The sequence below is a fragment of the Calypte anna genome, chromosome 2 (genome assembly GCF_003957555.1).
Source record: "Calypte anna isolate BGI_N300 chromosome 2, bCalAnn1_v1.p, whole genome shotgun sequence".
NCBI lineage: Eukaryota > Metazoa > Chordata > Aves > Apodiformes > Trochilidae > Calypte > Calypte anna.
The window spans coordinates 38,649,199-38,789,919 of record NC_044245.1 but is presented as its reverse complement, the minus strand read 5'-3'; the positions used below and the strand labels follow the sequence as shown (position 1 = coordinate 38,789,919).

Here is a 140,721-nt window from a genome sequence, read left to right as displayed (position 1 = left end):
GAGCTACCCTGATGGTTTGACGGTGTCACTGTCGTTGCCTGACGCAGGGCGGGAGGCATCTGATGTCATGGGTGGGGGATCTCAGCTGAGTTTCTGGAGGATAACCAGCTGCCTGCATCAACACAAGCTTGATATCAATCACCCGTGCCTGGTGGCCCTTCTGCCCCAGCCATTCCCTACAGGATCAATGACATAACCAAAAATGAGCTGGCAAAACCATACACGATGGGTCTGATCGTTTGGCCTGACAAAGCCATACAAGTTGCTCCTGCTCTTGAAACCAGCAACAATCTTTAAATAATTTTCTACCAATTTCTCTGAAAAACATCCAATAGGAATATTACAATTTCACTTATTTGAAGACTTTGATCACGGAAGCAACTAAAGCACCTAATTAACACTGCTTGGTTCAGGTCCAGCTTCTCACTTAGATGGGTAAAACAACTTTCTGAGTTCAAAGTACTTCACTTAGACCTCTAGAAGCATGTGATGGACAGCAGCAGGTATCGTCTCATTTGAACTCTGATGAGAAGTGTCTGAAATGCTCCCATAATCACAAGTCCTTCAATTTAATGGAACTCCATCCACCTGAGTTAGTACAGTGAGATCAAACCTGAGATGAGGTCAACCCACCAACAACTCCAGTCACTCTAACAATTCTTTTGACAGATGAATACACCTACCTGCAATAAACCAACCTGGACACAATGTAATATCATCTTCATAGAGAAAAACATTAATCTTCTTACAGTAGTGAGTCACTTGAGTTAGAACAATTTTATGACTCTTTGGGAAGATTAGTTATAAAAGTACCAAATAATACAGAGGAGGTATCTTGCAGATTAGTTAATAGAGTAACAAAGAAATACATATGTTTTAAGACATGAGTAATCTAGAAATGGGCACAGTTTGTTCAGAATCACTAATATCAGAAGCAAGAAAAAAAATATGTGATTTTTTTTTTCTTGATAAGTGTATTTTGGGGGGAAAAAAGGACTGAGTAAATAGGACTGCCTCCGGACAGCCAAGAGGAAAGAAATCAAGCACAGTTCATTTAATACAAGTCAGTGTATTTGTGTCAAGCAAATGGATGACTAATGGCTAAAAGACCTTATCAGCATTGCTAGAAACCTCTAATTGCTAGTTGCCCAAGTGCAAAATGTGTTACACATAAGTGACGTAAAGTTTATAAGGAAATGTATTATTTTGGTTAGACCAGCTGCTGTTTGGCTGGAAGAACCAGAAAGCTTAGTCTGATTGGATTGTTAATCAACCAGATAATTTTTGAGACATTTGTTTGCAAGGAGACACAGAAAAATATTGGTGCCTATTGTATGAAGGGATATGCCTAACTATTAGGGTAAAAAAGAGTTGAAGTTTTGTGGGGTGATAGGATGAAGACAGATGAACAATACCATAAAAACAGGACTGTGTTGAGCATGTGTTCCTCAGAGTCTAGTGAAGTCCTTTTCTACCCCAAACCTGTAGAGCCTTGGGGGCTTTTTGAGGTTTGTTTGGAAGGAAGTTGGTAGATATTTGTAGGAAGTAAGAAGAATGAGCAGGGGGACAAAAAAGAGGAGGGGGACATGGAGAGAATACTAAAATGCTGGCTTGGCATTCTGTGACATTCTGAACTAAAACACAGGCTCTAAGTATCTAATTTGTTCATCATTTTTCTTCTTGAAGCCTAAGAGATCATGACTCTTTATGGCATAATTTCATATCTCAAAAAGATAACTTTAACTGGATAATGAAACATGTTCCCACAGCAACTTATTTGCTAAAAGGAAAGTGAATGCCCTTTTTTTTAGCCCAAATCAAGAAAAAATTACATAAATAAAATAAACAGATTTACAGCAATGTAAAAGCTAGGCAGACAAAGCCAGTGGTTTTGAGCTGAAGACACAAAAACTAGAATCTTCCAAGGATTGAGTACATATAAATGGATACATTGTGTGACTCTGGTTTCTATTCTCAATCCATAGAAGGCTTTTCCAGCTTGAAAGGTGTCCCTGCCCAGGGAAAGGGATTGATTGGACTAAATGATCTTTAAAGATACCTTCCAAACTAAATCATTCCGTGATCCTACATTCTGGTTAAGTATCTTTCTTAACCTTTATATTTACATTTTAAAAATCTTATCAGTACACTTAGTATTCTGATTGGAAAAGAGAAGGGACACAATGTACTAGAAAATGTTTGGTGTACTAAAAATATTGTTATTCATTAAATTCTACCTTTTTTTCCTTGAAGGCCTTCCACAATGTGCTGCTGGAGACTGTGAAGTACTTGGAAGTGAAATGGAGGTTGATAGTAACAGAAATGAGCATCCTCATTTGATTTCAGAGTTCTGCCAGCAGTCTGACAATACCATTTCCTTAGTGAAAATGGCTCCAGACAAACATAAACAAATCTAAGTAGAAATCAGGCATTGTTTTTAAAACATAATTACTGCTTTTGAAGTAATTGTAAAGTAATTTTCACTTATTATCATAAAAGAGTACATTATTGTCAGTAAAGGATAAACCTTTTGAATAGAAATGCTTAGCAATACAGAAGAACTTGAAGATGGGCTTTCTAGTGTCTGCAGTCTCTTTTCATCAATAGAGACAACTACTGTTCAGTGGTGCAATTACTATTTATGTAATCAACAGCTGTTAGAAAGTAAGAGGTTTAAAAAACCTTATTACAAAAACAGATGTGGCCTGCAGCTAAAATTCCCAAAGAGTGGTAGTTTAGGAGAATTTTCAATCAGTAGTCGATTTGCAAGTTGCTTTCTGGAGGATGTCTTAAATAAAGATTATTTAGGGTGCTGCATACTGTGTCGTACAGGTCTTTCAAAAAAATTTCTATAATTTTAATTGTTTAGAGGTTCCAAATACAAATGCAAGACCAAATTTGATGTTGCTGTTGTCATCTATAAAGACATACATCAGATTTCCATCTGGACAAAGCAGTTGTCAGAGGTGGAAGATCCTTTTTTCAAGGGAAGAAGGAAGGCCCTTTTACATTATGTTACCAAGAAGTATGTCCACTGGGTGGTAGTACTCAAAGACAAGAACTCAGGATGTACTTTGTACATGTGACACGGACCACTCAAATAAACTTGATTCAACAAGAGACTTTTTGCAGTATTTTTCCAAGATATATCCAGGATTAAGCAGATAGGAAGCACAGATTAAGAGATATTAGGATCATCCATGTAAATATTTGTTTAATCTTACTTGAAAGATGCTTCTATGAGATACAGCTAGGACTTACTGGCTGGCATCTTCACAGACATTGTCTTTTAAGATCCACATTGGCTTTATCATCACAGCACTGTGGATGTACAGAACTGCCCCAGAAAGTGAAGCCCCAGCAGCTCTAACAGGCATCTGACCTTACCATGTTGCAGGAAGCAAGTATTGAAAGGAAGCATCTTAGAGAAATCAAGCTGAAAAATAAGTGTATTGAATGAACTACCTTTAAATGAAGGCTTGGAGGAAGAGATATTTAAATATGAAAACTACATTCTTCATTTACAGAAGAATCAGGTATTAGGAATACAAAAGAGTCTGTTTCTGCTTCAACTGTTCTGTATTTGATATATTTCACTGCCAAACCAGGTGTTTAGAGTCTACTGTTGTCAAAGGTTCATTCAGATGTTCTCTCTGTTCTTCTTCTTCTCAGATGCCTTTGCAGTTTTGACTTCTTCTCCAATTCTACCATTCCCCTCAGGCAGAAAAGCAAAACCCAGCACCTGGATCAAAAATGGCTTCTTGGCCTGTCCCACATGGAAACCTCTTTAAGGCTCTTGCTTCACACTGATTTCCACAGGCATTTACTGGCTGACTGCCCAGCTCCTGATCCTGGTCCCCTTCCACGTGAGGAGCAGGGAGACTTCAGATGGATACTGACCTCCCTCTGCCAGGCATTGGTGGGAGCCTTTCCCACGCCAGCTTTGGTGTCCCTGTGGAGCACTGTGCCAACCCCTCAAGGGTTTCTTCCCACTCTTGCCCGTGGGAACAAGGCCTGCCTTCAAAGGCAGAAGCTCCATCTGAGGAGCCTGAGGAAGGCATGAAATCCATGCCCTGCCTGAAATTAAATCCCTTCAAGCCTGTCAGTTCAGGCACCTGAGTGAGGAGGTCTTGCCAAAGCCTCTGCTGGGGTTGCTCTGACTTAGCAGTGATGTGGGCTGCTCAGGCCCTCCAGGACCATTTTTGGATCAATGAAAGAGCTTCTTTACTGAATGTGAAGTAATAATGTTCTTCCCACAGACCCCAGTGAATTGTCTGTGGCATTTTTAGGCTTTGTTTGTAGTGGTGAGGTCTGTGTTTTCCAAAAAGTAGTGGGGGGAGTTTTGCAGGGGCTTCCAGGAAGTATCAGGGCAGGGCTGCAAGACCTGTGTTCGTCAGGAAGGACTTGAGATGGACAGCAAGAAGGGCAGTGAAAGGACTCAGCCAGCACTTGAGTTGTGCATATCAAGCAGAGTTAAACAGTCCTGTCCCAACCCCTCATCTGCTGACCATGAGCAAAAGAGCTGCTCTGGGCCAAGCTACAGGAGCTGCTTTGAAGCAAGGCAGCAGCTGATGGTCTGCTGCACGCTCCTGCTACCACTATCAAGTGTCATTTTCCTTTTTCCACGATGCCCAAGGTGTCCTTCAAATGGAGAAGCTGGTGCTGGAAGTGCAAGTCACTTGCTCTGTGCTGGCACCTGAGGGAAGTGGGAAGAGGCCCGTGCTCCCCAGGCACCAGGTGCTTTGTGAGCCATCTCTTCATGGTCCTGTCCAGAGGCATGAGGGGCTGACAGCATCACTTCATGGGAAGGAGTGAAGCCCTTCACTTCACTCTGAATGACCCTTTCATCCCTGAGACCCAAATCCCTCTCACCAAACACTCTTTGGCTATGAGATCATGCAGGGCAAAGGCAACGCTGAGCTCCTTGAGGAACCAAATCTGAGGACCAGTTTTTTTAACTGGTACACAAGCAAATGCTGTGAGGCTTGGGTCATTTTGAAGCCTGGGTTGGCCAATGGCATTGTGCTTGTATCAGATGCCCTTGACTGTGCACACTGTTAACTCCCTGAGTTCTCATCATTGAAAGCATTAACTGAGTTACTGGCTCATTCACAGCTCTTCTGTGAGTCTAAGAAAAGCTAGGACATACCCTCCTGTGGAAGGAAGTGCCAGGCTCATGCTGCTTGGCCAAATGGAGAGCAGAGGGACACTGGGCAGCTTATGACTGCTGTGTGGCAGGTTGCCAGGTAGCTGTTGTACTTAACATCCCTCAGATTTTTCTGCTTGCCCTCTGTATTAAAGCTCTTCTGGGGATGACTGTTCATTTTCAGAGCCAAGGACAGCTTCAAGTCTCAGGATGCTCTGCACCGAGGGGGAGGGAACACATCAGGCTGGGAATATCCATGGTGAAATCACCACGTGCATTGAGCAGCCCATGGGCATGCAACCCAATTAGCCTGGAGCCCTTCAAGGTGCATCCCAGCTCCAGCACCAGGGCTTGGCTGATGGTCTGAACTCTGAGAGAAAATGACATACAGACACCACTCCTGGCATTCTTCTTCATTTAATTTTTTTTAAAAGTTCTATTACAAAAAGAAATCAATAGTGAAATTAAGTAATCATCCAATGTTAATTATACCTTATCCCACTTCTAGCTGTGCTGATCCAATTTGCCTCTAGACTTGGCTTCAGACTGTTGAATGCACCTACCCATTTCATTATTCCCACGCATGTGTTTTTTTCCTGCACTGGGCATGATGACAGTGTTTTCAGCTTCAGAACAAAGGTAACAACCTACCCTATTCTAATTTTTTGGTGGAGAGGGATGTGGTAATAAGAATTTTAACCAGGAGATGTGAAGACAAGATAGATGTCTGAGAGAGGACAAGAAGACTAAAATGCCATTTTTCAGAGTTCCTTTCACAAGGCAGCAACTTCAGTGCTGCACTTCTACTCAGCTAGTGCAGCAAGCCAAGTCCAGAGCTACTTTCAGGGGTACTTCTGTGATGTCCCTGATTTTACTAAGGAAGAGAAAAAGATTTTTCTTTTTCTAGGCTTCAGAAGGAACTTAGAGAATTTTTTACTTCCACCAGTGAGCCTCTCTCAGTTCTTGATGTTTGTAACAGTGAGCATTGAGAAGGGAGGAATCCCTTTTTGTGATGTCTGCTGCAGATGAAGCACTCTCATTCTGCTTAATGTGAATATTGCACTGAGATTTACCTGTAGGGGAGGTGCTCTGTGCTGACCATTTAGCCTTCATTTCTACAGCTCACACGTATGCATGGAATACCCTGAATCCTGGACATTTGCTTTCTTGGCCAGGGGTAGTAGCTCCTGAATTTGCACAGGAGGTCAGGTGCCAAGGTTTTGTAAGGAAGGGGGCTACTCTTTGTGTATACCAGTGCTCTCCACAGAATGGAAAACACCATCACTTTAAAAGTACTGCATGTAGAAAAACAGTCAGACAAATCATAGAATCATAGAATTGGCTGGGTTGGAAGAGACCTCAGAGATCATCAAGTCCAACCCTTGATCCACTACCGCTGCAGTTACCAGACCATGGCACTGAGTGCCACATCCAGTCTCTTTTTAAATATCTCCAGGGACGGAGAATCCACTACTTCCCTGGGCAGCCCATTCCAATGCCTGATCACCCTCTCAGTAAAGAAATTCTTTCTAATGTCCAACCTAAACCTCCCCTGGCACAACTTGAGACTGTGCCCTCTTGTCTTGCTGAGAGTTGCCTGGGAAAAGAGATCAACCCCTCCCCTGCCTACACCCTCCTTTCAGGGAGTTGTAGAGAGTGATGAGGTCTCCCCTGAGCCTCCTCTTCTCCAGGCTGAACACCCCCAGCTCCCTCAGCCTCTCCTCATAGGATCTGTGCTTGAGTCCCTTCACCAGCCTGGTTGCCCTCCTTTGGACCTGCTCCAGGACCTTGATATCCTTCCTAAACTGGGGGGCCCAGAACTGGACACAGGACTCAAGGTGTGGCCTCACCAGCACTGCCTGTTGCTTTTGCAAAAAGTGGCAGGAAGTGGCAGTGTGGATGGCAGTGAAGCCTGACTTGGCCCTTGACACAGAGCTGTGATTTGTGACTAGGAAGCTGGTGCTTGATCAGACCATGGCAACTGTGAGGCAAAGCATTTGTACCTGTTGTTCAAGAAAGTTCTTCTCAAATTAATTGTCTGGTTACTATGCTGTGAACGTTGTGCACCTACATGTTGAATGAACAGCAGCTTTTGTCACAGACATACCTATACAGGGATGCAGGAAAGCATTTATCATCTAAAGTCTCCCTGCTGAGGAATACAGCCTGGATGCAAGTTTCTGGGTTCCTGTCAGATTTTCTGTAAGGTCCAGGATGATTTTAATCTGATTCTGCCCAGACTTCATCATACCATTTCATGGTTCTTGCAGCACACAGATGGCAGGGACATCATGGGCCTCCTGAAAAACAAGTAGTATTTTTTTAAGGCTGCAGGCAGATGTCTATGTCTTGACCTGCCTTCAAGCTACCAAACAGGACATAAGAAACCACCAGGCATGACATGAACAATTGCCAGACATGACAGCTACCAGTGTGAGAAGACAACAAACGTTAAATATAGCAACATGAAGAATGGATGGATGTCACAGATGGTTAAAAGTGAATTGTGTGAGGAATAAGACTTCACAGTTAACTGTAAGGGAGACTTGGGGACCTTCTGGGAGATGGAATCTGCCAAGGCCTCCTATGCCCATGCAAGAGTAGCAGTTATGTCATATAAGTTCAAGAAAATCTATGTATCATTAGAAGAAGTACAGAATGGGGATGTAGCCAAATTTGGATTTGGGGGGAAAAAGTAATTAGGGGTAGTTTGTTTATTTGGGAGGAGACTAGGGTGGAGAAAGGAGGATCGAAACAAGGGAAAAGAGCTAATAGATGTAAATGACATAATCACAGCTGCCTATGGGTACCTGCCCTTTATCATCACAGCCTGGAGCAGGACAAAGAGCCAAACCTGTTATTCTGATCATACCATGCATGTCTAACTTGTTTCTAGAGTCAGGAGGTCCATGTGCCAGCAAGAGAACACCCAGGATAGATAGAGAACACCCAGATCGATCATCCCAGCATCACCATGTTGGTGTCTGTTCCAGGCCTGATGGTATCAACACCTCCCTATAAGCCTAACATCAGTATTTACAATACAAATGTTGATTACATAGTTCGTAACAGGTTGATTGCCCTGCTTCAAAAATGTTGCCTGTGCTTTAATGAGTCATCTTGGAAAGTTTCTTGTTACTGAGCCAAAATCTAATGTCACAGGGGTATCTGTGACAGCCTCCAGAAAGAGGCTGTAGGATGCAGCCTGCAGTTGTCCCTTTGAGAACTCAAGACACAGAAATGCACTGAGAAGCTCAGATAGTTTTTATATTGTTTCCTTTGGATCTTCATTTGTGCCTCCAGCTAATCCAAACTACAGCAAACCCCAGGACAAGAAGCATGCCAGACTATATGATAGGATTCAGAAATTACCCATTCATGTTTACCCTTCTGCTTCATCTCATCAGTCTTTGGATTTCACAAGTTTTGCTAGTATAAATAGAGAAATTTTGCCTCAGCCAGTAGAAAAAAAGGATTAGGGAGCTATAAAAATTTCAAAGGCCTAAATATTCTGAACCATAAATATTCTGAACTTCAGCTGAAGTTGGCCACACAGCATCTTGTGTATGGTATGCGTTCAGTACTGCACCCTGTATCGTGAATTCTCCTTATAGCCTTCCATGTCTGGAGATCCAATCCTGTTTGTTGCCTTACTTACCTGCTTGTCACAAAATGAGTATTGAAAGAGGGGGGATGAGGCTGTCCTGTCTCAAATATATTGTCTATAAACAGGAATCTAGGGATGGAGTTTAGTGAGAGATTCCTTGAGCAGAGGTTTCTTCCTAAATTTCTCGTTCATCTGCTGGGCCACAACCAGCTCCTGGGAATTCAGCTCCCCGATCTCAAGCTTCTCTGCCTGCAGTTCTTAAGACACACCAGGAGGTGAAGTCTGCACCACCACTTGTCCCTTGTCCTCTTGGAAATCCTGGCTTGGGTTTTGCAGTGCACACCTGTGTCCATGCGGGTATGGCATTAATTGAGACTCAGATAGGAAAGGGGTTGATGATGAAAGAGATGGGAATTCAAGAGGTCTCCAGTACATTCCCACCTTAGCCAGGGGTATTCTCTGTGATCCTGTGCCTGGATCTTAAGCTGAAGTGCTGGCAGAATGGAAATAACATATTCCTGCCTTCCTGTAGCACTGATGACAGCAATGATAGAAATAGCACAATAATGAGGGTCATATTTACACTTTCAAGAGCAGCGTAGGTCAGCCTGGTCTATTCCATATCTGTGACATTGAATGTCACCCTTTGGATACAGCATTGTTAGCAAAACCTCCCTATAATCTGAGTCAGCTTTGTTTGAATGAATGAATTCTGATGGGTAGCGGATTAAATACAGCTCATTTTGTCAGGCTTCCCTAGGCTTTCTGACAAGGTAATTAATAGCAGCACATACAAAGCATTAGTAGGTTTTGCATGGCTCTTATTGTGGAACAGTTGTATTGATGAAACATTTTCCTCTGAAGAGCTGAGGACTGAGTCTATTGGGTGTTAATAAAATTAATTAAACAGAGTGAATAGAATTTCACGGAGGGCAAGACCTTTTCTTCTGGCAAGTACAGGTATTCTGGAGTGAGGTGTGCTGTTCTGACAAGGGAGCAGGAGCAATGAAATAAAAAAAGCTCTGGTTTCCAGGCAGAGAGTGGTTTGGTCCTTGTTCTCCACCCACTTTGTCATGTCTGTAGCAGATGGAACCTTTACTTAAACCTCTCCAGCTCTCCCATCTCAATGTGCTCCAATCTTGCTGGCATGTCTTACTGCCAGGAAAAAGCCATGTGGAACAGAAAGTTTGCTCCTGCCTCTGCTACACGTGGTACTTTCCTTTCACAGGTTGGGTAACATAAATTCCACCATGATTTTCCCTGTGATTCCTTGGGCTGCTCCATTAATGAGCATATACTAATGCTGAGGAAGAAATGCTTACAGTATGAGTTTTAGGTTCAGGATGTACTTGTCATTACAGTAATTGATGACTAACAGTGCTGGCAGTGTAGGGTCCATAGTTCAGTACCAGAATGATTTCATCATTCTGCCATTCAGGAGCTTGGGTAAATTGCTGCCACTTGTTTTAGCTCAGGAAAAGATGAGCCTTCTCAAGAAAGAAGTCTTTGTGCTTGGTGTGAGTTCTAACACATGGAGTTGGAGGAAGGCAAAAATGCTACAGGTTGAGTGTTAATGGGGCTTGAATGTGTGGCAGCATGGAGCAGTTGTCTTTTCTTACTGGTGTCCTGCGTAGGACAGCAAAATTAATTCTGCCCTCCAAGTACCAGGAAGATGGGGAAGGACAGCACAGGCGTTATGAATAACTGAAGAAGGGAAATGAGACACACCAAAATGATACATTATTGCCTTTTTAAAAATTCTAGATTTCCTTTTTTAAAATTCAGGATTCTAGAGTCCTGATGTCACAAGTTCTCACTTTCCCTCTCTGTTTTTGTCTAACTCTGTTGATTCTACGCTTCCCTCACATCAATAGCTTTTGATTCCTGGTGTTTTCTGGAGGAATTGAAACCTTCAGAGTGCCTGTCAAGAGGCCTCAAGGCAAAGGATTGCTTATTCAAAAGCAAAGCTTCTGCGTGGGAGTGAGAGAAAGAAGGGGAGAGTGGATGAATGCCCAGACTGCAGAAGTGCTGCAGTTAGATTAAATAAAGTCACAGCTAATTATTATCAACATGCTCAAGACTTTTTGCAGCCCATGTTATATTCTTAATAGCAAGCATGGAATATATTCTTTTTCAGCAGTTAGTAAAGTCAAATAAAATGTACATAATTTAGTTCTAAGGCTGTTGGACTGACAAGATGGAGGTATAAGTTTCTGCAGGGGGAAGAAAATTAGAAGAGGAAAAGGAAGTTCATGAGATATTCTAAGAATTTAGGCGTCGTTTTGAATTTGTTATTTACGTTCTTTCTTGATAAGTATGATGTGAGCTGTTTACAGTACTTGGCATGACACACCCTGGTGTTACAAGGAATGCCAGGAAGATTTAGAAGAAGAGGGATTCATGGTTGAACTACACCTCCAAGGTTCAAACTAATAGCTGTAGGGTATGCTCAGAGGTATGTGATCTATGGGTCCATGCAGCTGTGTAGGGGGTTTGAGGGGTGTGTGGCATCCAAGTGGTAGACCTTGGAGTCTGAAGAGGGATTTGGATACTTTTGAACTGTATCTGAAAACTTTTCCTGCACAGTTCTGTGGTTCCAGAGAGTTCTGAGAAACAATTTATCTTTGAAGAGCTTTAGAATTGAACTGTCAGGTGCATTTTTTTCATAATTTACTCCAGACCTCAAAGTGGTCTAGATATTCTGCAGATAGGTAAGGAGGCCAGGGCAGTGATTCAGCAGCCTTTATTCAGATAAGCAGCCTCAAGTAAGGCCACTATTCTCTGAGGGATATATGATTTCTGTAGAGAAAGGCCAGCAACAGACAGGAATAAAATAAAGGGATGGTGTGGGAAAGCTCAGCTGTGCCTCCCTCAGCCAGCATCTTCTGATTTGATCTCACTTTGCTGTTAATTTTTATATTTGTATTGGGCATATTTCTGAAGTGTTTCTTATCACAATGAAAGCACTAATTATGCTAATTAGCCAGAGAAGCAGCCAAAAAGAAAAAAAACCAAAATAAAAATTAAAAAAAAAAGAAGAAAAAAAGGCTTAGCACTTCTTTGCCATAGTCATGAGCTCTTGAAAAACTTGTCCTTGATGTTGTTTTGGCTGAACAAAAATTAGATGCATAATCACTATTAGGCTTGATTGACTTGATCTTGCTTTTCATTACACTGATGAAAAGTACATGGCAGAAATATTTAGCCCTGCACAATTATATTACTACATTCATATATTACTAAATAGCTGAGCATCGTCTCTTTGACTTGGCCATCTGTCATTGAGGGTATTGAAATGTCTGCGGTCCACAACAGCTTCAGCATGATGGAGGAAAAAAAAAAAAAAAAAGAGCCAAACAACTTCCTGTTGTTGTAAAGTCTCTCTCAGGCATAGATTCAGAGTACATTGCCATGAATCAGCACAGCTGGAGAACCCACACGTTCAAAACCTTTGGTGATTTCTCATACTCATCTGCAACCATCCAATGAGCATTACTTTAAATAACCCTCCTTCTAGCCTCAGATAAAAACTCATGCTGCTCACTTTGGGATGCTATCCCCCTGGCCACACACCAGCAGCTAGGTTTCAAGAGACCCTGAGCCTTCTTCAGTCAGAAGCAGACACCAGTGCAGCACGCAGCTGCCATCTGTCCTGGTTTGGGCCAGGATAAAGGTGATTTTCTGTCCTGTACTTTTGCTTTCAGCTAAGTCTCTTGTAAGTAGCTGCACTTGCTGAAATTAACAACAAGTTTCTCAGTCAGTGTGTGCTTCTGGGACTGATAACACTCGATGTTTATAGTTACTGCTAGAGACTGGTGTGCAGAGCCAAGGACACTGCTCAGCTCTGAGGAAAATTTTGCCCTCCAGAAGGAGTAAAGAGGTCCCGCCTGCAGCCCTCCTTTGGGGAGGAACGGACAAGATAGATGCCAGAATTGACCAAACAGAGTATTCCATCCCATACATATCATACTCAGTATAAATTTGAGGGATAAAAAGGTTCAAACCCCTTCCTGCCCTTCCTGCTTCCCCTTCTTCACCTGTTCCCTTTTTCTTTGGCATCGTGGGAGGATTCCATCCATTCCTCTGCCTGTGGTACTGATCCATGCCTGTGTGTTCCTCTCTCCAGCTCCCGACTGCTTCCAACTCCAGGAGTCCAGCCTGGACTTTACCAGGGCTGCCCTGCAGCCTCAGTGGTGATGTGAGAGTTATTGGAGGAAAGGCGGGAGGAATGTGATATTAATTTATTTTTATGTTTGTATATATTTAGTAATTTTTCCTATTTATCATTACTGTTTCATTAAAGTTGTGTAGTTTAGTTTCCAACCCATAAGTCCTTCTCTCTCTGTTATTCTCTCTCCTTCCTTTATCAGGAAGGGGGATCAATGGAGAGCATCTGATGTTCAGCTTAATTGCTGGGCCAGTGTTAAACCGTGACACCACCTCAGCAGAGAAGGAAGCAACCAGCAAAGCTCTCTGTGAAGATGCCTTGTGTTTCAATTCATAACCTGTCACTCATTTTAGTGGTTACTTCCCATCTCTCCCATAGCAGCCAAACATTTTCTTGTGGGCTCAGTGAAAGAGAAATAGGAAGTGTACCACCAAAGTTCATTCAGTTCCTCCTCCATCTTCAGCTGAGAAATGTATCTGAGATTGTATCTGGCTCACTCACTACTAGCAGAAAAGCAATGCAACCAGCTTAGCAGGGACGCATAATGGTTTTCCTAAGAATAAGAATAAGATTAAGATAATTCTTATAGCTCCCTAATAAAACACCTCTTGCATGGGTGTGAGGTGATTATGGCAAGTTAGACCAAAATAGGAAAGTATTAATTCTTCAGATCTTTGCAAATCTTCCTGGAGATATTGAATCATCTTTATATGGAGCCAGAAATTTCCATCTGAATGTCTACTGGTTGGGGAGTTAAGGATCAATCTTTTTGATCTTGTGATACACACACCAAAAATCTTAGAATCATAGAATCAATAGAATATGCCAAGTTGGAAGGGACCCATTAGGATCACCAAGTCCAACTGCTGTCCCTGTGTAGGGCACCCCAAGGGTCACACCATGTGCCTGAGAAAGTCATCCAAATCCTTCTTGAACTCAGGCAGGTTTGGTGCTGCAACCACTCCCTTGGGGAGTTTGTTCCACTGCTCAACTGCCCTGTGGGTGAAAAACCTTCCCTTGATATCTAACCTACAATTCCCCTGGTTCAGTTTCCTACAATTTCCCCTAGTCCTGTCTTTGGTTACAGGAGTGAAGAAATCAGTGCCAGTCCCATCTCTTCCACACATGAGGAAGCCATAGACTGCAACAAGGTCACCCCTCAGCCTCCTTTTCTCCAAACTGAACAATCCACATGACCTCAGGTCACCAAGTGTTGATTTATGTCATTCCTTCCAGACCCTTCGCAACCCTCGTGGTGGCCAGAAGCCAAAGGAGATGGAGCACAGGCCACAGAGAGCCAGAAGTAGGTGAAGGTTAGCAGAAAATATGGGAGGACCTCAGAGAAGTCCAATTTGAAAGCTTTACTTGCCTTACTTTCTTTCAGATGAATTAAAAGCTGTGGTTATTCAGCAGCACTAGCACAGCCCTGTGACAGATGTGTGGCATTTTCCCATGGAAACCATTTTTGAGCTGACCAGGGGGCAATATTGGAGTCACAGGTTGTCTGAAGGACAGACTTTCCTATCCACTACTACTATTCATCAGCTGAACCAGGTTTCTGTGTACATAAGGAATAAAGTAAAAGATCAGTGTATCTTGAAGATCTTAAATGCAAGACTGGTCCTGAAGAACCACTCACAAACTTTCTTTCAAGTTTGCCATCACTTGGATCTGCTGTCTTGGCATGAGTTACATGGAGAAAAACTGGGTTCTTGCCTTCCCACCTGAAAGGATGAGCTCATAAATCTCTAGTAGAGTAAGTCTGTTGTTGAGTCAACAGAGAAACCAAGATGCTTCAAATGGTTAACATCTTAAATAGCTTAACAGCTGTACCTGAAATAGGTGAGTCTGTGGTATTGCAGAGCTGTCAGGCATATATTCTGTTCAGTCCTTAGTATACCATTTTTATTGACCTTGTCATAAGCCAACCCTTGATTCTTTTCCCCTCCTTCATGACTTTATCTTTAACAAAACACTATCAGTTGTTTACTGGGATTCCCAGGCACAAGTTGGACTCAGTGTAAACACAAAGAGCTGCCTTTGTTGCCAGCATGGAGGGCCTGGTGGCATGGGAGAGGCTGGAGAGGAATGCCTTCATTTAGGAGGGGGAAATGGAGCTGATCAGGCAGGCAAGTGGGAATAGGAGGGAGAAAGCTCCAACAGACCCGAGTCAGGCAACATGAACAGAAGAAGGTGGGCAGACAGGCAGGATGCAATGGGAGGGGGGTGAAGCTGGTTGCACACCTGCCAGCTGGCTTCTAGATGGTTTTTGGCAGCTGGGTGAGGAGGGGAGGTAGGGAGCTGCTTGGGGAAGGAGTGGGTAGATGACCAGAGATACTGGAAGATCAGAGCAGAAGTCTGTGCTCTTTCACCAGCAGGTGGGTAAAGCAGGGCCAAGATACACTGTAGAAGGCACAATCCAAATGCAGTGACATCATTTGGCAAAGATGACTCTGTGTGGGACTGCATAGCAAGGACTTGAGGACAGGTACAGGACAGCTGAATTTCTCATTTCTCTCAACTAAGTCCCAACCACAGAAGAGTCCAGCAACACCCTCTGAAGCTGTGACCTGGCATAAGCCAGTTAAGAGCTGCTCTTCATTGGAGCAGTGAAAACAATCCAGGAGACTGGCTCTGCAGCTCCAATCAGTTGCACACAAAGCTCTGTTTATATCTTTCTACACAACCAAATGAGCTGTGATTAACAAACACAGCACCACAGAGTAGACTTGCTGCTAATTAAAAATGGGGATGGAGGGGAAAAGAAAATGTTATCCAGTTCCCCCAAGTGCCTCCTCTCTGTCTGTGCTTTATTATCTCTCCCTTGCTGACAGACTTAATGCCCTGTCTCCCAGCAGTGATAGAAAGGTTAGATGGTTCTGTTAGGACTGGTTTGTCTGACAGGAAAAACATCATCCCTTGGGAAATTTAGGATTTGCTAATGCTACAAGTTCACACCTGCATGCCTGCTGTTGATGGTCTCCATCAAGTTCCAGGTTCTGGAACCATGTTAGAGCAGTGCATGTGTGTGAGCATCCACATGTGTGTGCACATGCAGGTGTGTGTGAGGCATCCTGGTTTGGGAAGGAAAAAAAAAATCAGAAAAAGGTGGATCCTAATACACAGATTAGAAAAAATGAATGACAAAATACAAGGTATTTGGTATTATTATCAGTTGCCAGACTGAGAGGAAGCATAAAGGCTGCTGTTGAATCACATTCTGTAAAGGGCTGCTTGCTTTTAAGTCTCATGCCCTCATCTTTCTCTGAAATAAACTGTGGCTGTGAAGGGAGATGAGGGGCAGGAACAGAGGGCAAATGCTGAGACCACGCAGAGGAATCCCTTCCATACACTGACTCCAAAGCTGCAGCATTCCCACCACCACGTGCCCATCCCCAGGAGGGGTTCAGTAGACTGTGCTGTAGCCCTGATTACACTCAGCACTGATTTAGGGCACTTTTAATTCCCTCCCTTGCCCTCTCCCAGGGCCTGAGCTGTAAGCATGGTGGTGTTTGCAGGGCTGATGCTCTCCCTGGCTCTAAGAGAGGCTGCAGTCAGCAGTGGCCCTGCATGGCTGAGCAGCTGGAAGCAGTTATTAAACGAATTTGGCATCCTGGCTGAACTTTGTGTGCATCTGGGTGGCTTGAATTGTTCTTAATTATATTTTTGTTTTATTGTTTTCATTTCGAGCTCTGCTCTACCGCTACTTTCTCTATGTCTCTGTGCTGTACATTTCCTTTGCTTCCAGCCTGGGGTAATTGCTCCTTGTCGTGCTGCGCTTGCCATTTTAATTTTTTATCATCTCTGTTACTTTATTCTCTTTCCCCCTTCTGATTATTTGGTTATGTCATTCCCATTTGCCCTGGCATTTCAATACATTCACTGCTACATTATCTTTGTCCCTAGAGCTGCAGTTTATCCTTTTCTTCTAATGTCTCTGTCTCAAAGCTGGATATAAGCTGTTTATTTTTTTCCTAACAGCTTCCCTTTCGGCCTGAGGAGCAAACAGCAGCAGAGGACAGCCCCAGCAGCCTGCTGGGCTGGCAATCCTGGAACCAGAGTGCCCCCTTCCAGAAATTCTGGAGAATAACACAGCTTCTTTTCCGTAGCGGGAGGGAATTAAAACCAGGAAGGACTTCACAGCTCAACTGTCTGGCCATGGAATCATAGAATAGAAGCACAGAAACGTCTTGGTTAGAAACAAAAACCTTTAAGATCATCATTTCAAACTGCTAACCCAGCACAGCCAAGTTCAACACTAAACCATGTTCCTAAGTACCACATCTACACATCTTGTAAATGCCACCAGGGATGGTGTCACTTCCCTGGACAGTCAGTGACAGCCTGCCTGACCAGGGCTCCTTTCAGTAATTTTTCCTGATATGCAACCTAAACCTTGCTCTGGAACAACTTGAGGCCATTTCCTCTAGTTCCATGCCTTGTTACTTAGGAGAAGAGACCAACAACCATCTCTCTATGACCTCCTTTCAGGTAGTTGTAGAGAGCCATAAGGTCTCCCCTCAGCCTCCCTTTCTCCAGACTAAGGAGATTATAGGTAAAGACTATGCATTACACTACAGGTATTTAGTTGAGACTAGCTGAAAGGATGCTATTGTAAATGGTGTGTTAAACAAAAATGTGGGTTGGGGGGGGCTCTACATCAGGTTGAGAGAATGCCTATTTTTCTGTTGGGTTTTACACATCTCTCTCCCTGAGATCCTTGCATTTTCCTCTGTTACACTTGCTTCCTGACCATGCCAGCTGAAATCTCACAGGGAAGGGCTGCCCTGGGTAGTGAGCCTGGCAGTGAGTTGGGGAAGTGGGCTCTTCCACTGTGCACTCACACTGTATGGGAAGGTGGTTCTGCAGGAAAGCACTTTTTTCCCTTTGCAATAGCTTATTCCACCCCAAGTAGCTCATTTCTGTTTAGTTGAGACTTTGTTTTGGCAGATGCTGAGCAATCTTGCTCTGCAAGTTCAGACTGTTTGAGCTGGCCACGTCCACCTGCCCAGGGAGGGAATGGGCACTCTTAGGGCATCAGCACAGGGATGCATGAGTAGAACATCTTGTGGGCCTCAGGTTTTAAATGGGTCAGTGGAGATGGGTTTCAGCTGAGTTCTTGCCTTTGTGCAGAAGTAGGGAGGCACGGCCAGGCACTGGAGCAGTCTCACTGCTGCATCTGGAGGAGGTGCAGAGTGGATAGATAGAAGGTAGAGGGGTGAAGGGGACAGAGGAGCATGAGGCTCTCTTAGCCTGCTTTCTGGGGTGGCTAAGTACTATTTACCTTGTCAGCTCTCTCTGAAGCAAGGTCCTCACATGACTGGTTTGGTTTCTGCACCAACAAAATGACTAAAAATTCGAGCTGTGGTTTGATGTGTGAATTCAGTCCAGCAGCCCTGTGTATACAGCCCTTTCTAAAGCTCCTGTGCTGGAGGCATTGCCCAAGCAAGGCCATAACACAGACACTGAGCCAGACCTTCATGGTAAAAGTATTCTCAGCAGAGGGAAAGCTGTAGTTGTACCTGTACTGAGAGGAAGTGTGAGGGAAACTCTGTCTATGATTTATTTCAGGGAGGTATGAACACATACAGTTCATTCATAACTGCAACACTAAGTTTATGGTGAAGTTAACAGCTGTCCTGGTTTGACTCAGGACAGAATAAATTTTCTTTTTAGTAATTTTACTTTTCAGTTAAGTCTCTTCTAAGTAACTGCACTTTCTGAAATTAAAAACATGTTTTTCAGTCAGTGTCTGCATCCAGCACTGATAGTGCTCAATGTTTATATTATTGCTGGAGAACGGATTGTGCAGTCCTTTTAAAATATTCTTCTTACTATTGTCAGACTTCATTCATGTATGAGAAACACCATTTTCCTTCAATGCACTCCTTTTAGACTTTATTAAAGCCTCAGTGTATGAACAAGTTGAGCCACTGGAGTCTTGTTCCTTTATGTGTTTTAACACCCTCCAGAGGAGAAAAACCCCATCCTGGTAGACACTTTTTTTCGAAGTTCCAGTGCAGGAAGATCCCTTACTGAGACAAAGCAGCTCTTCAGCAACAAAAAAATCTCCAGTCAAGGATCTCTCAGCAGTCAGCAAACATTACTGAATGAAACCCCATGGTAAGCACTGCACTATGCAGCAAGGGAAGCTCAGGCTGAGCAAGGGTATGTAACGTGCCCAGGAGCACACAGCAAGTGTGGGGTAGACCAGAGACTACAACCCAGCTGTTCCTCTGTGTTTACTGGCCCAGCTTATCATTTTAAGCCATAGCTGCCACAACAGTGAGAATGTGATGCATGATTGCCCTCATTCAGGTCTTTCCACCACCATCCCGGACAGTGATGCATGCTCCTGGAGGCACCTTCCCATCCACACAGCTGCCCAGCCTCAGCCTGCAGGAAGGCAGAGCTCAGTAGCGTGGCTGAGCTGGGGGAGCACCAGCAGGGAAATCCAGCTTCACCCCAGCAGGACAAGGGGAAAGCTGATCTCTCAGCTGTGGAAACCTCCCTCAGCAGCTGGGGGACATCAGGTGGTTTGTAAAGGGTGCATAGGTCACTGGGCTGAACTCGGAACCAAGCCCGAATAACACCGGTGCCTAAGCCAAGAGGCAGTCATTGCTGTCACCCAGACGTGGCAGTCAGGGTGCACGGGGACATCTGCAGGCATATGTGAATGGGTGGCCAAACCTTTATTTATTGTATTCCCAACCCAATGCTAGGGATATAAAAGGAAACCATGGTGGCACTAAGGCAAAATGAGGTCTGTCCTGACTCGCACAGCAATGTTTCTGTCCCTTTTGGGGGGATGCAGGGTAAAGCAAACGCTCGCTGCAGTAGCTCTCTGGGGTTGGTGCCAAACATAAGCTGGTGGCCAAGCCCCGACTGCAGAGCTGCACCACAGACAAGTACAGCAAGGACACCAGAGCACGTGAGCACTTTGCTCTTCAGCTTCTTCCAGAACTATTTTTAAAGATCCTAACCCAGCTGAGGACACGCAGAGACCTGGCGGGTGGGAAGGAGCAAACACAGGGACCTTCTCCATGATTTGAAAATAATTACTAGCTGTGGATGTAGTCGCCTGGCCTTATTAACCCCACCCATCCCCTGTTTGTCTTCTCTCCAACCCACTGAACGTGACACTCTCTTGCCTTGGCTCCAGCACACTGGGAGGCTTTTTGAGGCCAGGTGTACATGGGGAGTGGGGACCAGGAGCTGTGGTGCCTGGGGAAGCTGGAGGAGGCTGACAGCCTCCAGAGCAGGAGCAAAGGCTGAGCCCACATGGCTCCCTGCAGCCTGCTCCTTTATGCCAAGGAATTTTTGGCTGCAGATGCCAGGTAATTCCTGGTATCGCTGGCAGGCGATCCTCCTGGCTATTGGCAGAAGTGTTTGAATGCAGCCCACCCACGTTCACAAGAGGCTTCTGTGTGAGAACAAACCCGTGAAGGGCTTACGTGATGAAGTGAGCTACCCAGGAAGTTTTGTTTCAAATGGAGTTAGAAAGTGAGACCCCACTGCAGAAAGCGATAGAAGAACCTCTTCTGTAGTGAAAGACCTATAAGAAGGACAGGATTTTTATGCCCAGGTTTATCACAGAATTTACTGTGAGCAGGTAAGTGAAACAACAGCAGCCAATAAGCAACAGACCTGGGTTCCAAATACATCATTATTTTAGCACAGCTCCTCTGCTAAGCACACAGCAAGTGACTGTAAATATTTATGACTTGATCCCCTTGTGAAATATAAGAACCAACATTTGCTTTCTGCCGTGTTAACCCAGTGGCTTTGCTTATACTCTTAGAAAGGGACTAACAGGACAGATGCTCCCCTGCAGATGTTAGGGGGGTCTCTTGGGCCTTACACCAACCTACCTACTTGCCCACACACTTGCTTGTGTGTGAGCAAGCAGAGGGCACAGTAGAAAAGAGGGCTGGCCAAGCCAAACACACCATTAAGCAGCATAAAAGGAGGCCAGAGAAGTTGCTCTGATGGCAATGATGAAAAAGGTAAAAAGAAAAAAATCCTCCATGCACTGTGGACTGATCTCTGCACCACAAGCCATCCTAAGAGGTACTGGTTTAGAGACTCTGGAAATGCAGCATTGTGAAATAATTTGTGTTTGCCACTGGGGACCCAGGCACAAATGTTAGGTGGACATCTATCCATTTGTTTTCCCTGACCTGGAGTGCTGTGCAGAAAAGAAGTCAGCTATCAGGATGTCACATCTGTGCACAAATCTGGGTTGCTTCCTGGGGCTTCTGTACCTGCATTTGGGCCAAAGGAGAAAAGAGAAGGGAACCAAGGAGTACCTGAAGTTCTCCTCAAGATCCTCCCATCTTCTGGGACTGTGGAGGAACCAAATCAGCCTAGGTCAGAGGCAATCTTCAGCTCTGTGTAGGTAATTGAACCTACCAAAGTGGCATAAAAGGGGGCATTAGTGTCAACTTCATTTGATAAACCATCATCACTGGGTGTGCATCACATAGCTTTGAGTATCTGCATTAATTACATGAAAACCAAGGTGACAGCTACCTGGACTTGCAGCTACTCCTGGGCTGCCTGCCCGAGGTCTACAGGACATCACACAGCAGTAACCTGGCAGCCCTCTCCTGCTTCATTCCCAGATGTACCTTCTGGGCCAGATGCACTTTAAACACATCACGATTGCCTCTGCCTAGCTACCACATTCTAAGTTGCACCCAGCTCTGTTTCATACAATAATTTGAGCCACAGTCTTCCCAAACTGAGGTACAGGGGCCGAACAGAGAGAAAGGTCCTTTGAGAAGGCACTCCCTCCAATGTGAAAGATCTAACACTAGCAGTAACCCCATGAGGGTCCTCATCCAGCCAGAGGAGGACCCCCAGGCTGTTCCAGAAAGCACTGCAGGGAACCATTATGGAAAACCCCGCAGTCTGCCATTTAGGCCAGGCAGGATCAGTCTGTTTCTATGGCTAAAGGAGATGGCAAGGTTCAGCCTTCCATCACTGCAAGCTCTGCCTTCAGACAGAAGTGCTGGAGCGTAGCTTTGCAGCAAGTACAAACTGCTCTGTGAAGGACCTTGGCACAAGAGAGCAGTGTGTGCACAGAGGGAAGCTTTGATGGTGTGGATGGACCCGTTTCTTCCTGATAGCCAGAAATCTCCAGCCTTGCAGCCTCCATGCACACCTGCCTCACTCCTCTCCCTTCGCTCATGACACAGCTATGTCCTTGACCAACTTTCCTGCCCAGCAAGCAGCCTCCTCACTGTTTTTCTGCTTTTCTCCAAGCTGCCTGGTGCAGCCCAGTTGCCTGTCAGGAGCTGGTGTCTCAGTGCCCTCCCCATTCCTGAATGTCCTCTCTCCCTACTCCAAATTTCTACCTTAAAGTAAGATTTAAAAAAAAGAAAAAAAAAAAAAGATGAAGATATTTGCTGATTAAGGCTCCCACAGCTGCTCACAGCACTCATAAAAGAAAAGGAAGTGACAATTATTTCCTTGTACAAACTCTTTCTGGAATCAAAGGCCTCTGTGGCTCAGTTGGGAATGTGGGAATGCCTATTTCCTCCCATCCCACACACCACAAGCTGGCTGCCCATATCCTCAGCAGCTTATACCTTCACACAGTGACACCCATACCTTTGTTTCCTTGCAACGTTTGCCACTTCCTTGTGGAGCAAAGACAAAACCCTGGGCTGGCTGCTGCAGGCATGATCACACCTGGGAGTCATCAGTGCTGTCAACCCCAAGACCAGTGAGTTTCCCACAAGTGCCTTCTGTCCCCATCCCCAGAGCATCTTGCCACACTGGGAGGGTGGGAGAGGGAGAAAGGAATTGTGTTTTAGTGGGAAGCATCCCTCCCTTCCCCACCCCCTGCCATTTGCTGTGGGAAGGCTCTTGCAGTCAAGCAGGGAAAAAATTAACTCGTGGCCCACCTGGAGCACTCAGGCAAAAGCTTGGAAAGAGCTCTTCTAAGAACCTCCCAAGACCTAGGACCTGTGTGGCTCACAGTGCCACTCACAGGGGCTCAGACTTGGCAGCAACAAGGTGAGCTGTATGCAAACATGCCACACAGAAAATGTGCCAAGAAAAAATAAAGGAGTTTTGTGCTGTTTTTTCCAGTGTTGGCAGTCATAATTTTGTTTGCTTTAATTTTGGCTTTCGTGTTGTTTTATTTTGTGGGGTTTTTTTAAAAACACCAACGGAGACAACACTTCCCAGAGAAAGTTATCTCCTAGCACAGTAAACACTTAAAAGTTGGAAACAGTTGGAAAAATCAATCTTTGCCCCTTGTATGCCATTTTTCATATGCCTTTCTTATAACCTAGCTCCAGGATGGTTTTTACAAAAAAACTAAACCATATACCTTTTTTTTCAGTTATATGGTCATCTTCTTATGAGGAGAGGCTGAGAGAGCTGGGGCTGTTCAGCCTGGAGGAGGCTCAGGGGAGACCTCATCGCTGTCTACAACTACCAGAAAGGAGGTTGTAACCGGGTGGACGTTGGTCTCTTTTGCCAGACGACTTTCAACAAGACAAGAGGGCATGGTCTTAAGTTGTGCCAGGGGAAATTTAGGTTAGATATTAGAAAGAATTTCTTTACGGTGAGAGTGATCTGGCATTGGAATGGGCTGCCCAGGGAAGTAGTGGATTCTCCGTCCCTGGAGATATTTAAAAAGAGACTGGATGTGGCACTCAGTGCCATGGACTAGCAACTGCAACGGTGGTTCAAGGGTTGGACTCGATGATCTCTGAGGTCCCTTCCAACCCAGCCAATTCTATGATTCTTGAAATGCAATTAAGGTGTTTAAAATTACTCTTTTAACGAAGCTACCTAAAAAGCTCGTTCATTGTAGTCAGTCAAGTGCATCAGAAAACTCCATCCAACCACCTGGCAAGACAGGTCAGTACCACAAGAAGACAGAGATATGGCTCCACCACCGTGCCCCAGTGCAGCTCCAGCTGCCCTTACAGCAGCTGATGCTCTCCTCCATTACTGCTGTGCTTTGCTCACCTCAGAGTGCTGTCGTCCCAGATTCCGTACAGAAATACACCAAGAACACAGAAACACAGTTCAGCTTGCTGACATAATGCCCGTATTTACTTTTTTGAAACGAGAACAAAATCAAGAACAAAATCAATAATAAAAATTTCATTTAAGTCATACAGTACATTAATCTTTCAGCAATGACCCAATCTACAGTACTCAAATGCCTGGCATGAAGTCTATTATCTCAGCGTTTAACAAGTGTATAACCAGTGACACAGTAAAGAAGAGCTCACAATACACAGCTAACACGATGAGTTTAGATTTTCTTCTAACAGTCCAGCTAGGGTTTGTAATATGTGGGTCACTTTTGAACTGTACTTTTATCAAGTATTTTTTTTTCAGTCAATCTGTTTGGGGCTTTTTTTTTTTTTTTTTTTTTTGCTACATGATTTTTTTCCATTACGTACAGGAAGATTATTTCAAATGAAATTGCACGAGTTAGAATATCTATCTATAGGCATACATGGTCAATCTAACTAAAAATTTAATAAGCAGTAATTACTCAGTCCTGGTTATACATTCCTAAAGGCTTAATAACACAGTTTGAAGAAAAAAAACAAAAAACAAAAAACAAAAAAACCCAAACAAAAGCAAACAAACAAAAAACCACAACAAAACACGGGTGTAGGGTGGCAATCTGTAAGAAGCCTCCTTCCCTCCTGAAATAACAAAGGGTTAACTGTATTTTCCACATTTGAAATAGGGTCTACAAATAAGTAATTTCAGCTCCCAAATAATACAAACCATGTGACTGTGTCGTCCCTGACGTCTGAATGGTTCAATGAGCAATCTGGTGAAGCTCTCAAACAAATAATACTGGTAGGATGCAGACTTTTAGCAGAAATTAGGACAATATGCCCCGACAGCACATTTGGATAGCAAAACTGCTTGTATTAAGGGGCCATCACCCAGTAGTTTCAGTAGCCTGAAGCAGGACGGCTCTCCCTGCAGCAGCTGGGGAGGAGGGCAATCAGAGGGCTCTTCTGCTTCTCAGGCAAGCATAAAGCCAAATCTTTTTCAGGTCTTACGCAAGCACCCACCCCCCTCCAGCTCTTGGTCCCCTGGCCAACATCCCTTACCACTTTCCCAGAGGAAACCCCCAGCCCAAAAGAGGCCCGAGTCATGGCAGGGTGCAAGAATCCCCTCCTCTTCCCAGCTCCTGATGCTCCAGCTCCACAGGAAGCACCGGGGCTCCCACCGAATCGCTGCGGCACAAGAGCGGCTTCTGCAGGGCAAGGAGGAGCTCGGAGGGGTTTCGGAGGAGCTCTGTGGTCTGGCAGCTTTCTGGCTCCTGCCCTCAACTACCACGTCTGTCAAAACGCAGTAAGAAACGGAGAAATCTCTCCTGCTGCAAAGTAGTGATACCAAATGCCAGAGACCCAGAGGGCCACCTCATAGGTAAGTTCACTAAACACAAGGGGTAAGGGAGCATCTTCTTCCCACATTAGCAAAACATAAACATAACTAATTAACAAAACTGCTTTGACTTTTTTTTTTTAAATCTTTTTTTTTTTTTTTTTCTGTTGCCAGATCATGCTACAAATGGAGGAAATCCATAGAGAGCTGCCTTTCCTTGATGGAAAAGCAGAAAAGTCTTCAAGGCTTGAGGAGCTGCTTTGTAATTTACACTGGCATAAACAACAACAAAAGTCCCATTTGTTTAGTCGGTTTTTGAGGTGTTTTTTTAACAAAAAAATCCAGACCATCCCATGCACCTTCTTTGCATACACACACACACCCACTCACACCAATGGAGAGCTCCAGAAGAACAGGCATGGGAACCACAAAGCCTGAATTGTGGAAAGACCTGGGGAATCTCACATTTCCGTGTTCAGTTCTCATTTAGCACTGAAGCACCACAATGATTGCAAGAAATAAATGGTCACAGAGCACACATACACCCAAACGCAAACATGGATACATTTTTACCTTAATTTTTTTTTATCTGATAGATGCTGTTACTCATCTGATAGTTTCTTTCTGGCTGTGCTGAAGTTTTTGAAGAGCATCTGTTGCTTCTTTAACCTTTAGCAGAACACTAAGAACCCTCAGTGGCAATGGCAAATCAAACTCACTAGTGCCACAACCAACCATCTCCACTTGAGATTCTCTACAAACCCCTTCTGGAAGTTGAATCTGACTCTGCCCCTTTGGTGCCACTCTGTTGTTGTTGGTTTTTATTTTTTTAAAATTAACAAACACAGCATATTAATGCAAATTTGATGTTTTCTAAAAATTAGAAATGCTCAGATAATTAGTTCAGCAATATGCAAAGTGCATCTGTTTGGTTCGTTCCATAGATCACCCTCTGTTTTAAGTTCAAATTCCTTCACAGTTTAAAATATTGTGAAGAAATTATATGTATACTTTATGTATAGAACTATTTATATACATACACATATATACACACAACTCTGTACTTTATATAGCCATAGACACTCATTACTTAGATATTTATATTATATACACATGGCATGAACACATGCTCAGTGAAGAGTTGGTGCAGGCTGAAATAATTCCATCGGGTTTAATGGAATAACAACAGTGAAACCATGAGTGAGTTATCAAGAGACACAGACATACATCTATTAGATAAGTGAAAGACCAATTAAATCAGCTCTTCAATTTCCCTAATAGCACAGGATTGTTCCCACCCCGTTCCATGCTCTGTATGCACATACACAGCTATTTTGCATTCAGTTTACATGAGAGGGCAGTGGTGGTTCTGTTTTAGTAAGTGAAAGAACAGTCCATATTTACTCCAGCTCATCGCAAACCTCTTCTGCAGAAGAGGGTCACAGATGGGGATGGATGGCTTGGAGGCCTCTGCTGTGCCACCTGCAGCTGAAAGCACCTGCTGAAGCATTATTGCATGGTTATGGGACAGCTATCAACTGCTCACAGTCTGTGAACTCTCCCTCTTCAACAAGTGGTACAACTGTATAAATACATTATTTTAGCACAAAAGAGTTTCACACGAGGCGAGTCCAAGTCCAAACGAAACCTAAAGGCCTATGGGTGAACTTTAAAGGCCAAGAGTTCTTCAGAGTGCATGTTGTTCAAGGAACGCAAGTCAGGTAATTTCAAAAGAAGTTTCGTGAAAATAGAAGCTTCATTTGGGTGATTTTTCATTATTAAGGTCCTTAGTGCACGGATTAGTGTTTCCTGAAGTGCCTCCACAGAATTGACATTTTCTATTCCAGAGCGATCTGAAGAGAAAGGAGGGGAGGGGGGATGGGGAGAGAAGAGGAAAAAAAAAAAAAAAAAAAACAAAACAGGAGAGGGAGAAAATTTAAAATAAAGACGAGACTGAACAGAAGTAGTTTACAACATAAAGCCATTGCAAGAATTACTCACTTAAATTAACAAGCACAAGAAAAATTAAATACTTATGACAGAAGTTTCAAATCCACAAGTCTTTCAAATACTATTTAGCACCAGCTTTGTGAAGCATTATGTTCGTGCCAAACTGGCAGCATACACTCAACTTTTCTGTGATCACTTACCCATGTCTCAAGAAAAGGCCATGGTTAAATTTGCTGAATCACAACTTTCAATGCAAAAAAAAGAGATAGGGCACAAAGGAGTAAAAAATTCAAACCTTTCTCAGGGCTTGACACACAACCCTGAACTTAAATTGGAGGTTCACATTTGAGGAGGAAATTCCCCAGGACAAGCCACACTTTTATTTGCAGAATAGGACCCCCAGGGGCAAAGGGATCACAGGCTTTGACATGACTGGGCACTGTATTTCTGAGTGTGTTCTGAAGCACTTACAAAACAAAAAAAGATGCACCAAAAAACATCCCAGTTGAGAAAGAAAGGAAGAATTTCAACATCAAGAGAAGTATTATGGTTTCACATGCTGCACTCACCCCACGCCTGAAGCATCTTTTTGAGACAGCTGTATTTAAGAAACATGCCTGCTGTCCTTAGGTGGAACCTAAGTAAGCAGCTTAAAAGGATGAAGTTTTAAGGAAAACATCTCAGCTAATAACTATGCACAGTAGCTATTTTTTCCAGGATGTACCCTCTCTTCTTAAATGCTATGCAGATTCATCAGGGCACACACATCCAGAAGTGATGGACATGAATAGAAATGTGCTTTGATGTGTACGTGTACTTAAGCACTTTGCAGAAGTAGGACACAGAATGACAAGAGCTTTCTGGAGCAGCACTGAGTCAGAGCAGGAATCCCTTCCTTATGCTGTCAGTGTGAATCCAAAAGGACTTCTCAGGTCAAGAGAGTCTAGGAAGTCCTCCTGGGGTATTTGCTGCAGTTCCCTACTGCTATGGGGCAAAATGTTATATAATCCACTTAAGGATCCATCTTGAAGCACGTAATATTTTGTCTTCCTTCAGAAAGATTGTTCCAGAACCTTCTGCTCCAGCAGTTCTGAACTCTGATTAACATCAAACCATGTTTATTAGGTCTTTCTCTTCTACTCTTCTGTGAAGACTGTTCATTGGGTTTAACAGCTGCTCTCCAAGCCTCTCTGCCTCTATTGGTTAAGCTAACAATACCACTTGCCCCCCACTTGGCAAAACCTTTAGGTTTGCTCTGCCCTGAGCAAGGATGATGACACTTACACACACTATGCCACATAAGGTTTCCCAAGAGCTCTGTACAGCACCAGTACATCTCTAAAGGCAGAAGAAGGCAGTCCAGTCTTTCCTGATCACCTCAGGTGAGTTACTATGGCCTTTGCTCTCCAGTTAGTCCAAGTCTTTCTTCTCCCTCTCAACTCATTTCCAGTTGTTCCCAGTGATCAGCAGAAGTTTCTGTCAGTACTATCCCAATAGGAGTAATAAAAGGTGTCTATCTTTTATGTTACCACAAGGCATCACCCTCAATTAAAAGAATATTTTCCAGATGTGCACAAACCACATTTTTTTAGCTTTGCTTCCACCTTGCTCTCTCCTTCTTCAGCATCCATGATCCTTCTTGCTCCTTCCCCTTCATCTTCAACAGATTCAGCTAACTGAAGTCAGAGGTGAATAGTTTTTCTACTTTTGGAAAGGTACCAAGGTAATTCCTCAGACACACTTCCGTATCTCCACTTTATGGCCCTGCTTTTCCTTTGACATATGACATCAAAATGAGATCATGAACACAGTTAAACATATTCCTTGCTACTACCCCTCTTCTTCTTTTTGCATGTGTAATATATAGTATTTATACTTATAAACTTATATTTATACTTATATACTTGTAACTACTTATAATAGTAGTTATTCACCCAGCATGGAGATGCTTCTGACAAATGTTTTCCCCACTAGCACTATTTAGGGAGTTGTACTTCTTCTTTTTGCTGGCACTGGCATTTTTGTTTTAAAAAAATAAACAAATTAAAGTCTTTTAGAAAGATTTTTAAACAGTGCAACATGGTATTTTATAACCTGGATCACTTAATTGGGACTCAACAGTCCCAATTCTCCTATCTCCCCATAACTCCTCTTTCTGGAACAAACGTGAATCTTTACTACATCATCTTCCATTCAATCTTCCGAGTAACTTCCAGTCAGAAATGAAGGGGGCCTAACAGCCTTCTTCTTCCACCTTCAGTTCTTCTTCAAGCTACAGCATCTTTTACCTCTGCGTGCATCTCCATGTCATTCTTGCTGATGTCATTCCCTCAGCTTTTCCTTCTTTAATTGAGTTCTGTCTCCACTGGGGAATGACTCCCTGGGTCACCCTTTTCCTACAGGGATAGACTGCAGCAGAGGATCTGCCTTTCAAGATCTGTATAATTAACAAATGCCTCCAATCTTTCAGTTCTACAGACACCTCCTCCTCCTGGAAAGCCCTTGAACTTTGAGCACGTTCCCCAGAAGCTCTGTTGGGGACACTTCTGTTCTTCTTAGGTACCTTCTGGAGCATGAAGCTTGCTCACTTGCTTGTGCAAGTGGTGACTACAGCATTCCGATTCAGTTGCAAGCTGCAGAGTTTATCAGAAAACTGCCAAGAGTCACAAGAACCATCAAGGTTACAATCATGTCTCAAATATGGTACAAATGCTGTTTTGGGCCCAAATGTTAGAAGACCAATGAAGTAATGATTTTCAAGTCTCTAGAAGCTTTTTGTGAAGACATCCAGGAAGGCTGTGATCAGACTGGAAGGAAGACAAGATAGGTAGCAATAATCTCCGAAGAAAAATGTGTACAAAGATCTGAAAAATCCTCAACCACTGCAAGCAGCCAGAATACTAAACACTTCCTCTTTTTGTTCTGTTGCACAGCTCCAACATTTTGTACTGTGTATGCTGCATACCATCCCTAAGGTAAACCCTACTGGGAACTAGCAACAGGCATAGAGCAGTGCTTAGAAGGCCAGGGCAGGGTGGGAGGGCAACTTTGTGCTGGAAGCACACTGAACAGAACCAATACAGCCACTACATTCAAAACAGGTGGCACACAGATTTTGATATGCTAGGGCTCAGCAGCTGGGCAGGCAAGAGTGACTGCAGCCTAGTTGTGACATTGCAAAAGGAGGGAACAGGCCTGGTTCTCAGTCCTTATTTTAAAGGCTGTCTCCAGTTCCCAACAGTTTAGTTTTTGAAAGATAAAATATGTAAAGCACAGCCTGGAAAAGCAACTTAAGCCCAGGTTTCTTTCTGCTATCTGAACATTTCCACTAACAGACTACAGTGCCATGCATCTTTCATTCTGCCATTCATTCTGGCTTTTGAAGACTGCCAGCTCTGTACCACTCTCAGCTCCTTACCCACCACTTACAAAGTGAAGAGGCTACAGCTGCCTGCCATCCTGTGCTATCCCATCTCAGCACAAAGCTGTCATATTGTTTACAGAGGCTTCATGTGCCTACAGCACCACACCTGGGGTGTCCCTCCCTGATAAGAACAATGTGGGTATAACCACTTGTGTGCAAGAGGTGCACTTGTTCAAGAAGTGGTGCTCAAACCCTGGCTTAAAGTGGACACTTCTAGCATTCCTCAAGAGAGCTCCGTACCCAGCAAGCAGGGATTCTGAATCTCGCATTCCAGGCTTTATATGCAGAGCTAATGTGCCTAATTTGAGGCTAAAGATAATACTACAGAAGTAAGTGCTTAATCCTTCCTTGAATCTGGGCCAGGTGTTCTGTCTATCCAGGGACTGAAACAAGATCTGAGGCTGGTGAAGATGTCAGTGGCTTGGCAGACCTTGAGTGGTAAGAAGTCACAATGCAGATGAATAGAGCTTTCTTGCTGACATTGGCAGAGATCAAACTCTTGGATTTAGACTTAAGCAAAACATGCGATAGACTACAGTGACAATACCTGGAAGTAAAAATACCACCTTATCTCAAGACTTAGGCTGTGCAAGTCAGGTGTAATTTCATTGATGCTGTCCTGTGAAACTCAGATTCTGAGTCAGACAAATAGCTTCTAAAGAGCCACCAGGCAGCTATGAGATGTATTTTTGCATCCTGTAGAAAGCAGTAGGAAAATCTAAGCCTACTGCCCCATTTTTGAAAAAAAGGATCATTACAGCAGGTATGTAAAAAAATCAATTACAGGCTGCTAGTAGCTTAAAACCTACTAAATTGCACTTAAGAAGTAAAATAACAGGGTACATATATTACAGACATCTTTTAATAGAGAGCCATAAATAAAGTCTGGCAAAGATGTAAGTTAACTTTCTCTCCTTACCAGCAGATACCAGGACAACCGCTGTAAACAAACTCATTTCCTCATCACTAAGTTGCAGGGCATTTAGTTTCTCACTGAATTCAAACATCGAGTTGAGCAGATCACCAGCTCCCATTGAATGCAAGTCATCCACACTGTACTTCTTTCCACTCAGGAAGGTGACAGTACGTTCCTTTGCATCAAACAAAGATGCAAACCGTACCATTAAAACCTGTTGAAAGAAAAAAAAAAACAAACAAAAAAACCCAGATAAATATACGTGAATTTCCAGAAAAGCCGAAGAAAAACATTAAACCTTTTAACATCATTCAAACTGCCTTATGAACTGCTGTACAAGCATTCTATAGAGAAACTGTCAGCATGCTATGAGCTGTAAAAACCAGGGCAAGCTCTGGACCAGTAGTCTGAGAGAAACAAACAAGAGAAAAAAATTAGCGAGTAGATGCAGGGGAGGGTCTATGGCACATGAAAGGAAAGAAAATTAAAATTTAAGCTTCAGACAGCCTGAGCCACAAAGACAATGCCATTCATAAATATGTCAGTAGGACAACTGGCTTATGCCACCCAACAGCCAAAGGCACACAGAGCATTAAAAGAAATGTTTTCTTGGCCACACTTATGAGGAGCAAAACAAAGGTACTGAACCAGATTCTCGCTTGGTGTAAACTGGAGCAGCTCTGTGCAAACAGTGCTGATTTACACCACCTGATGATCTGGCTCAGTAGGCATTCTTTGGGAAAGTACCATGCCACACTGCTGCTCCCACAGGAATGCTAATGAGCTCTCACAGAAAGGAGACATATACAGCCTTCAAAAGGCTAAGGAAGCAGGGCCTGAAAGGGCACCTGGTCTGTAGCTGCAGCTGGGAATACCCTTTATGGTAAAAGCACCTGGGCTGGAGCAGTTGACATGTGCTGAACTTACCCCTCTGGGCTGAAATTTCTCTTGTGGTTTCTCAGTCGTATTGTGAAATGTTTCCCTCTGGAATGGCTTGTAAAGTTTCATTTGCTCATGTTCAACAACCTTATTTACATTTTCAAGGTTTAAGTTGCACACAACAGCCTTCTTATTTAGAGAAAATTAACCAACTGGCACTAAATAAAACTTCAGACTTGCTGTAATCTCTTGGTATGACAGTCATCTCTCTTCTCATTTACCCTACACAACTGCATTGATTTGAATGCTTACTACAGATGAGAACCAGGTTTTCAGCAAAGACTAGTGCCTTTGACAAGCTTGCAAAAGGAGGGTTCAGAAAAATGAAAATAATTCCAACACCGTTCATGCACATTACATGACCTGCTCCTAAAGTTTCACAGCCAAATGACATGCAGCAATCGTAATGGACGTGTGAGCACTATGTATTATTCACCTTTGTTGGCTAAGTTATATGTCGTTTGATGACATTAACTACAGAGTGCAGAAACCTAGCCACAGAAGCCCTCAGAATACAAAAGGAGACAAAGGGCAGACAGACAAAGCTGAACTTGTGTGTTAGCAGGGAGCCACCAGGTACTCAACAACCTTTCAGTTCAAAGTTGCATTCTCCTTAAAGAACTGGGTTTGGAAACATGAACTGCAAATACTGAACTATTAGTATTAATAGTTCAAAACTGAACTATTTAAAACTATTTAAATAGTTTTAAAACTGAAGACCATGAAGTTGTGTTGACTTAGTACTAAGGCAACAACCTTGCCTGTAATTACAATGTCACCATTCTACCCCAAGGAAGAGCCATTTAGACTTTGGTATAGCACATGATTAATTCGGCCCATTTCACTTCAATTCACTTCCCCACCATCTTGTAGCCAAATTGCCAAGTTTGTGAGTCTGTGCAGTCACCAGACTCAATCACCTAGACACAGAGTGGGGGTTTGTGGAGGTGGAGAAAGATCCTGCCCAAGTACAGCTGAGCTCCTTATTTTACACTCATTGTTGTTTCTCAGCTGGCTCTCAGACAAAGCCATGCAAATGCCCCCATGATATACTGAGCTGCCCAGTACTCACGTTTCTAAGAGGGCTTTTTATCTTACATGTGTGAGTGTATATAGCTATGCTGCTTTAACACACCAACATTGTCTCCATGCATTCTTACCCCAAAATGAGCCAGCACTCCTTGAGCACAGCTAAGCACAGTGCCAAAATGGCCATCCACTGGTGCCCAAGGGAGCCAAAACAGGCTCAGACGCAGTGCTTATATTACCTGCTTATACCTGCTTATATCCTCAGGTTCTTCTATTAACATGCACATGTTGGAATATCCTAGTCTAGTTACCCAGAAGACAGAAATGACCTTGTATGCACCAGGCTTTCAAGACACTTCTGCCTCGACTGCAATGGCTTAATTAATCTTTTTGGGTTTTTCCACTGCTCAGCAGCTTTTTTTTTTTTTTTTTTTGTCTATAGCTAAGCTGACACATAGGCCTTTAACTTCAAGGACCCAAACGCTTAATGTTTCTTATACATAAGTAAGGATAAGCATGCAGCCAAACATTATTATTCATTCCCCTGGATATAAAAACTTTCTTATCAGCAGTCCTTGCAACTGGCAAAAAGGCATACAAATGAAGCTTGAGAAAAGCTTGAGGTGAAGAAAAGCCAAGACAAAACATCCTGCTTGCAAGACATGAAGGTTTGGCTTTACATTATAGAAAAAGTCTGATTTTCCACCCTCCTTGAGGGCACTGAACAGTGTACCACTTTGCAGAGGAGGGAAACAACATTTTTATTTTATGTGAACAGCAATGAAAGAGGCTGTATCTGAAGAAGTGAATGTAGCCCTTATAGCTACATGAGTTGTAGATGGGTATTAAAAGGCCAAGTATAACGGCAAAAAATACATGAGAGTGAAATGGAAAAAACAAAGAAACCGACACACTCTAGGCACCAAGTTCCAGTATAACTTGTACCTTCCAACCCCAAAATTATCCACTTTAGAACTGGGCTGTATAAATGCAAATAAAAGACCCAATATCAGAAATGTCTTCAGCTATGTAAATACAAAACCCAGTGTCCTTCTTTAAAAGGATAAAGCAAGTAAACAAGAGGAAAAGGAGCACCAACCCTGCCCTCTCCAGAAAATGACAGTAACACTGAATATTTGGGACTGCAGCACCTCTGGCCCTCTATGTTTAAACCTTTCATCTGAATATTTATCAAATGTGCACGGCCTCCAGCAGACACAAGAGTCTGGAAGAGCTTCTAAAACCTTAAGTCAAGGTCCCCTGGTGAAGGTCACCAATTATAAAAGAACACTGAGCTTTCTGGTATCATTCCAAGTTTAACACCACTGATTTATGTATGTGTCATGCTTACCAGTGGGTGAAATCAATCATGAGGACCTGGTGGGATTAGTCCCGAGTAAGCCAGGATGCAGCTGGTACATGGCATCCCCAGCCCTGCAGCAGTACAGCTACAGTTATCAGTGTTACTGCTTTAGAGATAGAGGCTTCCACAGCCTCCAGATGCCACCAAAGGCTAGTGATAACTGGTCAGGATGGATGCCATGGCAGGGAACACAGTGGTAGAAGGAACCTCTACCTTTTGTTTCCTCTACAAAACTGTGAAGTCAAAAGATAGCTTTCTAAGCTGCCCACCTGTCCAGACACAGCCTGCTTCTCTCCAGACTAAAGAAAGGCAGCTATCAAAGTAACCATTGCTATGTGAAACTCCTCACTGGTTATTTATTAATGCCCAGGGAAAGGGTGAAAGGGACGAACACTTCTGAGCTACTTGGACAGCTCACCAAGATTTGACTGAACAGAAACAATGGACACCATCAGTTTAAGGAAAGCTCAGAGCTAACACCCATAAGCATTCTGGTTTTGTCCGATATAAATCAGTTCATTTTTATTCTTAAAGAGGTCAAACTAATACACAGCTTATCAGCCCTGCAATCTACACACAGTGGTCTCACCTCAAAAGTCCCAGCCTTCAGAAGATTAACCTGGTCATGCTGGGAGAGATCTCGGAAACCTGGGATACGCTTGGCAAACTCCACCACTTCCTTCACCGCAGGGGTAAAACTCAGAGAAAACTCTTCCCAGACTTCATGGCCAGACTTGTTTGGGTCCACATGGGGAGTCTTACTCATTGGGCAGACCTGATGTTTACAAAACATATGCAGAAAATAACTCTTAAAGATATCATTCAAAATACTGACAAATACTTGAAAGAAGCAGGTTTGTTCTTCAAGAAAGCTTTGCAGTAATGACACAGAAAAAAAAATTATCAGTACTCTTCAGTCAGCTCCCAAAGAAACTGGATTTCTCCCCCTCCCTTTAAAACAAACAACTAATGCAAAACCCACAGTGGCCCATTAGCAATCTGACCTTGGAAACTCCAACACTGTTTACAGCGAAAGACTTGAGAGAATCCAGGTTATGCTCTTCCCAGATCTCAATGTGTGCCTGACATCTGGATCTCTCTTACTTGTATTATCCCTGTAATCTCACAATTAAACATGATTTCACAACCAGTTGATTGTAATCGCAGTGTCACTACTACGTTCATTCTCATGTATTTTGTTGTGCAGACAATTAAAGTGATTCAGCCAAGGTGACAAAGGTGTCAAAACCTGAGCAATGAACCAAGCCTTGGTTTCCCAAGGCACAGGTTTGCTCTCTCATTACCAGGACAACCTGGCTATCCTAGTGTTTGCTTTTATTTGTATCACTAAAGAAGGACCACCAAGGAACTGGTATTTCAGTTCTGCTTTCTCACAGGATGATAAAATGCCCTTTCTTTTATACAAACACACAGTGGTGTTTGGGTTTGGTTTTTTTTTGTAGGAAAGTCTGAATTCATTACAATGAGATCAGGCATAGAACTCAAGGGAGCTCGCCAATAAATCCCCTCTGTAAAACCCAACCAGATGCTCTGAGATGCTTTCAGTTCTGCTTTCTAAAATTTACATCTTTTAAGGAAGTTTAAACTTTTAAATATTCATTTAACCTGTCATCATCAAGGACAAGAATTCCTGTAAGTACTTCTTACAAGTCTACTAATACAGTGTCCTTTTCCATACATATACTGAAAATTATTATATATTTTGGCAAAAGGAAAGGCACACAACCAGAAACATGACAGGCACTAATCACTTCTCTGTCCATGATATCGCAATGGTTCACACAGGCACTGTTAAAAATACAGTACTCTAAAAATAAGGAATTTTTGGTTCAGCGTCACACTCTGAATTGGACACAAAAAGGACCTCAACTTCTCATACTACGACAGTTCACCCTAAACCCCATGCATTTGGTCCCAAAGGTGAACTGCTACTTCCCCCTTATCCCCCTCTGTATTGTATCTAAGCTCTCTTGAGATACCTCTGCCCAAGAGTCACAGAGTATCTCAAACTGGAAGAGATCTGTAAGGATCATCAAGTCAGCTCCTTGCAAAACACCATAAAACTGAACTACCTAAGAGTCTCATCCAGATGCTCCTTGAACCCTGACAGGCTTCCTATGGAAGCAGCTGTCTGCTCATACAATCACTAGCAGCTCTCTTTAGAGGAACCTCTTTAGGAATGACCTGTTCTGCTTTTCTGGGTGGAAGGGTATTGAGCAAAAACAACCAAACCCCTGAACATCTGTCTCCATACTGCTTCAGAGCCTAATTACACTCCCTTACTACTACTGACTCATTTTGATTGGATCCTGATGTAATTTGAGTTCTCTGGCAAAAGCCACACTCATGTTAGGGATGGGGGTGGGGTTGTTGTGCTCTGATGGATTCAGGTTTGTTTCCTCATCTTCAGCTGTGTTAAACTTTCCTGCAGCTGCTATGCATGGGTCAAACTGACTGGTTCAGCTGCTGCAGGCAGAGCCACTCCCTGCCTACCTGTACTGACAGGTTTAACCTCTGCTTCTCAGGAGTGCCAAGAATTCTGCTGTAGTGACTCTACATACTTTCTCTGCAAGGAAGAAAGGTTGGGAATTATAACTTGCTATGGTGTAATGCCTGGATTCTACAATTAAGGTCAGAGCCTGTTAGGGATGGCACAGTCCACATATGCAGTAGCTTAGGAAGGCAAATAAAAAACCACACCCAACAAAAAAAGGGAAATCCAGCATAAAATAAACCACCTTCACTGCATAGAGACTTTCAGAGGCCTTCAAGAACATGTGAAGAATCTTTACAATGTAGGAAGAAGAAAAACACTGGCAGCTCAAGTACTTCAGAAAGGTCAGAGGCTTGCACTCCTCTACAGGAGCGCAGGAAGAGAACCAGGATGTTATGTTCCCTCATCCCAGGCAGTTCCAGTGATAAAGAGAAGGACAATCTATTTTAAGGGGCTTACAGAACTGGTTGCCTGAATGGCAGAGAAATGGCAGGTGCAAGGCAAACAGTAGAGACCTGCTAAGGAAAGGAAAAAAAACCAAACAAACAACCCATATGCAAGGTAACATGGAACATCCTTGTTAAGAATTCAGCGAGAAAACACTGTAACAAAGTCATCTAAGGTACTCAGAAGTGTGTTCTAAGCCTCACTTGTGAAATTACTCCAGAAAAGACCCTGAACAACTCATGCAGTTTAGCTCTGCATTTTCCTCCTGCCTCTGTTCAAATGAGATGTTCAAGGGCAGAAGGATGCCTAGCCTGCGAGTCCCACCAAGCTTATATCTTACATTGCTTGTACCAGAATCAACCTCAAGATCAACCTATCTCCCTTAAAACAGAACAAGCCCTTCCCCTCAAAACAGCCTACCCGGCAGGAGAGATTTTGGAACACACTAGCAAAGCATGCAGACTGCCTTCAAATCCTAGTACCAAGGTTTCAGCCCAGAAACATGCTTTGAATACCTCTAAGGGAAGTAGAGCATATCTGACTGTGTAGGTTATTTTAAAGTGAGGCATTCAAGAGGACTGAATGAAGAAGGGAATTCATAAAACCCCTTATATGCATTTTCATTTTTAGAGTCAAGTCAGCTAACAACCCTGTATGTTTTCTTCAACCAGTGCTCTTTGATGTTATCTACCATCAGTTTGCTAAAAACTGAGCCAAAAAACCTATCACTTGTATGATTTCAAGTCCTCTGCACAACTTGAGCCATTATTCTCCCCGTGCTATCAAGCTTGTGTCACTATTTTTAAGTTTCAGCAGTTGTGCCAACTGTGTGCAACTTCATGGACTAAAGAGACACAGCTGGATCACACCCATCACTAAGCCTTCCACTAAGTCAAATCAAACAGTTGATATCAATATACCAGATGCATTCTTCCTCCCGTGCTGCAAGAGTAAGTGGCATTCTTGCTTGGAGAAAAACCATCTTCTGGGATCCTATCACACAGTCGTGGAGTATAACCACTGGTGAAGTTCATGCAGTGGCCATTTGTGAAACACATGGGGTGCCCACTTTGATAATGCATTGTGCTTCTCCCTTTGTACTGTCCACCAAGGTGCTGTTCACTTTCAGGGTACTGAGGGCCACCAAGCCCACTAACACAGTGCTCACTGCTCAACATGTACTGCTCAGTGTTCTTCGACACTCTCTCCCCACTCTGGGACTGCATCATCTCTGCTGGGTTTTGGGACTGTTCTTGGTTGTACATGAAAGTGTCTTTGTGGGCCCTAGTGACCATACCAATCACTTCTTCCTTAGCCATGTCAGCACTAGGAGGAGGAGAAGGGCTTTTGATGGTTTCCTGCTCTTGTTTGGGCTTGGAGGACAGGTCTTCTTGGGGTGCTTGATCTTGATGTTCTGTTAGTGCTTCATTGGGCAAGTGACCATTGAACTGACTGTTCATCATGGTTTTCATGGCACTCTGCATTTCAATCAGCATCCTCTGTTTTTCACGTTTGGGAATACGGCCAAATCGAACGGCTACCAAGGTGGAAAGTGGAGAGAAGACAAAAAAAGTCAATCCTGAAAATGTTAGCACTCACACACACTCACACAGAATTTACATCCCAACCAAAACCTTGCCTTTTAAAGGAAGGCTTTAATTGCCCTCACAATGCTACTGCAGGGGTACTTCCACTGAAGTCAAGGAGCTCCCTGGGCTCCCTGAACGGGTGCAAGATAAAAAAATGTATGCTGCTGCTTACATGCAAAGAGATGGCAGCTTTAAAGTACATAATCTCCAAAGCCTTTTCTCCTTGTGCTACAAACCTGGCTATGGACTGTACACCCAGTTTTGTTAGTTAATTGTCAGGCTTAAAGACTGGATCAATTAAATCAGTACAACTTTGTGAGCTGACAATTAGCTCAATTTAAACACAGTTTATATCATATTTGCATAGAACTCCTACAAGACAACCCCTCCTGGACCAATTATACAACTTGCCAAAACAGTTAAGAGAATCAATACTGAATGAAGCTTACCTTGGCAAATTATCCTGATAACTTTGACTTGGCAAGGACATTTCTGCTGGCAAGGGGATGGGCATCATTGTGGCTGCAGCACTTTTGACCCTTTCCTAGAGAATCTACAACTAACTTTATCATCCTGTCCAACTACAGCCTTAAAAGGGCTTAGAACCAGTTTCGACTGATGTAACTGGGTTCATGCAGTAGTCCTCATTAATGTAACTTAATCTCTTTCATTAAAGCAGGTGCAACCTTACGCATAAACAAGTGCCTAGGGGATGGAATAACTCCTATGCATGACAAGAACTCAGAACAATTATTTAAAATAAGTTTTAATGCTACACCCACTAAATTATGACCAGCCCAGCATTCCAAGTTCTTGTGAAATAAACACACAGAGAAAATTAAAAAGTGAAATAGAAGGAAGAGTTCTGGTTTGTGACAGTAAGTTATTATAGACTAGTGAACTACACTTTCAGCATTACATTTTTAAAGAAAGTCACAAAAGTGGGTAGCCAGTAACTTGGTCAGAGACACAGCTCAACATGACCCTTTTCTCCTTGCCTTCCCCCTCCCTCCAAGACAAAAGAAACCCAAAGAGCAGATAGATGCTCATTCCACGCACCCAAACTTAAGCCTTTATGCTCTATAATTATTAGTCTATCAGCTCAGGCACAGTTCCCCATCACTAAAAAAGTAACAGTAACAAAACAGAAGGGAAAATTTTTGTTTATATTCAGGGAGTATACCATTAAAATATTAACTCATTAAGAGTCCTTTTATAAACATGCCCCTAACAGACCACTGCAGCATATCACTCAGCATTAACCTCCAGAGGCAGGAGGATGGTTCATGCAGCCAGTGTTACATTACCAGTTCAGGAAAATCACAGAACAAGAAAGCAAATGGATCTAAACACTCTTGAACAGGGGATCTGTCCCTGAAAATAGGGCTGCCTGTATTTTGTGCTGTTAAGACCTTCAGCAATCAGTTTTGAGGTGGGCAACACAGTTGCTCTCAGAAGATCACTGCTCAGTACAGCAACGTACCATCTCTTGACATCCCAACAGACAGGCATTTTTTGAAACGACACTGCTGGCATCTGTTCCTATTCATTCTCATTATAGAGCAGTTGTTGTTCTTCAAGCATTTCTTATACTGGATGTTTTGCTGAATGCTTCTTCTGAAAAAACCCTGTAAACAAAAAAACAAACAAGAAAACCCCAGACCTATTAATACATCATATGCCAAATCTTCCTGCTAAGAATCACCTCTCTGCAAGCACAGAAAACATCCCTGTGTCTCATGAGCTGTTTCAGAGCCACCAGCCCCAAGTGATCTTAAAGAACTTGCTCCTACTCTTGATTTACTTTCCCTTCATGTGTGATTTGATCACAATCTAGTTATTTCTAACTACAGAATATGCCAAGTTGTTCCCTGCAGTCAGCACAGAAGAGCAAAATATCTCCAGTATCACCTCTAGCAGTACTAACCGTTTATAAGATATGTACCTGAGCTTCTATGACATCTAGTGCAATGATGGAAGTGAAAATCTGATCTGACTTCAATCTGCCTAGTTTGGCAACAAAACCATCCTACCAACTACATGACCTTCAAAGGTGGTACTGTCACATAACTCTTAATAAACTCCTTCAAAGAACATAAAATTTGCAGTATTACAGTATCAGAAAACACAGATCTACTGATACAAGCACCCAGTTGTGTCTTTCCCCGTGGTAAAGAATTGCTTTTCCAAAGCTGTTTTGTTCTGCATCCAGCCCAGGTGATAACTCACACCCACTATCTCTTAATGCAATTAATATTCACGTGTCTAGTGTGGCATGGTCCTTACCACCTGTCTCCAGTTCTTGTTCTCTGCCATGCACTCCAGGTTAGGCAGGACAGGACAAGGCATGAGCACATAAAATACCGCAGAATCTGGAAGATGCTATGTATTGCTAGGTGGTTTGCCTTGCCTACAACCTATTTGCTGTCTGCAATTTCTCAGAACTAACAGAGAAGCATACAGATATTTTTTCAGCAGTATCACTCCTTTTCCCTTGTGGAGAAAACTAGAACATTTCAACAGCAGGAAGATAAGCAGAAATAGAGCTCACCTTGCAGCCCTCACAGGCATGAACACCATAATGAAATCCAGAAGCAACATCTCCACAGACTTTGCAGAGAAGAACCATGCCATTAAATTCTAGAATCAGAACGGAGAAGTCAAGGATATAGAAAACCAACAGCAATTGCAGGAACATGTTTAAAACCTGGACTAAAAGCAAAATCTGTCATCAGTTCAACATACAAAAAAACACAGCAGAGAAACAGACAGGAATGTACAAAAGCCCTGAATAACTCAGAAGGTACCAGTGCAAGGGAGGGGGAAAAGAGACCAACATGAAGCACTCTACGGAACAGGGGGAAAGGATGTATTCATTGGACTTCCAATCGCAGTTGCATTATAGTCAACTGTAGGGAAAAAATTAAGTTTGCTAACCTTTATGCACTTCTAAAAGGACTATTAGTTAACTAGACCAAAGTTTGTGCACAACCTGTTTTTTCCATGAGGACAAGCCCATAGAAAGGCAACAGCTTTCCCAATGGTGAATAAACATTTCTTAGAAATCAGAGTATTAAAGGACACTGTATTATATATTGCAAACAAACCATACATGCCACCTATGTGATAACAACTTAGGACTGGTAAACTCAGTCACATCTACCTGTGTAAAGCCCACGTGTTTGAGTGAATATCCAGAACGCCATGCTTGCACACTACAACTTGAAAATACTTTGCCAGCCCAATGCTTATGGTTTGGGTTTTTTTCAAGTTTTTACCCACATATTTTGTTTGTCAATAAAGATTTTCTGCAAGTCCTAAGTGCTGGTCTAACACTGGTTTCACTGACACCAGTGGGAATTTTACCAGTGACTTCAGAAACCACCGTGTTACCATAACAGTGAGCAACAGAGACAGCTGGAAATACTCCCAGCAGAACCATACTCTACTAGAAAAGCAGTTTGTTTGACATTTGGGTTTCATTTGTAAAGAGGAACTAATTTTATTATTTTTATGCAAGGTTCTGAAACAGAACCAAACCACCAAATGAACTAAAAATGTTACCTATCTATGTATGCATCTAAACAGTTTATGACAGTTTCATCTTCCAGAACTCTATGCTGATACCAGAAACCTACTTGCTGGCAAACTTTTAAGAGGAAGTAAGGGTTCCTACTAAGAATTCAGGGTAGGAATGCTTTAAAAAAAAAAAGACAGACTTTTAAGGTAGAACTGTTAAAATGTTAAGATACTTACTCTAGCTTTGTAACAATTGAAAATGATAAAAGAATTCTGCCAATGAAAGAATTCAGCGGTCAAAAGACTAGTCTAACACTTTAGCTGAGTGTTTGCTGAAAACACATTCCACTACTCAGTCTGATTCCTGCCCTTACAAAACTGTTCAAATATAGTTCTTTAGTGTTGATATTCTGAATACCAAAACAAAAAAAGTATGAAGCAAAGAGCTGGTGCTAGATTGTTAATTGCATTTTTAAAAGTACCCTTTCATTCTATCTTATTAGTATTTTGGTTCTCCACATCCACAAACTGAGACTTAGAATCAAAAAGATGAAGGCCCAGGGGTACAGTTACATAAATATAACATTCTAGGTTAGTAACTTATTTATTTATTCCTCAAAGAAATCTGGGGAGAGAGGAGGTAAGGGCCTGAGAGAGTATTAAAAAACAGAGAAACTACGTTTGCAAGACAGTTCCAGAAATACTCCTGAAGGCAGTTCTAATATTGCCTTTCCTTTCACCACATCATTTTAATCAACTTTTATTAGGATCAGCTTTCAGTAGTGAAAATCTGAAGTAAATCTGGGACCTCCATTCATTAGCATTTCTGTGGCAATACCATATGTATCACCACATGTAATACATAAGGGCAAAAACTATGATTTCAGGAACTGGCAACAAACATACTTGTGACTCCATTATGGCCTTTTGTCAAGCCAGCAACACTCGACTGGGCTGTTTTAATAGTCTCTTCCAGCCGATCACTCTTGGGTGCCCCGTCAGAGCCCTCGCCGCTCCGGCCATTGCAGCCACCTTCTGAGGAGGAGCTGTTCGGAGAAGATGGGACAGGCGAAGAGGACGACTGGAAACCGCTGTCTGAGCTCTCACTGTGACATGAGGCTGGGCTAGATGCCGAGCTTGAAGAGCTGATGTAAGCTATCACACCCCCTAAGGCGAGAAAAAAAGGCGGCATGTAGTGACATAACAAGCAGACATGCACCACTGCCATGTGAGCCATGCCATGACCCAGCACCGCCAGACTCAGCTGTCACGTGTTCCTGGGCGCACTTCTTTCCCTCCCTCCCTCCCTGCAGCTTGCTTCTCTCCATTCGTTTTTGACACCTGACCTCCCAACCAGTCTGCCCCCATCCTATTCTCCTGTCTTATCAGCCTCCTCTCATCTAGGCCAGGATGAAGGGCTAGAAACGAAACACGGAGCCACAAGCCATTGGTAGTGGCAAAACAGGGCAGCAGGGAAGAGGGCACGGGGTGGCCCAAGGAGGGTTTCCCCAGCTGCCCTCTGAGCAGGGCTCATCCAGCTCCAGAGCAAAGACAGGATCTTGCAGTGCTGCGGAGCCAGAATGCAAACAAGGTAGGTTAGGGAAAGAAATAGGGCAGAGAGAAAGACTTTAGGCAGGCCACGCGCCAAAGACACAGAAAGGAAGGGCTGGAAGGTGCTCACGACGCAGAAGGGAAGGGGGCAAGGGAAAAAAAAACCCAAAACTGTGTTGCAGCCTGGTTAGGCTACTGAGCACCATTTGTCTGACTGCAAGCCTTTGTAGCATTCCTAGCAGCAGCTAAACTCTGGCTGCCAGGCTGCTATTTGCAAACAGTCTCTGTCCTGTTTTGCAATCTGACACACTCAAGAATCCCTCAGATGAAACAGCTTTTTGTCCTCGGGCAGACCTGGGAGCAGTTCTGGCTTTTCACAGGCTCCCTTTTCTAGCTTGTAAGCAAGAGAAATTGTTTCCATTTCATTTGACTTCGTCTCCAAGACTCAGCGTTTCAAAAGTCAATACAAAAGCATTTAATATTTCACACAAGAATTTCAACATCAAAAGCCAGGCAACTCTTTAAATAAATTACACTCAGCATCCTCTCTGGTTTATGCCTGTATTGCTCTGTAAAGTCTCTTCACAGATGACTCCGGACATTGTAGCAAGAACTCCACACAACAGTAAGAATTAAAAACTTTAGAAAGTCACACACTGGCTTCCTTTGGAGGGAAAATGCATTTGTGTCTGCTGAGTCCATCATCAACTGAGTTGCCATGGCAAGTTGGGGCTGCAGCCCCTTTTATCAGCCATCCCCTCTTCCCAGATGAAGGGGACTGGTTAGTGTTAGTGCCTAAGGCTGTTAGGCAGTGGTGTCACACAACCCTGGAAATACCATTATCTGCAGGTAGAAACTCTTGACTTAGAAATTTTCGTTAGTTTCTAATGGTCCTCCTAGCATTTCTGCGGTGGGTTTCCTGGCCCATTTTCTTTTTAGCATTTAATTTTTTTTTACTAAGGAAACCACCACTGACACCCTAAAGAGAGTGCATCCGAGAATCCCCTGGCAGAGCATCCCCTAAGCAGAAGTCAGACCAAGCAGCCATGTGACACATGTGGCTACACACAGGCTGCTTCTCACATTCCTGGACACCAGTGTCCTTACGCCCCACCACAGCGGTCACTTCTGCACAGATGTTGTTGTTTTTTTTTATTAAATCCTCCACGCAGCAAATCACACATCCAGGATCACGTTGTTGATGCAAGGAGAATTACGAGGGGAAAAAGAGTCCCTCAAAAAACAAACAAAAAAACCAAAAAACAACCCAACACCCCACAAAGAAACAAACAAACAAAAAAAAACCAAAATGAAAAACGAAGACACTCTCAAACCCCCGTGCTAGTGCCAGACACCACCTACATGACAAAGGTCCTGCTGTCACCAGGAGCTGCACGTGCAGCTGCCAGGTGCCAGGTCAAAGCTCGAAAGTTCACCTGGTCCAAGGGAGGCACCCGGCTCCTCAGCAGGCACCATCCTTATCTGCAAAGGGCAGGCCAGGACACAACACAACACACAGCCCCTGTAAGGAGCTCCACGTTTTCCTTCGTGCTTTCACCTTGTCCCCCTCTCTTTAAACTTTGCCTCACCCAAAACAAAACAAAAAAGGAGATGCTCTTTTCCATCAAGGGTAACAACACCTTTGTCATAGAGGGACATGGTAAAAAGGATGTCGGGGGGGGGCTCACCCGTTGTCTTCTGAAAGCCTGAGGAGCCCCAGATTGCTGGCCCCTAGAGAACTCAGCAATCTTGACTGTGTCACAGCTGAGATTCCTCACAGCTCGTTATCTTGGAACTTATGTTTCCCCATGAACCCTATTTCCTATTTTCTGCTGTATCAATCAGCGGTTAAAATTTGAACCTCATGCCCAGCACAGGGTGACAACTGGGAACAAAGACCAGAGGCACGGTCACCTCCGTGCACACTCCCGCACACCGGCACCCTGCCGAGGAGGGACCAGGGTGCTCGGTGCAGGAGGCTGCCCTGGATGACCTATGGAATGCTGGGGTTTGCCGAGGGAATCCGGTGGAGGGTGGTCAAACACGTCACCCTGGCTATGCTGCAACACGCTCCTGCGGAGGTGAGACAGAGGCAGAGACCGGAGGACCTCTCGGGAGTCACCTCTGCGGGGGCCGCGGCGGGCAAGTAACTTCGTTTCGACAGCGACGTGTGAAGCTGTGACGCCGCAGAGGCTGTAAAAGGGAGGCGACCCCGCTACGGGAGCCCTGGCTCCACACGGCCCCCAGGAGGCTGCTGCAGCTGGGGCTCCCCCGGGGCCGTCACCCCGACACCGTGCACGGCCATCGCTAACAAAGAAGGACGCAACGCGGGGAGCGGGGTCACCCTCCCCGCCTCCCGCCGCCGCCGCACCCGCCGCACCGGTGGCTGCGGCTCTCACTGTCCTCACGCGGAGCCGGCTCGGAAAGGCCCGGCCCGGTCCTGTCCTGTCCGCGGCCGCCCCCTCCCCGTTACACAACGCCGCCTCCGCGCACCGGGACGGTCCACGTGCGGGGCGCGCGTGCGGCCCCGGTCTTCCCCCCCCCGCCGCAGCCCGCGCCCCCCGCCCCGCGCCCACCGTCTCCCCCCGGGGGCGGAGCCGGTGGCCGCGGGGAGGGGAAAAAGGGAGGGCAGAGGCGGAGCCTCCGGAGCCGCAGCGGCGCGGCCCCACGTGTCCTCGGCGCGCCCCTCCGCCGCCGCCCCGAATGTAGGTCACCAAAACAGCGGCCGCCCGCCGGCCTCACGTGTCCGCGCCGCCAGCCGCCCCGCGCCGCCGCCCCGGCACTATTATGCAATCCGCGCGTCACCGCCCCGCACGGCCAATGAGCGGGCACGCCGCGCGGAACGTAAACACAGGGCGCACATGGCTCGCCCGGCGGGTCCATGTGAGGCACCGCACGGCCGTCCCGGACACCCGAGCTGGGTCGGGACCGGGGAGCGCCGCCGCCCGCCGCGCTCCCCCGACCCGCGACGACCCGGCCGACCCCGGCCTGCACCCTCACCCGCATCCGCCCGGCTCGCCGGGAGCGTTCTGCAGATCCCATACCCCCCCCCCCCCCCCGGCCCCGCCGCTTACCCGCGCTGACTTCCATGGCGGCCTCCTCCCGCTGGGGCAGGAGCGGCGCCGCGCTGTGCTCCGCCGGGCTCGGCCCGGCTGTGCTCGGCTGCGTTCGGCACGGCTCCGCTCGGTCAGCGTCTCCCCAACAGAGTCCCCGCCGCAGCCCTACGTGCAGCGGGCGGGAGGGTGGGAAGGAAGGCGGGAAGGAAGGAAAGAGGGAGGCAGGCAGGCTGAGAGGAGAGAGGCGGCCGCGCTGTCTCCTGTCAGAGCGGCAGCTGCCCGTCCCCGCTGCGGCGCCCTCCCCTTTACAACAAAAGCGATCCGGAGCCGCGCAGAGTTGCGGCACCGCCGGCGGCCCGCCCCGCTCCGCCCCAGCCCCGCCCCGGCGATCCGCCCCTCCCCGCCCCCGGCCGCCCCCCTCACCCAGTGACACACTTTCCGCGCCGCCCGGACCCGGGGCGGGAGCGCTCACGTGCGGTGGGCGCGTGCGGGCGGCGGGGGCACTGCGGCGGCGGCGGCGGCGGGGATTGCCGCGGTGGCGGGGCCGGCGGGGATTGCCGCGGTGGCGGGGCCGGCGGGACCTCCTTGCAACGGGAGGGAAAGAGCGAGGGAGGGGGGGTGCGCGGAGGACCCCGCCGCGGTGTCGTTGCCCACCGCCTCGGTGTCGTCGCCCACCGCCTCGGCAGGCGCTGCGGTGCGGGGTGGGTCCTGCGGAAGTCACCTCCCCGCATTCCGGACTGGGTCGCGCCGCTGCTGCAGTCGGTGCGGCGGGTCGCCCACCGTGGCTGCGGCGTGAGGACGCGCCCTGCGTCGCCTCCCGGCAGGGTGACGGGCGGTGGTGTCAGCATCCGCCGGCGGGCCCCTCCACCACCGAGCACCGGCAGGAAATGCCACTGCTCTGATTGCCGCAGCTAATTAGCTCTCTCCTGTCCCGACCGCGACATCTGACAGGTCCCAGAGCTGGCGCTCTGTCCCCGTGTCAGCCGCTTGTTGTCTCATTGCAGGGGGAAAGAAATCCCGGAGACCCCCTTCGGGAGCGCACACGCACCGCGTCAGCCTAAAAATCCGCGATTACGTCCCTGACCCCCACCACCACCGTCCCCCCTGTTGAGGTTGCGCCCCCAGAGGACCTACTGCACGGGTGGGGGTGAGGGGGGGAGGGAAGAAGGGATGTCCCCGCACTCTCCCCCATTTCCAGAAGGAAAACCCACAAAGAAAACCCACCGCGGCAGCAATAAGGCAAGGGGGGGCAGGGGGTTTCCCGTTTGTACGCACAGCCCCAAAATAAAGCTCAGTCGTCCCTCAGCCCCGGTGGGCAGGGGGAGGGAGATGCATCTTTTTGTGGTGTAGTTTGCCCTCCAGGCTGAGAGGGAAGCAGCAGGGTTAAATGAGGTTAACAGGGTGAGGTTAAACGCAGCTAAATGTAGTTTACCGCCTGCTAATTTGGGTGAGTTTCCTCTCTTCTCAAATGAGGTAAACAGGTCAGTTTGGGCAAGCTGCTTGAATAAGGTAAGCGGGTGAGTTTTCCCGTTTTCCTGCCTGTGGACCAGCAGCCAGGAGGCAATCAGCATCGCTCTGAGTCCCCATGCAGCAACCCCCCCTAGGCCCTCCATCCCCCTGCCCGAATTTCCTAGGGGAGAAGGTTCTTGTCCTTCTCACATTCTCAGTTCTTCTCCTACCGACTCCAAGCTACATTTCCTAAGCCCTGCTGTGTGTCCCCCCAGCTCTCTCACACAGCCCCTGCCTGCCCCAAGCACACTGGGTAAGGGACGTGATGTCCCACCCTCCAGGTCACCAGGCTGGGTCTTTGTCTTGCTCTCTTCTGTCTGGCTGCTGGTCTTCATGGACCAAGCACAAATATGATGTATTGGATGTCAACCCATCCTTCCATGTGTACCTCTAAACAGCTGAAACTGGCTGGCAAACTCAAAGAAGAAGAAAAGTGTATAAATCATTCTCTTAGGAAACCAACCTGAACATCAGGAATAACAGCAGAGCAAGCCTTCTCTGCCCATGCATTCTGTGCCTCTGGGTTTTGTTTGTTTGTTTGTTTTTTAATTATTTCTGGATTTTAGCAAAGAAGATACATCTAATATTTACTAATAAGTGGGTTACCAGCCCTAGATATTCACTGCTAAAGTTACTACAGAACTCAGGCTCTTTCTGTTGGATAAGGCAGGAGACTTCAATTTGCAGGTGGTGGTGGAAGCACTCGGAGATGTGTATGCAGGCACTGGCACTCAGACCAAAGGTCCACCTGGCCTGCAGGCCATCTGGTATGCTCAAGGGAGGCTCCAGGATTTTTGTGTCCATGGACTTCATTCCTGAGAGTGGCCAAAGTGTCCTTTGTGGGCAAGGACAAATGCTGCTGCTCCTGCCTGGTGGGATAAATGGGAAAAGCAACTTACGCACCTTCGTTGGATGTCATAAGGAGAGGCCATCACGCTATTGCTCCCAATCTCAGTCTCTCCTACTTACTGCCAGGACAGGACTTTGTCCCTCCCAGAGGGATTCCAGCCTCTAATATCTTCTACCATCTGCTTTGGACACTCTCGGGGATCATTATAGCCATTTCAGCCTGCTCTTACACCTCACACTGTGCTTTGCAGCACTGGACCCACCCAACACCTGTCTTTAAGAATGCCTTTGGTTTGTTTCTCTCATATCTCAAATCAACCCCTTCCTTGATGACCTTGAGCTACTCCCTGTGCTCCCATACTACATCCTCTCTGGTTCCTTTTCTGAAGTGGTTCCCCACATGAACATGGGCTGCAATAACCAAACACTTCTCTTAGGAACAGATTCTGGCAAAAGCAAGTAATGGACTCACCACCAATCCTTCCCCTCAGGATCCTTGTCCACAACACCAAAAGGTATGTTCCCTGAGATCTAGCAGGTAGAGCTTGCTGTTGGCAGCCACAGGATGGTGCAACCAGTGTAACTCCCATCCTGGAATTCCTAATGGACAAGGCCTTAGAAATAGCCCTGTCCACTCGTGCCATAGGCCTGCTAGTCAGCACAAAAGTAGGGACTGCCACAGTAGTTCATGAGAGATGCCTCAGTGTTTCAAGGACAAACCTGTCTCAGAGAGCATCAGGGGTTTTACATCTGCCTGGAGGAAGACAATGCTCTGCTAATGGGTTGCAGTATGCAAGCCAATTTTTTCTTGGAGGTTCTTTTTACCTAACTTTTAGGAAGACCTGAGTAGGCTGAAGAGTGGGCTAACAAGAACTTCATAAAGTTCAACAGGGACAGGTGTAAGGTGTTGCACCTGGAAAAAATCAATCCAGGAGTGCAGCACAGGGATCCTAGTGGTTGGAGGGCAGCTCTGAGGAAAGAGACCAGCCTGTTCCTGGTGAAAAGCAGGCTCACAGGACAGTGTGCTGGAGGAGCAAAGAAAGACAACAGGATGCTGGGTTGCATCAACAGCAAAGATAAAGAAGCTATCCTACCACTCTATTCTTCACTTGTCACTCCACACCTGGAATACTGTGTTCAGTTCTGGTCCCCATCCAACCTGGTATTTTGTGATTCTCTTCCCAACCCCACAAAAGCAAAGACCTGACATCATAACCTGTGGCTCTGGGTGCTGACCAAGTCATGGTGCCTGGGCTTCTTACTGAGCAACTTCTCTCTAAGACCCTAAAGCTCTAGAGTTACTTGATGAGCTGCTATTTCCTCTCCAGATGTGAGGCTCAGTGGATATTCCCTGAGCTCCATGAAGAGCTGTTATTCCCTCTGTGTTGTTTGCACCTCCCTACAGGGCAAAACAAATCCTGGCATTGTGGCGAGGCTGTGTACTGCTGGCACTGATGGTGGTGTGGCACCTCTCCAGCCTGGAGGTCAGGCAGGCACTAGGACAACCACCTGAAGAGTGTTTGAGAGTCCTTGTGTTTAGGCAGTCCTCTGAAACCTTCAGCCTCCGTTTGTTGAGCGTGATGCCCTCCACAGAGGTCTTGCGGGTCTGGGAGGAGGCTGAAGTGAGACATTGACACGTGAAGGGGCAGACGAGGGAAAAAAGCACAGAAGGAGGGACAGAAAGCAACCCCCTTGCCACCCTGGGATGTTAAAAAAATGTTTCCTCCCTTGTCCTCCACTCCACACATGCAGAGCAGTTAAGGCTGTGTGTTTAAATTCCAAAGGTTTCAGTGACTCCCACCTGTGCTACAGACTCTGGATGGGACGTGGCACAACAGTGTTGCAGCAACTAATGCTGACTTAACTGTTAAGTGCAGTTGATAGGTGGATGGTGGGACAGGATGCGCTTTGCTCACCTCACCAGAGGTATGTGGAGGCTGATGACTCTTTTTCCTCAGGCCTGAAATGCTGGTGGTTGCTCAGGTCAGGACAGAATGTCTGAAGCTTTCTGTCCCTATGGAGAGGGCCTCCTAAATCCCAGGAAAAAATTCACACAACAACCAGGAATGTAGGAGTTTCCATCTGCAGCCAATTTTTTGGTTTTGGATGAGCTGGCACATTTACAATAATATTAATTTGATCCCCAAACATATACCTTGCAAAGAGAAAAAAATGTGTTAACATGAAGAGTGCCAAGGAGCAGCATCTTGAGTGCATCAAGGAGCAGCTCCTGATGTTTTCTGGTCCTTCGTTCCTTATTACTTCAGGAAAAGATTCCTAACCTCTTATTTGTCTTTTTGACTGATGCTCGGAACAACGCTGACATTTGCACAGATCTACAGCTAAGTCCAAGTTCTCTTCCCTGGTCATTTACAGCTTATGATGATTTACATCTGATGTTTCCCCCATGTAAAGTACTTTGCCACTGTTTTTCCATCCTGCCAGTTGGTTTGATGAGATCCTTCTGAAACCTTCAGTCATCTGTCTGCCCAATAATTTGTGCTCCAAAATTGCATATACAACTAGTTCATACGAGTCCACTTCTCTTAGGTGAGGCAACTGATACCAAACCTATCCTTGAATTTCCAGTTTCTTTGAAGCAAAGATTTATTTGCTATCTTCAGTTACTAGCCTAAAAACTGCCCTCTAAAAGTCATTATAATGATAGCTATAACCGTGACTTCTTTCCTACATTAAACGATATAAATAGCAATAACTCATCTCAGCCTCTGGAAGCCAGTGGAAATTTTTCTATTGATTGAGTCGGCTTGGGTCAAGCCCTACACAGTGTTTTCTGACCCCTTGCCCTACTTATTCTCCATTTCTATTCCGCATATGTATCTAGCTCTTCACAATGCTGCACTTTTTTTTTTTTCCCATCCATGTTGAAGAGAAATCCTGATAAAGAGGTCCCAGAGGTCTTCAACTTGTCATCACATCCCTTCATAGGCTGAATGTGTGCAGAAGGCTTGAAGAAGGAGCAAAAGCTAAATATAGAATCATTTTAAAGCCTACCCATTAAGGGCATGCCTACATGACATGAATGCAACTCGCTTAGGTACCGGGAGTGGTGTAGTCACGGAGCTAAGTATAAACTGAAACACAGGAACTGGCTCACAAACTGCTCCCCCACACTCACATCCTGCCTCTCAGTGCCAAGTATCAGAGCCTGGGAGGAAGATATAAAAGCTCATAATGGACAGTTATATACTAACATGCCCATAGGGTAACTTTCTTCCTGATTCAGCTCTTCAGCAGTTGGTTTCTGGCCTGAAGCAGGTAACACTTCTGCTTTTCTCTCTTACCCAGTGTTATTGCAGGTGTGCTTTTTGTTCACATAGCTTGGTAATACACGTGGCCTCCTAGGCTGGTCAAATCAAGGAGAAATAACCTCATGCAATAACCTCTGCTGCTCCTGCAGATTTTAATGGAAAGTGAGCACTCAGACCTTTAGTGCAGAAAGACAAAGCATTCATTTTGCATTAATTAAGCCTATACTATAACAGCACTGCCTGTCTTTTCCTTTTTACGCTTCTTGTTTCTTAATCTGCTGGTACACTCTCTGTTTATCCAGAAATAAAATCATCAGCAAATGAAACAAAGTTGAGAGTATTTATTGCTTGATTGGGCCAGTCATGATTTTTGGGAGGGAAGCTGAAATGATTGTGCAAAGAATGCACAAAGAGCTACCCTTTCACTGAACCATCAAGACTTACATGATTTAATTGCAGGTGATTTCTAGTGCCACATTTTACTGACTTGTAGAGAACACCAGCAGTGTTGTATTGAAGACACAGTCAGCAGACAACTGCTGCCTTTTGCTCTGACAGCTGTCAGTCCCTTCTCCCCACCACCCAGTCCTCTCCTGGGGCAACTGCATTTCTCCTTCTGATGTCTCTTGTAATAAACATTCCTCTAGGACTGGATGTTCCTCTGACTTTTTCAACCTCTCTCTCTGATATCACAGTGTCCTGCAGAGCATCTTATTTCAAAGCACAGATACTCACTAGGAAATTAGCTAAGCTGCAGGCTGCCAGCGATCACATTGGCATCGTGTGACCGTAGCATGGTGCTGGCCAGGACATCCCAAGTGTGGTGGCATTGCTGTCACCAGATCAAAACCATTGCTTCAGAGGTCGTGTAGTTTGGCTCCACCGTTTCCCTTCTGAACCCTCCAGGCCACCAAAATTATAAATCCAGGGTTTGTTTTTTTTTTCCTTGTAAACTACATTAATCCTTCGAGGGATATAGTATAACACAAACACAAAGCTCAGTCCTAGGAAGAGCAGAGATGCAAATGATGCCCTCTCCTCATCTTGGGAAAACTCTGCAGGTCATAAAGAGGGGACACAAAGTCAGAAATGTCTGCCACAGCTCCTGCAAGGTTTTCTGTATCACCCTTGCTTCTCTCTTCTGAAGCAGCACAAGCTTATTGTGATTACTGGCGTATTTTAAAAGGAAAATCCCAGAGAAAATTCGGGTCAGTCATGAACAGAGGTAAATGCCACCATCTGGGCCCTGAGTAGCCAAAGACAGCAGAAAATTAACATATTTTCATTACTGGTGCCATTGGTCCCTGTGCATTTGCTTCAAGGGAGAGGACTGCCTTTTTACCTCCAGGCAAAACGAAGGCAACTGTTTTCAAATCAGTAAAATTTCTCTGGGGAATAAACAAAAACATATTTTGGCCCCAAGAATTACTACCTGTAATTACCCAATGGATAGCTGCCATTTAAAGGGCCAGGACTGCTTCAGACTTTCAGCAACTCTATGCAGTGCAATGTTTTTTTTCAGTCATCATCTCAGCCTGGCTAACTCAGAGGTCAAGAGACTATTTAAGGCCTAATGCTTCAAGGTTCTGAGTAGCATCAGATGATGCATGGAACACTGTATTAAACCTCTGTCATAGAATCATAAAACAGTCTGGGTTGCAAGGGACCTTATGGGTCGTCTACTTCAAACTCCCCAGCCCACTAGACTAGATTGCTCAAAGCCCCATCCAACCTGGCCTTGAACACATCCAGGAATAAGGCTTCTATAGCTTCTCTGAGCAACCTTTTCCAGTGCCTCACCAGTAAAGAATTTCTTCCTAATGTCTAGTCTAAATCTACCCTCTTCCAGTTTGAAACTGTTTCTCCTTGTCCTCTCACTGTCTGCCCTTGTAAAAAGTCCCTCTGTCTCTGTCTTATGTATCAACCTCCTTCAGGTGCTGTCCTTCTGTATTAAGCCCAACTGGTCAGAATCTTGTTCTGAAAAGCTGGCTCCTCTATTCTGCTAAGAGTCTGAAGAGTTAAAATTATTAACTGGCTCCGGAATAAAATGCATTAGGAATAAATATGCTTTAGGATAAACCTATTAAATGGATAAAAATGCCATTACCAGTGGTGAAATATGATTGTGTGACCTTTTAAATAAATAAGCCTGCTATGCACCAAATTATGTCAGATAATAAGCTTTATACATGATAAAGTCATGTAGTAGGTCTCAGTATTCAGGCTTTCAATGAAATATTGCCAGCTATAAAGGACTTCTGAAATGTTACACTAAAGAAAATTGCTTCCAGCTATAAAAACTTAACTGTTAAAACAAATGTAAATTTTCTCATAAAACCTCATGCAGGGCATCGGTAACAAGAGTAAAAGATTCCTGAGGTATTCAAGCTATTTTGCAAATACACAACGCGTCTTAAAATAACTCAGATTCCAGATAAATCTGGAATAGTTCTATCAAAAGTAAAAGGGTTGTGATCTTGGAACACCAGTGTAAAATCCAAATTACCTTTGTAGGGTCTTAGAAATATATTTGAGGATCTTACAAATATGTTTATGGGGTATCTCTGGATACAAACATCATTTGTAGATCCAAACTAATCTACACTTGTAGTTTGGGCAGCTGTACGAGCTATGGAAATAATGACCTTTCTGGCTGTCCTGAGCCTTGGGCCTGGCTGCATTATGCCTCAGCAACTTGACCAGATCACTCTTGACACAGTAATATTCCTGTTAAGGGACCACTCGGATGTGATGTGATGGAAGCAGAGCTGGATATTATCAGCCTCCTGAACGAAGTCAGACATGAATTTTGTCAGATCCAGCTGCCAGCTTCACAACTGGCAACACTGGCTCACAACAGTAAGTCAGAGTAAGAGCTTTCTGGTCTAAACCACTACAAATAGGAAGGAATGAAGCAAATTCTCTCATTCCTTCAAGTGATCATGGGCAAACCAACAAAACCTCCTGGTGAGGCACTTACAGTTTTAATAAAATCATCATGATCCCTTCATCTATTGTTATGTGAACATCAGTGAATACATGGGGTTCCCAGTCAGGGTCTCAAACACTTCTGCAAGGACTGAAAATATTCTTGGAGCTGCCTGCCACAATCAATTAACTTGTCCCAAAGGTGATATCAGACATTAGCAAAAAGGAACATTACTCTTATTTTTGTGTTGGTTTATTGTTTGTTTTTTTGTATGTTTGTTTTCTGAACTGGGAGAATGCAAGCATTTTATTCCAGAGGATAGAAAGGATCTTGTTCACCTCCAGCTACAATGTCAGGTTTTCACCAGCCCTCAATCCCATGTGGTCTTTTCCAGGAGGGAAACTGAAAGAGAGGTAGCAAAAATTCAATCGCACAAAAGAATTTGGCTTTGTCCCAGCTCCCAAAAAGCAAAAAAATCACATGCTGAACTTCAGCTATTTTAACTGTAAAGAAACATGTCTTTTCTCAGCAAACTTGTTTTAGTGCTTTTGCCAAATAAAGCAAGGCATGCCATGCCAAACACAACTTAAATGAGACCACTTAAAGGAACGGGGAGCATCATGAGGCTAGCAGTGAAATTTTGTCTTCTCTTCCTGAACAACTGTAGTACACTGTCCAGAAACCAGTAACAGCTCTTTTCCAGGCAGGAGCTCAGCTGCATCCTGAAAATGCCTTCAGGCACTTGCCATTCTGTTTTTCTGCAGCTCCTGAAAACTGGTCAGTTGTAAGCATCAGTCTGCTGGGGCAGGCACGTTACAGAGAGGAAGGACAAGTGCTTGTTATATAATCCTTGACACAGCAATCCTCAGTGAGCAACTGTCTTGCTCTGAGTCAGCCGGAAAGTCTCTGGTTCAGTGAGCTTCCAGGAGCAGACCATCAAAACGAGTTGTAATTCCACTTCCCATTTCAAATTACAAGACGTACCTGTGAGTCAAGGCAATAATTTTCTTATCTGCCTTCAGATGCCATCCTGTGTACAGATCCAGCCTCTGCTCCTGCTGAGCCAGAAGCCCCGTGGGAGTTCCCAACTAGCTCTGGGTCTGGCAGCTTCCAGCTGCCCTGCTTGGCTCTTGGCATGCAGTCCAGATGCAGTTACTGAGCAGGATGGTTTTAAGGGCAACCAGGATGCAAGGAAATCTTTAACTTGCTCTTCAGAGAACCCAAGATGCTGTGTGTGGAGCTGGACTTGCTCCGTGCTCACCAGCCTTTCTCCAAACACCCATCACTGGTCCCCACCAAAAGCAGACCTTGTGCTTAGACCTCCAGACTGTCCCCGCATGGGTGGCAGGAGGCCAGTGATGTATCCCTGCTCCTGTCAGCAGGGCCAGGGTCTTGATTAGCTCACACTTCTTTTCTTTTCTTTTTCTTTTTTTTTTTTTTTCACTTTGAGGCAATGCCAAGACTTAATCCAGTCCCGGGTCACAGGTCTCAGTGGGACATACTACACTGGGCCTATCTTTGAATTAGCAAGTTTCTGCCTCAGAGGCAGGACCAGCTCAGACCTACTATTCTCCCACCTCTTTTCCTCCCCACCATACCTGACCCTGACAGGCAGCTGGGGTCAACTCTTCTGGCAACAGTGTTGGCACACAAATACGAGCAGCTCATTTTTCCCAAACCCAAAAGACTACAAACTTCAGCAGTCTCAGTGATATTGAACAACAGCGTAAAGAACCGAGTCAGCAGCAAGCAGACCTCTGTTGCATAGGGCTGTAATAAACCCAGGAGAAACAAGATGGGTCAGGCTGGGTTGGCTGGTAGGTGCTGAAAGAGCTGGTCATGTGTTACCACTTCAGCAGCCAAAGTGGGGAAAGATGGAAGGCTATCACTCCTCGGAGTCCCCATCTCCCTCCCCTGCATGTGGTGAAATTGCTTCCTTGCTGTTACAAAGTTCCTATGAAAGGCCCATATAATTCAATAGTCAAAATGTACTGCAATTTATAGGACTTTAGGAGAATCCATCAGGTTTTAATGTTCATTAAGATCTGGACAAGATTTCAGTTCTTCATTTAATTTCTGCACATTCATGATTTGGCTAAAATAATTATTCAGGCTCAAAGCAAATTTCTTATTTCCTAATTTTAAATTTTTTCTTTCTTATAATAAATTAAAACCTCAGAATGTTGGCAGAATGGCACCTGCTAGAAGGCAAGATCATTTATGAGAGAGGCATTTTAAAGTTTTCAGTGTTAAAATCTGGGACCATCACTGGAGAAAGCAGAAGTCATATATGCCACATGTTTTCCATAGTTTTATGGTTCCTGTATTTTTATTAAACTGGCCAATGAAAATAATAACTATAGTTATAGTTATTATAGTTATAGTGGATTTTTAATTTAGCCTCAGGACTATGTGAATCAGAGTGATTCAGTTGTTCACAGTGGATTGTTTTCTTTTCTCCTTTTTTTTTTTTTTTCCTTCTTGGCAATATAAATCAGAAATCCAAGAATGTGATTTCCAGTGTAACCTATCATAGTAATGAATGTGGTTTTTGTTTCCCATGGATATGGTGCAACTGTTGCTTTAAAATTGCTGCTTGGTGAAAACAGGGTCCAAAACCCAAACAACAGGTGCAATCTAAAATGTTTAGCACACATAATGGGCAGTTATCATCCTCCCAGTACAAATAATTTGCCTTAAGGTGGAAAACTTGGTATGTCCTGATCAGTTTCTCAGAGTTTTTAGTCTGTATGTGTTAAGAATTGACAACCAGGCACCTGTCAGAAATAAAACTACCTACATTCAGATTGGAAACTATATCCTCCAGACTCCAGGGAATCACATAAATAATGTAGCTTGTATAAATAATGTAGGTGCAACTCTAATATAAAAATCAAGGGAGTTACTTATATTTCCATCTCTTCTCCTAAATTTACGAATATTAACTGATTTATATCCATCCTTGATTTTCATTGTGTAGCTGAATTGCACTTTGTGTCTTTTTCTGTGAAAAAAATCATAAGCATACGTTCTCTATCAACATCTGTAGCAAGAACTTCAAAAGAAAGTGAAAATAATACAAAATTTTCTATATTAAAAGCTTTATTATGACTTTGTTTATCACTACTTTGACAAAATTGCTTTCCAGGTAGTTGCAAACAACATCCAAACTTATAAAACATGAATGAACTGAAAACATAAAGCTCAAAACACATTATTTATAAAGGTTGTGTAACTCACTATCTAAACTTACCTGACTAATCATGAAACCCATGAAAGAGGCAGGTGGATCCTTGCAGCGGCTGAACTGAAGGGCTGCGATTTGCATACAAGGAAAGGGTTCAAGTAATTGCTCGTTAGTCACAGAAAAACAATGCTGGAAGAAAAATGCATGAATAAATAAATGAGTGAACACCAGACTAACAAGCTACTTCCTCTGCTTGGCGTGTGAGCTCTCTGGGGATAGCGACTCATTTTCTTTACACGTGTGAACACCACGCAGAGTGTAATAGAGTCTTGGTTTCTGCCTGCTCTTCTGGCTACTGACACACAAGTGGGTGATGAGACCTGGGAGTTGCAGGGCTTGAGTGTTGGACACAGTGGTTTTCACAGCCTGTGGTTCTCAGCACCAACAGAGAAATGTCCTTCTGCTCTGGATTTGGTGAAGTGGAGCCACTGCCGGGTCTGTCTGGGCTACAGGTTGGCTCCAGAGACACAGGAATCCAGGGCTAGTTCTGTGCTGAGACAGGTCCAGCCAGGTTTATACCCTGGGGACTGCATCGCACAACCTTGCTGGATTCTGGCTAGCCACAGCCTGCTCTGCAATATGTTCCTGTCACTGGGCAGCACAGGGCTACTGAGAAGCCCAGCTGGAAGCCAGATGACTTGTCCTTTTCTTCAACCATTTTTTTTTTTTCTTCCAATGTGTCTCTTGATTCTTGTGTTTTCAAGAGAACTTCTCAACTTAAATGTGGACATTCAGCTTGGATTCAGAGGTCTGCCTCCACAGCCCTTTTGTGGCAAGGTACAGGCTGCATTACCCCTTAGGAGCCAGTTCCAGTCCAACATAACTAGCAAGGGTTTTTCTCAAGGCTGGCACCACAAAGGCAACGTGGGGAGACCTGGGCAGGCTCAGAAGAGGGCTATCTTCCATCCAAGAGAGCATTCTCAGCTATCATTGATCTTAACAGAGTCAGGCTTAATTTAATCATTCATCTGCTCGCACTGAGCTCCCTGATCACCGGAATACCCCAGATCTCCTTTTCCCAGAATGATGGAGAGTTGACAGTTTTTAATGAGATTAAATGTCATCTTCATTACATAAGAGCCTTTAATTATAGGGTATCGTTGAACATCATTTGATTCTGAAGAAAAGCATGCTCTTTTGAATTTCAATGACAAGGGGCCCAGAAGAACTGGGATGCAGTCCTGGCTTTGCCAGAGGCCTCTTCTGGCACGTTAGGTAAGGATAGATAGGAAAGATATCACGTTAGGATAGACACCATATTAAAGATTACATAAGCACTATAGCTCAGGCACTTCTTAACTTTAAGGAGCTAGACTTCGCAACCTAAACACTCTTAATGCAATCGTTAAATTGAGGCTGATTCAGAGCCTTGACACATGAAGAGAAGAACAACCCACAGGCCCTCCATTCTTTTTTACAGCTTTACATTTCAAGCAATTACTTGAAAAGGACTAGATCAAGAAGTTGGTGCTTGCTTGAAGCCTCAGAAAAGACCTCAAATTCAAATTCAAATTCAAATCCAAATTGCTTTTTCTTGTGGCATAAGCCATGTTTCTGTCACTCTGGGTATTTTGGCTTTATACTCTCAGAACTAGACCTGTGTGCACTGCAAAAGAAAAGCGACATACAAGGGCAAGAAAAGTTTCTCCCATCTTGGAGAGCAAGTAGATAAAAGAGCAGGAATCAGGCTCTATTTTTAGAGTAGCTTTTAATTCATTAGCTGGATGGGACTGGTCACGTGCAGTCACTTTCCTCACTGGGTCAAGGCTAGTGAGCAGCTACTGCATTACAAGGAGAGAGATGTCTTACTCTCCTCCATCTCCTCCATCACTAACTACTCTATTGTGAGACCTCCCCCCAAAATCCCCAGTGACATTCCATGACCACCTGCTGGGAGGAAGGAGCCCAACACTCCCTCCATCAGCATCTGTGCCTACCACAGGCAGCACACAGATGCCGTGCAGACTCCCAGTGCTTTGGAAACAATGTTAAGTAAACAATTACACTCCATGCTGATTAGCATGGTCTGTACTTGACAACTTAGTGTTGCCAAGTAATGAGCAGTGCTATTAGCTTAGTGGGAGTTTACTACTTGCTTATTTAAAGAACATGGTAAATCACACAACGTGTTTTTACACATCCCACTGCTCAGGACAGAATTAGTTTCCAACAGGAGCGGAATTACTTGCCAGGCCATCTACCAAAGGCTACGTGATTACTTAATATAGGCAGCTTACACAAAAGTGAAATCCAGCCTCATGAAAGCTCACGGTCAACTATTTTCAACAGCACCTGTTACCAGGCTGTGATAGGTTGGTACCGTATGGCCCCATTTCTCTGCAGTTTAGCTGTAGTACCAGTTATGTCTTGCCTAGTAACCAGACAGTTTTTAACTTTGACTAAAACGTGCATTTTCAGACTGAGAAACAAGCAGTCCTGCAAGCAAAGTCAAGTTGATGGCTTGGAAAGAAATTATTTAATTCTCAGAAATAAATGTTTTCATTCCTCTGTGTTTTAATAAATACCACCAGTGAAATTCTTGATGCTTCCTCTTCCCTTCCCCCCAGCTCCCTTTACCTACAGCTTCATAACCACATTTCAAGACTCTTAAGGTGTGAAGAAGGTTGAGCACAGATAACAGCTTCTCACTGCTGTCTCAAGCAACTGATTTTCACCAAACTCTTAAGAACGCAGACCTGAAATCTCTGAACTTGCCCAGCAGGTTCAAAAATCACGTAGGAAAAGCAGAGATCACCACCTCTCTCTATTCCTGGTTTCCCAAGCTAGCAAATCCAAACAAAAAAAATTCTCCTTAATGTTTTGCCTTTTAGATAAGAGACAGATTTTCCTCCTCACACAAATACTGCACTGCAATTTTCCCCTCCATCTTACCCAAAAGACTGTTTGACAGAGCATAAGACACTTGCAGTGTGTGTAGAAGCTAAGGCAACCTGTTCTCCTTAAGACCCAGGATGAGCTGTGTGTACCCAGAGCTTTCACTGAAGACAAATCCATCTGTTTCTTATTCCTTAGCTAGTCAGACTCATATCATACCCTCTTACATACACGCTCACCAGTAGTTTTCAACAAATTTTTTAATGCCACCCCCCCCCCATTTTAAAGTTAAAGAAGCCACAGGACCACGAGGGGAAACCTCAGGTAAGTCTCACTGAAGACATTGCCCCCCTACTTTTTTAACCATGGCAAGTGATGCAGCATTTGTGCTGGCTGCTCAGTCATTCTGCCCCGTCAGCAGCACAGTCCTCAACAGCTGGACAAGCTCCAATAGAGCATCCTGAGACTCCCGGAGTCTGCTCTTAGGGACTTCCATTTCCTGTCCTACACTATCACAGGATCTGCTTTTAAGTATTCTCTTCTTCCTTTAATACTTCCTCCCTCACAGGAAAGGTATAAAAAATGATTTATTTCCTTTGAATCATATGATGGTTTGAGTTGGTAGGGGCCTTAAAGATCATCTTGTTCCAACCCCCCTGCCCCAACTAATCCTGGGCTTGAATGCTTCCAGAGATGTGGCACCCACAACCTCCCTGGGCAACCTGTTCAAGTGTCTCACCACCTGAAGAGCAGAGCACACTTTTTGACATAGCTACAATTGAATTTTTTGTTTGAGCTGAACAAAACACGGCACAGAAGGATTTCTCTTTTGAGCTATTCTTGGCTTTAAGAACATGTTTGCAGTCTCTTCTTCAGACTACAATCCTCCTGTAAGAGCTTAAAGAGCAAAGTAAGTCCATTTCTCAATCAAAGAGCAAATCTTGGGACATTTGTCTTGGGATTAGTTTTAAAAACCTTTCCATGTCCCAAGCTGTAGATATAGAAAGACACAGCTACTTCTTGGGCCTTCTATCAGTCCCTTTTCCTATCACTACCCACTAGATCTGGCAAGAAATCTGTGGAAGCTGTGACAGTTGTGTAGTTAATTGACCAGAAATTGTAGTTACTCTTCTCTCAGCATTTATGTGCAAGTTGACTTCATGCTGAAAGGTCACACTGCAATTTCACAAAATGTAACTTAAAATACATTCATTTATAACTGTCACACAAATGTGATTATTTCTACCACCTAACCACGCAGAATAAATCAGAATGCATCTCTTTTAACACCAGAAAAATGTTCTTTGATTGGGTATCAAAAGGCAGATTTAAGAAAGTCTCTCCTGCTAAATGTAAAATGAACAGCCTGGGATCTTGCTCAGATTAATACCAACTCTACAGTCGGTATTTTAGTAGTCAGCCTAAATTATTGCATAGGTCTTCCTGAAGCGTCCATATTTAAAATACTGTGCACTTGAAGGAACAGAGCAAGCCCTACCCTTCTATTCTGTGCTTAATTAATTTAGACAATATTTGTAAATAACATGGGGTCAAGAGCTGGTTTCACACTGAAGACATAAAAAAAAAACAGCACTTGAAAAAATAAAATTGCCATTAGTATTTAATCACCTGTAAAGAATAATAAACTAGCACTTTCAGTTCACATCTCATCACAGAAGATCAAAGCTGGCCTTCGGTTTAAGCACAGAGCAAAGGGACCCCAACTTACTGACAGTGAAAAAGTACACTCAGACTGACAAAAGAACACAGATTAGCCATTTGGCTTTCAATTCACACTGCATAGGTCTTTCCAGTCTTACCAAAAGTGAAACCCATCACGGAATTATGCTCTCAGGGCCTCCAATCTTCACAATTATCATATTATGTTTTTAAAGAACTTTCAAAAAAAAAAAAAAAAAAAAAAAAAAGGAAACAACTGAACTCCCGGAGAAATCTACACTTTTCCACATAAACCAAGAAGCAGCAGAAGCACTTTTTAAATTCAACGACCCTCATCAGCTTTATTAAGTTGTTACATTGACAAGAACTAGCGGTAGCGGTGCAGCTGCAGGGTGTTGCGCCTTCTCCAGGCGGCACGACGTGAGCCACCAATGGTGTGGTGGAATTTGTGGCCCTTGCCAAGACCACGACTCTTCCTCCCGGCCGATGTCAGCCCCCGCATCTCCCTGTGCTTGTGGACGGGCTTGGTGATCCATTGGGTATCTGGGTTGCGCCTGATGGTCTTGTGGAAGGGATCGATCAGGATGACTTCAAAAAACTTGTAAGTGGAATCTTCACCCACCCAATATGAGTTCAAGACTCTCAGAGCCCCGCAGTGACGGCCAGCACGCTCCTAGAGGGGAAAAAAAAAATGCAAAGGTTTGAAATCGTGAATGCAGGGCACTCTTCATGCTGAAAGATATAACTCAAACCTAAAATTCTGCAGGTGCTAGAAATTTCTGTCTTTGTAAGAGAACTGTTTCCCTTTCAGTTGCAAAGTTGCAAGAAAAAATAAGCGCTGAAAGGAATGTTGTATTCAGAAAAACAGCTCTGTTCCTACATTAAATGTGTTTTAAAGAATTTTAGGAAGGTGCTTGGCTGACAAAAGAAAAGTACTTTGCACACAGAAGCACCCAATAAGGAAACACACAGAGATTAAAACAACTTTAGCTTAAAGATGAAGAGTACAAACTGAACCTGGGGCCATGGAATAATCTTTTGCAGGGAGTTATGAAAGACGGATCGATTTGCACATCCAAAGCTACAGGGGAGAAAGACATTTCTACAGAGAATAAGCCAATACTGATAGGAGAAAAGAAACAGCTGATGTAACAAGTCTTTGTTCCACTGCTGGTGTATCAGTGCTTGCTATTGCCTGTTCTCACTTGTGGCTGGAAAGCGGAGTCTTAGCTTAGAAAAAAAAAATGCAGAAAATACCTATTATGCAACTTCATCTGACTCTCCTGTCTAGAATGCTCCTTATTTGAAATACTAAACATGGGTTTATTCCTAGTACTTAAAACCACTGTGGGAAAGTATGAATCAATAGAGCCCACCCACCCTCTATCCCAACGCCATCCCAACCTAATGCTACATTCTTCCACTTAAGAGGGCTTGATTATTTTCTGCTCATGTATTAAAATTCTTTCAAGACCTTGCTTTGTTGTAGAATGTGAGAGCAACACATAAAATAAACACTAAAATGCCAGCCGCTCTATCCAGCTTCTACAGGGAGATGGTAGCTATTACAGAGGTTTTACATTTTCATAGCATTTCTCTCTGAAAAATTTAAGTTTTCCAGGAAAGTGTCAGATTAAAAAAATTTCAAACTAAAAGAGAGAGCCAATAACATTTTCCATGCGATCACAAGTGAGCATGTGATTAGCCCTCAGATAGCTGATAACAGCAAGCAAGAAGGGTATGCCATGAGTACTGACAACATAATCACATTTTTATTTAAACTCATCACCTGTGTTTTTCTTTTAAATTGGCATTTCCCATTTACATCTGTTCTGTCTTTTTTTAAATAAGCACTGTATTCAACTTGCATAAGCCACTTATGAATACTTTTCAAGTCCTGGGAATAGAGAAGTCATCCACTTCAAGATGCAAAGGCAATGAGCAGTCTCCATTCTTCCACAATGTCTCTTTTTTTGAGAGTGCAGACTAGTATTACTTCTACCTGACTGGAAGAGCTTTTTCTTCTAAAAAGGTGAGGACTACATCTCTTTATCACTACTACTGTGACATGAAACTTGAAGTCTTGCCAAGTAAGTTTTCGTTTTGAGTATTTCAGAGGGTAGCATCTCGCCTACAAAAACAAGTTAACCGCCAATCTTTGTGGTTGTGAGGTTCCAAAGGTTTTCATAAAATAACAGCAGATCTCTAACATGCTGGTTTTGGATCCTGTGGTACAGCCAAGCACACCGCAGCACTGCTATTACACAAACGGGTGCTAAAGACTTCAAGATGGGAACACATCTCCACTTTCTGAAAGGACCATTACTAAAGCCAGTATTACATAAAACATGGCAGGGAACACAGAGATCAGAGATGAGATTTAGTGATGAGTGAAGTCAGCCACCCTAGCAGATTTTTTATTTCTCATGCCTAACCCTTTATTTCACTGGGATTTATGCTAGCTTTACTTCTGTTTTTCATTACAAATATTGTGGCATACTCTAGAATAAGTAGACACCATGAATGCCAACAATGCATTTAAGTAACACTTCTCTATTCCCCATTTGTAAAACCTGAGGGCTTTTTAATTTTTTCAGTTGTCTCAAAATACCTTTTCTAGACACTGTGGTGCTTTTCTGCCACCAGTACTCAAGACCTTTTTACCCAACACATTAAAAAAAAGGTTTTTTGGGATATGCCTGAGTATTTTCAACTTTTTCAGACTAAGACCTTCGTACCACCAAGTTTCTAAGCAATAAACAAAATAGTCACCTCTGCTACAGACTGAAGGCTCCGGGCAAACTTCAGCTGGTTAACACCATGATGCACAGGTTTACCATAGGTTGCACCTTTCGGGACGGGGCGCTTACGACCACCTCGGCGAACACGGACACGGTAGATAACGTAACCTACGGGAAACCATGACTTAAGAGTTCTGTAGTGTAGCAAGTGCACATCACAGCAAGGCAAGTTTTTCATGCTTGTCCTGCATTTTCAACCCCAAAAGTTTCACGTGAAAAGCATGTCACTATACCACTCTACCAAAACCTACAGCTACCACAAGATGGTTTTGGTACTTCCATTACAACTGAGTGGTTGTTTTTTTTTTTAACTTCCAACTATTTTTTGCTTCCAAACCAGAGCTTATGGCACTTTTTCACTATGCAGTTTCAAATGCAGAATAGAACTACAGCTACATTTTAAGACAAAAAACTCTATCCTGAGACACCCAATAAAACCACCCCAAAACTAAAAACCTGTGTTCCAACAGTAACATTCATAAAGCACCAAAGCACAAGCCATTCACAAACTCTTCCTGAAACATGATCACTTAAAAATGAGGAAAGAAGACAAACTTCACCAACAGAAGCACAGACTCTTCCCTTTTTATTTTGAAGGTGACCAAATGCTGTCTCAAGGATTTGCTCAGACTACAGATGGGCAGCCACTCTCCCCAAGTTTCTTTCACTGACCATGAACTATTTTTTAATGACAGCAAAAACGACGTCATCTTCCTTACTTAAGCACGTGCAGCTGTAACACAGTCAAAGAAATGCATGATAAAATCTGGGCAGAAAGAGACACCCTTGAAACCAGGAGATTAAATTGGTCAACTCTGCAGTGGTAAGTAACAAACTGGTGGTAACAGGAACTAAAGCCAAAGCCCACCTGATCTCCAACTGCCAAAATGGCCACAGAAACAGACACAAAATCCAAATTACATGAAGTAGAGTTTCAGGCTGTGGGCAGCACTACCATCTTAAACAGATTCGTAACATCAAGTTCACCTCATGCAGGATGCTTCAGGTTCCCTGGGGAAGATTCAAGCCCTGGATTTTGTTACTCTACAAACACCTCAAGAAGGAAGGAAGCAAGCTGACATAAAACAAGATGTTCACTCCACCATGAAGCACACTGACTTCACCTCTTGATGCCACGCATTACCTTGCTTGGCCTTATATCCCAGCCTGCGAGCTTTGTCTGGTCTGGTGGGCCGAGGAGCTCGGTGCAAGGCAGAGAGCTGGCGGTACTGCCAGCAGCGGACCCGCAGGAGGAACCGCATCACATCCGACTGCTTTTTCCTCCATAACTCCTGGATGTACTTGTAGGCACCCATGTTTGTCTACCTGCTGAAAGGAGAGGTCAGTGAAAAAAAAAAATCCTACCAAATCTCATGCTGGAGTTCAACAGCTTTCAACAGAAATGCTGCATAAAATCATACGCTTGACACCACTGACACACATGGGGCTCTCAAGCTTCTTTACACCATTGGGACACCTGGAAACACAGCTCACACTTCTCAGCCTCCAACAGGACATAAGCCAGTTACTGGTTTCAACTATTTTTTTTTCCTTTTATGTATGTTCAAAAGTGCTGTGTTTACATATGTGTGTTCAAAAAAGTGTTTATGTATGTATGTTCAAAAGTGCTGAACTCCTCAGCTGAGAGCTTTTCAAATGTGTATCCCAGATACCACTAAAATCGACAATTAACGTGGGAACCAAGCTGAGTATTAATTTATAAATTAATACTTATACAGCATGTGACTGTGAGTGGTCTTTATTTATGACGTCGTTTAATGACTTCTGAAAACCTCTGCGGTATCACACACCTGCAGCAATTAGCACATACAAGTGAACTCCAACAAACCCCTATCCAAACGGTCATCATAAAATGTACTCACTTTATTTGCAGAATTAAACAAACAAAAAAGCCGCGATGAGGTGATTTTCCATACCCCTCTTTGCCCAGCCATGGGCATCCCAAGCTACCTTTCTTTAACAGACTGCATTATGGCACTGAACTCCCTAAACCCCACGCAAACGCAGATCCAAACCAGGACGTGCGGCCCGTAACCAGCCCTTCCCCTCACATCACGCAACCCGGGCCGGAGTGTTCCCCTCCCCGCCACACATCCCGGCCGGACAGCCCGCCTCGACAAGCCGCAGCCCACAGGCCCTCCATTGGCCTCCCAGCCCCGTGGCCCGCTCCTCAGAGCTCCTTCAGCCCGCGGGAGCAACCCGGCCTCCCCGCCAGGACGTGGACGGCATCGTAGCGGGCAGGCAGCCACCCCGGGCCCGGGATGGGAGCGGATTGCAGGAAAGCCCAAAGAGAACCCAGCCCTCACCTGATGGCGCCCAGCACCGGAAAGGAAGAGGCCTCTTTCCGACAATCCCTTGCGGCGGCATCGCGCTTCCGGTGCTGGCAGCGGTGCCTCATGGGTGATGTAGTCCGGGATGGAGGTATCGGGGGGGGGGAAGGGGAGGGAAGAGAGGGAGGGAACCCGGGCGCCATCCTCGCCCCGCCCCGCCCGGGCCCGGCCCCCGCGCCCGCCAATGGGCGTCCCGGGGCGGGTCTGGGCCCGGCATCCCGGCGCGGCTCAATGGGGCGGCGGGGAATCTGGGCCCAGGTGCGCGCTGGCTCTGGGGCGGGAGCGAGGGGATGGGGCCCCGGGGTGGGGGGGGGTGGAGGGGGAAGCCCCGGGGGTGTGCGGAGCTGCAGGCGGGGGCGCGGGAATGGCAGGGCTGGGGACCGGCTGGGGGGAGGTGGGGGCGATGTGGGAACTGTCCTTGGGGCAGGGGCATCGTCTGAAACACCCCCTCCCTCTTCTTTCCCCCTCCCATGAGAGTGCCCAAAATAACTCGGGACTGGGAGGGGAAGACACCTAAAAAAAGCGCAGTACATTAAAGGGAATCCTGAAAAGAGCCCGCAATAAAATACAGGAAAATTAGATTTAAAATAAAATCATAAAAGGAAACGGCAACTCCTAAGGGGGAGGAAAAAAAGCCTTAAAAATGGCCCTAAGGCCTGTTCGAAGGAGAGGAAAGGGAGCACTGCAGAGCCCTTGGCAGGGTCCTCGGGAGCCCTGGGTACTGCAGGCCCGGGGGGGCTCCCCGGAGGGGGCTCCAAGCCCAGGGGAGCATGAGCAGCAGGTGCCGGCGGTCCCTCAGCCCCCTCTGCTCGCACCCGTCCGGTGTGTGGGGCCGTACAGGGCCCCACGGGTGCCCCAGCATTTTGGTGCCTCCCCCCGTGCTTCCTCGGTACCCGCAGAGGTGGGTTTGCAGGAGCAGGGAAAGACCCTGGTGCTGAGGAGGCTTCTGTCCCCTGCTCTGGATCCCAGCAGTGTCCCCAGTGTGCTGCTGCGGTTGAATCAGGCGCTGGCATGGGAATGGGAATGGGAACCAGGCATTCCCCTGCAGGGTGACCTTTCTGCTTTTCAGTGCCTGCTTCGCAGAGCACCCGGGCTTCTGAAGCCTTACCTGGTTAAACTGGAATTGAAGCAAGACAACGCCAGCCCCTCCTGATCCTAAAAAGGTACTGGTCTGCTCTCTGCGGAAAACTGTTCCAATATGAGGGTTAGGGCCTGCCACCCTGTCATGTCTCACTGGCAGCAGGGACTGCCCTGGCTTCTGGAATCCTCCTGCTAAAAACAACCCTCAAAACAGACCAAATACCCTGTTCTTGTGTTTGCTTTCCTGTGCTTCTGCCTTTAGCACTCCTATTTTCTAGCTTGTAATCTGTAAAAGCTAAAAAACCCCCTTTCTGTATGTGAAATAAAAGGGGGGGATCCACTGTTTTGTCGCATTTCCAGAAGCCATCTCGATACCGCTGGATGCCATCAGGCCTGCAGCAAAAAACACGGAGCCCAATAAATCTTGCAGTGTAGACACAGGCCAGCAGGCACAGCTCCTGCCCCAGTGGCTTTACACATTTCAGCCCTTGCAAAGAGTCCTCCCCATCCCCCTAACCCAACGGGACAGGGGCTGCAGGCAAGCATCAGCACCGATGGCAGCAGCCTAAAACCTTAAAAAATGGTGTGGGAGGAAACTCTAGTCCTAAAAATACCAATGACTGGTGAGTGTCTGGGAGGGAGCTGTGCCTCTGTGTCACCCGCTGCTTCTCATTTTGCCTCTCACCATTCGGGGGCTTTGCTTCTGTCTGGTGCTGAGCTCTGCCACCCATCCAGACTGACAAACTCCTGTGTCTGCACAGGGCTCGCCAGTTGACTCTGTCCTCGTGGGAAAGATGGGGAAGGGCTACAAGGTCGTGGTTTGTGGAATGGCCTCAGTGGGAAAGACTGCAATTTTGGAACAGCTTCTCTACGGAAAACATACTGTTGGTGAGATACTTTTACCTTTTTTTTTTTTTTTTTTTTTTTTTGGGTGTGTGTGTGTGTGTTTGTTTACTTTTCCAGAATCTTGTTCTGAGTGTCCCCCAAAAAGCAGTAACCAAGGACTCTGAACTGCACTCTGAACTGCACTGAGGCGAAGAAATTAATGTAGTTATGCTGTATATTTAGGCAGTTCTTTAAAACTGTAGTCCCTTGCTTACTGATGTTTAAAAAAGGCTTGGAGAAGAACACTTTCCCTGATGTTCCCAGTTATAAAATACATTATGTTTGAAAAGAAACAAACACAGAAAGTAGGTGATGCTCACTGCCAATTTATATAATGTCTCCTGAAAGATGCTGTAGGTGCCTGAAAAATAAATAGATACCACGTGATGAGCAGAGAGACTGTTTGGACTTTTGTTCCATCTTCTTAAAGCTTCATATTGGTTGGTTTTGGTTAATATTTAATCAAAGCGCTGACAAAAAAACGGCTCTGCTTCAGGTCCCACATTCTGTGCTGAGCTTCAAGAACTAAGCTTGTTGGCTCTCAGAGAAATTCTCTTGTGGAAAATGGACTTGAGAGAGGAGCATGGGATGTTTGAGACTTGCTGTGCACAAAAGAAAGGGAATGAAGGGAAAGCCAGCTTGTTTCCCTCTTTTTCCACATGACAGCTTTGGGAGGAAGGACAACGATCAGCAGGTTGTTGTATTATTCCTGCCTCAGCCAGAAACAAGATGTGGCACCAGGGCTGAATCTCAGGGTTTTGACAAAAGATGTCTAGTCCATTTGTACCTTTTCCTTGGGTTGGTAAATAAAATGCTGTGGTTTGTGGTTGGATAGAAACCAGGATGTCTGGAGCAGAGCTTTGCAGGCACTGTGCCTTTAAAATGTGTGGATGGGAGGAATTTGCTGGCAAAGCGTGATACAGGGCTGCGTGCTAATGCCCTTGTTTAAAAGGAGGATTTCCTCTAACGTTGCAGCAACATCTGTTTCCAGCATCCTACCAAGCCCTGTGCATTTAGCCCTGTGTAGCTTTCAGCGTGAAGGTTGCAAAACCTGCAGGCTGGAAGTTTTCCCCTTCGCTACCCACCTGCCTCTCCACTCTGCCTGGTGATTGTCAGAGACACCTGGGCAGCATGAGCTGGGCCACGTTGCTTAAATCTTATTGCCTTGCATTACTTCCTGCCCTGAACTCCTATTAGCAACCCAGGCAGGAAGGATATTTGGGTGTTGCTGATCGGAGGAGCTATTTATGGAACCAGCCATGTACATGATTATACAACATCACGGATACTGGCTGACATAACCAGAGGGAGGCCTCATGCCCAGGGTTTAGCTGCAGGTGTCCCTCTGTTGCTCCTGAACTCCATTCCAGCTCAGCATTTGTGCTATGCAGTCTTTCCTCCTCTTCTCTCAAAAAGACCAGATTTCCTTTCTTTCAGCTCTGCTCTCTTATTTTTTCAAGTTATCAGTGAGGGAGGGAGCAGCTGACAGTGTGGGGGGAGGTGTATATGAGCAAGGGAAGAAAACAGTCTCACACTTTTTCATGGTTTTCATGGAATTGTAGAAGAGCGTGCGCTGGGAGTGATTTTTAAAGGTCATCTAGTCCAATCCCCTTGCAGTGAGCAAGGGCATCTTCAACTAGATCAGTTTTTTCAGACCCCCATCCAATCAGACCTGCAATAAATCCGGGGATGGTGCATCTACCACCTCTCTGGGCAACCTGTTCCAGTGTTTCACCACCCTCATTGTAAAAAAATTCTGCTTTATAGCTAGTTCACCATTATTCCTCGTCCTGTTGAAACAGTAAAATCTTAGTTTCAAGTCACTGGAAGAAAGAGAGCAGGCAGAAGGCAGAAGAGTTCAGAGCAGAGTTAAGGAGAGGGCTTGTATGGAGCCACTGTAGCTCCAAGGGATGAGCAACCACAGCCTAGTGCTTTTGATATCACCTGTGTGTCAAACAGGCACAGTTTGGGAGGTGGACTCATATGTTGGTGTTTCTGGCAGTGTCACTGAGAGGCCACTATCCCACCTGCCTCTCCCTCAGTTCTTGGGCAGAGGATGCCTGGAGTATAATGGAAACAGTTCCCAGAGGATCTTTAGCTACTGCTCCAATCTGTGTTGATTTAACCCTCAAACAGTGGAGGTAAGACACTGCTGTGAGGGTCTCCCTGGGCAAGGACAGAGTTTGAAGACTGGTGAGTCCGTGATTGCTCCTCAGCTGCGTGGCTTTAAACTGCACAGACCTGCTGCTGGTGCTACCACTGCAGGGGTGGCCCCTCCATGCTTAAAACGTAATTACTGAATCCTAGTCCTCCTTTCTCTAAAGCTTGTGAGCTCCAAAAAGCTGACATGTACATCTTGGTCGCTGGCCTTTTTGGCGGGAAACAAAAAGGACAAGTGTGTTTGCTGAAAGCCCTTCTGTTCAAAGCCAGCTAGCAAGGCACCTCACCAGGTATGGCAACATGGACACAAGCCGTTTCAAAACCTCCTGACTGACGTTAGGAGCAACTCTGAGGCTGCTCCTAGGGCTGGGGAGCTGTGGGGAGGACTCCTAAGCCCATGCACAGCGTCCTTCCTTTCCTGACAGCATCCACATCTTCCTCCTGGTGACAAGAGGCATGCTCAAACTTGGTTGCAAGCTCAGAGCGCAAGGTCTGGAGCCATCCTCCAAGATGTCCCAGCCACAGACATGGTTGTCTCCTTCTGGCTGTAAATCAGCTATGAGTCTATGTCAGGGCTCGTTTGCCTCCTGTTGATTTTCCTGTAAAAACGAGTAGTGGCACAGCAGCTATCAGGGAAGTGATTAGTGTCCTTGCTGCTATTTAAAGCCCTTGGCTTTGAGCCCATTGCCCCTGGCTGTGTGCTTGGTAATGGTACTGTAAGCCCAGTTGTCTCTTTCTTTTCCTAGAAAAACGTGCACCTTCAGCTTATCGTGGTTGAAGTCCCTAAGTGCTGCCAGTTGCTTACATGGTCAGCAGCCAGCACTCTTGCAAAGGAACTAAGATTGCTTAAGGTCAAAGAGGAAAATGAACCCAGGAGGCAGGAATACCCCCCCAAAATAGATATCTGTGTTGTTGGAGCATGTGAACAACAGTGTATGGGACTGGGCTTTGTGCTAGGCTTCAAGACTGTGGGAAGGGCTGTGTGCCTTGGGCCCTAGGATGAGAAAGGAGAGAGCAAAAAGATGAGAGGCTCTGACAGAGTACTGTAAAGTAACATAAGTATTGCATGGCAGCCTCTGGCTAAACTGATACAAGGAATCAGACAAAATCTGAAAGGTGGTGTCTGAAATGAGTATAGATTTAGCTTTGACTCTTGTAGGGACTGTATTGCCATAGGTCAGGCCAAACAGCTGTTAAGGCTTGCACATGTATATGTGGTTGCCTGATACCTGGGATGATCTCTCTTTTGTGGCTTCAGTGTTGTGTTGTCCAAATCCTCCACCTTCTCTTGCACTCCTAAGAAAGACAGCTGAATCTTTTCTCATTGGTCATGAAATGGAACCTTAACTGGTAGCAGAGGTTTGGTCCCACTATTCTGTGATACCTGGCAGTGCTTGGCCAGACCTCTTGAAAGGGCTAATGGGAGAGTTGCTTGCTTAACTTTGGCACAGGACATGTCTGTAAAGAGGCTAGGTATTTTTCCTTGAACAGTGTTCCTGCTAAGTGATGGTGCAGAATGGAGTTTCTCTTTAAAATATCTTCAGTCCTTTAAACTATGGTAAAGCTTATCAGCTCAACAGGAGGAGATGAGGACTCATCCTGCAGAAAACTCAGCTTTCCTTATCTCTGCCTTCTAGCTGTGTAAATAGCTGGTATGGTCAGGTTATTTATAAGCAGTTACTTCAAATCATCTTCCTAGATGGGAATGTAAACACTATATATTACTGTGGTAGAACCCATAATGAGAGAACTTGCCTTGCTTCGTCTTAGCTGGGAGGGATTTGAGGTTTTGGCTGTCATGGCTCCAAAGATGCAGAGGCTAATTAACCAAATTGTGTATTCCTAGATCTTTGTTTCTTAAATAAAAACTACCTCTTGATGAATTTGTAGTCGGCTTTGCATTTAAGAAACAGATGAAAATGTAGCTGAGTGGGACTAGTACTTAACTAGCAGCTAAATCTAAATAGACCTGCTTCTGTTGAGGCCTGTCCAGCTCTTCTCCAAGACAGGGACCCTCTAATACACTGTCATTTGAGAGCTAAGCAAGGCCTACTATTCCACAGTTTACCAAAGGAAAAAAAAAATGAATAGCAGGCTTTAGGAACTCTGTGATAAATTCCTGCTGGAAAGAGGGAAGGAGTGATTACATAGGACATCTTCAAAAGTACTTGGGAAGACACAAAATCTGTGCTTCATTTATGTTCGAGAGTCACTTGGGAACTTCTGAAATGCCATCCATCTTGAAATGTTTGGGAGTTTTTTTGGTATTTGCAGTATCTCTGCCTTGTCTGGTCTGAGTGTGGAGTATTCATTAGTATATTGAGCTTTTTTTTTCCTCACTGGGAAACCACCAGGGGTTGAAACACTACCAAATTTATGACTAAGGCTTCCTCTTGCAGTTCCTCTGTGGCAGCAGTGGGCAACATAGATGAAGAGCTTTCTGCCTCTCCCAAGGCTTGCACTGGCTGAGGAGGGCCTGAAGCATGGCACCAGCCTCCTGTCTATTCCTCCTTTCCCTCCTTAACTTTTTCTCATTTCTAGCTTCCAAAGAAACCACAGGATTGTTCACTTGTTGTCTTACTTCCCCTTTCCTTTGCCCCATGGCTTCTGAACCTGAAAGCTAGCTCCATCTACGCTGTTCATCTGTGTTGCAGCAGTAGATATCTCAAAATATGTTCCTGTACATTTAGAAAAACTGGTAGCAGGAGGGAGATAAGGCCCATGATAATGCTCTCCTCCAAGCAAAACCTACTCAAGCTACCAGCAGTCTGCAGGGCAACTCCCAGCACAAGCTACCCTTGATCCTCTGGGTAGCAAAGATGGGAAGATGCCTGGGAATGGCAGTGAAGGAAAGGGGGTCCTTGTGACAGGGAGATTGGGATGGTTCCAGACACCTTCCTAGGACACTGGGCTTTCCTGAGTAGTTCTGCAGCTCGTGCCACAACTTGCCCAGCACACATTTGGATGGAGACTGGGAAAGTAGGCGAAGGGGGTGGTGCTGACAAGAAGTGTCAGTATCATTGCCAGGGAGATGTGGTTAGCACACAGTCTGGGCTTTGGAAGCAGGGCCCAGAATAAGATGACACAGGTATGTCTGAAAGTTACCTGTTTTTGCTTAGGGATCCACTTGAACACACTCCCTCTCCCAATATACACAGGTGAAATTTCACCTCTGGTATCGGATACCTACGCATAAATTCCAGGTCCCCCTCCCGTTTCACATCAAAATTTGTTGCTGTGTTCTGCTGACTTAAATCCAGGATCCTAATTTTTCCTCTTCGTTTTCAAGTAGGATGTTAAAAGACATAATTTTCACAGCTACTTTTAATGCCATCAGGAAGAAACTGTCATAGGAGGATGTGGATCTATTAAAGACTGTTGAGTTACAGTGTGGCATTTAGATGTTGAAACCCTGCACAAGATTAATCACTGCTTTCTAAAAAGAAAACTTAGGTACTTCTGGTGCATTCCTTTTTGCCAAAGTAGTATTTACTGATGCTAGGTATTTCCTTGACCTGTCTGTGCAGTGCAGTGAGGCAGAGCAAAACAAAAATACAGTGCTGTGTTCAGAAAGGACTCTTTTCATCTACTTCAGTCTTTCAAAATGCCCTTGTAACACGTTCTCCAACCACACAAGATGTTTTCGTCCTTCCTCTTTTTCTTAACCTTTGTTTTGTCCTTCTGCTCTTAGTTTTCCTCCTGCACGTTAGCATGGCTATACTTGGAAGCGAGATAAATTAATTTGTTGCAAACCTAATAACAGTTTGATCTATAAAGACTGCAGAGAGAGGCAAAAAGAACAGCTTGTGCCACTTTCCTGCACAGGAATGCCGCATACATCATGGGAAACCATCAGCGTGGGTGGAATGCTTTAGCTTGTTGTCAGTGTGAAGTATTTTGAACAGTGTCATTGAATTTAGCAAAACCCTTATTTTCACAGGCCAGATAATCCCTCGTGTTTTCTTAAACAATGCACTAATATGGTCCCTTTTTGGCAGACAAAGAGAATAATGCAGGACTCGTTATTGCAGCCCTGCTACAGCAAATGATTCGTGTATAGAGTGCCGTGAAGGCAATATGTGGATTGCAGAGGGTTTATATGAATACTTAAAACTGGCTCTGAAAGTGGCCCAGCAACAACATACATAGTTTGTTGCAATCTGAAGCCTTATTGCACCTGCATTCAGGGGGAACACAAAGCTAAGGTGATCTATGTGTTTTCAGGTTTGGCTTGAAAAAATCTTTAATTAGTTCAAAGTAAGCTGCCTTGAATTGCCTCACATTTACCATGGGGAGAGGAAGGCAGGAGAGCCAGTATTCAGTTAGTTACCATGGAGCAGGTGATATATAGATGAAAGCTTGTTACCTTGTGCATGCTCTTATCTTGCAGTAAATGAGCCTTCTCCTCCAATTTGCAAATATGAGTCATTTCAAATCCCTAAGGGATGGAAAAAGCTTACTGTGTATTTGAGTAAATATAGCATGCAACTTTGCTTGCATGCAAACATCCCCTTCCCTTTCTGGCTTGATTTCACTTGTTGGTTAGTTGTACCACCAGTACACATTCATTTCCAGAATTATTCCTTTGGCTTCTACTTCAGCCGTACGATCCAGCTCAGTATGAAGCAAAGAAGTAGACTCAAGATGTTAGTACTTGACTATCTGGCATTCCTTGGCTGTTCTTCCAAGAGGGTATGTTTGGGCAGGCCTGTTTGCAGCATGTTTGGCGCAGAACTGATAACCTGGGTGGTTGGAGTTTTGGGAACCTGGGGATATCTTATCCCATCCGGGGTGTGCGTGTTGTATAGATTAATTTTACAGACATAATAATGTGATTATATATTAGATGGTTGCATTTATGTGATGTCACTATTTTAAGTAGCTGGTGTGGTGATCTCTGAATACAGCCACTCATGGAGATGTCAAGCGAGGTCAAGTCCAGGTTGAGTCACTCTGGAAAACTGAAAGCTATTATGGGGTAAAATTCTGCTGTGCTGCAAGTTATTTTTATCATGGTGCTGTACTTACACCGGTTGAACTTGCCTGCTTATTTTAAAACAGGCTTAGAAGAGGGTGCCACAATGGAAGATGTCTATTTGGCATCAGTGGAGACAGACCGAGGTGTGAAGGAACAGTTACGGCTTTATGACACCAGGGGTCTACAGGAGGGAGTAGAATTGCCAAAACACTATTTCTCTGTGGCTGATGGCTTCGTTCTGGTGTACGCTGTGACCAGCCTCGAAGCTTTCCAAAGAGTCGAACTGCTCAAAAAGGAGATCGATGTCTTTAGAGACAAAAAAGAGGTAACTGCATGGTGCCTTATCTGCTTGCCTTATCGGTGTATCAGTGATAGGAAGTTAAGGTTGCAAAGCATGTATTTTGTTTCTGTAAAACTCTCATACAAAAGAAAACGATCCTACCCACAGCCTTGGGCAATCTAGCACAAGGAAATGTTCTCATGCTGGGGGAGCCTAATTCACATGCCACGCAGGTCATGCAAAAGAATGTGTGTTTTTTCCTCCTCCTTAATTCCTCTAATACAACTAAAATTCAGTTAGCTGAATGCACCAGCCAGGACACTTATGACTAATAAAACATATGGTCTACAGCAGTGCAGTTCATATGTTTTTTTTAGATATTGTACACGGGAAGTCAAGTGCATAGGAAAATATAAGGAAGGGCATTATCTTTGTTTGTTTTGTATTCATGTACTTGATGGCTCACAAACTAACGTAATTGACAATGGGTCTCCCAGACATTAGTCAATTGGCAAAGCGGCTTTAATGTATTTTAACAACCATATTGAATCAATTCAATTGTGTGAAATGACTGCTCTATTTTCCCTTAGAAAGCAGCTAGTGTTTTCAGCTGACAGTGTTCCAGCTTAGCTAAACAAATATAACTTGCATGTGGCATTACCATTATGGCTTTTCTTACAGTATCTTTATGTTCTCAAGTAGTTTTTCCTGTTAAATGTCTTTAGCCTACAGCTTTCCAAATGTCTGTTTTATGCTGTTAAAAAAAATATGTATAAAAGCTCATGAAGAATTAATTGGATAATGGTAGGGAGAGACTTCCCAAAAATGTAACTTAGTACTGACAGCACATAGGGTGGTGGAGGAAGGCAGGCTTCAAGTTTGACAGCAGCTAAATGTGCAGTCACAGGAGAGGTATGTTAGCTGGTAGGGCTGGTATGAGCTGCAGACTATCACGTTTATCAGGGATCTGGGAGTCACTCATAACTCCCCTGCAGGGCAAGTAAAGGTGGACGAGCAGGAAATTTTTCCCAGGCGCTGTGTTTTGTGAGGGCTCTGATTTGTTACTCCACATCATGTTGTAATGTGGAGGGGAAGTCATAGCCACAACAGGATCTGCATCCCTCTCTCTGCGTTACCTGCTAAAACTCTCCTCTCTTGTTGCATGCATGCATTTTAGAAATCAGCCCACTTCCTTATCTTCTGGGAGAGCTCAACATTGTGATTTTGACTGTGGATAACAGTGTCAAAAGAGCAGTGCCCACAATAAGCTAGGTAGTTTACCTCCTCTGATTTCTAGTGCATATAAAATATGCTTTCAAGTGGGAAGAAGTTGTGATCAGGAGTCCCTTAAGGTAGCATCAGGAGGCTTAAAGTTTGGGCTCTGTTAGAATGCATCCTTAGCTGAATTAGGGATGTGTATCCACTCATGGTGCTTCTGACCTGGCGGAACTTCACCTTGCTGAGTGACACAGTCCCCTGTTGTGTGACAGCTGACAGACTGCACTGATGGCTGGTTCCTTGCCTCTGCTGGCTGTAGGGGATCTCCAGCATGCACCTTAAAGCCTGGCCAAATCTTATACTCAATAGAGGATGTGTTCTCTCACACTGATAGAGCTTAACCATAGGTAAAAATCAGTTGAAGCATGTGATAAATATACATGAAGATTGTAGCTTCTTTCAAAGCCTCTTCAGAGGGTAAAAAACATTTTTCCAGGCACCATGGCTATAGAAAAGGAAGCCTCAGACCTCACAGGAACAAGGCAAACATCTCTAGCTGGAAAGAAACAGAGGATGTCCTGGAGTTAGACTGATGAACAGGAAAGAGCAAGCAGATGTGGTCACAGCAAAACCCCCAAATCATCAGCATGAGGGGACTTTGTCACTTGATCTTTGTCAAACCACTAGTGTAGAGATGAGACCAGAGTTTGACCAAGGACCTTGAACTATAAATATAGGCTTGTTTTGCCCCGAAAGCTGATGCTGGTAAAATATTTTTAGAAAATGGTTAACTTAAAATAAGCAGGAGCAGTAACTTTAAGTGGCCAGCACTCTTTTCAGCACTTCGTAGAACTGAATTACCAGGCAGGCTGCTGAGCTCAGCCACACTGTACTGTCACAGTGACACAGAAGTCACTTGATTGATCCTTACAATTTAGGATCTGACTTGGTACAGCTGGGCTGCTCTGGGTGCTAACTGGCTGCTCTTGAAGCTACTTCCAAGAGGATGGTGCTGATGCTTATCCGACCTTTTCAATGACATATGACTGTCTACTTAGGTCCCTCCAGTGGCTTACTGTGCATGTAGGAGCAAGCAGCTGAGCTGGGACAGGGGCTGAACAGGTTCAACTTGTCCAGCAGCCTGCCAGGGCTGCAAGGAAGGGTCAGCTTCAGTTATATTGCATGCTGGGACTTCAGAAAAAAGAAGGTGGGCAAAATCCAGAGCTGTGAGGTCCAGGCTTTCCCTGCTGCCATGCATTTTTTTCACCTCTCAAGCATCCGCTGCTCTGACCTATTCAGATGTCATGCTCTTATCATTTGTCTAAGGGCAGATCAATTGCCAAGTGAATGCAGAATAGGAGCTGTTTAACTTTGGCTGTCTCAGGTATTGCTTTCCCTTAAGCAATTGCAGAGGGGGAGCAGGGAGAGAAAGGGAAGTTCTGCATATCCTGTGATTAAAATCAGCTTCCAGCTCACAAGTAGATGAGGCTAAATCATATCCCAGACCCTGATCTTCCAAACTACAGGCAGCTTACCTTGTGCCACTGCTAAGGTATTGAAGAAGTCTGAATTGTTTTGCTACTTACTTTCCTGCTGTTTAAAATCACTGTGAGTGGTGGATGCTTAATTTTTAGGGTTTTTTTAAGAAAGCTCACTCTTTCCTTTTGTTTGTAGGTAACAGTTATTGTCTTGGGAAACAAAACTGACCTCCTGGACCAAAGGCAAGTGGATACAGAAGCAGCACAGCAATGGGCCAGGGCTGAGAAAGTGAGACTGTGGGAAGTGACTGTGACAGATCGGAAAACACTGCTTGAGCCCTTCACCTACTTAGCTAGCAAACTCTCCCAGTCCCAGAACAAATCAACATTTCCCTTGCCTGGAAGGAAGAACAAAGGGAATAACTGTGATAACTAAGCTACTTTAGCATTGTCTGCTGCTGCTGGGTCACAGCCTATGTCCTTTCTGTGCCATTTGCTTCTCACAATTTCACTTAAAGCAATAATCTCATTCAGCAATAAAATCAGCAAGCTTATGGCCGAGAGGTATCCTTCCTTCTCATGGACCTGACTTGAAAAATTCACTGGTGGTAAAAGCCTTAAAAAGCACATAATGAGAGGAGTTATCTTGCAACAAAGGCTATGGAGGAGGGAGGGACAAACAGACACTTCTCTAGCAGGGGCTTTGACTGTGTCTGTTTACAGCCATGTTGAGGGACAAATCAGCAAGCTTACCATTAAGCAATTCCCCTGCAAATCTATAGCCTCTAGTCAGAAATAGTACTAGCTGCAGTAAAGCATTCAATTTTGAGAAAGGATATATATGAAATGGCAACAGTCCTTGAACAGAGTCACAGGGCTTTTTTGACATTGCAAGAGGTTGAGGTCAGCGTGTTGTTGCAGGAGAAGGGTTTGGAGCAGGAAGAACAATTACCAGAAGATTTATCTGCTGAGGTTCTGCTAGTGTCTGGAAGAAAAAAACAAAACAAAGCAAAAGAACCAAATCTTGTGGGAGGTACTCTAACAGACCCATCCCGACAAGAAAGTTGTCAGCAAAGTCTGGTGAAGTAGTGCTTTCCGCTCAGGAATTTATTGGCACAAACCAGAAAAGCTCATTAATTTAACTGCCACCTGAAGGACAACATAGCTGTATGTGGTTTATTTCCAGCATGTCCAGTACAAACCAGTCACATTCGCATAGGTGATAATTTTACTGAAAGATTAAACAGAGCAATTTTGTACGCAGGAGGTACTGCCCGGGCTCTGCGTTGTGTAATACTCCTACCCAGCCATTCTGCCAAGCTGCAGTAATCCACCCTCAGTACAGCTACAGGATAGATAACAACTGGTGCAAAGTGTTGTACTCCTTTGTGAGGGGGGCCTAGGGCTGCTTAGGAGGCTGCCTTTTGGGAACATCCCCACAGCAAATGCCCAGAAACACCTGTACAAATGGCCTTGGTCTTAATAATACACGGCATGTTGTCCAGCAGCAGGAACAGCTGTATGGGTACCTCCACACTGGTAAACCTGTGCTGCAGGAATCTGCTGTCCTAGTCAGCTTTTCAGTAAGCTAAACAAAATTATTTATAGAGGGACAGAATGAACAACTGTTCCCAGGGAGAGTGGCCAGCTTTTGGCCTCTAAAAACCTGTTATACTATATTAGCTTTTCCTTTTATTTCAAGACAAAAGTGGGGAAAGGGAGTGAATTGAAGTACCCAGATCCTTAATTTTCCACTAAATTAATGTTGTTTTGATCAAATATTGAAAACTTTACTGTGAATTAGAAAAATCACGAGCAAAATTGCTGTCATATCATACCTGCTAAACTGTGTGTGCTTAATGATCACAATTATGCTGTCTGCTTATAGGATTGCTCTTCCTGAATAATGACAAATAAAGTCTGTCAGCATTACTAATGTCAGAGCAGCAGTACAATTCACTAAAAATTAAGCAGGTATTCCTACTCCTATAATGAAGGTAGATGAAACTGTTTATGTGCTTTGCTCAATGTAGTTTGGATTGCTGTGGCCAAAGTGCAAGATAAGAGCACAATTATGAATGAGCAAGCTCTTGTAATGCCCTGCTAGAAACATACAATTGTTTCCATTGCAACACTGCAGCTGAGTAAGCACTATAGCACGACATCCCCCAGCCTGGCTTGTAATAGTCATTGTCCCCAGTGATGCTGCAGAGCAACACTCCCTCCTCACTCATTTCCTACCAAACACACGTGCGCTCAAAGACTTCTCCCTACGCAGCAGATTCCACATCTGCCTGACTGCTTGGAAGCAGGGGTGACTTTGGCACAGCAGCAATTCACCCCTTTGATGCAGCCTCTCACTAAGGAATTAAGGTTATGTCCCTTCTCTTCAGCTCTGCAGAACCTTTCTTCTAGGAGGGACTTGATTTAGCTTTGGGTCAACTAAAATAAGCAAAGACCTCTGCTAATTGCACGGCCTCACTGATGCTTGTGCCAAGGGGGTTGCAAGTTGACGACTCAGAATTAGCTTCAAATATGTGGAGATGGAAGGAATGGGGACAACTGGTTCCTGTCCAGTTCTGCACCCTGCAGACTCTGTGCCAATTCCACTGCCAAAACTGATGTCACCTGTAGGATTCCAGAGCCGTGTCTTGTGAGATCAGCTTGCTCACTCGTTCCCCGGGGCACTCAGGACTCAACTATGTTTTAAGAAAGGCAAGAGGAAAAGGGATCTTGTGAGAATGACTGAGGCCATTTTCCCAAACAAGTTACATAAAGGCAAACATGTTACCTTTGATTTGGTTAATTTTTTTAGAAAAGAGTTTAGATAATTTTTGGCATTTGCATGTAAAAACCAGCTCCCACTGTTTTATTTCATAAGCTTATTCTGATGCTTTTCAAACGCTCACATCAACTGTCTTTTCTAAGTATCTCAGTATTTTATTGACATGTGATGGAAAATGTAGTGTCTCCTCTACAAACAATATATACACAGTGGCTGGTATTGAATCAAAATGAAAACTTATTGTAGTGCAGTTATACATAGGGTTACTGAGTACAGAGTATAATGAAGTAGCCAAAGGGCAGAACACGTATTTTGTTCTTACTATTCCACTGCCTCAAAACCTGACCTAGGTCACTGGGATCACTTACCTACTACAGAGCTAGACAGTCCCTTCACAAGATAATACAGAAAAACTATTAGGAAAAAAAAAAGAAAAATATTAGTAAACTGCACCACCTTTCTCTGGTCTCCTTCTATCCTGCAGAGTAAACACTGCAAAACAGTCACTAAAAATCAGCTCCCTCCCCCCTGCCAGCTAAACCAATTTGGCATGCCCTGATAGCATGAAGCAAGGAGATGACAGAAACCTCCTGAGATGAAGCCATTTACCTCCTCACTCAGCAGAGGGAAGGAGGAAGGGCTTACCAGAGATGCTCCTGGTGTGATATAGTTGTATGCCAGTAATTTTCCTGGGGTGAGCCAAACAGCTGAGTGACTTCATACACCAAAACAATATGTTGTCTCAAAAGAAGGCAGTTTAGCAGCTGAGGCTAATGTACTACTGCCCATGATAACCCAGCAAAAGAAGGGTACCTCTAATTAACAGAGTACTTTGGTCTATATATAGGTAGGAAGAGAAACATATAAGTCAAATATATACATAATTTATTTTGAAGTACAAAAATAAACCTGAGGGGATAGCTGACCACAAGGCACTTGGAAGAATGTCGGGAGGTGAAGTGCTTGCTGTGTGAAAATGAATCTGTACTTCCGGCCTTTACCTTAAGGGAGTGGTCAAAAATGCCACATCTACAACTAACTACCCTGTTGCTACACACTTCAGTTTAAACACCATGTCTCTAGGAGATAATCTTTGTAGGTAGTTAAAGGATCTACAGATTAAGTCTCTTTTACTGTCCTTTAAGGTGTCTTCTGCTAGCTTACCGAGACACGGATCCGTCTCCTCTTCGAACAGGGAATACACCACTGCAACAGAAAACCATGCAGACATTCTTTTCTTCCTTTTACCTCCTACCTGTTTCCCTTCCAGATCTCACACTTATGCAGTAGTACTTTCAAATAACATGCCAGTCCTGGAAAAACTAATGTGAAAACTTGATTTAAAAAAAAACCCTGTGTCAGGTTGTCTCCCCATGGGCCGTGCCAACCTTTGCAACTACTTCACTTACAAAGTAAAAAGTTGAAAAAGTCTTGACTGTCATTCATTGTAGCTTGTCTAGTGGTATCTTCCCAAAACAGAAGTAGTTAATGTACTCACCTGCATAGCTCCCTCGTCCTTCTTGTCCATACTGTAACTCTTAAAGCATACCAGCAGACACTGTTCTGGCAAAATGACAAAGCAAGGCACAAGGCAGAAATCTTTTCTTCCTTTTTTTTTTTTTTTTTTTTTTTTTAAACATCTTTTTATTAGCACAGTAACAAATGCAGACTTAAGTAGCCCACAACATACAACCAATCCACTGAGTGACTCCTATTCCACGCCTTACAGTTAAACAGCTTAAGGTATTTCACTACAGGTTACCATAAGTCCTGATTAAACCCTTTATTCTTTTCACAGAGATAGATTGGCTTATAAAATAATACATTAACTACTTCTCATTTCGTATATGAGGCCATATAGCCACCTCTCTGTATCACAGGTCATGAGATGACAGTCTTTAAAAAGGATTTGTTAAATACCAATGTGCCCTCCATAGGGGAAAACAATCCCGACATCTTTTTACAAAAAAACCCCAAGAAACCCAATGCAGAACAAAAAATAAATTCCCCAAACAAAAAACAAAACAAAAAGCAAAAACAGTGTGTAGAGTCTTGAAAGGACTTTTACATAAATGTCAACATATGCACCTGTACAAAATTAAGCTGTTTTAATCCTTTACATATTGCAAGCAAACTGAAAACCAAAGAAGTCTAAGAAGTTTACATTCTTCTCGGTACTATATGTGAGCTAATATTGCTGAACTAATTACAGTCTTAAAAGATGCTATTCCCAATCCTAGCTGTCTACTGTAGCAAGATACCTTAAGTTACAACAACAAAATCTTAAGAAATAAAAGACTGAATAAAATCTGTTATAGAAATACCCTACTCTTTACCAGCACCCTCCCTCCCCCCACCCCTTCAAAATCATAAGCAGCTCTTTCCATCACAGACAAATAATGTAAGAATTTGACAAAGATCCAACTTATGTAGCGTATCTTTTGGTCCATTGTCTGGCCATTCTGTCATGCTCTGCTCTGTTAGTCATATACTGAGTGGCAATGCTTCCAACCAGGGGGTCAGCTGAAAAGAAAAGAAAACACATTTCAGACAAGTTACTGAATAAAAACTTAAAGCTGAAGTGTGAATTTAATATAAGGGAATCACACGGGTAAGGTACATTGCAACAGTCTAAATATACCAAATTGATGGTCTGTATCTTCATTGATTTTTGTGGTGACATAATAATCTATTACTTAATAAAGAGCAAAATGCCAACTCATGTTTTAAGGATAATAGACAACAATCAAATAGTCATAACTTTGTATCACTGGGGACTTTCATTGATCAATGCATTCAGAGGTTTTTTTTTTTAGGCCTTTTAAAATTTCCTGGGACACACTCATTGTTCAGTGTACTTGTATCAGTAGAAATCTGCCTTCTGGGAGAGATCAGATCTCTAGGAGAGCTTTTATTTTCCCAGGAAGTTTATTTTTATTACACATAATATAGTGTAAAATCTGGTATTTCATCGTTAAGACACATACAGAAAGACTATCTGTACAATCAGCTTTGGAAACCAAGACATAGTCCTCTTGACCAGACTGGATAACAGGTGGGTTAGGGAAGCAGAGAGGACTACTTGTGGCATAGCTGGTCACTGGTTTTAAATGGATGAAGGGAAGTCAAAGGCTAATCCCCTTGCCTTCAGAACTGCGTGTGGTGCTTCTAGCTCCATTCCTGAATTACTCTTCGCTGGTCTGTAGGACTGAAGTGTTTAACCCTTACCCAAAACCAGAGTTGGTCTGGAAGGGGAAGGAGATTCATGTGCAGGACTGATGCTTTCCTCGTGGGTCAGCCCGAGGAGTGGTGAACAGCAGGCAGGTAGGGTGTATCACCTCCACCACCTCCAGTCCCTCCCTCTCCAGCTGCCCTGGAGAGGGAAACATGCCATGCTGGAGAGGCTGGAGCCGTGCTGCACAAAGCCAGCAGGATAAGCAAGATGAAGGCCAAAATGGTGAAGGTACCAGGGTGGGGTGCAAGGTTGCCGGCGGCTCGTGTGGCTGCTCGGGGGAACTTACCCGGGTTGCAGTCTGTGAGAAGGGAGCAGATGGAGAGGAGAACTTTAGAAATGGTTAATGCTGGGCTCCAGTTGTCTTTTAAAATGTCCAGGCAGATGACGCCTTGGCTGTTAATGTTACAGTGGTAGATTCTTGTCCGAAACGTTACCTGCAAGAAACAGCTGTCAGCGGGCTTGCTGGGCTACCACACGCGATGTGGCAATGCCATAGCCACGGGAGAGGCAGTAAGGAGGGAAGGGAGAGGAAAAGGGCCCACGCAAGAGGGGGAGAAGAGGGCGCGGAGGCCGGACCTTAGGCCGGGGCTCAGGGCAGTGGCAGAGCCGGGGCCGCCAGGCCAGGGCCCGATCCAGGGCCGGGCAGGGCCGAGCGAGCTCCTCGGGCCTCCGCCGCCCTCTGGCGGCCCCTGCCGGGACCACAACCTTCCCCCCGCCTCTGGGCCGAGCTTGGCGGGGCCTGTCCGATCCGCTTCGCCCCGCAGAGAACGGCCGGGCTTCTCCAGAGGTCCCCGGCACCCCCACCTCGGCCGACCGCAGCCATTCCTCTGCGGTAATTCCCGGGTAAAATCACAGGAACGGCCCGGGTACATCTTCAATGCTGGAGGCAAACCGAGAGAGCCCGGTGTTAAAGTGGTCTGGGGCTTTAACACCAGCTTTTTTTTCTTTTTTTTTTTTCCTACAGGGGTACCAAGCACTTTTAAAATCCCCCAGATAGGCCAGGGCACTTGGAATCGTAGCTTCCATGTGCGAAGGAGTTGGTTGGATTTTACTGTTTTAAAGTTTGGGAGATGTGACTGAGCCAAGCAGCTTGCCACAGAAGTTACCCCTAAGGGGAAACAAAAGGACCAGGAGCCATTTCCAGGAGAATGCGTGACCTGCAGAAAGGCCTTACTCTGACTCACTGGGTCAAGAGTGACAACAAGCTTGGGGGAACTCACAGGAATTAGGATTATCTGCATGAATAAAGGTTGGGGGGTTCATGCCCTAAATCCTCAGAATTTGTCAGCTATCCACACCCACAAATTTTACTGTCTGCTTATAGGTCACGGGGGTGTTTGCAGAACACGCTCGGTAAGCGTGCGGTGCGACAAGAACACGCGAGTGCTTTCTCTCGACGTCAGACTACCCCACGCATAAAACTTGCCAGCCAACCCCTCATTCTTCCTCCTGATGCAAAAATTTTGCCACCTTTCCACTCGCAAGCTCAGGGAGCAGGCGTGGGGTGGGGTGACACAGCAAAACCCCAGTGCCTGGTGTGTCCCCGTGCATGGCATCCTTCTGTGTTTCCAAGAACTCTCCCGTTGCACAGAGCACACAGGGTCTATTTTCATATTTGCAAAAGCAGTTGCCTGTCAAACAGGAGACACCCACGCTGTATGCTTGGGGAGACTTTCTGCTTTGTTCCTTGATAAGATGCTTGGATTTCAGGTTAAAATGGGAAGCAGACAAACAAACAAAAAAAACCCAAAGCTCTACACTTTCACGTATTATTGGTGGGAAGAGCAAAATGTATCCCCATCCCACACCTTCTGCAATTATCTGCAACTCCAAAACCGAGAGCCCCTGCTGCTTTCTACCTCAGGAACTTTAAAGGCATGGCAGGTAGGAAACCAAAACGACCTTTGTTTCCCAGATCATTTAATCTTCAGAGAAAAGCAGCAATGACTCCCTACAGTCATGTGTAAATCCACGTGCACCAGCCTGGGCAGAGGGTGGATCTGACTCTGCGGTACCTGCCCCAACCTATACTGTTTAGGGCAAAACAGAAGTTTGTGGCATTTGCAGTTGCTGGCAATAGCACTGCCTTGGGTTCCCTGGCAGCCCGCAGCCCAGCCCCACTGCTTGCTCAGTATTTCTCTATTTGACCTGCAGCTTTGGTCTCCTTCCAAGAAGGCTTCTAAATGTAGGTGAGGTAATAATTTTAACAGATTAAACACTTCCAGAAGAGGAAGCATGGAGTGTTTCCAAGTTGATACAATGAGGACCAAATTAACAGAGAGGTCAAGAGTTCTAATTTGTAAAGACAGAAAGTTGTTAATCCTGGTTCTGAGCACAAAAGCAAAATACTCTGTATGCAGTCTCTTGGTCCAGTTGACTAATAACTGATAACAAAGCATGAATCCTGTTTGCCTTTCTGAATAAGACTGAATTTTTAGTTATTCATGAAGGAGGTGAAGGAGAAAAAAAAAAAAAGAATCCCATAACCAGAGAACATCCTGGTTTCTTAAGAAACCTTAAAATATAATCCCTAACATTTATATCCATGGTACCAAAAGCAGTTTTCTCCAGTTCGAGGACCTCTACCTAACCAAAGCACTGTGGGAAAAGTCTCATTTTGTTTTCAGTTAAGCATCAAGTCAGAACTCAGGTGGTCAGAACTTCGAAAACTGAGTTACTTAGAAGGTAATATAATGTATTCAGGGTCAAGAGAACAGCATGTGGAATACTAGAAAAATATAGTGTAACTGAACAATTCTTTGGAAATGTCCCACCTGAGATTACATTAATGTAGTAACTACACAGAGTCGAGCACAGCTTTTGAAAAGACATAAAAGAATCTAATCTCAGCCTTACCCTGAAGTGATAGCCAAGGTTAATTTACACAAGCAGCAAAATGGGAGGGGGGGAAGGAAGTGGTTAGAGGTCATTAATACAAATGATCAAAGCACACACCAGGTCAACACAAGCTACTGTTTTCACCTTAATAAATGAAATGTAACCCAACTATAATGTACCTCTTGGGAAAACGTCCATTGTAACAGTGCAAAAGAATAGCAAGCATCTTGAGGACTGAGTACCAAACTCTTACATTTTAATTATACTTGTTTATTGGCTTCTCCTGAATCCAGGCCCACCCAGCATGTGCCTGACACAATTGCTGTCTGAAACAAAGGCAAAACCAGAACACCACACAGAATGAGAAAACATAAAAGCAGAGAATGGATTAACACTAATGTCTTCAGAGTGTTTTATAAAATGCTCAATAAATGTAAAAAGAACTCCATTATACATATTTAGGACAGGAGGGAGAGTGTCCCTGTATCAGATTTCTGCCACTGAAGTTCCTTTTACTGCACAATGCATTTCCAAGTCAAATTTTATGACCTTTAATTTCTCCAGCCTCCAGGACAGTAAGTAGTGCAGTTCCTCTTTAAAACCTTCCAGGAATCTGTTAGTATCACTTCCAGCATGGTCCTCTGGCTCTCCTGTCACCTTAAGAAGAACCTTCCCCCAAAGTCTGCTCCAACATACTGATTCCAGCCCTCAGCTGGAGCCAGAACCAGTCCTCAAAGGCTGCACCTGTACATCCTTCATCACACATCTCTAGGATGCTCATCAGCCACGCAGCATTTGTCAATAGCAGCTGTGCCTCAACATTTTCTCTCACACAGATCCCTGAGGGCTTGGAATCCTGCCAGGATGACCAGTTTCACCTCACTTTATTTAAGAAGGTAAATCCTTTAATGACATTTCATTTTCAGGTTATGAAATGTGTTCTACTAGAGGCACTTCACCACAGGGCAGCCCACAGCAGGGGACTGTCCTCATAAGAATTATTGAGGAGTCAAAAAGGCAGCAGAGTTTTTCTTTCACCACTCTTGCAAGGCTTCCCAAGTGAGATTCATGGGGAAACCAGTCTTTTAGAGAGCTTAAATCTTTGCAGAGGTTAAGGCTTTTGAAATTACCCTCAACCACTCTACTGTGGTACTCTACTAGTGTTTATCATCAAAATGATTCACATGGTTTTGTTTCAACCAGCTGTTTCTTTATTTCTTGCCCTAAAAGACAATTATAGGAACGCTGTGGCAATTACACTAGTCCTACTGCTTCCAGATGACCCACAAACAATATTTATCAGCCACTGCAAGCAGTTGGGCATTTGACAAATTAGGAGGAATAAAGCAGGAGCAATATGATAATTGCATTTTCCACATTGTCCTTAATTAACGCTAGTGTAGATGTTAACACAAGGGATGCTATAAGACTTTGGTTCTCAGCAAAGGAAAGGTTTTTCATTTAAACCTGAAGTACCCAATTAGCACAAATACATTCTATTAGAGCACTGTTACGCTTTCTCCTATATTCCATTTCAATGTGACTGAACCTATAAGTATTTTATGTCCATACATATAGATGGTTTGCAAACCAGTTGGACCCTGCTAGAGGAAAGGTTCCATTTAAATGCAACTCTGCTGCAATACAGTGAACCTCCACTTAAATCTCCACTTAAGTTTAGTGGTGCCTATTTTATTTAATCCCACTCTTCTTTTTAAATGAGTGAGGGTTTAGATCCAATGATAAAGGCCAAGAGTTGCCTGTCAGAAGTGACAGAAAGCTCTGCAGAAAGCAGAGCTGAGATGGAACAACAAAAATTTATCTCTGGTTCTGCATTAGGGAACTTGCTTTGTGCTGGTAGTTATAATATGGTCTCATAAGGTTGGAGAGGCTTGGAATGAAAAATAATTCTGACCTGTAATGCAGGAAGCAAAGATGCAGCAAAGTGTAGACAGGAAGGCAAAACCTCCCTCTTTAAAGGCTTACTGGGCTCATAACATAAGATAGTGAATGTATTTGGGTGGACAATGAACTACCCAATGAAAACTAATTAAACCAAAATAATGAAAAACAGTTCTGAACCAAATTAAGCTCTAACACAAGAGAACCCTCTCTGCTGCCAGAGCACCTCCAAAGAGGGATGGGCAGAAATCAGCATGAAACCACTGGAGATGTCCCGATGCTGCTTGTGAACAGAAGCCCCTGCTTAGGGGTGGAACTTAAAATCCTGTTGATACCACCAGAAACCCTGAAGTTATGCCAGCAGGCACAGTCAAACAGCTTCCTTAATCTTGGAAGATTGTATTAATTTGTTTGGTATGGCTAACTAGGATTGCCTCCTCTAAGATGGACTGGTGGCCTCTACTATGGCAAGTCCTTTCTACTGCAGACTAGACCCAAGCCTGAAGATGGGGCAGTCATTGGTGTTTAGCTCATCAATGCAACAGCCTTTAAGTAGAAAGTTAAACATGCACAGAAATGCTTTCAGATACAAGGCAAACCTGAAGTGTATACACAACCACCTCTTCTTGTAACCCAACACTCTTCCTCTGGCCAAGTATGTGAACCACAAGATAACATTCACTGGCACTGGTATTTGCCTTGTAGCATTGGAACACAAGAGCTTCACAAATATAACACACAGAAAAACTCTGTTACTGTACAAGTAGTTGAACAACACAAGTATCCACCAAAACTAAAAAATTAAATACTACTTCAGTGGCCAAAACACACGTAACTGTTATGCTTATGGTAATGGAGTGGTTTGAGAAACAAGTATTTGTATCCTTCCTCCTCTCCCCAAGTTTATTTACTTTTCAGTGTCTCGGTCCTGTCCGGATGCTTGCACTAATTGCTTAGGAACTCTTATAAACAGAAGCAGGGAAAAGGAAAACAAGCTCTAAAATAGCGATGGAGAGGACTGGAAAAGCTGTTAACACTCACTAATAGAAACTGATGTAATGTCTGAAATAAGCTTGTTTTTCAAGAGAGTGGCTTTCAAATGAGCTGCATTCCATCAACAGTGCTTAATACTAGATAGTCTGTTGTTTCTGACTTAAGATGTCAGTTACAGGTCTCTTACCTTTGGAGGCTTGAAAGGATATTCTGGTGTAAATGTGATGTCAAGGAAGAAAACACCTCCCTCATAGACTGAGCCTGGAGGTCCTAGAATGGTTGATCTCCATTCATAGATGTTATCCCCTTTGGGTCCAGCACTAAGAGATTAAAAAAAAAAGAAAAAAAAAAAGAAGGAATATTAACCACAGTTCAAATAAATATGACCTTTTACATTCTTCAAGTATGATATGGAAGAAAGTTTTCAGTGTTAGACTTCACACACCACCTTAAGTAAATACAAGGATTAAAAGTAGATTGAGATTTCTAAGAGAAGCATTGCCCAGCACTACTTCTAAACGTGTTACACAATCTCCACACAACTGAAAAGTCAACTTGCAAAGGAGTTCCCTCCTGTAGTTCAAAAACAGCTCTTCCAGCTCAACCTTAATTGTACCACAACAACTATAGTAAAAAGCTTCCTTACATTAATTTTATTAATCTTGTATATTCTTAAACTTAAAACATACTCTTGTATTACTGCTAAATGAAGGATCGTGGTGTAGTTGAAAGAAGCCAAATACATGATGATATTCTTAAATATCAACATTTTCTACATCTAACATTTTTCTCCACTGATTCCTAAAGCAATACCATATGAACTCATCCCATTGATATTGTGTGTAAAAGCAGTTTGTGGAACTGCTTCTGTAAGCACTGTCAAATTACAACAGTGCTTTCTCAAACCACCTTTTGTCTAATTCTAGATCCTCCCTAACCTGCCAGCAGCTCACAAGAGCAGTATGAACTAAAGGTGTTGCAGAACACAAATGTCTGCTTGTTGAAAATTAGTTTTACTGATATCCTTAGACACTGGTATTCTGTAGTGTGCCATATGTCACCGACCGTTTCTAAGTACAGCTCAACAGATAAAACCATTAATGGTTTAGGACTCTACTGCTACCTCTTTCTTTCTTTCTATGCTGCTGTGGCAGTATTTCATCTGTAAGATGCCAGAGTTGAAAACTCCCTTTGCATAAAGGGAGGTGCTGACACAGCTTTTTCCATCATGGATGTGCTATGACTTCAGAAATCTCTTCTCCCTTTGTTCTGTAAGGGGCCAGATTTTAACATCCCTAATACAATGAAAACCAGGCTAGCTCTTCTTTCCCTATTCTTTTAACAAGGCTAATATAGGACAGAAGGTTTAAAAAAAGGCTCTTTTCATATTATAACAATCATGGAGGAATATTACTTGAGGGGGAAAGCAATCCAACAAATTGAATATATACATGACAACATACATTTGACTAATGTGAAGGGAACCAGAATAATTGCTAGGTAATAGTAACAGTGTTACAAATAGAAATACAATTAGAAAAACATGAATCTTCAATGTAACAACAGGGATCAGAGATATGCTTTTTTCTCCTGCTCTTTGCAGCACAGGTGAACACATTCCTGACAGCAGGGGAATCAGAGAAAAGAAAGGGAGTTAGTTCTATTATAAAACCTGAAATTTTATTTTCAGGTTAAACAAAAAATAGAAGTTCACAAAAATGTTGGTGTAAATAGTCCAGCAGTAGTGAAGCTATGATTAAAAGCACACTTCCAGGAGAAGGAAAGCACATAAGAAAGCAGTAAAGGGAGACAAGCTCTCTGCAAAGTGGCAAAACAGTCACTGGAGAAAGATTTCTCTCCTCAGAAGTCAAAACCCCACAAATTTCAAGATCAGTACTAAATTAAAGTAAAAGCCATTCCATCCTGAACATTCCTCTCTACTGTAATGACTTGTCCCTCTTCCATACAGGTCTATATATATTTGGGCATTCAGTACTCTCCAGCTAATACCTCTGCACTAGAGTGGAAAAGCACTATATTTTGACAGGAAGCTCTACCTCTTGAAAGACATCAGCTTAACTGTGAAAACTTACTGAAAAGGACTCTCTGAGGCACCCTTAGTGACCACTCCAAGGAATCCCCTCTTTAGGTACATGCTAACAACCTACAGACACAGTGCCATTGCTCCAAGTTGCACTGGTGATCACCTTCCCTTCCCTTTCCCTTCCCTTTCCCTTCCCTTCAGAGGGGGCTTCTAAATAGAACAAGTACTTAAGTACTTGAGCTTTGTTACCACCAATTTACTGTTGGAATTTATATAATGAGAGCTGCCCACTGGGTGCACTTCAGCACTCAAGAAAATCTGATGTGTGATTAGGACTGAACAAGCCTTCTGAACCAACGAGAAATATTTCAACATTTTGCATTTATTTCCAGCTTCAACCCAAAGGACTGTCAATAAAAAAATCCCACAGACTTAAATAATAATAATATATTATTTGCAATTGTCTCAGAAATCTCTTGTACTCTGTTAGATTTCCAATTAGTGCTATCACTGCATATAAGTAATATACTACTAAAGCTCTGTTTTAAAAGAGTGTAACAACTTTGTAAGACATCCATAGGCTTGAACACTGATGCTCTAAGCTTACCTTTTATGCTTTTCATAATTCAATTAACAGGGTGAAATAGCTTTAGATGTCCAATTTTGACAAATTAACTGATTTTTTATAAAGGAAAGACTGAAAGAGGAAGATGCAAGCGATCTTCAGAGTGCAATATTGCTTGGATTTAATTTAGGACTAGCCAATACCAAGAAGCTCAAGAAGACCTAATGCTTAACAGAAAAGCAACAATCCTGGACCACAGAATAAGTGCAGCAGAATTAACTTTTGGTGGAGACAGAAAAACTGTCAAAGGTTAAATATTACTCTTTTTTTTGTTTTGTTTAAATCCTTGCAATTATCTGTTTCAAAAAGAAATTCACTGATGCATAGATACAGGGCTCCCATGAACAGCTTTCATCTTGCCTGATGCTCACCACTGCTCAGATCAAGAGTCTACATGGGCTAATGCAACATTTTGAAGCTGTCCAACATACCACCACCTGGAAGACAATGCTAAACAATTAAACAGAAACTGTTTCCACTGCAAGACAAGAGTATGAGAACAACAGCTTTCTACATTGAGCTCAATAGCCCACAACCTCTTCATTTACAAGGAAGAAATGAGACAAAGACCAGTAATGCAGAGTGAAAGATGACATCTGAAAGAAGATTTAAAAAAAATCCCTCCCCGTCACTGAGGTATCAGGCAGCAAGTGTTACACAGCAGTGCTACCGTCACCTCTCTTCCCTGGAAATACAGGAATATACTCTGAAGATGGTCTGCACTCACTGTAACAGTTCCTGATCATTCCCAAGTTGTTTCTGGCTTATCCTCTGGACATATGTTGTGACAGTGATGTCCTTAGGAAACTGCTCAGTGCCAAGGTAGATTTTATCAAAGAAATACCAAACTTTCCAAGTTTAGAAGCAGTGGTCTGAATCCTCTTGGAAAATGCAAGACATAGAGAAAGACTCAGCACAGGTGACACCATACTAGAAGTTCTGGGCCTGGGCCAAGTCAGAACCAGTCTTGTGTTGCTTTGGAGAAACCTTCTCTGCAGCAGGGGCTGGGGAGCAGAATGATACCTGGGCAGAACTGGCTGCATTCTCAGATGCCTTGCAGTACTAAGCAGTTGTGAACATAGATATGCAGTGTACACGGAGGAGACACACACACACACACACACACACAGAGTTTTTTAATAGCTGAAATGACAGCCTATAGCCTGCAAGAACAGCCAGCCTGTAGTGTTTTCATTTTAAGCCAGCCAGATACAACCTCCACCATAACATCCACACACTGCCTGCACTATGTGATACCAGAATTTTGCACACCCAAAGTCAGCTCCTTCCTCCACCCATGCTTGGCAAATCCCTTTAAGTATGCCTATGCCATGGAGGGAAGGCAATGGTTTTTTGGGTTCACCACATATAGCTAATGTACAAAAATCCCTGAGAAAACACTGCTGATGGTTTCCAGGAGAGTGACTCAGAGAGCCCACTACTTACGTCAACCTTTGGAAACTACCTTGTCCTTTTCTATAGTTGCCCAAATGATAGCATAAACTTTCCCTCGAGACAAAATACAGCCAGGTGATTACTTCAGCTTCTCTTCTTTAATATACAGAAAACCAGCGATAGCAGATGACTGTAGTGATAAATGGATCAAAATCAGTCAATGCTGCAGACCAATGAATACCCTCATATGCCAAAGCACTGCATATTCCTTTGAAAAGCTAACTAATTTAGCAAAGTAGAAAGTAGTAGTAGAAAGTAGAAAGTAGTAGAAAATGCTGGAGATGGCGCACCTCTCATCAAGGCGATGAGAGGAAGGGCTGTTTTATGGTATGCTGAAATAAATAACAGATAATGAAAAACTACAATATGTTTCAGTTAAAACCGCAAGTGACAAAACCACAAGCTCATACTTCAACTACTCCATATCCCTAGATGCTATTTTTGAGGCTATTTTGCCCTGAACAGGAAGAATCTGATGTGAGTAGCTAAGCTGTTTCGAAGTTGCACAGTTGTGTAAAATAAATGTAATTTCCAAAATATGTTCCAGACACGATCTTTTCCAAGGGACATAGCTCAAACCAGAAAGCAAACAACATACTTATGGCACAAGGGAATTCATGGGAATTCCAAGGTTGAAGAGAATCTAATATCTCCAATGTAAAGATGTGCCATTACAAACTGATAGCAACTTCATTTCTTTGTTTCTGTTGTTTTATTTTGTAGTAAGAAACAGTGAATGACTGAACATGGAATTGCATTTTGGTCTTTAGCTGACTGGTAGGAGGTCTGTTTTTTACTTTTTCTTTTTTTCCTCTTTTCCTTCTTTTTCTTTCAAAGATGCAAGCTCAAAACGCATTAGAAATTTTGACTGGCAGGGAGGCAGCATATCATTCTCCCATGAAGTTCTGTGCACCTTGATTTTGCCTCCTAACCCAGCCCACTCATGACCTGAGGGTACAAGTGCTTTCTTTTCTGGTAGTTCACCAGGTGGGTCCATGATGAACCATCTCACCAGCACTGTTAGGCTGAATCTGGTGCAGAGGTTGAAAAGGTACCCCAGAAGTACTATGGGAGGCAGGTGTGGGGTCTACAAAGAAGCAGAACAGCTTGAGCTTAGCCATGGAAAAACGCACACTTACAAAACCCCTCATTCAAAGAAATTTTGCTCTACAGATTTTTAAGCAAGCTGTACTAAAACCACGAATGTCAACAAGCAGAGTTAAAACCAGACAAACAAAAAAGCAGCAGCTAATCCTTTGTCCACAATGTCCCTTCTAAAACTTTACACTTCTGCACAGTTCTAACTGTAGAAATGAACTGTCACCTTCTGCACATGCCTTAGCTACCAAAATTTATTATTATTATTATTATTATTACTACATACCGAGGCACTCCATTCACAGACAGAATGTCACCATGCTAAGCATGCTACAAGGCAATCCAAAGACTCATGTACACAGCGTACATGCTTTTCAATTAGAAAATAAGCATTAAAATACTTCATACTTATGACGAAGAAATTCAATTAGACAAGATGAAAGCAGTTAATATCTCCATCCCTGGAGATATTTAAAAAGAGACTGGATGTGGCACTCAGTGCCATGGTCTGGTAACTGCAGTGGTAGTGGATCAAGGGTTGGACTTGATCATCTCTGAGGTCCCTTCCAACCCAGCCAATTCTTTGATTCTATGAAAAAGATACCATCCATTTAATTGCCATTTTTCAATTAAGTAGGTTAAAAGTGGGATACAAGTTCCTGTCTCCCATTTTAACTCAAAGAATGGAAAAGAAAAAAAAAAATTCACAATAAAACAAAACCCCTTCCCTGGGAAACCATGGAAAGTTAAATGTAACATACTGAATTACCATGGGACTGTGTGAATCAGTGACACTGTTTGCCCACTGTCAACATACACAGCCACACTGCTCCTCCGTGTTAACATTAGCCAAGTATGACAGATTTGCCATAGGTGAAATGCCTACGAGCTCAATGAGAAACACACAGAAAGGACTGCAGGATAAAAAGTTGCAGCTAACTCTAATTAAAACATAAAAAAGGGAACAAAGCAGGGGAACACGGGGTAAACAAGTAAAGATGAAACATCATATCACTACAGCAATTCAAACTATAAATTGTGAAAACAACTTAATTCTCCTAATGCATGTTAAGGGGCATGGTTTTCACGCCCAAAGCAGTAAATCTTGTAACTCATTGAAGTTACTGTATTTTCCGTCTTAAATTTAAAATGGCAGTCACAATATTATTGCACAAAGGTAAACGTCTTACAAATCCCACCACATTTCTGACACAGAGGAGCGTGTATAAAATTTCTGGTTTAGCATCCAGGAAAGCTTTTCCCTTAAGTATCAGACTAATGCAAAACTGGGGAGGGGAGGTTTGAAAAATTGCACATCAATTCCACAAAGCTTAAGCCGTAGGATAAATGGTGCAGTGAATCACATTCTTACGAGGTTAAAAAAGGAACTAAATAACTAAATAGCTCTGATAATGGAGCTGATAAGGTGTTATGCAGGGATTTATGAGACTTTAAGGAAAGCTGTTTCAGGTGGATTTCTTTGTGGGGAAAAAAAAAAAAAAAGACCAGGTTTTCCAGTTTATATAAAAATACTTGGCAGCATGATCACAAAAAAAACCCCACATGCCTTATCGCTGCCAAAATCTCACTCTTCTCAGTTACAACAGGAAGAGAAATGCCCAGGAGTACTTGCAAATTTTGGACCTTCACCTGAAATATTTCAGTCTCTGCAAAATATTACTGTGAAGTTACTAAACTACTTGGTGAAAAGGCCAACCCTCTTGAATCATTTCACTGCAGAGTTTCATTTTTCAACCAGGCTTCAAAGATTTAAAATAAAATCTCAGCTAACAGGGAGGTCAGAAGGAGACTTAAGATATTCTCAGGAGTGTGCTGCAGCTCTATTTAGTTTAACAATAATCACTTCAATTTAGGAGCGAGTCCTCATAAAAAGGTTCAAGAGAAATTAATCCATTTAGCATTGGTTGCAAAATTGAAAATAAATTCAGTCTGCTCAGCTCTCAAGGGCTCTCTTTTTTCTTTGCAGAAGCTTCTTCCTAGCCTTCTCTACCTCAAAGCACTGGAATTTTGTCCCACTACATGTAGGGAACACTTACAGTGTCCAACATAACTACAGACAGGCCAACTGACTGTGGCTTTAATATGTAGAGTACACAAATGCAGAAAATGTCAGACTAAGTAGTCAATGAAATTATTTTAATTGTATGTAAATCAGTTTTTCTTTTCTCCTCATAGTTATAGCTTGACAGTGTGGCCAAAAATCAAATAAATTAAAATCTATTGGCTTGTATTTGACCTCGCATCTCCCATTAAATAAAACCTTTCACAAGAAACAATAAAACAAATTGGGAAAGAGTAAGAGAGAATCTGACTTGCCTAACAACTAGGAATGGCTTATTTAAAATTATAAGATGATGTGATGCTCTGCCAACTTAACCTTGTATTATTTTTACATTGGTTTCCTTCCTGCCATTTGTCAACTGGCCTAATTGCTGCCAATGTGAGGACAGAAATTCCTTCACATCATCAGACCTCATTTCCAAATTTAGTATTTATTGCACAGATGTGTTATTTACAGTTGGTAAGCAACAGTAGGCAGTTTCACAAATGCTGCATTTTTGCAGCTACACCATTTGGTCTGGGACTCCTCATGTTCCAACAGGTTTTTTTAAGTTGGTATAGAAATAATTAGCAAACCTATTTGTTTCTGTAATTTTAATTCTTTCATAAAGCAAACATACTCTTAAAGTGGTTGCCCAGCATGAAACAGGCAAGCCTGCATTTAAAGACCATAAAAGAGAATCAATACTGTTATTAAATATGAAAGTTCTTGTGTCACTCATCTCAAATGTAGTGTACTTATCAAGAGAAAACAAAAGCTTGACTTCCTCCTGGTACTTATTGGGACATAGTAGGTTCTTCACACATGGGAAAGAAACTACTTTCTCTGAAAACAAAACAGCTCAGTAATGCCCCCTTCCCTCCCATAAGCATCCCTAACTGGGCTACACTGAAGTGATCAGAGGGCTGAATGTAAGCTAGAGTCATCTGTGTTTCTGTCCTTGGTGCCCACCTCCTGTCCTGTCCATATCAGCATGGGAATCTGAAAGGTGGTCTCAATAAGCAGATAAAAAAGCCCAGCACATCATAAATATTTTAGGCGCCCTGTAGGACATCAATTGTAAAACTGCTGAGTTTGGACCAATGTGATCTGGAGACTTCTGGCTCTTCAAAAATCTCTTGCTCTGTTTAGGGAAAAAAAACCAAACCAAACCAAACAACAAAGCAAAGGATCCCACCTATTTCATAAGACTACCTATCCGACATTGATATAATACAGTTGACTGCTTATCTTAGACTTTATTATCATCAGTTTGTTGGTTTCTCTTTAACTACTAATTCTGTAGATCAAGAAATGCGCATGCTAAATAACTTAGATCAAAAGGGCAACAGCAGCTACAAACTAGCTTGGAAAAACTGGCCCCAGAAAGTGAAGGATGATGTGTAACATTTGGCAAAAAGCCCCTGCTATGCTGAAAATTGAAAGCAGACAAGACTCTCAAACTTCCTCAAACTAATAAGGACATGGTTCTTGTGGCTTCACTCAACTGTCTCCTTGAGTAGCTTTCTTACTTACAGGCAGGAAAAGGGCTCTTTTAAAGAGGGCAGACAACAAATTGCCAGGCTAGGGTTGTACTACTACCTCTCTTGCACTGAACTACATGAATTTTGTTCAAAGCCTGTACTCAGAAAAAAGGATGCACTATTTTAAGACTGCTAAATTTTATATGCAACTTTAAATTATCAAGAGTGTAATTTAAGGCAACAACTCGGTTGCAGTAGATGATCTCTAAGGTGCCTTCATACCTAAGCCATTCTATGATTCTATGAACCTTATGTTGCTAGCCAAAACATATCCTGTTTAGAAGGATGTATCTTAATGATACATGAAACCTAAAAAGAAAAGGAAAAAAAAGCACACTAATCTGGATGTCCTTCTCTTCTGTATATACACTAAAACTTCTGCATTAACTTCCTTTCCTTGCCATTCACTAAACAAATCACTGTGTTTGGATTAACCTACTTCATTGCAGGTGAAAACAGCAAAATCAAACAAGCCACCCAGCAAGAAGACAGAATTTAGCTCAGCAAAACAAAAAAACCCACCATCAGTTATGCTGCACTACTCAGAGCATCTCTTTACCAATTTTCACACTTCTAAGCTATCCAAGCTGCCTAAGAGAAAAGTAATTTGAAAGCACTGCCTTTGAGTTTTAGCACTTTAACATGCACAGACTGGAAATTTTATCTGAGAGCTGAGATGTGAGTTTACTATTTTTTAAGTAAAACAAGATTACCTACACTTTAATATAGCACAGCTGCCAGCCAGCTAGAAATTGTTTATATACCACTACAAGTTGTTCTCATTAGTAACAGTTGCAAACACGAGCCAGTCACAATAGCTAACCAGTATTTACTGTGGCATTTTGTGACATAAATATTTTTCTGAAGCTGACATGATGGCAAAAGCTTGGAAAAAACCCAAACAAAACAAAAACCAAAACAAAGCAGCAACAATCTTTCAAGGGATTTAAAACCAAAAATAGGCTCTTGATTTCTTGATAGCATTTTCACATGCAGAAGAACAAAGGAATTTGAAGTGGCCTTCTAAAGTTTGGGGGGCTTAAAATATTTGTAATTTTAATTTTTTTTTTTTAATTTTTATTTTATTTTCAAAGTATTAGGAACACTACATTTAATACACATAAGGAGCCACAAGAGGACTAAGCAGTGTTCTTAATACTGTATAGAGATTTAGGGCCAACTTGCACACCTTAACTTGAAGAGACTGACATAGTCCTTCACAAATTCTCTTTTTTTCCAGAACCCCTTTTTGGCAACTGAGGCTAAGAAACTTACTCCCAAAGCAAAGAGAAAAACCAAACAAAAACCAAAAATAATAATAAAAAAAAAAAACAAAAAACAAAACCACAAAGAAAACAAAAGCTCTTTCAAACAGACTTTTTTTTCTTTTTTTTCTGAAGTATGTCCTGAATGTAAGGAAAGATTGAAGACAAAGAAACGCCAGGCAGTGAGAGTTTCAAAGCAGGGTATTCCATCACTTACACCTTTTATAAAAAGCACATCACATTCACGCAGATAAAAGCCAACACAGATGACTGCTCCTTCCCGATTTCCACCAGAGAGAAGGATTAACAATAATTTAATAAGCTTGGAAAATGACACAAAGTGGTGGCAGGTAAAAGAACTGCCAGGAAGCACAAGTAGCCCATAGCCACCCTCCTCAACATCACTCCTGGTCCCACACAGCTTGGAAACTTTGCTCCTTCAGTTGATCCCTGACATTCTTACGTTAAACTAAGTTGCAACCTTTTGCTGTCATGAAAAAAAAAAAAAAAACACACTAATATTAAACTGCAATTAGCTGAAAAGACTTATGTTCAGTAATCCTTCATGCATCTTCCATGATCTGGAAGCATTTCTAGTCACAAAAAAAATTAAATATATATTTTCCACACATGCTTCCCATGCAGCTCATGAGAATCCTGAGAAGAATCTTTAGTGTCATTTAGTAAAAATTCTCATTTTTTTTATTGGACAGTAGAATTTCTAGTAATGGCCACATGAGATTTTCTATTGTGTTTCAGAGACAGGAGGAAAGTACATCTCTCAGACACATGCACTGTTTCAGGGACAAGCAAGTTACATTTTCAACCCCTTTAACCTTAGTATTGTTAAAAGTAACACCTGAAAGCAAAACTGGCATGCTGAGGAGAGAGTTCCTGGGTTTTGAGGTTTGTGCATCCCTTTTGTTATGCTGGAACCATTTTGATATAAAAGGCAGCAGAAACTAATAGGCAAGCCTACAAAACTTTAAAACTGACACAGTGATAAATGTACTGTCTGAACTTAATTTCACACTGCTAATTTTTCTGAAGAAAAAACAGCATCTTACAATTAGGTACAAATATGAAATCAGTATAATAGCGTACAGTAGTATGGCAAAACACTTGAGATAACCAGCAACTTTTTAATACCTATGCTTGATGTAATTTTACATACGTGTCAACATAAGAAGAGAAATAAATCTATCATTAGCTAGAAATCACACGCAGTTGGGGGATGAAGGTAGGGAAAAGCACTGTATGAACAAAGCAAAATTATTTGTTTTCAGTCACTATGGCATCATCCACTTTGATTTTCTCACTAAAAGGCATTTCAAATATTCCTTTTAGTGAAAAAAAGCTGTTTAAACAGCAATATGTTTATAATGTAAGTCCATTTACAGTATTTACATTATGCTAGGAATTTCCTCAACCAGCCTAGGCAATCGTATCAGAACTCTCAAGATAAAATAATGAGGAGATATTTCTTCATTTAAGTTACTATGCAAAGATCTTGATTCAGAAAGGTCAGTAAATAAAACCCCTGCCGTACAGTTTTCTTCATTAATCAGGAAGAACAGACAAATTCCAAAGGTAGCTGACACTCCCATCATTAAAACAAATGTTAATTTTTTACATTTTTATTTTATATTGGGTTCTTAAAAGTTGTGATGAGACAACTCTCCTTTTCCAGTTAAGGCAAACAAACTGAAACGAGTTCTGTTCTGCTGAGCTTGTGCTGGTAAATAGGATCACAGACACAAAAATCATCCAATGGCAGTATCATTCACAGAGTAGCAAACTGACAAATCCCAAAATTATTTTTTAGTCCAGTCTGTGTAAATAGATAGAAAATTACACCTCACATATGTAACTTTCAAGCCATAAACATGAAATCTGATTAGGTGAAGTCAACATTAAGTACCAGACTAAGACACACCAAAGCATGAATGTACTCATTTGAGATTCAATTTTCTGAGAGAGATACTAATTTGAAAACAAAAAACTTCTGGAAATTACTCTTAGAGGTGCTTTTGTCACATATATACACATGTATGTGTGTTTTAAAATGCACAAAACTTTTTATAACATGACATAAAGATATTTTTTCTAAATGCAGTTTTCCCATATAAATCAATGTTAAAATCAAGCTCCACCCACTCATTACTATAATAAAAGTAGTATTACTGGAAAGACTTCAATCACAGGTCGAATGCAACTTCTGTCACAGAACTCTTTTCTTCTACTAGCTTATCCAAAGAAATACAGGAAAACACCAGACTGGATCTGATCTGAAGGCCACCTATTCCAAAGCCCAGCATCTGACCAGTTTTCAGTATCAAATGAGGCAGAGATCAGCAGCAGAAGGCTCCTGCCATCTCTCCTGCTTTTCCCTGCATTAGCAATCTCCTCCATGGTAACTGATTGAGATTCAAAAAGAGGCCTCTTGTGTTTTCCTTCTGCAATCAGTGGTTCTGCAATAAGCTGCAGTAATTTTATCTGGGTTTGCCCTCCACAGAACTCTGAGTCTTTTTGAAGCTTGCAAAATTCCTGGCTTCAGCATGGAATCCCTACATCTAATTCAATTCTGTAAAAATCAACTAAATTACATTTCTCTATCTTTTAATCTCATTCCGTAAGACTTCGTTCTTGTACTAGAAGACAGAGGAAAACAAGCCTCCTATTTTCTCTAGAGAAGAAAACTAAAGAAAATAAATATTCAGTCTATTTTTCTGAAGAAAGCAATCTACCTTCACAAGAGAACTCCTCCAGTTTCTTTTTCAATAACCTTCGTCCCTCCAAAATCCACCAACTTCCCCAATATTCTTTATGAGATAAAGTGGACAGCACTGTACAAAAGCTGATGGAAAAGACATTACTTTGTATGTATGTATGTATATTAGGACTTTTTCTCATTCACATGCCAGAAATACTTCCTGCCCTACCTTTTCCAAACTGGAAAGACTTATCACCATAGGTATGCCCTTAATGAGCACTACATCAGTGAAGGATAAGTTTCTTCTCTACTTTCAAAGAAGTTTGCAGCAGACCATACACTGTTAAATCCCTGCCTTGTTAGCAAATATATTTCTCCAGGTGTCTTTCTAGCAGCTAGTACTTCTGTATTAGTCTGGGCTAGTTTAAGTCACACACAAAACTCCCATCAAATTAAGCAGAACAAATTCATATGCAATGCAGAACACAGAGGAATCTCTTTCAGAAAACTGGAAAAAGAAACAGTTTTGCAGCTGTGACTGCAAAAAGCAGACTGCTGCAGAGCACTTGGACTGGGGATTTGCTTCATGTCACTTAGCTCAGTTAGGAATTGTGCCACTCTTTATTCTCCCACTGTCATAGGCTAGTTTGGGTTTGAAGGGACCTTTAAAGGTCATCTAGTCCAACCCCTTTGCAGTGAGCAGGGTCATCTTCAGATAGATCAGGTTGTTCAGAGCACAGTCCAACCTAACCTTGAATGTTTCTGGGCATGGGGCATCATCTATCACCTCTGGGCAACCTGTCAGCTAAGAACACTTTTGAAAGCATCTTTGCTACTTCTGCAACCTGTAAAGGCAGGATATTGCATTCTTTACGGAAGAATAAACTCTAAGAGTTTGTTATCAGTGATGAAGCTGAGCATCGTGGCAACAAGCAACAAGCATTGCTTCTGTCATTAATCTGTAGTTTTTAGATAATTACAGAAAAGCAGAACCTTACAAAGGAATGCACACAGCTCTGTAAAGAGAACTGGGCTCCACTAAAGGAGACAATTTAAGGTTCTATCCTTTAAAGCCACGTGAGTTATTCAAGTTGAACTTCCTAAATTCCTAATAAGAGAATTTAAAGACAGTGAGTGTTTTGGCTAATGCCTGGGGGTTTCTATTTGTTGTTTCTATTAAGCATTTGCTCAACTACTTTTTTCTGGGTTTTTTTTTCCCCTGACACTACAGCTGTGGGTTTGTTGCTTTGAAAAACAAACAAACAAAAACCCCAAAACAACAAAAGAACAAAAGGCAGCTTTAGCATATCAAGAAGATTTTTCTCCTACCTGGCCCAAATGTGTAGGCACTGTGTGGTTCAAGGATCTATTGGGGTTTGCAGGCCTAAATGTCAACTACAACAGTCAAACCTTTTAACATATTTATTACTTCACTCTTGATATTTTTCTACTCTGTGGAATTAATTCCATAACTTGAAGTGCCACTTATTTAAAAGCCAAGATATGGTAAAGAGCCTGCTGCTGTCATCACTTCCTTTAGAGAAATATAGTGATTTCACTCATCACAGCATACTCAAGTTTAATCAACAGTGTGGCTCTTGCTCTGTGTAGGCATTAATCATTCACAAGTCCTCAGATTCTACTCCTCACTTTGTAGGTCATTTCTGTGGCATTCCTGTGCAACCCGATCAGCCATGATGCATAATGCTCATTCCTGGGATGAGCTGATATGGGGAGGGATGTGGAATAGGGGTATAGAAAGGGACAAAGGAAATATGTGAGGAGGATATCCAGTCCCAAAGACATGTAAAACAGATTATGTGTCTGGGTGCATGTGGAAGAAAGGAAGGACAGAAATTACTGCCGATGGAAAAGCTAGGACCAGACAAAAGTATCTCCATGAAAAGCTCAAAATTCAAATAAGTTTTAGATCATTAAGTTTAATTTGCAGGAATGCAAAAAAGCATACTCCTCTGATACATCTCAAAATAAACTTGCTTAAGCCTAGAAGCATTGGTTTACAACATCACAATTAATAAGACTGACTTTGAATACTCATGATAGCCACATGCCTGCCCAATTCTATTTCAAATCTTGTTATGTTCTTGGCCTCAATAATTTCCTGAGACAGTAAGTTCCATAGACCAATTATATGTGGAAAGACACATATATTACCTCCCTTATATTTGGCACCTTTGTTTTCAATAAAGCATATCTCTTTGTTCCTCTAAGAAAACAGATGTTTCCAATTTATTTTCTTTTACACTATTATTCAGAGTAGCATCAACTGAACAGTTTAATAAATGACAAAAGCATTTCATTGTGGCTGTGTTCTTCCAGACAGAGCAAACTTGCCTGCCTACTAGAACCAGGGAGACAAATAAGTCAAGAAAGTGAATTAACCCAGACTTTATCAACTCTGAGCAAGAGGCTTATGAGGTGTAAAAAAAATGATCCCCTATCAACACCAGTGCACCTATATTTGAAGTAAAAACCAAACAACAACAAATAAAAAAACCCCAAACTTAAAAAAACCAACAACTAAAAAAAAACCAACAAAAAAACAGAACCAAAACTTAAAAGGAATTGATACCACAGTTTTGCAGTGACATCTCTGGGCACTTGCAGGAAGAGTGTACCTCTGTATTTGTATGTAACTACCATTATCTGGGTTAAAGCTGCACCAGACACAAGCACGACTTCAACCAAAACATTACATAAAATGGGCTATTTCATAAAATAGGAATCTCTGTGTAGAGGCAGTAAATTTATAAAAGCAGGGAAGCAGATTTCAAAGGCACTTCACTGAATTACAGACTGGTGACATTGATGTTACAATTTCAGTGAAAACCTTGCTCGATTTAGTTACTACAGGACAAAAAAAGGACAATTTAGTGACACTACAGAGGTTTTGTATTACCTCAGCTATCAGCCTGATACCTAAATACAGAGCTTACCTACCCTCAGATCCAATACCAGCCTGCACTGTGGCTTTACTGAACACAACTGCAATTTCCCCCACCTTCCAATGACTGAGACACTGCTGCAGTTAGCTGTGTCCAAACTCCTGTTAAATCACCCAAATAAAGCCTCAGAATGCAGGAAAAAAAATTGACTTCAGAAGTCTGGCAGTTTCTGTATGAAATCTTAGCCACCACCTGTCAAGTACACACACAGCATGCTTGAAAGATACCTGCATGAGGCTGGCTCAACCTCTCCCCCAGGCTAGGTACTGAAAATCATGACAAGACAGTAAATCAGAAGAAAAGACACAAAAACAACTGCTCTGAGAAGACCAAGATCATAGTCCTTTCATGTTATGCTATTTAAGTGAGGACTACAGACTCCTCTTTTTGACTAACTGGGTTGTTCCTATGTTTAATGGAAACGACACTGTACTTGAGGAAAAATATGCTTACATTGCAATGCTTCATTTTACAGTATCATGGGATCCTTGATCTTCACACCAGCATCATTAATAAACATCAGTTATGTGTAAAGGCTCCAGCTATATGAGACCAGCTTTGAGGACTTGAAAATTAATTTCTGGAACAGAGAAATTCTTGCTGACAATACACATTATTTGGATCAGGTTGTGGGTTTTGGTTTGTTTTGGTTTTTGAGGCATATTTTCAACAATTAAATGGTTTGTGAAACAGACGAAGTGTTCTTGCATGGTTAAGTTGTTCATTTTCCCAAGTCAAAACTCCACAAAGACTGGGGAAAAGCCACCAGTCTGATAAGATTAGCGAAGGGCACAAGAGTCCAATTAGGTCTTACTTGCTGACAGAAGGATTGGATGGAAAAAGGAAACCCAGGCAGGTGAAATACAAAATGAGGTGTCCTAATGGAGTGTGATGACATTCAGACACAGTTTTCCAAAAATGTAACACATCTTTTAACAAACTTGGTTGATAAAGGTGGGGTGATACCTAGTTCAAATCATAGGCATCTTATTTCATATATAAAATCTGAGTACATATGCATGTGTGTATAAATATGCATATGTACACACACAAGCTCTGTATGCCTCCATAGGTACACTAATGCAGTTCAATGGCTGTTAAAATGAACAGCAGCTGCTACCATAATAACGCTGTAGAAGTGCAGAAGGACTATCTAGGATTGACAAAAAATTGACCACTTCAGCCCCTGTGCTTAGGTATTTGTTCAGAACACACACACACACACACTCATATAGTCTCCTGCACCCACAGATTTAGAAATTTAATTTTTGCTGAAAAATTATTAAAACAATATCCAATATTGCAGCACTGATCCCAGCTAACATCTCAAGGCAGTGTTATCCTATTTTGCCTGCACTCCACAGACTTTCCCACATGTGCTTTTCCTGGGTGATGCAACGTTCAAGAGTTTAGGAAAACATGTAATCTGACAACTTTAGCAAATCAAGTTAAATGCTGAAAAAAAAAAAAAAAAAAGAGGAAAATTGATCTTACAATAATTCTTTTCCACACACACAGCTATTTTTGCACTTTTGGGAGACTGGAATGATGGGGAAAGTAAACAGAAAATAATCCTTTGCTTTCTCAGAAATACAACAGCACTCCATTAAGTGAATGCAAGAGGGGTATTTGCTCACACATGCATGCTCTAAACACATCACTCACAAAAAGCAGATCTGATGCAACACTGTTCCCTTAGAGCTGTTGTACAGATAATATCTAGTGGGTTTAACATTTGTAAATTGTTATTAATTACCTCATAATTTGCAAAATAAAAACCAAACTAAAATCTACTTCCTTTATTTAACACTTGAAGTCTGGTGGCTGCATTACATTCTCATTCTTCTTGAACAATTTACTGCTATTTCATAGAACAGAATAATATGGATTGGAAGGGACCTCTAAAGGTCATCTAATCCAACCCCCAGAGCCTTCTTTACTGTAAAGGATTTACCTTTAACTGCTGACAAAACCCAAGTACACATTCCATTCCATTCCTGAGCATCTTGCCACCTTTATATTTTGTTTCTGTTCCTGTATTCAAGTAAAGCAGACCCCCAACAAGTACATGTGTCTCCACAGCACAGGCTACAGAAGGAAGGGAGCTCTGGCTCAGTGGCAACTGAGTTCAGGTACCTTTCTGAACAGATGGGAAAGCAGGATCTAAGCCATGCAAGCTTCAAATAAAGCAGAAAAACAGCTTAAACTAAGAAAAATCTATGAAAATTGCCTTAGCAGCTGGGACCAAGAGGGATGAAAAGTTGTGAGAGAGGCTGCCCAGTGGCTGTTATGCTGTTTTTACACTTTTCCCACTAGGGCAAAGAATGATCAAGAGACTCATCATCTCAAAGTACTCTTACAGTAAACAGCTAGTGTTGAAAGCCAGACCCTTAGTAAATATATGCATTTAATAATTTTACTCCTGAGACAACCAGTTCTACTACATACCAGAAGAGGTACAGAAAGAATCAAAAAAATAGAATAATTTAAGCCCTGGGCTTCTTCAGTGCTACTTGTGAAGAGAAACTTAAACACACAAAATAAATCACCTTCCACAATCCCCTGAGCATTCTAAGGATGCACTTGGGACTGATTCCCTACAGATATTCAGCTATTAAAAAAACCAAAATAGTTTGACAACCCTTCCCTCATCTGGATACAATGATTTGTTGCACATGCATTTAGCTTTTTCCTTTTTTTCCCTCTGTGCTCACTTGCTCTAGGAATGGTGAAGTTTCATAAAATCAGAGTACTGCAACAGTCAAATCAATGCAAAAAATCCCAATCCTCCCACCAAAAAAACCCCACAGTACCCTGCACAGCATCCCCTACCCTTTCTCATACTGTGAAACAGAATAATAAATATGAACAAGGAAGCAACATGCATGACATTATTATTATTATTATTTTTAAACAAACAGTCTATATACTTGCTTTTCATTAGCTCCCTGTGGTGGCAAAACTATAAATGTAAAAGTTAGAGACATAAAGGGAAAAAATGAAATAGCCAATACCAAAGATTTCAAAGACATTTAAACAACCACACTGTGTTTTACAGCAGCTTTACATAACAATAAAAGAAGTATTATACAGAAGGGTTTTGGCAGCTTCTAGAGATATAGCATCAAATAGCAGTACTGGAGAAGGCACAAATGATCTCTTTGGAACAATTAGGCAATTTTTGAAGCACCATTATGTCCAACAACGGATGGGTCCAAAGAGACAGAAAGGTCAAAAATGTGAGTTTCTCCCTACTGAAAATATATCACATATATCACTCTTTGGAAGAAAGGCTACTTTCATAATTGTATTATATGATACCTACTAGAGAATAACCCTGTATAAAATCCAGCACACTAAGAGAAAAAAAAAGGAAGGAAAAAAGAGAAAATAAAAAAAAGAAAAAAATTAAGAAAATTAAGAAAAAAAAAAAAAAAAAAAAAGGGCAGATACTTACTTCAGAAGCCAAAAGCAAGAGACACTCTTCCACCCAGCTATCTCAGCATTATTAATAAATAAAAAAGTAAGAAAGACATGCTTAGAAGTGCTTGGTACTTCTGAAGAAAGAATGGCTAAATAATACATATTGTACATTAAACCCCACAACACTTCTAGTGACCTTGAACTCTAGTAATATGAACAGGGACATACAAAACCACTTATTTCTGGACACAGCTCATTCACTTTCTTCAGCAAGGACTGAAATTCAGTATTTGACCTAATATGTCATTAGGATACGACACATTATCTTCCAGGAAAGCCAATCTAAGCAAACATCTCAGTTCCATTACTATTTTAATAGCCAGAAAGCGAGATTCTTCTGCCAAAAATAAGCCATTTGCTAAAACAGCAGCTAGATGACTTTTCAGATGTGTTGTTGTACATCTACATGACAGGAAGATTAGTAAAAATACCAACCAAAAAGTCTTGCATTTGTCTGGTGTAGAGCTGTCTGCTGAGTAAACACTGCTCATGTCAAAGGTCCCCATAACCACAGAGTGAGATTTAGGTGCATCTTCTTGACGAGCAGCCTTTCAAGATAATAAAATACACTTTTCCACTGACCAAAGAGTACCATATAAAGAAAGATGACAAATGTCAATTCTTATATATACCTTGCACTCCAGATTATCCCAAATGCCGCTTTAAATACTCTAAAAACACTTTCCCTTTCATCAAGCTTCTCCGATTCACGACTTGAATACCAAAGCACTGACAAAAAAAAAAATAAATCTATATACACATTCAGCAGCTTAGCTGATAAGTGCTGCTTCCTTTGCAGGTAAATTAATAAAACAAGAATCGTTTGTCTGTTTATTTTTTTAATTCCTCATAATTGTTTTCTTTCTGTCAACAGTACAACCTTGCCTCTTCACTTCCCTGCAGGCACGGGCTGCAGATTTTGACAGATGTGATGATTTACTGCTGAAGGATCAGTGCAGCCATCAGGAAAGAGCAGGGGGCAGAACCTGCTCGGCTCAGCAGGATAAGGAGCCAGAAGACACTTGCACTATTCCTTACAAGCCTGTGATGGTTTGCTGGAAGAGGCCCAGCTCCACTGGCATCTCTTTTGCAGAAGGTACATGATCCTGGTGACTTAGGACACATTGGATTGCAATGAAGAGAGAGACTAAGAAAGAAGTACAGAGACAGATGAGAATGTGTGTGTGAGACCAACAGGTTTACTACTGGAAAGGGATTTCAGAAAAACCATTTCTTTCCTGTTCCTTGCTTTTAAGGGTCACATCTAACACTGCCCTGTATTTTCACCCTTTCCTAATGGGTTGAGTTCAGCCATGAGCTCTAACTCCAGCTTTTTTTCCCCTCATTCATTCTAAATCCATGAAGAATGCTGTAAACAGACAAGTCTCCTTCCCAGATTCAGACCCAAATCAGCACTCCTTCCTTATCTCTCTTTAAGCCAAGCTGTGAATCACTAATAAATCCCATCCAGCTGTTCATCCAGCCATGAGAGAGGTCACAGCACATCCCCATTTACCCTCATCCCTTTGCTCTGCTGCTCCAGCTTACGGCTGGACCCTGCCAGTTCATCACATCCCCACTACAAAATGATACCATACAAGCACTCCACTATCCAATTTTTCAGTCTCTCCTGACAAAATCCACTACTAATTATTAAATATGTCCTAAATGGCTGGTTCTGTGCTACTCAGAATGGCAATGAAACATGCGCCTGAACAATCTCAATGCTAAATTATTTGTCTGAACTTTCTATCTCCACATAAATAAGAGTTTACTGTGAAAAGCAAAGCAAAAGTCCTTGCAAAGCAATGCAGAAAGCACAGCTTGTACTTTCTGTGGGTTAGAAAATTTTCATTTTCTGTGGAAAAAACAATATGCAAGACACAGCTGATATATTACAAAACCTCCAATGTAACATAATATTTACAGTCATTAGGAGTTAAGCATACACATGGAATACTAAGTACTTTAAATTGGATTGTCTTAGCACATGCAATAGCTCTGCAGTTTAATTAATATTTCCCAAATAGTTACAGTCCTCCTAGCTTTGAGGTGGAAGGTGAAGTAGGAGCTCTAAGGCAGCAAAGAAAGAGATTAGCAGTTGGACACCTTTATTATTTCTCTGCCATTATCCAGGAAAAATACCCCAACACTAATATACCTCAAAACACATTATCCCATTACAATGTAGTAGTATCACAAAGCAACATTTGTGATAACCTCGATGTGCATAAAACTGGAAAATAACCAAATCACATATTCAAGATAATACAATAGCTGCTGAATAAAACAACTTGCTTACTTGCCTCAGTCAGATAAGGGGGGAAAAAAGGCAATGACACACCATAAGCAGAATTTTTTTTCTTGGAAGGGGGGTGGGGGGATAGGAGACATCTACAAGCCCAAGGACTAAGCACACTTTGTTATTAAAGAATATTTACACATAGCTGGGAACTTACATACCACTTTGTAAACACAGACACAAAATGAAAGAAATCCTTTTCCCTGAAAATTTTACAGTCTAAATTCAGCAAGACAAATGCATGAAGGATAACTCTTCACAAAAGCAAGGAGAAGTGACGGTGCACCTGGAAACAAGGGTTTGCTTTAAATGGCAAAGCATAAAAAGAAGAGAGGCAGGAACTGTTCCATAAAGGGCAGAAGTTGAACATTTTGTATGGCTAAATGCAATGTCAAGTGGAACAAGGAAACAATCCATTCCCCTTGTACTCCCACAGTATCCACAGCCACTGGAGTAGGGATGCTAAAGGGTACATCCCTGTTTCTCTTTGCCTGTTTACAGATCTGCAGACATTTGTTTGTTCAGCCCATTTTTGACTGTGTTGATACTATCTGCCTCCACAACCTCTTGCAGCAACAGTTCCCAGAACTCCACTGCCCACAGAGCTTCATCTGTGCCAAAATGATCTCCTAAGTGTCACTGAATGTCGAGTTTTAGCATCTTGAAATTTACTGACTAACAGTTCTTGTTATGCCTCTCTTCCACTTGCCACAAAGACAGGGTGTTCTTCTTTGGGAGATGCAAGTTTACAGGGCCTTCAACAAATAAAATTGGCAAGTTCCTGTCTTTAATACTTTAATTTACTTGGCAGGTATTGACTGAGTTTTGAGCTTTCCTACACTTTTTAGTTGCTTACTTCTTTCTTTCTCCCCTTGTGCTTCTTCTCTCCATTTCTACTTCTGCTTTTCTCTCCCTGTGTTCCTTTCTTGCACTGCTCACTGCTGGTTTTTCACATCTCCCTCATGCACTTTTCATAGCTATAAGAGGACAGTCTATGGGCCAGGAGCTGCATGTGGCTCATGCAGTGGTGCAAGGAAGACAGAAAAGATACAGATGGGCATGCTACATGAATTGTATTCTTCAAGGTATAGTACAGGTTGCCCTTTCTACGTTTACAGAGCTTTGTAAACTGTCTAAGAATGTATAAACATGTCTTTATTGCTGTATGAATATTTTGTCTCCCAGGTGTGGGTGTAATACATGAAGCCCAGCAAGAACTATTGTTGCAGCTTGAATATTGTAAAAATTCATTCATGTCCAAGGAAAGGCTGGCTGAGAGATGACCCATTGAAGAAGAGGGTGCCCTGTCTCTTCTGAGAGATGACCCATTCAAGAAGAGGGTGCCCTGTCTCTTCTGCCGCTTAAAAAAGGCAATATGAAAGTGGGGTTGTATTGCAGGAACAGAAAAAAGAATCATCCTGTCTCTGCTTCCATCCTTCCTGCATCTGTTCCAGTCACCACTGCAAAACTGCCACAGCCATCCTGATGGGCCCCAGCTCTCTGCTGCCTCTCGAATTCACAATTAACACTTTGCACAATCTTGCTTTCCATAGAAATGTAATACCCTCATCTCCAACTCATTCATTCTCTCGGTCTTATCAATCCAATAAGCATCATAAATGAAGCGACAGGATAGAAAAAAAAAATGAAAAAACATATTCTAAGGGAAGTATTAAAATTTCACTAGAGATTTTGATCCTGGGATGCAAACAAAAGACAAGCAAGAGGGCAGCTGAAGGCCTGAAGTGAGCTACATTCAAAACCTGCATCTCCTAGGTCACTCTTGTTGCTGATGTACAACTTCTTGCCTGCATTCCCAGATCACAAGGGTGCTGTGCGAGCTCAGTTTGAAGTAGAAAGGAATTATCGCTACAGCTTTAATGCAAAGTATAACTCCAGTCAGATTTGTGATATTTTGAGCTTTTATTTGCCACAGCTATTTAAAACCTTCAGTCTTTTCCCTCTCTCCCACAGTTCTCCACATGTAAGTAGGCATAAATAACAGAAGTCAGAACACTACAAAATATGATGAGATTCTCAAATTGAGAATTACCCCATTAAATCCAAAAATAGAAAATTCTTATTGATAAACAACTTACAAAGAAGTCAAGGAGGACACCAACTATAAAGGCTTGCATGCATCATCTAATTTATCTCCTTTAAAAAGGTTACCAAGACATACAGGAAATAACATGCAAATATAGTATTACAACCATCAGTTTGATTTATTAGAAGCTTCTGATGAAATGACCTTTTGTGGTATACTACAGTATTGATATAATTGCTTTAAAACTATGTTATTACAACTGTGTGCATTTTAGCAATCTTTCAAAACCATCTGCAATAGTGAAACACTGCTTTAATTAAATACATTGCAGTTTCTCCACCAACTATGGGCCACTTCTCAGAACAGTCTACACTTGCTCAGAATACCAAATAGCACACTGAATTTCCAGGCTTTTCACCTGAAAATTTCAAACATAAGACCTACCCATAAAATCTGATTAACTAAATTAACACTTTAACATTTCAATGAAGATATTCAAACTGCAGGTAAAACCTTTGAGATAGTTACCCTGATAGACTTCCATGTATAACACTCACTATTGCCCTGAAGCTTTCCTGTTGTTTCCAAAAACTGACAAAGTTCTAACTCTACACCAGAAGTATTTTTCTTCTTTTCATCAGTTTACACAGTGTGAAAAGACACTGTGGATTTCAGAATTAGTTGTTAATGTTTGCGGGTTTTTTCACTCCTGTTTGCAAATCTCTAGGATCCTAAGCATCAAAAGAAAAAAGAAAGACCCTGAGACTCCTCTCCTGATTTCTCCTTATCAGACTCTGGAATTACCTCTCTGGCATAATCTACTGCCCAGATAACCCCTAACAGAAAGAGCACTAAGTATCAGCACCCCACCTGCACTGGGAAGCACCTCCCCTTTAGCCCACAGCTTTTAACATTGCCTTTACAATTCTCAGAACAAGTGTAAAATTTTCTGTATTTCCAGCAAGTCCAACAGCTTCAGAGGGAAAGATGAGAAATCACTTAAGGAATCACTTACATTGAAAGAAAGAAAGCACAAAATACCATGACTAAAATGCTGATTTTGGTTTACACTCACTTTAGACTCCAGAAGTTGAAGCCCCTGAAGGAATCAAGACCTGAATTTTACACTGATTCACAGAAACACAGAAGCAAAGAAATTTAACAGTAGCCTACATCATTAACCATAGAGTCTTTTCTAATCCAATTATTTTGTATTTTCTCTTAGCCAAAAGAACTGCCAAAACTTGGCCTGAGCCCAGTTCTCAGAAAAGCTCAGCTTAATCTTACCTGATCTATATTTTGAGTCGACAAATCATGGAAGAGACTGGAGGGAGAGGAGGGCATCAAACATCACATCATCTGCCCTGAGCTACGACCTGCATGCCCCACTTTCCCTTTCTCCCCTATCTCCCATCCCAGGGAGTCCAAGTTAATAAAGAAAAGAACATTCCACATTGGATATTGCAAGTTAAGCATACAAATGTGCAATATATTCTATTGGTAATGGCAATTAGCCCCTCATGCACAGAAAATATGTATCACATGCACTGTAGTAACCACTACTCTTTCCACAAATGCCCTGGAAAACCCATTGCATGTTGCTGAAATTTGCAAATTGGCAAGAGAAACAAGCAAACCCCTCTGAATTCCAGAGTGTGCAGTGTTTATTTTGACAGTTGTAGTTTATTTACAGTACTTGACAATACATGTTCTCTAGTTCATCTTGTAAAATAATGAAGTCAGTATTTAGACCTCCACTGCTAAGCCTCAGAGGGAAAAATAAGTATAAAATTATTTTATCCAAATAAATATACAGGTTGGCAAGATGCTACAATAATGACTAAATTACCTCAGTAATTTAACTTAGTTTATAAGTACTTTCTTTGGTGGATAAACCAAAGCCCTTAACTTTGTACGTGGTATCCAAGCCTGCAAAAATGTTCAGCAGTCTCTTAACCCATTCCTAGAAAATATCTTTTTTTTTTTATTTTGCTCATTGAATACTTTCAGAGAGGTTATGTATGGAAGGCTGGTGTTTCACATACAATTACAGAAGTGTGCTGGCAGAGGCTGCACTAATTCATCAATAACCTTAATCCACTGAAATGACTTGTACTGGTGCAGGGGAGCTCTCTCTCTGTTCCCAGAACAACCTCCTTCAGCTGTGGGGCCAAAGTTGACATCTCATCAGCTTTTGGGACCAACCTATTCTTCAGAAACAACAAAGCTCTTGCTCACCAGCAACCTGCCCTTGTTGAAATCCTCAAACATGAGACCACCCCCTATCACTTTCTCAGTCCCCTAGAGGAGCCAGTTCTCTGTGGTTCATGTTGTCTTCATGTAAAAAGTCAGGACAAATTCAGGCCCTTACAGTAAAAATACTCATCACAGTGCTTCCTACTCTTACGTTTAAAGTACCATTACCTATAATGAATATTTCTTGAAACAAAACCAGACATATAACCTGCTGCTATACACTTACCCAATATAAAAATCTAGACAACAAGAGCTAGAATCAAACAGAAACAAAACCAAATTCAAGACTGCATAACCAAGAGGAAATATTAGAATCTGTCAGATAAAACATATACCCAGCATCATAAACACACTTACACAGTGCCCTCCAAGGGCAGCAAAGCTGAGAGTCAAATAATAAAATTAAGTGATATACAAGAGAGTGTGCACAGAAGGGATTTCAATCCTCTTTGTTCTTAGCCACGATACAATTTCACTGCTGCTCTCAAGATTCATCGTTCTGATGTTTGGCATGCAAGAGCACAGAATGCAGTTCACTTGGGAATTACTGAGCCAGGATGTGCCAAACAAAATCTACCTCAGCATCAGCCAGCTCCTGCCACAACATCTGAGGTGCCTGGCCATCAAAATGTTTCTGATTTTTAAAGGGAGACAATAAACAAACCAGGAATATACTTAAAAAGGTGAATTCCTGTAATATTAACTAATCAATCCACAGTGAAGAAGCTGCTCCTGTGCAGCTATTGTCTGAGTACATCTGGCAGAGGACTTTGCCTGCAGGAGCTGCTACCTACATGTACTTTCAATTCACTGAGTGTAGAAATGGTGTTATTTTTATGGTTTGCAAGCTAGACAATACACAGCTGCAGAGGATCTCTAAATTAGTTAATACACCATTTCAAAAGGAACAGTTATTTCTCTGGGGATCATGTGCCAAACAAAGGGGGGAGGGAATTCTGAACCACAGTTTATATGGCAAAAGATATTTTTCAACTATATGCAGCACTAATTATGAAAGTCCTTCCTATCCTATAGCTGGAAACTTCTCACAGAAAAATTCCCATTTCGGAGAAACAACAGGAGAGGTGTGGGGGGGGGGGGAAGTGCTCAAACCACTTTTGCAAGCTGATTGTTTTCATTAAATGCTATCTGCATTTTTTTTTCTACAAGGAGGTAAGCCCCAACATTTTTGTCGTTTGTGATATAAAAATTTGAATGTACACATTTAAAAAACTGCCTCAGTGAAATTAGGATTTCTGGTTACAAGATGTAAGACCAGAAAGTTTATGTTAGAATATAGCTATTGTTTATTCCAAGCATGAGAATAATAAAACCAACACTGATACAGTTTAACACTGACAACCCACCCCTAAATAATATATTAGATTTAAAAGCAAAAAAGCACTTAAGGCATTATTGGGGGTTAGAGCTATTGAGAAAATACATTTGCAAAAAACTATAAATACCATAAAAACAAACGCAATCAAAACAAATGCCAGACTTTCATGGGACGTAGATGAAATATATTAATTTTAATATGAAACTATTGAGTTCAAAACTGCCTTTGAGCCACACATTTTATGCAGACTTCTCTCTAACCAATAAATCTTCACTCCACATTGCAAAGTTTTGAAAAGTGCAGATATTCCACACATTATAGTAGAGAGCACTTCTCCCTACCATCTATACTGGGACATATATTTATTAAGTGCTGACAGTTAACTTTCACAAGACTCTCAGGGAGATCTGGTCCTTATTCTGTGAATTTACAAAAACTGGGCTGAAGGAGTCAGGAAACATAACTGTATTTTATTATTATTTAAATAATGAATTTCTGATAGCATTTCACTATGAAGTGATAGTAAGCCTTGCAGGCAAATGCCTCCTTCAGTAAAGATCTGAAAATTATTTTTTTGTTTAAGGAACAGCTGGTCTTGCCTATATGGACTTAAATGAACCATGTGGAAACAAACTTGTTTCATTTTGGGTAAGAAAGATTAAAAAACATTAATTCTAGTTAATATCCATTTTGGTCCCTCTACACAGATGGGAAAAATAACATTAAATTACCCTGCTTACATACAGTCAATACCAGACACCCAATAAAGCACAGATTCAAAGCCCTGCTCTTAAGGCAACCGATGCACACACAGTTCCAGCAGAACAGCTCAGCTGCAAGGTATCCTGAAACAAAGGAGATGTACACTCATTTCTCCACTTCACCACAGACTTCCTGCATGACCTTGGATAAGTCACTTGGTTTCTGTGTGCTGCAACTCCCCATTCCTAAAAATGGGGGGAAACGTTTATTTCATAACCTCGCAGCAATTAGCAGCTTTATTATCAGGAGATGCTTATATACAGAGGTCAAGTAAGTGACACAAAGAGCTAAAAAAAAAAAAGTACTTACAGCCTTAATTAACTTCTGTTAAAGCTTTGGAAACCTTGCCACAGTGACAGAAGGAAAGCTTTGGCACAATACAAGTGTTATCTACAAACAAAGATCAGGTCTGCCTATGTAGCAAGGCAGAACTGTATTTTGACAGACTTATATATGACTTCCACGATCCAATGCACAACACACAGACACTACATACTCCTCTATCACCAACATACAAAGAAGACCAAAAGTGCAAAACTTTCTAAAACCAGAGTTATAGCTTTCTGATACAATACAAATTAGGAGAAGAAATCACCAGGTACCCTCTTAAAAGATTTGAAATACTTCAGGTCCAAATAGTTCCTCTCCAATTCACGGTAACCACTAACCACCTTTTGAACTTGAAAGCCCCATTTCACTTTCATAACTCAGTATTAATATCAGAAATCAAATCGTCTTGCAGGCAACAGAAAATTACAGACCTCTGGAGTGCCAGCCTACCAAAAATTACAAAGAAGGTAAGAACTACTCAGGAACAGCAAAACACTACATATATACACCATAGTAGGATACTTCTGAGGACAGCAATGCCTCTATCAGGAATCCACAAATTTGTAAAGTGTATTAAAAATGCATTTTTGGAAAACATAGTCAAGGCCAAAAATCTACTTTTTGAACGCAGGCCAAATTTCCATGCACGTATTCGGCACCTCTGTACAAGTAACTGCACTAGCCTGAGTCAAAATCAAAATCATAGCCTGGGAAGGGAAACATGAAGGGCAAAGGGGCTATATGGGATGATGAAGAGGTCAATGAGACATAAGCACAGATAAGCAGTAGGAGGACGTGGGCAAGCTATGGAAAACTGGATGCAAGGAAACTACTGAGGAAAGAGGAAGTTCTGGGATAAACTTCCCCTGGTACTACCCACATAAGTGTAAAACCTACACAGCTGCTTAGTCATAGGGTGTTGAGTATGCCTGGGGTTTGGGTTTTTGTTTTGTTTGGGTTTGTGTTTGGTTTTTTCTTTTTCCTTCTTTGACAGATGATCTGTGGTTTACATACATGAAAATACAGTCACTGCAAGCTAAAAAAATAGAAAAGAAACTCATTTGTTTCTAAGCTAGTTTGTTTGAAATATCAAATGGTGTTCATTACTTGTAATTGCATCTTATATGTAGTGTTTTATAAGAAGAAAAATAAAATAGTTCTTACTAAAAATCATTGACAACCTAAAGCTTTTTCTGTCAATATGCAGAGCTGCCCTGGGACGCATTAAATATCTTGAACCCCTATTACTGCAATAGGACTGGAAGAAAAAACATACTTTGCAACAAGGTCAAAAATTAAAGCATGCACAACAATGAGCTGCTATCAAACACCAGGCATGGCACAAAACAGGGATTAATCAAAGATGGGGGTGAGAGGTGTAAGAACAAATGACCAGTGGGGAAAAAAAAAATATGATGTTTCCAGCATAACACAGGATACAGTTTTGGACCTGCATCTTCAAATGTCAGCTTCTGAAACTTTGGCATTTCTAAAGCTGACAACAGAATACAACAGAATAGGTAGCTCCTGGTATCTTTATAGCTCCCTGAATATATAAATTTTGAGATTAGTCTTGCAGAAGGGAGTGAAATACTTAAAAGTAGAGGACTGTGTCCCCCCCTCCAGTGACATCCGAAAAAAGTATATAGAGGAAAAAAGGCAGCAAAGAGATGAAGGGCTGGCAGTAAAGATAAGCATAAGCGAAGTCATGAAGGCACAAAATCAAAACTAAGTTCTAATACCTCCCTCACAACATAATAATGTTCATGCATAGCAAAAAAACCACCAAAAAACAAACAAAAAAGGAAAGCAGTGACACTGCATTGCTAGCAGGAGTCCCCAGAGCATATATTGGCAACCTTAAGTACCATGCAGCAACCAGAGTCTCTCCCTTGCTTAATCTCCTCATACTCACAAATTGACTATTTCTATTTCCAGGAGAGGTGAACTTTCCCTGTAATGGTGATAACTGAAACTCATCTCACTGCTGTGACGATTGGCACCTGCCTACCCTTTTACAAACCACAGAAGTTGCTACAGAAGCAAACTTCCAGTGCTTGACTGGGCGACTAGAGTCTCCTTAGCCATAAGCAGAGCTGTTGTTCTTCTCTCTCAGCACTATCTTAACAGAAGCAGGATGACTTCACCCCAAGATGAGCAATACCAAAACTCCTTTGGTCTCACACACACAAACCCCTCCATTCACGTTTTCCTATCTATCAACATATTAAAAGGCAGTAGCAATTACACCAGTTTCACGTATTATTGTCAGAAGTTGCCAGCCTTCACTGTCACTCATTTGAAGGTTGGAAGGAATGTAGAATACTGCTAATTGCATTGCAGGCAAAGATTAATCATCACTACTTGTACTACGAACTGATTTTTACCAATAGAAATATTTATAAAGGCTGGAACACCACCAGCTTACTATGTAGGCCTTTAAGTCCATTATGCTCAGTGGCCTATGTAATTAAATAAGAAAAATCAAACCATGTTCTATTTTGACAGGTAGTCTGCTAGCTTGTCTTTACCTGTAAATGATGTCAATTGAAACAAGGACAAATTAGGGTTTGAAAATTATTTACACAGAACTCCAGGTGAAACCTGCAATCTGCCATGCTCATGTACTACCACAACTTTTGGACAGATTTGTGAAGTTTGACTGCAGACCCAGCATCTTGATCACCCAGGCTTGGTTATTTAGAGAGCACACCACAGTGCCTTTCTGAGATGTGCTTCTGGGTTTCTTTCCCATGAAACTCAGGTAGGAGGAGGAGGAGAGCAAAGCATGTGGACCTCATCCTGATACACAGATATCTTCAACCCAAGAGCTGTAATATTCAGGTAGTCATAATTATCACTAAAGCAATATTGTCACAGCTGAAGATTTCAGAATACATGGATTATCTTCTGAACAGCACAAAAACCTCAGTATCAGCCTAGGCCTTTGCTTGCATGCCTCATCTCATCCCTCCTTCATTTAATTATGATCCCTGGGACTGGTACAAAAACAGTGGCGCTGGATCCATCAGGCCAACTCTTGTTCTAATGCCTCCCTGCAGACCAACAGCAGCAAAAAGCTTCAGTAAAAAGGTTCACGAGCATTTATGGCTGACAACGCAATAATAAAAAGACCACCTTAAATAGGAAATTATAAACAGAATTTTTTCCAGTTTCTGCTAGTACCAACATCAAGAGGTCTCAAGCCTCAGCCACAGCAAGAAGCTAGGAACAGAGTCGTGCTTTGGCAACTACAGTGAACACAGACCAGACCAAAAGCCACTTTGCCCTTGAACAAACAAGATAAACCCTTCAAGGATGTTACACTACTACTGTCTCTTCTCCAAATGCAAAGAGGCTAGGTCCATCATCCCATGAAACATACCAACCTGCTATGCGTTATAAAAAAAATGTTACAAGTTTCTAAAAGATGTTTAAAAGCAAGCTGCTCTGTTAAGGGCAACAGAATATCCCTGCTTGCTATTTCATCAGCTAACACCTGTGCTCCTGTAAGGGCACCTACTGAGCAATGAATTAGCGCTTCTCTTTCACTGTAAGTTACTGTTCACTACAGAACTCTCTGAGCTAAAAATCTCGTAGCATTTTACTATTCTCTGCTTCCTTGGCAGGACTCTTATTTATATAAGATTAGTTCAGTCAGGCATTAGATTTATAAACCAGAAAAAACAAACAAAGGGAAAGTTTTTACACTCTTCTTTACAGGACAGTTTCAGAAACATATGCATAAAGCTGTATAACAGACTGAAATGCAATTGTTAAAAAAACAAACAAACAAACCAACAACAAAACCAAACATAACCAAAACAAACAGAAACCCCCTATCAAAACACACAATCTCTGTAGTGCATGTCCGTGTCCCCCCCCAACCCCACTTGAAAACTATTTAATGTCACCCAAGCATTCACAGAAGTATTGTTGGTCACCTAAACAACCATTCCATTCCTCTACTCTATCCAGAGCCCCTGAGGACAGCTACAGAACACACAGGCACACTTCACACTTCAGCCTCTCACCTTCCCCCACCCTCCTCAGGGAAGGAATCGACACCAACCTGCAGTTTGGAGGTGGATCTAAGGTGATGTCAGCCAATTCCTTCTGAATCCTGTGGCAATAAAAGCAAGAAGGAACAAAGGTAAGTCACTATGTGGGATAGCAGTTAACACATATGCCTTACAGTCATAGTGTCACCATGAGTCTGAAACACTGCTCAAGAGAGAGGCACTCTGAGATGCAGCCTCCCTCCAGTACAAAAACACCAAGCAGGACTGATGCCCTGTTACAGAGATGGACAGAAAAGCAGACAGCCATCGTGCACTGAACCCAGACAGGTGCACTCTTGTATGCTCCCATAAAGATGCCAACCATACAGGGGCAGTGGAAAAAGACTGTTGGCTTTACCCTGCCAAGCAGTCTGTAAATGAGGGAAACCCTCTGCAAATGTGATGCACCGAGTGCTAGGATACTGCAGTCTGAAAAGGAATTCTGTCTTGCTGGACTGAGAGACACAGTCATTGCCAAATTGGCCCCCCGCCCCCTTCCTTCCCCTTAGCTTCCCATCACCATCTTGAGAAAAAAACACCAGCCCCAAGGGAATAAGTAACTGCGCCATTCCCAAGGACACTTAAAAGAAGGGGAATATCTATTTCCAAGGCTTCTGCACATTCCGGCGACCTTCAGTTCTCCCCTCACTTCACCCTCAAGAGCCACACAACATGCCTGTGTCCCCTCGCTCAGGACTCTAGACTCTCTCTCTCTTCATTGCATTCAGACAACACCCTGTCCTCCCTGCCCAGACTATTCTGGGCACACACTGCTTTTGCCACAATACGCCCAACCAGCTATCATCTTCTTCCCTGGAGTCCCATTACTGTCACTCAGGCTTCCCCTCCAGATTTCCCCACCCAGCACTCAGTCTGCCTCTCTTCTTTAAAATCAGACAGCATCTCCCGTCTCTCTTCCACTTTTCATACATGACAACCACAACCTTTTCATGTTAGGCAGTTTACAATCCTTTTTAAAATAGTGAAAGGCACGGCATGTAAATATCACTTGCCACTATCCATATCAGTTTGCCATGGAAACCTGCCGAGCACAGATCTGGGATAACCAAACTGCCTGAAATCTACAAAGCCACAGAGAACTCAGTTGTGAGGACAGAGCATTTACATAAAACCCCAGTCACTTTTGACACCTACAGATACAACCTCTCTGTGTTACTTGGCAAAGCTGTTCAGTGAGATGGTTTACTATTCTTACTTTAGCATCGCAAGTTCACTTGAAAATTTCCATTTGTTAACTTAGCTCCCTGGAGCAGGATGGTGCTGAATTCAGAAGAAATAAGAAAAAGTAATATTTTATTTTTTTTTAAACTGAGTGACTACAAGAGTCTGTCCAGGTGAATAAGACTGACATAACTGTTCTGAAATTACTATTCTATGCAGGCATCTCTCCCCCATGTAGACATTATTCTTGGATAAAAATTATTTCATTCACCAAAAAAACAACTCACTCTGTGCTGTAAGCAAAAACTATTTTAGAGCAGAGTGTCCACAAGTGGACCCTGCTGTAGATTATTTATTCTACTGAACATCCAACCGTACACAGAAAATTCAATATAAGTGATGAGCAGACAGAACAACAGTAATATATTTGTTGGAAAAGATCTGAGGTCATATTATACCCCTTGCACTGTAGTGCACTCCCCCAGAGCAAGTAAACTCAGAACACTTCACAAATATTAATTAATCCCCAAAACAGTCCTGGAAAGAAAAAAGCCACTCTAGATCAATCCCAACCTACAGAGAGAGAAACTGATCTTGAAATGCAATGCCTTACATGCCAATCCTACACCATCCCAATAACTGATGCCAATGAGGAAAAAGGAAAAGACAGTGGAAATAACTAAGGGACAAAATAACAGCCCAGAGGAAAAAAAAACAAACCAAAAATGCAGGAAAATATTTGGGATGGAACAAAGGAAGAAGCAGGAAGAAAGGGCAGAGAGCAGTCAAGTTGGGCAGACACTTGCTGCATGGAGATGCTGAATAAAGTGAGAAAGCAGCAGCTTTGTGTGAAAAGGTTGATTGTAAGGGCTAGAGAAAAGGACTGGGAGTAGCAAGGGAGCCCGTGGGGGAATGGAGCAAAATAAAATGAGGAAGGAGTGAAGATGCAGCAAATCAGTGAGAAAACTGACTGCGGCCTCACCTCTTGGCACTGGTAGATAGCAGCTTAGAGTTTTTACTCATGCTGACTTTGCTTTCCTTCTTCTTAGGCGTGCTTGTCTCTTTCTCTGTCTGTTGGGTTGGAGGATGAAGATGAGGAGGAGCTGGTGCTGGCCCTTGAATCGTCATCCGACATAGCGACCCCCCACACACACCCCAACCTGGAGAGGAGACACCATGGGGTGTGGGAACAAACGTGAAACACAAACACACACAGGGAAAGGCCACTGACAGTCTCTCTCCGTGTCTGGGTCATGTTCCTTTTAAAGGGACCTCGTGTCTCGCTGTCCTCTTCAGACCCTACATTTGAAGCAGGAGGAGCAGCAGCCTCCCCACGCTAGTAACACCAAAGAGAAGAGGTAAAGGGACTTCTAAGCTTCCTCTCAGAGAGCAAGTGTGAAATAAGAGACTGGAACAAGGACAACTGCGAGGATCAGGGGAAGCTAAGAGCAATTCCTTCTAATCTCCCCCAAACTGCACACACAAGAAGCCATCACCACCCACCACTATCCAGCCTAGGGGCGTAGGAGATAAAAATGGAACCGCTCTGGTCCCTTGGGTTCCCGGGAGGCACGTGGGGGAGGTGGGAAGGGACAGGACCAGGGCGGGGGGGTGACTGTCACCAGCACTAAAATGGAAGTGGGGCATCACTGGCAACAGGGGGAGAGCCCAAAGGAGGATCCGTGACCTGTGGTGGGGAACCCCCTGCCTGCTGGATAATCCCTGCCTGCTGGATCGGGTGTTGGGTGAGGGGGGTGGAGACTGGACGGGGGGGAAATGAAGGGAACAGCTAAACTGGGAGTAGGGTGCACAGAGGGAACCCACCGAGGCCCCTGTGCCGAGAGGCGTTCCAGCTAAGGGGGAAGGGAACAGAGGGTCTGTGCTGGGGGTGCGGGCGGGGAGGGAAGGAAAAAAGGGCCAGGGCCTACAAGGGGTGAGAGCAGAGGGCCTGGAGAGGCCGTGGGCAGCGAGGGGGGCAGCAGGGTGCCGGGGGGAGGAAGCCCAGTTTCGTGAGGGCACCTCGGAGCAGCGGAGGAGGGAGAGCACGGTGGGCTACAGAGGGCAGGTCCGCACCCGAGAGGGGAGAGAAACCGTCGGAGGGATAGGGAGGCTGGCAGGGCACCCCGGGAGAGTTAGGGGGGAGCAAGGGGGGCAGCCGCGGGCCCGGGGCGAGTGGCGGGGGGGGGAGCCGCGGGCCGGGGGGTCGGTACACAGCCGCCTCCCTCCCAGGGCCACCGACCCCGGGGAGCTCCCCTGTTCCCACCGGGCCGCCCCGCTGCCTCCCCTCCGCCGGACGAAAGCCGAGGGCAGAGGGGGGCTCGGCCGGGCTCCCCCGGCCGCGGGCCCGCAGGGCCGGGCGGCGAGGGGCCGGGGGACAGCGGTACCTGACAGCCCCGAGAGCGATCCCCCTGCCCCGCCGGCTCCGCCGCCTCCCTCCCCATCGTCGGGCCGCGGCCGGCCCTGCCCCTCGCCCCTGCCCCCGGGGCTAGCGGGGAGGGTCGGTGGGGGGTGCCCCGTCCCCCTACCTCTCCCTTTGTGTCTGGCTGCTCCTCCTCGGTGCGGCTGGGCCTGGCCACTCGTGTCTCTCTCGCTGGGAGAGAAGCGGAAGTGCTGCAACAGCAACTATTAAACAGGCAATGGCTTCCCCGACTGCCTCCCCCCGCCCAGCGGGGCTGGGGGGCGGCGGGGCCGGGGAGCCACTCACCGCCGCCTCGGGCGGAGCGGGCTCCGGAGGAGGGGGAGGCGTAGGCGGCGAAGCCCCCGCTCCGGGGCTTGAAAGGGGGGATCCCGGCAGCCACAGTCCCCCGTGTCGTGTGTGTTTCCCCCCTCCCCGCTCCAGCGGGTGCTGGGGAAGGAAGAAAGGGGAGCTCGGAGGGGGACGTGAGTTTTTAATGGAGACCCTTTGGAAAGTAATCCGCAGGGGTGTGCAGGGGGAGGGATAAACGCCCTCCCCGGCTCTGCTGCTGCTTCCGTGAGGGAGCCCCACAGGAACACGGTCGAGGCAGGTGACTAGGAAAGGGGGCAAGCTCCTGGGCTGCTTTTTTTAAAAAAGGCTGAGAGGGGATTATTAATAAGGCTTGGCCGGGGCGCTGCTTGCTTTCCTTTTATTCTTACAACTGTTACAACCCCAAAGGTTTTCCCCCGCCTCACCTGCTTTGTCCCTCCGGCAACAGCAGCAACTTCTCACCTGTCTCAGTTGGAAAGGGATGGGGGGGAAGAGCCCAGCCCAAAGCCCCCCTCCCCTCAACAAGCTAAAAGGGTTCCCCCGGCAGTTCTCCCGTCTCTCACCTGTTTCAGCCCTAAAGCAGCTGCTGTGTCCTCCCTTCCCTCCCCCGGCTCAGCCCTGAACCAGCAGAAGGAGCAGTCGCTTCCCACTCGCCCTCGCACGGAGTTCAGGATTCCATTGTCCCCCACACTGCACTTGGTGACATCACTGACACACAAAGAAGGGGCACTACTTCGTGATGTCATCAACGCATGCTGGGAGAGAAAACAAAATCCTGGGCTTGGGGCTTGACAGCGACGGCACGAAAAACCTCTTTCAATTTTCCAAAGGTAAAAGTATTAGGGATTTTTTTTTTCCCTTTCTTCCACGAGTCCCCTGTTGGGTTGCCCGTCTGCGGAAAAAGCACAGCGGCGTTCAGCCGCCTGGACGGCTGGCGTGTTGTATTTGAGAGGCGTTTTACTCTTCTCCCCGAAATCTTTGCTGTCGATCTCCCTCTCACTCCCTCGTCCACCCAACGGAGAGCAGTGATTTGGCCAGAGCGACCTGGTACCCCCAGCCCAGGCAGCAGGGAGCAGCCCGGTGTCTGCTGCGGCTCTTCCAAGAAGTGCCGGACCCACTCGTGAAGGGACAATAGGGACCAACAGCACTCCCACCGACCTCACCCGGGGCAAATTTGGCTCGGTGCCCCTAGTTTCCACAGCCTGTCGCGGGATCGCCTATCGAATTACTTGGTATCGTCCAGTGGCCGAAAACACAATGACTGCCATCACCGCACACCACGACACTGAGTGGGAGTTTCGTTCTCAGCCTTCCTCCCGCGGGAGGACCCCGAGGTGACCCGTGGGCAGGCACCCACACGGCTGCTGCCTCGACGTAACGCTGTTGCGACATGACGCCTTAGAACTCCCGGGGGTTCAACTACAAAACCGAGGCCGCCGGAGCGGCTGTGGATGAAGGAGCATCCCGGACGCGCTCCTAGGAGGAACATCCCGGAGCTGGACACCTTCGCCCCATGGCGACGGCGGAGGCGGGGGGCAGGCGAGGATGGCTCCTCCCGCAGCCCCGGCTTCCCGTCCCGCGGTGCCAGGCGCTGCCCACTCCCGGGAGCTGCCGCAGGGCCACGGCTTGGCGCTCTGCCCGGTCCCGCACGGCAAGATGGCCCCAGCGGGCAGATGTTGGGCGCCCTGAGGGCTCTGCGGGCCGAGGGGCCGGGGACACCTTGCTGAGCCCCCGCGGCTAGCGGGCCTTGCCCGGGTACTGCCTTCCGGGGACGGAGCGTGTGAAGGGGACAGTCCCCTGTGGTGACCCGCTCCGGGAGGACTCTGTCCTTCATCAAGGGCGCACACTTGAGCGGAGACAAAAAACCTGAAGGCTGAGTCGGGGTAATGGATGAGTCAGGTAATGGATGCCCGCGGGTTCTTCTGGAGGCACTTGGAACCTGAAGAAAAGAGGCATTGAGGCCAGGTGGAATCAGGACTACCCGGGGATGCTGAGCCCCAGGGGGACACTGGGCCTGGGGTGGGACAACATCTTCCTGCTTTTGTAACTTGCCACAAGGATCTGATTATGGCACTGATCTTTCACCATTTATAGCCAGTAATCGAGCCAGAAGTAACCCTAGGATGGGACACCTGAGCAAAGACACCCTTTCCTTTGGTCACCTTCTCTTCTGGTTCCTTGGACCTCTGCATTTGCTGCTTTTGCCCCCATTTTTTTCTTTTTTTCTGCACACATCTCAGCAGCACCTCATTTCACCTGGATTAATCCCCAAACAACCTACACTCCCTGCAGATTTGCAGTCTTTGTGTGGTTAACCAGTTCATTGACATTTTAGAATGTTTTGTTTGTTAGTTTTTGCTTGTTTTTTGGTTTTTTTTTTTTTTGTTTGTTTGGGGGTTTTGTATTTTGTTTTGTTCTTTTTGTTTGGTTTGGTTGGTTGGGGTTTTTTTTGCTTCACCCATCTCTTCAGTCTTCACTATCTCTGGTTCTCTGTGTTAGGCCTTGGTGAATTGTCCTCCAAAAGCAGCTTGCTAATGTAGACAGCTTGTCCAGTTTGACCTATGGGAATGACACTTGAGGAGACATGTTCATCCTTCCCTCCAGTAGCTGTAAAGCTTTGGCATTCTCACCACTGCCAGTGGCCTTGAGGGCACAAAATAAATGTGATGAAATCTAGCATTTAGATAAAGGTGGGTGACCTGAGCACTTGGTGCTCCTAGTTGACTAAAAGGGGGCAGAATTCAGCTCCTATATACTTAATATCCATCCAGCTGCTCTATTTACGTCCTCTAGACTAACCCAGGGGGCTGTGAATGATAGGACTGGTGTATGGTGCTACTTGCCAGTGACAAATAAAAGAGATGGGAGGACATAGAGGTGGCCAGGCTTCACAGATTTCACCTGCCTATGGAACAACTTTTTAAAAGCAGAAAATTTTCACATTTACCACAAACAAAACCTCCAGCCTTTTCCTGTCATCACGGAAACCTGCACAAAAATCAAACGAGCCAATGATATTTAATAATGAAAGCTGTCCCTGTCTGTAACAGGGGCAGGGAAAACATAAGATTTGTACAGAATCACACACACCTTTTCCTTTATTACGGTATTAACCTTTGGTAGGGGTTTATCTGTTGCCTAACCTTTTCTGCTGACACAATCCTTGCTAGCCCTGTTCAAAGTAATAATACGATAACCAGCAGCAGAGTTTATTTACTTTGAAGCCTACCCAAAAATGCATTTGCTGAAAGCAACTAGTAATATCATCACTTGAGCAGCTGTTACAGTGGCAACACCCATTTAGTGACACCTCCTAGGTCATGGCTCTGATGTGGCCATGGGCTGTTCTCCTGTATTAGCCCTCTCATAGCCCTGGAGAGAGAGGAGCCAAGAAGTTGACTTCTGTGACCAGAAACACATTTGCAGCTTGCTTTGGTTCCACCCATGGTTGTCCTCCCAGCCCTGCATGGGCACTGAAGAACTGGAAAAAACTACAGAACATGATCTTTTTTTCAGGCAAGCAGGAGAACTAGCTCCTCTAATGCAATCTCTTCCCACCTTGGGAGTTTTGATAAACCTTCACCTATCTGCTTCTATTTCTTTTCTGCAAAGTGTGTGCACTTTATCAGGAGAGCTTTCCTTCTTATCAGTGCTTCCTCTCGCTGTCTGTGTACTACTTTTTTTTTTTTTTTTCTTCTTTTTGGCCAGGATGTGCAAAGGACTTGCTGAAGAAAACTGACCCAGATTATTAATTTTTCCCTGTGCCCCAAGCTTTTTTAATTCGATGGCACTAGCTCAGTGTAACAACTGAATAGGATTAGTCACTTTTCCCTCTGGATCGAGTTTGGAGGAGGCTGCAAAGCTAGATGACTAGAACTGAGTTGCCTTTGGGGCTTTGATCTTAATTCAGACAGAAGCTAGCCAATTCATATCATTCTGAGCCTCCTGTTAAAGGAAGGTGACTGGGATTAGTCTCTTTTACTGTCTTAGCCCCAGCTATATTTCAGCATTATTCCTGGCTGGTCTGGTTTGGGTCCGAGCTAAAGCCCCTTGTATTTCCAGCAATTCCAGTGGGGTCTGCATCAGGCCTATTGTGGGGGGCAGGAAAGAAATGATGGTCTGTTTAGCTTCCTAATGTCAGCTCACTGCTAATGTCACACTTGTAAGTGACAGCATCAAAGCTAGAAACATGCTGATATCTCAGACAGTCCTCTGATGACACACTTTGTCCTTTTGTATGACCCTGTGGTACAAGGTGAGGTAGGAAGAAAAGCTATGACAAGCTCATATACACAGCTATTTGAATAAAGCTAGGCAGAAACTCTGAATTGGGCCAAAGAGGAAGGAACTGCATTGAAATGAGAGAAAATGTAGCAGAGAAAACAAAAGTGTCTCATGATGTGGTGTAAAGGCAGTGAATTTCAGGCTCACCCTTCAGTTTCCTGCTCACAACTCTCTTGCCATAAATTAATGATGCAGTCCAACTTCCCTGATGTAGTTTTGTCACACAATGCAGCTCTTAGTCCTTGTATTATTTTTTTTTCAATTCCTTATAGAAGAATGAAAGTGTCTGTAAGTACTAAAAGACTTATTTCCTCTCCTTTTAGTCCATTGCTGAAGAGACCTAGTTGTGGAAGGAAAAGTTTAGTCTCATCATCAGACCCCCACATCATCAGTAGCTATTTGCTACTTGGTTTTGTTTCCTACCAGTCCTCAGAGACTTCTGAAGGCCTTGCTGAGAGACTGCTGTGGGGGTAGCAAGACATGTTTTGGCTTTATTAAAATCCTGGCTGAACTCCCACGGATGTGAAGAGTGCCTGGCAATTAATACCAAAAGCTTAAGCAGAGAAGTACAGCTGCATATAACTTTACAATCTCTTCTACCTCTACTGTACTGCTTTTATGCCTTTCCTGGTATATGGTCTCGTTCATTTTGGTAACTGAAAAACTGAAGATGCTTAGATCAATTCAGTTTCACAGCATCATAAGAAGTTTCATGAGATATATATCTCCAGGGTTTTCTGCCTTCCTTCCAGGTGATGAGATTGAACCTTAAAATTGCTTTACCTTGAAGAGACAATGATTCACTGCTTTCCCAGTTTGCCCTATCTATAGCTAGTACTTAGTGATCAGGACTGAGAGATACATTGGTGCTTTCACTATATCTCTATATCTCCAGCAGTCACTTCATATTTCTGATTCTCATTTTCCCTCTTGTAAAAGAAGAGAATGATGTTATTCAGGAATTAGACTGGAAATGTAAATAGAGGTGCTCATACAGAGTTCACCCCCAACCACTCATTTAGATTCTCCTGTCCCTTCCTTTTTGTGCCTGATGGATCTGCTTTTCTGCAGAATGCTGCCTCCCCAGCGGTCTCTCTGCTTCCTTTGGGCTTTGCAGTAACTGTCTCTGCTTTTCTTCTCTGTCTCTGTGGCTCACAGGCTCCCTGGATTGCTGAATTCCAAATTCCTTGACTGTTTCTCTCTGCCACTGCATGCTCCTTGTTTCCTGTTCTTGCCTCTTTTTGAGTTTACAGACTGCTGCTTTCTTGGTTGTCGTCAGCTTTCCATTTCTACATACCACTTTTCCTTGGCAGTGGTATTCAGATCCTGAAGCAACCCAGAGAGTGATTATGCTAGATTAAGCAGAAAATGAACTGCCATTAATGGGTCCTGCCCTTGGAAAGCTCCCAGGGCAATGGCATTCCTGTTGCCAAGAACCCTGGGAGAGGTGAAAGGTGTTGGCCAATATGACCAAGACAAAAAGATTCTTGGAGACAATGGGTTAAACAGCAGCAGATGCACTCCTTTTGTCACTCTTCTCTTGCTAACTTGTGGGAAATCCCACCTTGACATTTGAACTTGTGTTTATGTTTTATTTGTCACCACCAAATGGCCAATGGTCATGGCTACTATGGGACCACATGAATACTTGAAGCTTTCCACTACAGCAATAATTCATTAGGCTGCAACATTCCTATGCTGGCATAATGCCCAGGAAAAGCCAGTTTAAAAGACTGTTTTGCCAGCACAGGTGGCAACCCCTGAGGTTGTGTTTTGCCTGCACAGCTATCCCAAGATCTTTTTCTGGTTTAAGGTTAATCTCAGAGTGCTTCTGTCTTGCAACAGGATAGTCAGGACTGAGGATGGCTTATTAATAGTGTACACTCACAGTTTATGCCTCTCCTTCGTAGGGCACTTTGATAAATTCAGCTGAAGACAGAATTTCTCATACAGTCAGCAGAATGTTGCAGGTGGACCATAGACTCTGAAGGTGTACCCTGGAAAATCACTCATTGTGGAGGTACAGATCCACGATAAGACACATAAGATGTCAGTCAACTGCACTGAATGTGCTATTGGAAAACTCAGCAAAAAATGGACAAAGTAATTTTCCTAGGATCTGAGACAAAGAGGTTTCTCAACATATAATAGTACTTACACCTACAGTCCTTTCTTTCTGCCCTTTCAGATATTTCTCAGTGTCACAGTATGTGTCACTCTGGCTCAGATGGGTTAGTACAAGAAAATCTTCTTTTCTCGCTCATACACAGAATTGGTAATATTCTTATTCTAGTTTATTCTTTCTACTAAAAAAAAAAGAGTGATTCCCTGTGTGCTCCAATTCTGTGGATCTGTAAATCCATGTGGGGAAAAAAAAATCCACATGTCCTAACTTCTCAGAAAATGTATTTAGTGAGGATTTCAATTGAGTCTTTCAACCTCTGCCTCCTCATCTAACAAAGGTTCTTCTCAACAGAGAAGGATCAGGAGAGGTGTTCAGGGCTCAGTAATTTCACTCTGTGGCTTGACTACAGTTCAAGACTTCAATGGTCTTCAACTGCAATTTTTCTCCCCAGGCCTTCTTATTATTAGAGCCCTTCAAAAGGAAGCAATAGAATCACTCAGACTTTTACAGATCCCTGATGCTGCATTCTTGACAAACCAGTGTATAGCACTTCTTTTCTTCTTTTTTTTGTCTGACCAGCACATGGAAGCAAAGAATAGAACATGTATCTGATTGTTAACCATCACTTATATTTGACACGTGAATCATACATTTTTCATATTTATTGGAGAATAAAGCATTCTTCCTTTCCCACATAAAGTTCATGGCTATTATTTGTGTAATAGTACACAAAAAGGTGTGTACTATTAAAAATGCCAGCATTAGAGAACCCTTCATTTCAAGATTTCTTAAACACCATTATTTCTCTATATTTTTTTTCCTGTTATAGGTCATGGTAACTGTCAGGTTCTGCCAAAGGTTATAGAAATGATCACAGCGTGGGGAAAAACTTCACACATAGTATTTTTGCATTATCCTTTCTTACATTCATGAGTACAAAACTCCCCTGTAGCATCTTTGGCAATAGCTTACATGGAAATAAAATCTTAAGTAACCTAAACATTTTTGAAGCCCCATAAATGATTTTTTTCCCCCTGTTGTGTTCCCATTCAATAACAAAGGTGTCTTTGAAATGTGGCTTCTTGCTAAGCTGTTGAATGTCATGTCTGTGGCCTGAAGGATAGATAGATACTTCAGGCTTTCGCCACACAGGCACATTTTACCCTTCACATCAGTGCAACTATACCAATGTGGTAAAACAAGCATAACCCTACCTGTGAACTCCAGTCCCAACGTAAAAATATTGTCCCTAGTTCAACAAAAACTCTTTCCAGAGCAATAGAGGTCAAAATTGGAAAAAGACTCACCCCACAACTGGAAAGAGTGTTCACATGAGGAACTAGACTAGTATAATTATATAATATTACATAATATAATAACCTAATTTGTTGCACAGACATGCTTTGGGAAACTTTATCCATGGTGTAACAAAGTTGCTCTGCCAGTCTTTTGATTCAATGTTTCCATTGACTTAGAACTGAAACAGGAGGACCTTGCTTTGATGCTGCATTTGCCATCCTTTCCCAGAACTCACTGCACCGTTTTCTCCCCCTTTGGCTTTTCCTTTTCTTACCCTTTCCACATAGCCTGAAGCAGTGACTTTCTCCATATTTGTCTGGCCATGAGCTCTGCTTCTTTTTTATAATTTCCACTTTTTTCTTCTTTACATGCTTCCTTTTTTCTAGCTTTTCCTAACACTGAGCAAGCGATTCCCTGAATTTTTGCTGGTGTGTCCAGTCAGCCAGGTTTGGTTTTGTTTTTTTTTTATTTTCCCTCCCATCTTCTCTAGGCATACAAAATGGACACTTAGTTCTTTATTTCGCTCCCTTCCAGGTGGCATAGTGGCTACTTTTCTAGCAAATGCCACTACATTATTTCTGCCTCCTTTCCTGCTTCTTCCAGGCTTGCAGGTTGCTCCTTGAAATGCTGTGCAAACAGCCCTGGAAGAAACTTTCTTTTACCAGACCAGTGACACAGCAAATGCTCTACAGCCTCACTGCTTGAGAGTGGTCTGCAGTTTGAGAGCCACTACCTAAGTTACATCAGTTGGCATCACAAAAATAGAGGTCCTCTGGACATGGCCTTTTCCTTCTTATAGCATGACTGGGCTTTAGGCATGGCCACAATGTGAACAAGTCACAACAACATAGCAGCAGAAATTTAATTCCTGTTTTGAGAGTTGTAACTTATTTTTTCTGAACAATACCCCAAGTTAAAAAAAATATTTTTAAAGAACTAAATTTAGCAGGATGTCTACCAGCCTAGAGACACATGGCTGGTAAGAATCCAGTCATGTTTATCTTCTTAAAGCAAATCAGAAGGTTGTACCTCCTATACTGAATGAAATTTCCAAGCTGTCCTTAGAACTGCACAGTGAGTTGCACTTTGAGTGGCAATCATACGGCACCCTGGAAGAATTTCTTTGCAAAACTGAAACTGAAAAAAAAAAAAAGTACACTGAACAACAGATGTCAAGAATGCTTTTTAACCAGGAATACCCAGGAAGAGAGAGAACAAAAATCTTTCTAGTTGCTCTTTGAAAATTTGCACACAAATAGCTGTGTCCTCGAAAATGAGATTTGCATTTCAAATCTCAGAATTTATGTATTGGAACTACAAAATACAGGCAGTCTTTACAGAAAGGGCACGAAAGTCATATCAATAAGATTTTTTAAAAATAGCTAATAATGGAATGGAACATTGCAATTTTTTTCTAGGAAATTGTTGGCAAGAAAGTTGGAGATTTTTCAAATAGCAAGGACAGGACTAACACCCTTCCAATGCCACTTCTAAATTGTGCCCTTTTTTTGTTTGTTTAAAACATCTGCCAACCTCAAAAGATTTTTTTTTTTTTTTTTTTTTGATGTCATAGGAAGATATCACTCACCCTTCTAAATATGCAGTGTCACACAGGACGAACAACAAAGTACAATCACCTACAGTCTGTTAAACTCTGGTTTCATTTACCAGGACAGTATTTTACCAGTTTACCTTTCATTTAAACTCATCATGCACTGACTGATGAAGTCAATAAGATTTTTTCCAATAGTTTAATATGTTTCAAACCAAACCATTGGATAGGAGCAGATTTTTGGAAGGAGCTCGTTGGTGCAGGTGCTGCTGCTTTGTGCAACTCCAAGACTGCCATCAGGAGAATCCTTGAGTTGTCTTAATGCCTCTGCTGCATCTGTGTGCTGTGTTGTGCCCGTGTTACCCAGGTATTGTAGGTTTCTATAATTTAGCTGCCTTGATCTCCATTCAGTTATGTTTTTTCCCCTGCTGTGAAATATGATTTCCCTGTCTTCTAGTTTGTGTGCCATTGCCCCCCCCCCCTTCCCTCATTCTCTCTGCTTATCAGAAAAGCAAGAGAGAGGACAGTGTCACACCTGAATGATTTTTTTATAAGGCTGGGATATACTGTAGGTTTCACAATAAGGTAGCCTGGCCAATAGAGTTTGTATATATAGGTTTTTCAGTCTTGTTGCAGCTATGGGATTAGTTAGCACTAAAAAAGGAAAAATAAAAAAGGTGAAGAGAAGGATTTTGATTTTGCCTCGGCATCACTTTATTGAGTTCAGCAGGCTTGCTCCAGGTTTATGCTGGAATAAAGGGAGTTCATAGTCAAGCCCAATGGATCAGTTTACAGTGCTTTTTGAGGCATCAATTTACTCATTCACTTGGAAAAATCTTACTCCACTGCTGCCAGAGATCTGGGAAATTCTCAATTCTAATATATTTGGGGGTCTGTTCTGTGGTGTGTAGATGTGTTTGCTTAATAGAATTAGGAATCTGTAAAGTAAAGTTTATACAGCAAGCCCTGCTCTCCCCTGTGCTTGAGGGCAAAGTAGAGAATGAGATGCACAGGGAATTTCCTGCCCCTGTACAAAGACAAAGAGCTCTGGCCTGTAGCTGCAGCCTGTGCTTACACAGCCCTCAGGGGCAAACTCCAGAGCTAGACACAGATCTGAGAGCTCCTGTTCATGGGGAAAAGGATGATGCCAACAGCCTGCTCTGAGGAGTGAGTCCTGCCTTGGCTGACAGGACCCCTGGTAGCAGAGTTCATGCTGAAAAGCATCTTCTTTCCCTGTTGTTGAAGGGTCAGGATTCTGGTCCCGATATTAAATGGATTAAAGCACTACCTTTCTTCTGTAATGGGACAGGCTTAAACCTGCTTGTAGGTGTGGAGGAAAAGCCTGATTTCTTCCTGTGTCAGGGGCATTTACATGAAATAGGCTTATCAGCTTTGACCACACACTACTACCATAATCATAATTTTTCTTTTAAGAAAAAGGACTGTAGTAAGTAAAAATAGACAAATGTTGCTGTTTAGCAGTTTGTTGACAGCTTTTTTTTTTTGCTCCCCAGGGTGTGAAGTCACACTTGGCAAAAAGCATCTGAACACTAGAAGGTGTCATTTAGTACCCTAAAATGTTTATGTCCAAACCCCTGCCACTGATGACACAACAGGCTGCAAGAACAAAAGTCTGTTGGCTGAAATCTGAACTGGTTTCCTGATTTGCACCCTTGCACTGGGAGACAAGCAACCATCAGTCCCATTCCCCTGTGCATCCTGGGTACTGTTATACAGGCAGGGCTGAAAATATTTCTCAGAGTGCTGACGGGAAGGATAAGGTAAGAAAAAAAACAATAAAAGAAAAGTGAGAAACAAAGAGTAATAGAATTACAGGGAAAAGGGCTGGAAAGGATGTCAGGAGGCTGGATTAATTATATTGGTGTAATTCCTGACAGATGTGATTAAAAAAATCTCTTTGAAACACATTATGGCCACAGAACCATACATTCAGTTTGTTCAAAACAAATCACTCTCTACATCTGCTAAATCTTAAAGCACCATTCCAGAGTAGTAGACTGCTGTTTGAATTGCTGTACAGAAGTTCCTATATCTTGTTTTATTTGATTATGTATAAAATATCTGTATAAAATATTTATCTACAGAATGGGAGAGTATAGGTATAAATTATTTCTGTAACACTCTGCCAAGAAATGGAATTTTAGTAGAGTAAGACTTTTGTAACACACTTGAAATTGGGCTCATAACCCGCTTGTACTGCTTTCAGTTTTATGAGTTCATTTTGTGCTTAAGTGGTAAAAGTAAATAAAAGAAGAGGAAAAAAGAAAATTAACTCC

The 140,721-nt window shown here is 43.2% G+C and overlaps 4 protein-coding genes across 6 annotated transcripts; 1 reads left to right on the top strand and 3 right to left on the bottom strand.

Moving 5' to 3' along the window:
* Window positions 1-23,972: 23,972 nt before the first annotated feature.
* Window positions 23,973-47,947, bottom strand: NR1D2 (nuclear receptor subfamily 1 group D member 2). 2 transcript variants are annotated; one of them, XM_030444417.1, is made up of 8 exons: window positions 47,619-47,947; window positions 43,900-44,160; window positions 42,026-42,114; window positions 40,958-41,102; window positions 38,806-39,422; window positions 35,513-35,698; window positions 31,596-31,806; window positions 23,973-27,155 (listed from the first exon to the last, which is right to left on the bottom strand). In XM_030444417.1, the coding sequence occupies exons 1-8, from the start codon at window positions 47,632-47,634 to the stop codon at window positions 26,959-26,961; spliced, it is 1,722 nt and encodes a 573-aa protein (XP_030300277.1). In that variant the 5' UTR covers window positions 47,635-47,947; the 3' UTR covers window positions 23,973-26,958. The 2 variants fall into 2 exon arrangements, with proteins under 2 accessions (XP_030300277.1, XP_008502572.1); XM_008504350.2 differs by lacking the exon at window positions 47,619-47,947 and having other exon boundaries at window positions 43,900-44,230.
* A 16,287-nt stretch (window positions 47,948-64,234) lies between these two features.
* RPL15 (ribosomal protein L15) lies at window positions 64,235-69,108 on the bottom strand. 2 transcript variants are annotated; one of them, XM_030446228.1, is made up of 4 exons: window positions 69,050-69,108; window positions 67,867-68,051; window positions 66,694-66,830; window positions 64,235-64,594 (listed from the first exon to the last, which is right to left on the bottom strand). In XM_030446228.1, exons 2-4 carry the CDS (start codon window positions 68,036-68,038, stop codon window positions 64,289-64,291), a joined length of 615 nt encoding a protein of 204 aa, XP_030302088.1. In that variant the 5' UTR covers window positions 68,039-68,051; window positions 69,050-69,108; the 3' UTR covers window positions 64,235-64,288. The 2 variants fall into 2 exon arrangements, with proteins under 2 accessions (XP_030302088.1, XP_030302089.1); XM_030446229.1 differs by having other exon boundaries at window positions 67,867-68,048; window positions 69,050-69,100.
* Window positions 69,109-69,247: 139 nt separating this feature from the next.
* On the top strand, window positions 69,248-81,713 carry NKIRAS1 (NFKB inhibitor interacting Ras like 1). Its single transcript, XM_030446241.1, has 5 exons — window positions 69,248-69,331; window positions 70,143-70,236; window positions 70,915-71,041; window positions 78,260-78,501; window positions 81,349-81,713. The coding sequence occupies exons 3-5, from the start codon at window positions 70,948-70,950 to the stop codon at window positions 81,586-81,588; spliced, it is 576 nt and encodes a 191-aa protein (XP_030302101.1). The 5' UTR covers window positions 69,248-69,331; window positions 70,143-70,236; window positions 70,915-70,947; the 3' UTR covers window positions 81,589-81,713.
* Window positions 81,714-85,500: 3,787 nt separating this feature from the next.
* On the bottom strand, window positions 85,501-129,925 carry LOC103538042 (ubiquitin-conjugating enzyme E2 E1). Its single transcript, XM_030445965.1, has 8 exons — window positions 129,728-129,925; window positions 129,590-129,626; window positions 128,965-129,029; window positions 127,422-127,510; window positions 125,269-125,319; window positions 93,093-93,225; window positions 87,459-87,606; window positions 85,501-86,460 (listed from the first exon to the last, which is right to left on the bottom strand). Exons 1-8 carry the CDS (start codon window positions 129,908-129,910, stop codon window positions 86,363-86,365), a joined length of 804 nt encoding a protein of 267 aa, XP_030301825.1. The 5' UTR covers window positions 129,911-129,925; the 3' UTR covers window positions 85,501-86,362.
* Window positions 129,926-140,721: the final 10,796 nt, after the last annotated feature.

What these genes read in the sequence shown, in the direction of transcription:
- NR1D2 (XM_008504350.2), bottom strand. Translation starts at nt 44,230, where the DNA reads ATGGCTCACATGGCAGTGGTGCATGTCTGCTTGTTATGTCACTACATG. An exon ending in TGTTGGGATGTCAAGAGATG is followed by an intron (nt 39,423 to 40,957) that starts GTACGTTGCTGT and finishes CCACCTTGGTAG; the next exon opens with CCGTTCGATTTGGCCGTATT. An exon ending in TGAAGGCTGGGACTTTTGAG is followed by an intron (nt 31,807 to 35,512) that starts GTGAGACCACTG and finishes TTCTTTCAACAG; the next exon opens with GTTTTAATGGTACGGTTTGC.
- RPL15 (XM_030446228.1), bottom strand. Translation starts at nt 68,038, where the DNA reads ATGGGTGCCTACAAGTACATCCAGGAGTTATGGAGGAAAAAGCAGTCG. An exon ending in GGGATATAAGGCCAAGCAAG is followed by an intron (nt 66,831 to 67,866) that starts GTAATGCGTGGC and finishes GGTTTCCCGTAG; the next exon opens with GTTACGTTATCTACCGTGTC. An exon ending in GCCTTCAGTCTGTAGCAGAG is followed by an intron (nt 64,595 to 66,693) that starts GTGACTATTTTG and finishes TTTCCCCTCTAG; the next exon opens with GAGCGTGCTGGCCGTCACTG.
- NKIRAS1 (XM_030446241.1), top strand. Translation starts at nt 70,948, where the DNA reads ATGGGGAAGGGCTACAAGGTCGTGGTTTGTGGAATGGCCTCAGTGGGA. An exon ending in CTACGGAAAACATACTGTTG is followed by an intron (nt 71,042 to 78,259) that starts GTGAGATACTTT and finishes ATTTTAAAACAG; the next exon opens with GCTTAGAAGAGGGTGCCACA. An exon ending in TCTTTAGAGACAAAAAAGAG is followed by an intron (nt 78,502 to 81,348) that starts GTAACTGCATGG and finishes TTTTGTTTGTAG; the next exon opens with GTAACAGTTATTGTCTTGGG.
- LOC103538042 (XM_030445965.1), bottom strand. Translation starts at nt 129,910, where the DNA reads ATGACATCACGAAGTAGTGCCCCTTCTTTGTGTGTCAGTGATGTCACC. An exon ending in CTGCTTTAGGGCTGAAACAG is followed by an intron (nt 129,627 to 129,727) that starts GTGAGAGACGGG and finishes CAACTGAGACAG; the next exon opens with GTGAGAAGTTGCTGCTGTTG. An exon ending in CTATCTACCAGTGCCAAGAG is followed by an intron (nt 125,320 to 127,421) that starts GTGAGGCCGCAG and finishes TTATTGCCACAG; the next exon opens with GATTCAGAAGGAATTGGCTG.